Source organism: Manis pentadactyla, chromosome 15, assembly GCF_030020395.1.
Source record: "Manis pentadactyla isolate mManPen7 chromosome 15, mManPen7.hap1, whole genome shotgun sequence".
NCBI lineage: Eukaryota > Metazoa > Chordata > Mammalia > Pholidota > Manidae > Manis > Manis pentadactyla.
The window spans coordinates 41,321,253-41,440,710 of NC_080033.1; the positions used below are offsets into that span (position 1 = coordinate 41,321,253).

A 119,458-nucleotide genomic window follows, 5' to 3' on the forward strand; every position below is an offset into this window, starting at 1 on the left:
TAATGTCTTATCAGCTATCTGGGCATCCCTTAGTCCAGACAAATTGACACATAAAATCAACCATCACAGCAGGCTCCTATAGGACTGGTCCCTTGGGTTTGGATGTTGGCCAATATCTCCTAAGATAGACAAAGCAAGCCTTCATCTTGGCCCTCTTATAGGACCTTGGTTCACCTTGAGTATCCTAGACCATTTCTTCCCCTTCTGCAAAAACCCTACTCTGCAGCCCTGGACATGTCTTGGTCTTTTGGTTAGGCTATAGAACAGATTACAGCTTCCTGCTGGCTCCCCTCCCTTGCCCCCTGGCAACTGGCTTTATTTCCCACAGAGGACAACAGGGAGTGGTCCCTGACAAGTGCTCTTGGCCTGAGCCTCGGCAAGCGGAACCCTTAGCAGTCCACTGGAGATGCAGGCTGGATAAGAGCATAGTGAGAGCTGTTTGCACACCAGTGAGCAGGCCTGGCCCTGCACAGACCCTAAGGTGGGCATGGGGAGGTGGAGCCTGGTCTAGGGATGTGGGAATGCTCCCATGGCCTCCAACTGACAGAAATCTACCCTTGTGAATTCATTCTCTAGGCTGAGCACCACTCTCCCTAGGCAGGCAGGTTAGGAGTTAAAAACACAGGCTTATTTTCAAATGCTGATGCTGACATTCAGCATTCAGGAATTTGGGGCAAGATAATAACTTTTGAAACCATAGGCTTGTCATATTTAAAATGAGGATAAATCCCATTTCCCAAGGTTGTCAAGAGGATTAAATGAGTCAGTGGGGGGTGTCACCCTTTTGATTCACAATGCTTGCACACTGTAAGGTCATCACCCAGTGGGGGGGAGGGGAGTGAGAATCCTCCTCCACCTATGTGGAGAAGAACAGTAGTCAGGGGCTGGCAACTGGTTCTAATCTGAGACCTACCAGCCACCTAGCCAAACCCTTGGTGTTTCTGTCATTCTGATGAAGAGGGTACTCTTGGCCATCTCGAGACTTCTAGTTGTAATTCTCTTGGATTCTGTGCAGCCATAATTGTTGCTTCCAAAGACAAACTTGTAAAGCAGGGTAGTGGGTAAAATGAAGACTTAGAAATTGGGGGACTGGAGATGGATTAAAGATGGCAGCGTGAGAGGTGAGACAGAGAACTCCTTCCAAAACCACATTAATATGAAAATATAGTTAATACACTAATCCTAAAAGAGCAACGGGAAAGAAGGTGGCACCAGACTGCATACACCTGGAGAAAAGAGCAGACCTCATGAAACAGGGTAATGTACCAAAGCCATGATCCAGCAGGACCCAAGCCCTTCCCCCACCCCAGCTCACTGGTGGGAGGAAGAAAAACTGAGTGGGGAGGGGGTGAAAGCCCAGGATTGCTGAACACCCAGCCCTGGAGAACTGCTTTGAGAGCACAAACCTACACTGCATGGTGCTCTGGAGATTAGTGGGGTTGGAAAGCTAAGACAGGCAGAATACTTGGAGAGACTGAGATTCCAGCTGTTTGTGGAAATCAGGGATCCACATCTGGCTACTCTGGGACAAAAGAAAGGTCAGCAGTCTGAGAGACTTCTTAACAGCGAGAGGGCTGCTAAAGGGGCAAGGATTGCACAGAGCTTGCTGTTCAGGGGAAAGGATAGGTAGACAAAATTGTCTCAGTGCACTCTGCCCAGCAGGTTGAGAACTTTCAGGAGCTTCAGATGCTCCATCCTCCTGACTGGCTACTCAGCTCTGAGGCCCCCCACTGTGATACACAGTCTGCTGCACCTTACTCCTGGCCTGCCAGCACTGGCTCAAAAACTGGCAGTCCCTGCCCTGGCATCAGGCCAGCCAGAGGGAGGCCCTGCCTATAGCAGCTACAAACACAAAGCACAGAGGCTTACACCTGTGTGCTTGGCCTACTGGTTCTGACACTGGAGGCAGGCACAGCAGCCGGGAAGCAGGAAACAGCTCTTTCCTCCCCCCAGGCACCAGTGCCACTCCCCTGCAACACTTGACATCACTCTGGGGGCTGAGCAGCACCAGAGAGTAGAGCTTCTGGGCACTAGAGGGCGCCACATACAAATATGAAACATCAAAGGAACCTGGTTCAAACAAAAATCCCACGAACACCAGAAAAAGGGCCAGATGAAGGGCCAAGTGAAACTGAACTCATCAATTTTCCTGAAAGAGATTTCAAAATAAAAATCATAAACATGCTCATGGAGGTACAGAAAAATATTCAAGAACTCAGGGACAAATTTAGGATGGAGATTCAATCATTGAGAAATTCCGTATCTGAAATGAAACATACAATGGAGGGACTTAAGAGCAGATTAGATGTAGTAGAAGAGATGGCCAATGGAATAGAAATTAGAGAAGAGGAATACAAAGAAGCTGAGGCACAGAAAGAAAAAGGATCTCTAGGAGTGAAAGAATATTGAGAGAACTGTGTGACCAATCCAAATGGAACAATATTTGCATTATAGGGGTAACAGAAGAAGAAGAGAAAAAGGGATAGAAAGTGTCTTTGAGGACATAATTGCTGAAAAATTTCCCAATCTGGGGAAGGAGATAGTCTCTCAGGCCATGGATGTGCACAGATGTCCCAACAAAAGGGACCCAAGGAAGACAACACCAAGATATATAATAATTACAATGGCAAAGATCAAGGATAAGGACAGACTTCTAAAAGCAACTAGAGAGAGAAAAAAGATCACATACAGAGGAAATCCCATCAGGCTAGCATCAGACTTCTCAGCAGAAACCTTACAGGCCAGAAGGGAGAGGCATGATATATTTAATGCAATGAAACAGAAGGCCCTTGAACCAAGATTACTTTATCCAGCAAGATTATCATTTAAATTTGAAGGAGAGATTAAACAATTTCCAGATAAGCAAAAGCTGAGAGAATTTACCTCCTACAAACCACCTCTACAGTGTATTTTGGAGTGATGGCTATAGATGGAAGTGTCCCTAAGCCTAAATAGCTGTCAGCAGAGGAAATAAAAGCACAGTAAAGGAAGTAGAACAATTAATTACTAAGAAGATGCAAAATCAAATCAACTATCCCAAAAGTCAGTCAATGGATTGACAAAGGGTACAGAATATGATACCTAATATATAAAGAATGGAGGAGGAAGAAAAAGGAGGGGAAAAAAAGAACCTTTAGGTTGTGTTTGTAATAGCATACCAAGTGAGTTAAATTAGACTGTTAGATAGTAAGGGAATTACCCTTGAACCTTTGGTAACCACAAATCTAAAGCCTGCAATGGCAATAAGTATATACCTATCGATAATCACCCTAAATGTAAATGGTCTGAATGTACCAATCATGACACAGAATCACCGAATGGGTTTAAAAAACCAGACCTGTCTATATGCTGCCTACAAGATACTTCAAACCCAAAGACATACACAAACTAAAAGTGAAGGATGGTAAAAGATACTTCATGCAACTAATAGTGAGAAAAAAGCAGGAGTTGCAGTCCTTGTATCAGACAAAATAGACTTCAAAACAAAGAGTCACAAGAGACAAAGAAGGACATTACATAATGATAAAGGGGGAAGTCCAACAAGAGGATATAACCATTATAAATATCTATGCACTCAACACAGGAGCACCTATATATGTGAAACAAATATTAACAGAATTAAAGAGGGAAATAGAATGCAGTGCATTCATTTTGGGAGACTTCAACACACCACTCACTCCAAGGGACACATCAACCAGACAGAAAATAAGTAAGGAGACAGATGCACTGAACAACATGTTATAAGAGATGGACCTAACAGACATCTTCAGAACACTCCACCCAAAAGCAGCAGGATACATAATCTTCTCAAGTACACATGGAACATTTTCAAGAATAGACCATATACTAGGCCACAAAAAGAGCTTCAGTAAATTCAAAAAGATTGAAATTGTACCAACCAGCTTCTCAGACCACAAAGGTATGTAACTAGAAATAAATTATGCAAAGAAAACAAAAAAGCCCACAAACACATGGAGGCTTAACAACATGCTCCTAAATAACCAATGGATCAATGACCAAATAAAAACAGAGATCAAGCAATATATGGAGACAAATGACAATAATAATTCAACACTGCAAAATCTGTGGGACACAGCGAAGGCCATGCTAAGAGGGAAGTATATTGCAATATAGGCCTACCTCAGGAAAGAACAATCCCATATGAACAGTCTAAACTCACAATTAATGAAACTAAGAAAACAGGAACTAATGAGGCCCAAAGTCAGTAGAAGGAGGGACATAATAAAGATTAGAGCATAAATAAATAAAATCGAGAATAGAACAGTAAAAAGAATCAATGAAAGCAGGAGCTGGTTCTTCAAGAATATAAACAAAATATATAAACCCCTAGCCAGACTTAACAAGGAAAAAAAGAGTCTACACACATAAACAGAATCAGAAATGAAAAAGGAAAAATCATTACAGACAGCACAGAAATACAAAGAATTTTTAGAGAATACTATGAAAAATTACATGCTGGGGCTCTCTTGTCCCCTCCTGGCATAAGCCAGAAGCTCTGTCTGTCTTCTCACTGTATCTCTCAATAAAAGTCTCTGTGCAAAAAAAAAAAAAAGAAAGAAAAATTACATGCTAACAAGCCAGATAACCTAAAAGAAATGGACAACTTTCTAGAAAAATACAACCTTCCAAGGCTGATGCAGAAAGAAACAGAAAATCTGAACAGACCAATTACCAGCAACAAAATTGAACTGGTAATCAAAAACCTACCTAAGAACAAAACCCTTCGACCAGATGGCTTCACTGCTGAATTTTATCAAACATTTAGTGAAGACCTAATAACCATCCTCCTTAAAGTTTTCCAGAAAGTAGAAGAGGAGGGAGTAGTCCCAAACTCATTCTATGAGGCTAGCATCACTCTAACACCAAAACCAGGCAAATTCCCCACAAAAACAGACAATTACAGACCAATATCTCTGATGAACATAGATGCAAAAATACTCAACAAAATATTAGCGAACCGAATTCAAAAATACAACAAAAAGATCATCCATCATTATCAAGTAGGATTTATTTCAGGGATGCAAGGATGGTACAATATTAGAAAATCCATCAGCATCCACCAAATCAAGAAAAAAGAAGGACAAAAACAACACGATCATCTCCATAGATGCTGAAAAAGCATTCGACAAAACTCAACATCCATTCATGATGATAAGTCTCAACAAAATGGGTATAGAGGGGAAGTACCTCAATATAATAAAGGCCATATATGACAAATCCACAGCCAACTTAAGAGCAAGAAGCTGAAAGCCTTTCCTTTAAGATCAGGAACAAGACAAAGATGCCCACTCTCTCCACTTTTATTCAACATGGTACTGGAGGTCCTCGCCATGGCAATCAGTCAACACAAAGAAATAAAAGGCATGCAGATTGGTAAAGAAGACATTAAACTGTCACTGCAGATGACATGATATTGTACATAAAAAACCCTAAAGAATCCACTCCAAAACTACTAGATCTAATATTGGAATTCAGCAAAGTTGCAGGATACAAAATTAATACACAGAAATCTGTGGCATTCCTGTACATTAATGATGAGCTGGCAGAAAGAGAAATCAGAAAAACAATTTTATTCACAATTGCTTCAAAAAGAATAAAATACTTAGGAATAAACCTAACCAAGGAAGTGAAAGACCTATACTCTGACAGCTACAAGACCCTCATGAGAGAAATTAAGGAAGATACCCATAAATGGAAACACATCCCATGCTCATGGATAGGAAGGATTAATGTCAAAATGGCCATCCTACTGAAGGCAATCTACAGATTCAATGCAATCTCTATCAAAATACCAACAGCATTCTTCAACGAACTAGAGCAAATAGTTCTAATATTCATATGGAACCACAAAAGACCCTGAATAGCCAAAGCAATCCTGAGAAGGAAGAATAAAACTGGAGGATTACACTCCCCAACTTCAAGCTCTACTACAAAGTCACAGTAATCAAGGCAATTTGGTACTGGCACAAGAACAGACCCATAGACCAGTGGAACAGACTAGAGAGCCCAGATATAAACCCAAGCACATATGGTCAATTAGTATACGATAAAGGAGCCATGGACATACAGTGGGGAAGTGACAGCCTCTTCAACAACTGGTGTTGGCAAAACTTGACAGCTACATGCAAGAGAATGAAACTGGATTATTGTCTAACCCCATACACAAAAGTAAACTCGAAATGGATCAAAGACCTGAATGTAATTCATGAAACCATAAAACTCTTTGAGAACAACATAGTCAAAAATCTCCTGAATATAAACATGAGCAACTTTTTCCTGAATGCATCTCTTCGAGCAAGGGAAACAAAAGCAAAAATAAACACATGGGACTACATCAAACTAAAAAGCTATACAGCAGAGGACACCATCAACAGAACAAAAAGGCATCCTACATATGGGAGAATATATTTGTAAATAACATATCCAACAAGGGGTTAACATCCAAAATATATAAAGAATTCACACACCTCAACAACCAAAAAACAAATAATCCAATTAAAAAATGCACGGAGGATATGAAAAGACAGTTTTCCAAAGAAGAAATTCAGATGGCCAACAGGCATGAAAAGATGCTCCACATCACTTATCATTAAGGAAAGGCAAATTAAAACCACAATGAGATATCACTTCACACCAGTTATGATGGCCAGCATCGAAAAGACTAAGAACAACAAATGCTGGTGAAGATGCGGATAAAGGGGAACCATCCTATACTGGTGGTGGGAATGTCAGCTAGTTCAACCATTGTGGAAAGCGATATGGAGGTTCCTCAAAAAACTAAAAAGAGAAATACCATTCGACCCAGGAATTCAACTCCTAGGAATTAACCCAAAGAATACAAGTTCTCAGATTCAAAAAGACATATGTACCCCTATGTTTATTGCAGCTCTATTTACAATAGCCAAGATATGGAAACAACCTAAGTGTCCATCAGTAGATGAATGGATAAAGAAGAGGTGGTACATAGACACAATGGAATACTATTCAGCCATAAGAAAGAAAGAAATCCTACCATTTGCAACGACATGGATGGAGCTGGAGGATATTATGCTCAGTGAAATAAGCCAGGCAGAGTAAGACAAGTACCAAATGATTTCCCTCATTTGTGGAGTATAACAATGAAGCAAAACTGAAGGAACAAAACAGCAGTAGACTCACAGACTCCAACAAGGGACTAGCGGGTACCAAAGGGGAAGGATGGGGGAGGGCAGTTGGGGAAGAAGGGAGAAGGGGATTGAGGGGCATTATGATTGGCACACATGGTGTCGGCGGCATCATGGGGAAGACAGTGTAGCACAGAGAAGGCAAATAGTGACTCTGTGGCATCTTACTACACTGATGGACAGTGACTGCAATGGGGTATGGGGGGGGAACTTGATATTATGGGTGAATGTAGTAACCACTTTGTTTTTCTTGTAAAATCTTCATAAGAGTGTATATCAATAATACTTTAATAAAAATAAATAAATAAATAAAAAGTTGGGGGACTAAATACTTAGTTCTGCTAAGCCTTAATTTTTTCATCTATGAAATGGAAGTAATACCCTCTTCATACAGTTGCATGAAGATTAAATAATTTATGTAAAGTACTTAGCATAGTGGGAGCATGATAATAACAAAAACAGTAAATATTATGTAATAATTGTATAATATTAATATGCTTACTCATAAATATTTGAAATATTTCTTCCAGTTGCATGGAGCTGAACTTTTAAAGCTTGACTCCCGTCACAATCACTGAGGGTAAAGGAGCATGTTGTAATGTAATTATCCCAAACAGTAGAAAAATATAACATTCTTTATTGTTTACAATGCTAAGTTAGGATGCGAGCCCTCACTCTACACAAATGGGGGAAAAATTAGGCAAATTTAGCTTGAACTTTTTCTGGGTTCTCTCACCTCCTCTCCAGTTCTGGAGATTGGGATTATGACAAAGTCTAAGTCTTCAACTTCAGTGCCAGGGCATGGGTGGGAGGCGAGAGGCTTGCAGGGCCACCTCCTTCTCAGTCATTGGTTCACATAGGGTTTAACATCCATCATCTGCCCAGGAGATCGTTACACTGAGGCCATGAGATTGGCCGCCTGTGTGATGGCTTATGGGGTCTTGTACCTGGGTGCATGCTACCATTCCACTCCAGGTCTGGGACTCACCCTTTCTCCAACCAGGAAGCGTGGTGCAGACGCACTCTGTTCAGTTTCTCCTCTCCACTCTCCTCCACCCTTCTCTGCCCTCTCTGGGGCATGACTTTTTGAAAACAATTGTCCCAAACTGAAATGTTGGCAGAGATCAAGTCTTAGCTTAATCATCTTCCTTCTCTGCATCCCACTCCTGTCCTAATCTCAGTTGGAGCGCTTACCACATTCTATCTTCTGTTAGAGTTACCTGCATTTACCTGCAGACTCTGTCACCCCAATCTAAGCTCTCTATGGTGCCATTTAAATCCTGTTTTCCTCCTATCTTCCTGCCCACAGAGTTATGAATATATTAGTTACTCAGCAAAGGTCATGGGGGGTCCCAGCATTCTCCACAGATGTGTTGAGTGATACTTTTTGAAATATAAAGTTCTCCTGCATTCCTTGTACCTGTTTGGCCTTTTCCCCATTCAGTCAGTGATGCCATTCTGCATTCATTGCCTCAGGGAAGGATGGCATAGCATAAAATAGCCAAAATAGGAATCAATTCTGGACTGCTGATGTGCAAAGCCTTAGTCTTCGGTAGAATGGAGAGGATCCATGCTCATGAACAATAGCAAGTTTGAGATTCCTCTGTCAGCATATGCCAGGAGTTCATTCATTCCTCGACACCCTCCTCTCCTCCAAGTCCATTGCAATGACAGATAACACACAAAGGGAACATTAAGAAGAAGATGAAGTTCTGTTCAAACTCAAGACCAGAAATGCATCAGGGAACACAGAACAGTGAGCAGAGATAGAGTCATCGACTTGGGTCTGAAAGAAGCAAGTGGTAGCAGGGAATTCAACTCTATAGGATGTTATGCACACTCAAAGTAGAAATGAAGCTGAATTACAGAAAAATAAGGTTCTACTTGTGCTCCTGAGTTTGTGGACTGGGATTCATGCATGGTCCCTGGGACAATCTATGTAGTCCACCTGTACACTTACTGGTTCTTCCCCAGTAGAAATCAGAGAGGCTTCACCTGGACTGGCGAATGAGTTTGTGCTGGTTTCAGAGAGCCACGTATTTCCTGGAATTGCCCACTGTGTTTTCAGGGCCATGGCCTGTGCTGGGTGTTTGCCCTGGCTATGAGTGACGGAGAGCTGACAAAATCCAACAGTTGGCTTTTCGAACATGGGGGTTTGGGGGCAGATGTGGAAGTCACCAGTGTATTCTGTCAAGCTTGGTACCAGGGTATAAGTTAGAGTAACAGTGACCCAGGCATGACAGTGAGTGAATACAGAAATGGCCCTGACTTCCAACATCCAGCAAAATCCTTAGAAATGGGATGTCATTGATTTATCTTTCGTCAAGGTGTGACAGTACAACTTACCTACACTGAAACAAAGCCTAAGTGTTCAGCGTCCTCCATCTTTGCATATGTTGGCACCATGTGATCATGAGATGAAGACCCAAAGTGGTTGCCTAACCCCAGATGTTCCCCTGTGCCCCTTCGTCCTTAATACTCCCCACTGACATAACCACCATTCTGATTTCTATTACCAAAGATTAGTTTTGCCTGTTGGTGTCTGGACTCTTTCAATCAAGAGAATTTTCTGAGATTCATCCATATCGTTGTATTCTTTAGTAGTTTCTTTTACTTTGTGGCTGAGTAGCATATAATTGTATAAATGTACCACAATTTATTTACCCATTCTCCTCTTGATGAACATTTGTCTCTACTTTGGGGCTATTATGAATAGAGCTGCTATAAACATTCTTGAACAAGTCTTTTGGGGGACATTTTTATTTCTCTTGGTTATTAATCTAGGAGTAAAATTGCTCAGTCCTAGGGTAGTTGAATGTTTAGTTTTATCAGAAACTGCTATATGGTTTTACCAAGTGTAAAATTTACCAATAAAATCTAAATTTTAATTCCTTCCAGCAACATACACTCTGCATCCTAGCCCATACTTAATATCGTTATTATTTTTTTAATTTTATATTTATCCCTTTTGATGGGTGTGTAATGATGCTCACTGTGGTTTTAATCACATTACCCTGATGGCTAATGATATTGAGCAGTCTTTCATGTGCTTATTAATTGTTTGAGGGTTTCTTTTGTAAAATGCCTGGTCGAGTCTTCTGCTTATTTTTAAAAATTAAGGTGTAATTGATGTATAACATTTTATTGGTTTCAAGTGTGTGACAATTATTTGATATTTGTATGCACTGGAAAATGATTACCACAGTAATTACCATCCGTCACCACACATAGTTACATACTTTTTTTCTTGCAAAGACAAATTTTAAGATTTACTCTCTTAGCAGCTTTCAAATATGCAATATAATATTATTATACTGTAAATGTTCATTACCTTCTGAGGACTAGTCAGTTTTGTAACTGGAAATTTGTACATTTTGACCCCCTGCACCCATTTTGCGCATCCCATCCCCCACCTTCTTTTGTCTATTTTAATTAGGTTGTTTGTCTTTTTATTCTTGAGCTGTGGGAATTCTTATATGTTCCAGATGTGATTCCTCTGTGTATGTTCTCTCCCAGTCTGTGGCTTGTCTTTTCACTTTCTTAATGGTGTCTCTTGATGACCAGCACTTTTAATTTTAATGAAGTCCAATTTATCCATTTTTTTCTTTTCTGGTCAGTGCCTTTTGTATCCTTTCTCAGAAACCTTTCCCTCTCCTAATATCATGAAAATATTCTCCAATGTTTTCTTCTAGAAGCTTTATAGTTTATTTATATATTTTATTTCCATTACTAAAAAATGAGCCACTTTATCTCTGATAATATTTCTTATCTTGATATCTACTGCACTGAATGTACTGAAAATTTCTGTTTTAAATTGCAGTGCTGAGGCCATTTTCTTAAGTGTGTTTACTACTATGTGTAGGATTAAGTCTACCATCTGACTATAGTTTTGCATTTTTTCTCATCAGTTCTTTTGTTGTTTTTTGTTGTTCTCCTGTCCTGCTTTCTTTTCAATGAATGGAGTATTTTCTATTATTCTTTTTTGATCTCTGTTACTGATTTTTTTTAGCTACATAATACAAGAAACAATGTAACAGAATTCCCTTAACCCTACCCTGTGCTATTTTGACATGTGTTTTAATTCTGTGCACCTGAGAACCCTCTAATGCATTTGTATTAGATTTGATTGATCAGTTTCTTTCAGTCTAAAGAACATCAGACTGGGATGAAATTTCCCTGGGTTTCGGTTATGCCAGGCCATGTCTGAGTAAAACTCTCCTCTAACTATCAGAATGGACAGAAAATCACATTCCTGATTTTAAACTTATTTCTTATTAAAGTCTTGCTCTGTCAGGATCTAAGTGGTCCCTGAGGATAAAAGGTAAATCTGAAATGTCACTGCCCTTATGAAGTCCATATCCTGGTGGGAGAGACTGGTCTAAGGCAGACCTGAAAACCATTAAAGGCAAAGGTGACTGGGTCCCTAGGAAGAAGGGCTCTATAAAATTATGGTAAGTATATATTATGACAATTTTCCTAGTTCTTCTCCAAAAGGACCCATGGTTATTTAGTTGGGTGATTATGTCAACAAACTGCTGGGCCTAGAGTTTGAACTGATATTACCTGGAGACCTAAAGTGTCATCGTGACACCCTTGTTAGAGCGGGCTCCTCTAGGGGCCAAGTAATAAATGGAATCTTAGCTAAATTCTAGCTCATAGTGGGCTCACTGGGTCAATGGACCCTGCCCAGTAGTCATTTCCCTAATGCCCAAGGGCATAAATTGGGATTGATATACTTGGCAATTAGAATAATCCCCCATAGTGGGTTCCTGGTCTGTGGAATAAGAGCTATCACAACAGAGAAAGCCAAATGGAAACCTCTGAGTTTGCCAGAATCTAGGAGGTCCCCACCTCATGGCCAAAATAGTAAATGAAAACTAATACTGTGTCCTGGGGGAGAGGTATAGCAGAATTAGGGCCACCATCAAGAGACTAAAATATACAGGGATGGTGTGTATCCCTTGCAGAACAGAATAGATCTTAGAGAATGGCTGCAGAATACCACAGACTTCACCAGATTTTTCCATTCCAGTGTGAAAAAGATCATCAGAAACAATTCACATCCACAAATGATGCACAATCTTATAGGGCCAGGTCTCCCTCTGTCTGCCATAATATAGTCCAAAGACATTATAGATTGTGTATCCCACAGAACATCACACTCACCTGTTACATGTACAGCTTCCTGCTGACTGGACAGGAGGAGCAAGAGGTGGCTAGCACTCCTGTGCTCCAGAGGATAGGAGGTAAATCCTGTGGAAATTCAGGGAGTGGACATTCAGTGAAGGCATTAGGAATCCAGTGATTAAGAGTATCCAGAATTTCCTCATTAAAGTAAAAGACAAATTTATGCATCTTGCAAGTCTTTTCAAAAAGAAGGAAGCAAGGCCTCCTTGGGTTCTGTAGGCACCGTGTTCCACACCCAGGCATGTCACACTGGCTCAAACGCCGGGTGACATGTAGGGCTGCCAGCTTTGAGTGGGGTCTGGAGAGGCAATGGCACTGTGGAGCCGTCAGCCCTATTACTTGGGTGATAAGGATCTGGCAGGCCTGATGATATTAAGAGATGTCAGGGACGGGAAAAGATGCAGTATGGAGTTTTTGGCAAACTCCAGGGGGAGAATCATGGTACAAATCCCTGGAATTCTGGACTAAGGCTGTGCCAACTCAGCAGAGAATTACATGCTTTGGGAAGCTTCTCCTGGTGTGTTACTGGGTCCTGGTAGAGAAGAAATACTAGATCATGGGCACTAAATGACTGTACATCTGGAACTTCCCACTATGAGATGGGTCCTGGCTACAAGTCCACTTTGAGAAAGATTAGGAGAGTGTTTATTGTATATATTTGTAGTGGTATTGCATAGCTCATTAAGAAGACTCAGCATCCTTTAATCAATGGCTCAATAGGTTTGAGAAGTGGTTTCGGTCTGGAAAGGTCTGGTAAGATATTGTGATTTTTAACTGTTATGGTGACATAAATCTTCTGCTCACCAGCTCTTGACTTTTTCTGTTTTTACAAGTTAAGCAACATTCACTTACCTGGCTTCTAGAAATACCACAATCTATTAGCCACTGTCATAAACCTCTGTGGGACACGGCATGCTGGTTGCCACTCTGTGTGTGCTGCCCATGAAGGTCGTTACTCCCACCTTATCTCTGACGATGAAGTAGCATTCCCTGGCCTCTGCTATTCCAGCGTCATTCTCATTGACTGAATCTGAATGAAGCCTGTTTTCACGGGGGCACTGCCTACGGTCAACCCCGACCTAAGAAGAAGTGTTAGCATGAAGCTCCTCAAAGGCACCGGTGCCCTCTACACTAGTGCATTCCTCACTGCCCTGGTGAAGAGAGACCCTGGGCACTGCTGGTGATCATCAGGTGCTGGTGAAGCACCTCCAGGGGCCCCTGCCCTCCTCCCTGTCTAGGTTGCCAGCCAGATTCTCAGTGACCTCTGGATTCCCTCATTGTAGGAAAAAATTTATTTTTTTACATTTTTGTAATGATCCCAAGCCTTCTCATCTCTTCATCGGTACTCTGCCATGGCAATTCTCCCGCCTCTGTCTCACTTACAGAAAGCTGCATCAGGTGCTACCTTCAGGGAGCATTCCTGCAGCATCTTAGACCGGCCTGAGGCACTCTTTCAGGACAGTAAATCCTGAGTTATGAGATGTGCTCTTATATTAATAAATTCTCTTCTACCCAGTCTTATCTTCTGCCCCACCCTTTTGGCCCACTACCCTCAAGATTCACTCCCACATACGTTGTCCTCAGTCCTTTCCTACAGGACGTATCAGCCACATCATGCAATTTATTCAGTGAGAAAGCCCATTTACTCCCAAAGGAGAGACTACTGTTCCTTTGTTCTGGCTATGCTGAAACCTGGCCCCAGTGATTGGCCTGGGGCAGTGTGTGAAGTAGGGTGATCTTGATAAGGAAACGCATTTTCATGTGAGGCACATGAGAGTAGACACATCAGGCCTCCTCTCCTCTAGAGGCAGAGGGTGCTGCTAGCGTGGAGACTTATGAGAATCTGGGTGTCCATGGCTCTCAGCTGCATCCCTCTAGATGTTTCCATCTCCCGTCTCAGGGTCCTACTCATTCCTTACCTGGGCCCTGACTTTAGATCGTCCGTGGCTGCACATTCAACCTCCCTTGTTAGCTCTCTTGCTCTTATGGTTAAGTCCGAGTCTCATTTTTAGCATGGTCTAACCATGGTTCCAGGAGATAAGGGTTTTAAAGTCTCTAAGAGCTGCCAGGAGGCCTTCTAATTTTCAACACATACTGTGTTGAAAGCTTACTAACCAGAACCTGTCTCTTTCTTCAGAGGTTCCAAGCTAGCCAATACCCATCTTTATAATTGCCATTGCTGCTGTACCTCAGAGATGCAGGGGTTCCACCCTCCAGCTGGTCCACATCCCGACCCACCCTGGGATCTTTGGGACATGATACTGCCTGACTGGTGAATAATCCAGTTACAGAATCCCACTGAGGGTCTGTTTTCTAGGTCTCCTTCTAGCGCGCAGTGGCTTAGCTTAGTCCCCTGAAAGCAAAGCCTGAGGCAGGGAGGGGAGGAAGAAAAGAGAAGGTCAGGGTGTAGTATTGTGACTGCTGCTCTGAGCAATAGCAGCCCAATTTCTCTAGGACCTCCTGCCTCCTGAGCAGCATTCAGGCTGTTTGTTGAGGTTTACTCCTGGGAGTCTTAACTGTCCTATAATTCCCGTCTCACTTGAGCAAAGATAGAGAGGCCTTTTGTGATGAGGGAGAAGGCTGTGCAGCCAGAAATAGAAAGTCACGTGGCCCACCCATGCTTCAAGTGGTGTGCTGTCAGCGCAAGGTGAGGCTGAGCCTGCACAGAGCTGTCCACGGCAGTGCTGATTAAATCAGAGTGGGCTGAGGTTACGTGAGTGGGGGATGAGCAGTGTCATCATTATCATTACTTGTGAATAAACCGGCTATAGAACTAGGACAGATTATTGTCAGCAGTATAACAGAGACAGAGAGTGTATTGGGGGAAGGAGAAAATGATTCTAGTATTTGAGAATAAGGAGGTCTGCATGTAGGAGATAGTATTACCATGGGATCCTAAAAGAAAAGTAGGATTTTTTTTCCAAGGCAAAACATTCCAGGAGAGGAAGATGTAATTAACAAAGCCTGGGTGCAGTGATGGGTGCAGTGATGTGGTTGAAGTAATCGTGTTGTAGTGACTTGTTACAGTGATGAGGTACCATGATGTGTTTGTAGTGACAGGTTTGTAGTGATGGTGCAGTGATGGGGTGTAGTGGTGGTGCAGTGATAGGGCGTAGTGGTGGGTGCAGTAATGGGGGGCAGTAGTATGGTTGTAGTGATGGTGCAGTGATGGGGTGCAGTACTGGGATACAGTGATACAGTTGTAGTGATGGGGTACAGTAATGGGATGCAGTGACGGGGTGCAGTGAAGCATCCATCTGGAATGACAGGATGGAGCCAGATGGGAAAGGATTTGAACATCCCGGTAAGTGTTTGGGTTTACTGTGTATGTGAGATGGGTTTGCAGAAAGGTCATGAGAAGGAAGCTCTAAGGGCCCCGTGAAATGGGAGGCATTGCCCAGTGACCCAGTTCCATCCCCAGGCATCTTCCCTTTGTTTTGTCTGCCAAGAGGCCAGTCTCCTCCCTAAAAGTGCTGCCTCCCAGGTGCCCCCAGGGCTCCTTTACCTCCTCTTATGAGAGCTGGGCAGTGGGCTTTGATCTCCACTGCCTGTCAGCAGGGTGGGTAAGCACATGTTTAAGTTAAGCTTCAGTGAGGCCCTCGCCCACTCTGGTTTCTCCCTCAGGGTTTCAGCAGAGGAGTTGGGAGAACATAGAGAGCCCATCAAATGTCTCTATGCCTCTCAGGGGCCATCCAGGCCACGGTCTGTGCTGCTAATGGGAACATCAAGGTCCTAGGAGGTGAGGTCAAGGGGTTACTAGAAGATTAAATGATTTTTTGTGGCCTAGTAACTGCAGAAGTCAGCCCGTCCTCCCTGATCTTCCCTTCGCTCCTCATTTCCTACTCTCTCCTCCTTCATGGCAAAGCCAGCAGCTTGGAGGCAGAAAATCTGGGCTGAAATCCCAGCTGTGCTCCTTTTCAGCCTTGTGATATTTGGTAATTCACAGAGCCGCAGTTTCCTCATCTACAAAATGGGGATGATAGCATTAAATTAGGTGATGGCAGCAAAACATTGAACCCAGGTTCCGATACTCACACAGCATTCCATAAATGAAAGCCGGTGTCATTGTTTCCTGGCATAGTGGTGTTCCCCACAGTGAAGGGCCTGCACATTAAGGGGTGTCTGAGATAATCCGAGGTGGTACCTGGACAGAACAGCAAACATAAGAGAAGCAGTTAGGATCCCATGTCTTCCGCAGTTCCCTTTCAACATTGATTTTGTAGAAAAGACAGACTCAATTTGGTGGTAGTGTTTCTTATGTGTATAACTATATATATATATAACACGCATTGCTAACTTCTCTTTTTAACAATCACCCCCCTGGTAATGGTAGTTAATTTCATTGACCTCAATCTGGTAAACAGTCCTAATCAGTAATTTAAGCACTCTCTTTAAGTAACAGGCTTTTTCAAGCACACGCATAGCCTCTCCGATCTGCCTCCCTCCCCCGCCTCCTCTCCAAGATGCCATCGGGCTGCCTGAGCTGAGGGAGCGTACATGACCCCAGGAGTGGGGGGGCAGAGGGAGCCCGGACCCACCTGCAGAGGTTCTAACACGGCCGTGGTCTCCACGGCAGCTTCCGTCTGCCCTGGATTCTTGGAAGGGTGATGAGTTCTCACATGGCGAGCTCTGGTGTCCCCTCGGCTTGGTTGAGTCGCATGGGCCCTCTCCTGGCGACTCAGCACCTCACCTCAGCCTTGGCCGGCAACCACCACCGTGGCCGGGTTGTGGTTCTGCTTTGTTCTCAAGCCCAAGAAGCACCTCCGGGGGCCCCTGCCCTCCTCCCCGTCTAGGTTGCCAGCCAGAGTCTCACTTACCTCTGGGTTCCCTTCAGGGCCATGCCTGGGGCCCTTCCAAGGAAAAGTGGATGGAGGAGAGTGGGAGTGTAACCTGAGATCCCCGTTGGCCCAGTCTCTTCCCCGCTGGGGTAGCTGTCACAGGCCGGTTCAGACGCAGGGCACCCCCAAGGCAGCCTCCTCCTGCAGATTCAAGTCTGCCTTCAGCATCCCCTGTCCAGGACACCTCCCACTTCGGGACTAAAACTGAGAGGGGGGGTCAGAGCACTTTGTATCACCCCCTGCTTTCCTTACTGCTGTTCCCTTCTCCTTCCCAAGCCGCCCGGGGCAGGAGGAGCAGATTCCCTCTCTGTCTGTTTTGGGGGTCCTCCACACCATACCCTACCATACACGATAATGGTTGCCAGAGGTAGGGAGGATGATTTCAGAAATGCAAAACATACTGTTTTTCTCTTTTCAAAACACTATCTGAAAAAAAAGAAAAAAACACATTATCTGTATTGCATTAGATACATAAACATTTCTTTGATAATTTGCATTTTTTAAAAGGTCAGTTTAAAGAAAAATGTCAAGTAAATTTATAGTCAGGTTAGTAGTGGGAATGGTACAAACTGCTAAGCTAGCAGGTCAGTGTTTGAGTTTGGGGAAACCCTAGGAACTCGGCAGAAGCTGTGATGGTTCCTTAAGTGGAAAGACCTTCTTGAGAAGGAAGACAATCATGTACACAGATGACTGGGAAGCAGGAGGGCTGGGCAAGCAAAGCTCTAAGGAGTTCAGGAGAATCTAGGAGAGCTTCTTGAAAGAGATGGCAGTTGAGCTGGGCTTCAAAGCATTAAGAAGCTGGAGAAGAAAGACGTCCAAAGTGTGTTGTGTTGGGTGTATGAAATAGTACATGTGAAAGCTCTTTAAAAACGGTTAAATGAATAGTGGTATAGAGAATTCCCGGTGTTTCTGATTGGATGGAGGAACAGCATTACAGGGCAGAGAGAATGTTTTTAGTGGCAACTAGGGAGGGCCAGAGCGGGGAGGTAGTCTAAGATGTCTCCAGGTTGTAGACAAAATGGACACTGAGAACTCTGGCTGGCAGGGCCAGTGGAGATGCCATCCTGAGCTGGCAAAGTCTGTGTTTTCAGAGGCACTCATGTGCCCTGCCAGCAACCAGTTCCCTTCTTAGAAACTTGCCCACTTTTCCACCCTGCTCTGGGTTCCTCTGGCATAGCAGGCAGGTCTGGACACCTCTTTCATACTTTGGGTCTTTGTTTTATGACCCTAAAACATCTGCACAATTGTCATCATAAGATGGGAAGACTAAGGCCAAGAGGAAAAAAGGGATTTATTCAAGGAGACCCTTGATTCTGGAGAAGAAGCAAGATAGAACCCAGCTCTCTGTATGTACATGGTCTCAAGGCCACAGCAAGAGCATACGGCTCCTTAGGACTGCCGGACCAGGAAGGGCCCACTCGGTAGGGCAGGAAAACAAGTTGTATTCTTCTTGACAGCTTTTTCAAGAACAATGTACAGGTCTAGATTCCAAATTAGTATATATACTACTGTACTGCCTACTGTATGGCCTGGATACAAGCTAAATGCATTCATGCCTACAAAGCTAGAAATCTTTGAACCTATCAACAACAAACATGTCTATGAACATGCATTAGCATATTTGTATGCTTAATGCTAAATTTAAACCAGTAAACCCTGCAGGCAAGCTGGAAACATTTTAGAAATTCCCACCTCATCCCACATTCACCTCAAACGTGGGCAGTTTTAACATCTGGGCTTCAGATGTAAGCAGTCTCTTCTTCCTTACCCTGAGTCCCTCATTCCCAACCATCATGCATAGGCACTGCTGCCCACAGTTGTTCACTGGATTTCAGGGGTAGTGTGACAGATTTTCAAGGTTTACCTGAGCCATATGTGATTTTTGCTGAATTGAAATCAAGCCCTTGCATCAGGTTCCCTTGAAATTTTCTTTCCATAATTCCTGGCACTGTCAATGGCATATCAGAAATGGAATTGGAGTTGGGGAGAAAGATATTATTTACTGGACAACTTCAAATCTGCAAAGCTTTGTGGAGCACATACCTTGAACAAACTGCATCATGCAGCCCCTTGCTCTGAGCTTGAGGAAGACCTTCCCTGCTTATTGTGCAGATTTCTGTATCCAGCAGGCATGTAATGTCTGTTTGCGGCTTGCCTGCCTCCCTCCGGAGGTGGTTATTCTGGGAAACCTTGCATGCATTTGATTGATGATTCCCGGACCTACTACGGATGTTGTTAAAGCCCCGACCCCACATCTCCAGGGGTTGGGGCAGAAGGACATATTTTCAACAAGTGCCCCCAAATAATTCTGACTCCACCAGCCCAGCCCCAAGCATGCGGGAAGCCCCTTCCTGGGCCTTTTACCCTAAGCAAGGCATGGAGCCTGCGCCAGATGATGCGTGACCCACCAGCCCTGCACCGAGAACCTGGAGTGCTGCGGATAGGGTCCAACAGGACGGCTTGCAGTACCTTCACCTCCCCTGGGCTTGTCTCCATGTATTCATGCTGTGGGACCTGGGTCTAGATGAGAATTGCAGAGGCTTCACCCATGGCACAACTCAAGCCAGTAGAAATGCCACATTGGGTTCACATCATGATTTTTAAAACTTGAGGCCACAGTTTAAAAATTGAGAGATATTATAGACTTCTGGTTTGGTGCACTTACATTTTCATAAGTGAAATGTTCACCGGAGTTGAGAAGTCATTGACCCTTTAGACAGAGCGTGTGCTTGCTGTCCAGTTTTCGATGGTCCCCACCATTCCCTGTTGCTCTCACCTGGCCAGCTTCTTTCACTGCCTGTTTGCTGCCTTTCTGGCTCCTGCAGGCAAATGAATTGAGGTCTCTGGCTTACCTGACCCCACATGTCCTTTCTACTTCTACCATCCTGTGAGCCCAAAGCCTATCAAGCTGTCTTTCCTCAGCTTAAGAGTTAATCATCAGCTTCTTACCTATGTCAGAACAGGGAAGTCTTGCTTGGCCAATTGCTCTGAAAATCTTGGTTGGATGTTGTTCTCCGCCAACCCCATGTTCTGTGTCTGCCTACTCAACATTTGTCTATGAACAGGAAGCCCTTTTGATCCTAGAAGCTCTCTGAGGCCAGCTTGGTCGTGGATATCCAGGGAGCTCAGGCGGGCCAGACAGATGAGTGGGGAGTGGGGGCGCCTCATCCACACCCTGATCTGGGCTGTTTGGATCCTTGCAGCCGCAGCCAAGGGTAAGACATCCAGGGGAGAGGAGGGTTTTCAGAAGACAGGGTAGGAGGAGTTTCCTACCATGGATGATTTTCCACTGGTGGAAACAAACTGACTTCTCAGAGGCCTCTGAGGGTCCATGGACGGCTGTGTAGTAACCTCAGCACAGCTGAGCAACGTCCTGGTGTTACTGAAAGGCATGGGTAGAACACGGAAGCCCCCAGTGCTGCCCTTGGGCTGCTCGCACCCTATAGGCGCAGAGAGCCCTCTGTCCTGGGCACTGGGGAAGGGCGTGGGACAGAGCCCGTGCTTCTGTAAGGCTAGCTGCCCAGGCAGGGTGTCACTGTTGGAATGACATTGGAACACCTGGTCCTGTCAAATAAACAGCCAGGCAGCTAACTCCTCAAGGCTCCGTATTCTATATGGAAACCAAGAAGCGCACTGTCGGTCTCCCAAAATGCCACCTCATAGCCCTGGAGGTGGATGAACTGATTTCAGGTGGCATCTGCATGAGGGTTTTTAATTTTCATTGCTGAATATTTATTTTCATGTGCCTTCAACAGCATATACCTAACTCATCCAAAGCACAATCCCATAGATGTTATTGCTTTAGATTCCTTTAGGTAAGATTTTAAGTTTATTTAAATTTTAAGAGAAGTGGAAAAGCCAGTAGTCATACAGGGGGTGCACAGACACACCAGCCATTGTGCTGGTGGGTATGAAAATGGACAAAGTGTGGGAAACTGTGGGCCAGATCCCGGGCTTCCAGGGCCTGGCATACATCACTTCACACAGTCCAGGAGATCTTCCATGCAGCAGGCAGGAAATGTTGCTTGTTCCCAGAGTTTTGGGGCTTGGTGCTGTGCTCCTAGGAGGAACTCAGTCAGTGCCCCGATGCAGGTGAATTCTAGGCAGTCCTGAAGGAAGCAGTGGGCATGGGTTCACTGAGAAGGAATCAGCTGTCGCACAGCCTCTGGCTGAGAAAGAGCCCCCCACCGAGGGGAGCTTGTGTCCGGCTCACTCCTAGCCTTTTCCTTGCCAGCTCCCGATCCTCCCTGTGTGTTCCCTCGGGGCCAGCTGCTGGTGCACCAGTGAGGAACACCAGGCTGGGATGGGTCCAGGGGAAGCAAGCCACTGTGCTGGGAAGCTCCGTGCCTGTGAATGTGTTTCTTGGGGTCCCCTATGCTGCATCCTCGGTAGGACCCCTGCGATTTGTGAAACCTAAGCCACATTGCCCTGGAAGGACTTCCGAGATGCCACATCCTACCCTGAATTGTAAGAGCAGGTTTGGTCGCATGGGTGGCCTGCAACCTGGGAGTGGGGGCAGAGCATTGAGGGGGAGTAAGGGTCATGCAGCCCAGTAGGAAGGGGGAGGGCATCAGGGGGAGGAGGAAGGGTACAGAAGTGGACAAAGGCATCCGTAATCGCATGGCTCCCTAACTGGCTGATCATCAGAATGGCTGGAGGCTTTGTTCAGAACACGCAGATTCCCTGCATTCCCTTCTGAACTTCTGGAACTGAAATCTCCAGAGCTGGGCCCAGGAAACTGGATTGGCTGAAGGCTCTCTAGGAATTCTGGGGATCAGTTATTTGGGAACCACTGCAATGGGCTTACTAAGACTTTTGGTTAGCAGGGACTGGTCAAGTGTTTCTGTGTGATCTGTCACCAAGGCTTAGTCTCCATGGTCAGACTGGGTAAGGGCTTTAGAGCAAAGAACCACGCTAGAGGGATTTTAAATGTAGCAATGCACACTGTGCCCAGTGCAGGGCCTGGTCCACAGTGGGAAGTCCATAAATACCTGTGGAATGAATACGGAAGTGTGTCTCTGTCATACAGGGAAGCCGGGGAGTAAGGAGCTCTCAGTCACTGCAAAGCTGAGATGGGTGAATTCTGGAGGGCCCTGGAGCACTGAGTGGGAGATGACACCTGAAAATCCCCAAGAATCTTCTGCCACTAAGATTCTGTGAAACCCTCATGTTGGGCCACACGGGTTCCTGGCACTGGGGTCCCAGCAGAAGGAGTACCCTGCTGCCAGGATGCTCCGTAAGCTAGAGAAGATCCCATGTGGCCCAGGGACTGACACTAAGCTGAAACTCATCTGTTCATTCATTCATTCATTCATTCATTTCTTCAGCTAATATCCCTTGAGAACCAATTCAATAATTGGCTCGCCACTAGGCCCTGGGTTAGTCACAGCTGCCCTTAAGGAGCCTGGAGACTAGTAGTGGAAGTGGGGACATAAACAATAATGACAATTAAAATATAGAGTGACAAGGGCAAACAAAGGGGATCAGAGCAAGGTGCTGAGGAAGCACTGAGAACCACCTAGCTTAGCCTCGAGGGGAGGTCAGGGATGGTTTCATTTCACCCAAACAGTGAGGCCTTGATTTCTGATAAACAACATACAAAGAGCAAAAAGTCAAAACACTTGTCAGGGAGTAAATTTGCAGTGATGGCTTCCCACTGCCCAATCTGTACACTATTCTATTTAAAAAAAACAAAACAACTGACATAATTGAGCACTTAGTATAGTAGGAATATTCACATATATTTACAATCTCAGTTTCACTGTCTATCCGATTTGGTGCTAGGGGAGATAAGGCACCAAGGTGGCTAATACAGAGTCCTAGACTTTTAGCTGCTTACGCTTGAGTTGGGGAAGATAGTAACACGTGTGTATGAGCCTGGGAGAACTTCTAGGAAAGAACACAAAATATTTCTAAAGAAGAGCTATGACCTAACTAGGTAAACCTCAGAAGGCTTCTTGGAGGAGGTGGGACTTGGACTGAGTCTGAAATAAAGGGGAGGACATGAGCAAGCAGCCATAGTGAGAGAGCAGTCTGGGCAGGAAGAACACGTTGAGCAAAGGCCCAGACGCAGGAACCTTCCAGCGTGTCTACCTCATTTGGTTCCTGGTGGAAGCGTCCTTTGGTGCCTCTGGGGGCAGAAGAGGGAGCTGTCAGAGCAAAGCCCTTGCTATGCAAGTGGTGTCCTGCCTTCTACGGTTTGGAGAATTGTTGTGCCCACCTGAATCTTTATGTGTGTGTCAGGATTATGGTGATGGGTGTAAGCATGGGTGGGTGCTGGGGATTAACAGTACAATTGTTTGGCACAACGTGCTTTTCTACCTAGGACCCAGGTCAAAGAGAATTATAGTTTGTTTATGCCACCAGAGGGGGAGGATAGCTCTCGTATGCCTCTTCTGTTCAGGCACATGAGACCGCCAGGCCTCCCTGCTGTCCCAAGAACTGGCCCCTCCCAGGCAAATTTCATGACAGCAACTCTGGGGGTTTCTCCTCCTCTTTTCTAAGGTGCTTCCAGAACACAGAGTGGCTGGTCTCAGATCAACACATTCTCAGGGTGCATTTCCCCAAATTCAGAGTGTCAAGACTGCCTGTACCTCAACCTCTGTGCACCAGCCCACGCAGACGCTGGCTCCAAGCTGCCCGTAAGTGCACCTGCCGTGCTGGGAGCTCCAGCTTCTTGCCCTGAGCTCCAGGCACAGAGGCTGGGTGTCAGGAGTCAGAACGAGCCCTGTGGTGGGCAAAAGGGAAGTGGAATCCCTTGACACATCAGTAACTTTCCCGAAAAGTCATTTAATGCCAAATTCACTTTATCTTCTTCTCTGATTGCTTCTTTATTACGCTGACTTGACCTTTGCTTTTTATTTTGATTTTTTTTCCCTCTGTTGAGTATTTAATGATCTGTAAACATTTAGAAAAGACACTGCTTAAAAGGACTTCATTTTTTGTGTTTGGAAAATCCTTTTTAAGAGGATAATTGCATCCTCCAATTTTTCTGTTTGCCTTGAAGATAGTCAGGTAATAATGTTAAGTATTTCATTTAAGAACCTAAAATATGGGTGGAAAAGTGGGTAGACAAGGAACATCTACCATCTGATTTTTAACCACCCCCTCCCATCATCCTCTGTCCCCAGGCCCCCGCAATGAGATTTTCACTGAATTGCATCAAGACGGCAACATATATCGAGCCCTGGCTATGTGCCAGGCACAGTGCATTATCCCAGCTAACCACCACCACATCCAGTGGGTCAGGATTACTGGACCCATCCTAGAGCTGAGACAGATGAGGCACAGGGAGGGCATGACTGACTTGTTCCATTTTGTACACACAGTACGTGGCAGATCCTGGGGCCAAAGCCAATTCTTTGTCTGCTTCTCCTTTTTCCTTAGTGACTTTCTTCTCTTTTTCTGCCATAAGAGTTGTAGTTTCTAATATGACCCTAAAAAAGACAGCGGAGAGATTTATTATTAAGTGTATCATTTGTGATAATACAATTTAAATATTTTTGTTCCCCAGGCCCAATTTTTCTAATCAATATAGTAAAGTTTCCACATTTCTCTTCCTTTTTTTCTCTCCTCTCTGTCAGTAGGGAAAAGCCTTAAATTAAAATACCTTAACTGGCTTTTGCTTTCATACATGCCTTACAGTGATTTCCATCTTTCTGTGGGGCACAAGTTCAATGATACTTAGTTAACTTTCTGAGCACTTGAATTGTGACAACACTGTCCTATGAACTTTAGATGCAGTATCTTGTTTAAACCTCATGATAAAGTCATAAGTGAGATACTTTCATTTTTCACATATTATAGATGGGAAAAACAAGTCTCAGAGAGGTTAAGTAACCTGCCCAGGGTCACACAGCTTGTCAGTGGCACAGCTGGGAATCAAACCCAGGCACTCTGATCCCATGTGCTTACCCGTGGGCCTATCTTTAAAGGTAAACTCTCTGATACTATTTAGAAAGGAAAGTGAAACATTTGTATTTCCCTAAAGAAGGAAGTCCCAAAATGCATGGGGAGCAGATACGGGTGCCTGGTCTGCTGCCTGGACAGTTCCTCTCCCCTCCTTAGGTCATGCTGTGGCTCCCTGGGGGCGCCTTTGAGACTGGCTCAGCCTCCATCTTCAACGGATCCGCCCTGGCTGCCTGTGAAGACGTGCTGGTTGTGTCTATCCAGTACCGGCTCGGAATATTTGGCTTCTTCAAGTGAGTGAGTGACACCCCTCATCACCAAGGCACAGCTGTGCTACAGCCACAGGGGATTCAGTGCCCAGCAGCCTAAGGAGGAACGACCATGGGCAAAGGGGACCCGAATTAGGTAGGTAATTGTGGCAGCTAAAACAGTTAAGCCTCCAAGTCTTAGTGGCTTAAAACAGTACACATTTCTTTCCCATTCAAGTAAAGTGCAATTAAGAGTTGCGGACTGGCAGACATCTTCCCACATGGTCAGTCAGGGGCCCAGGCACCTTCCATCTGGAGGCCCTGCCCTCCTCTAGGGCCTCAGACCCTCTGCGTCTGGCCAGCAGATGGAAGAAAAGCATGAGGTCACTTGGCCACCCCCGACTGCAAGGAAAGAGGAGAAATGTAGCCCAGCTGTGTGTCCTGGAAGGTGAGGAAATGGGGTATGTGAGCAGGTAGGCCTCCGCCACAGGGCCCCATGTCAAATCCCCTCAAACGCTCACCCGAGAACGATCCCTCCCCTGCACTGGCTGCCCTCCCCCCAGTAACATCCAGCGTGCCTCGGGTGCTCACTGTGAGTCAGGCGGGGTGCTGTGTGCTTGCCATGTCTTATTTCAACCCACCCCCAAATAATCCTAGGAGAAACATACTAGTGTTATTGTCACTTTGCAGTAGAAATTTGGAGACACAGAGAGGTGAAGCAACCTCTCAGGCTCACAGAGCAGGGCTTGACCACTTCTACTGTCCTACTTTAAGCATGGCAGAACTCAAGCCCTGGGCTGGGTACCGTGTGCGCCAAGGGGAGTAGTGAGAGGTCACCGCCAGATACCGTGAGGAAGGCAGCAACGAATCCTACCCTCAAGAGGCCCTCAGAGTCGTGGGGGCAATGACGCAGGGATACAAATACCCGTGCAATGAGGTGGGGCATGATTATTGCTCTCAGAGTGCTGGGCCGTGGGGCTGCACAAAAGGAGTGGGCTGCAAGGAGTCAGGGAGGCTTCACAGAGAGGCAGCATTAGAACTGCACCTTTAAGACAGGCTGGGTTTGGGCAGAGGGGTTGGGAGAGCGTACTCGGCAGGGGGAGCTGCCTGAGCAGAGGCTGGGAAGCACGGGAGCCTGGAACAATACTGGCAAGCTCTGCTGTGGGATGCCCTGCATGAGCCCTGGGGCCACAGTGGAGGCAAGGAGGGCTGACCAGGGCCCTTACACTTCTAGTTGCCTGTTCATTGAAGTTCTACATAAGCTTCCTTTGACAGAAAGATTTCCACAAAACTGCTCATAATAGCTAGGCTCTAGTGGGCAGGTAGGTGAAGATACAGCAGGAGATGGATGTGGAGGATACAGCAGGGACAGGCCCGACTGGGAAAGGCCTTGAGTGCCAGGCCATGCACAGAGGCTGGCCTTTATCCAATAAAGACTGAGGACCCAGGCGTGCGCTGCTCAGAGCAGTAGAGCAGGGACGTCACCCCAGGGCAGAGAGGAGGCTGGGCTAGAGGTGCCCGGGCTGCAGATGTGGCATCTGGTTGGAAGGCTGCTGCAGTCTTGATGCAGGCCGTGCGGGTGAAGCAGAGTGGTGGCTGAATAACTAGAATGATCTCCAGCATGTACATAGCGCTTATCGCACACCTACACCATCAGTCTTCACAACAACCATGCCAAGCAGGCACCATTATTAGCCCCATTTTAGACATGAGAACATTGAGGGGGAAGCAGGTTACGTGACTTGCTCAAGATCACCCAGGTCATAAGTGGCCAGGTTATGAGTCAGGACAAATAGGGAGGAGTGGGGACCAGTGTGGGAGCTGCAGTGGGATGGAGGTAAACTTGGCAGGGCGTGGCTCCTGACTGGATGTGGGGGTCATGAGGGAGAGAAGGCAGAAGAGCCAGCCCAGGGGTCACTGACAGACAGGGGGAACCAAGGGCAGTGTGGGAGCTGGAGAAGGATGGGGAGCAGACTGTGATCCCAGGATTACTCAGGTACATGGTGCGAACCTCATGGATGTTTGCTCTAGGCATTTATCTGGTTCTATATTTTCCCTTGTTTCCCATTAATTGCCCACCCATCCTGGGAAATATGCTGTTCTTCAGGGTGGCAGCAAGGGCACGTGGTTGGGAGCGTGGACTCTGGGACCTGTTTGGGTTTGAATCCCAAATCTGCAACTTTCTAGCTCTTGGGCAAGGGATTTACCTCTCTGTGCCTCCGTTTCCTGCCTGTAAGGAGACCATGTACCCAGCAGTAGCCTTAGGCCGTGCTTCCAGATTTCACTGAAGGGACGTGGTGTGAGCTGTGGCTGTGGAGAAAGGCAGCCACTGCCCAAACCACTTCCCAGCAGAGAGGGGACGTGGGTGGTGGAACAGATTTCCCAGCCTCTTGATAGCCCGCCCTCAAGCCCCAGCTGCTGCCGCCCACCGACTGCACGCAGCCGGACGCCTGGGTGGTGCACTTCATTGAGGTCAGCCTTTTGGGAGGAGGGTGGAAAAGGGTGGAGAGAGGACCCACAGAGGCAAAGGAGGAAAACCAGCACTGCCTCCCTCACAGGGTGGGGGGACTGTAGGAGCACTGGCCGACAGCCCCAGGACCGTGTCACGCACAGTGCTACGGCTGCTGCTCTTATTCTGGTATCTAAGTACCAGGACTAGCAATGATTTATTTAATGAATGACTCATTATTCAAGTCATTCAGCAGAACCTCTGTGCCCAGGGAGGCCTTGGTGCAGACCAACTCTCAGGGGCAGGACTCTTCTGGAATCCATGAATTCAGGGGAGCTTATGAATTCCCTAAAATTGCACAATAAGGTTGTGCATTTTTCAGGGATGTGTAGTTTTCATCAGATTCTCAAAGAAACCTAAATCCCATCAAGAATCAAGCCCATTTTTTCCCAGCTGTTCCAGGCCTCCAACTCTTAGCCCCTCCCCAGTGGCAGGGGCCATGGCCTGACACTCACGCAGGGCCTCCGCAGCGACCTCCTCGGGCTGTGGCCGACCCGCAGCATTCTCACCCTGCCTCCTGCCCCCTGCCCCCAGCACAGGGGACCAGCATGCTCCGGGGAACTGGGCCTTCGTGGACCAGATGGCCGCTCTCACCTGGGCTCAGGAGAACATCGAGTTCTTCGGAGGGTTCCCCCACTCCGTGACCGTCTTTGGTGAGTCAGCGGGAGCCATAAGTGTTTCCAGCCTTGTAAGTTCTCCTCTCTGGGACTTGACTGAACCTGGGGGCGGGGGCAGGTTACAGAAATGAGGCCGATGAATTGCTCACACCTGATCTGTGCTTTCCTGTGGAACAAACGCTTCTATACACGCTGCCTCACTCAAGCTTCACATCATGAGCTACGGACTCAGTCTCATTTTATGGACGAGAGCTGTCAACAGGAGAGTTTAAATGAATTGCCCAAGTTTACAACCTGAGTGATAGTTTAAGGAAAAATCCCTTATATTTGTGGAGTTGAAGCCCTGGTATCTAAGTACCAGGACTGGCAATTATTTATTTAATAGAAAAACTCAGCTAAATTGTAAATAATGAAGGAGGCATAAAACATTTTAACTTCAAACATAAAACATACATTTCTTCAGCAATGGTTTGACATGGTGCCTTATCGTTTCAAAGTTGGTCTGCCACCTGGAGGTCCAAAGTGACCTCTGTGCCATAAGCCACCCGCAGAATTCACTACCCTCAAATTGCGGTGTCAGCTTCTTTGCAACAAGCACAATCCTAAAGCTGCCTGCACAGTAGTCTGGGAATGCAGTGTGCTCACAGAGTTTTCTGTTCCTCCCACATATTTTACTCTAATCTTGTTTACACCTAATTTGACGGCACTATTTTTTTTAGCTACTTGCCTTTATTGAGATTCTTTTCCCCCAAGCATAATTTTCTTTTTACATGCATACTTCATTGGTTCCCATGATATTTCATGGACTATGTAGTTACAATAGCAAGTGTACTGACCGAACAAGTTTGGAAGCAAGCACCTGACTCACGGCGAGGAATTGGTGGCAATAGAAATGTGCAGAGGTGAGAGCAGATGGCCTACTGGCTCCGAGAGGTCAGCATTTCCTGGGCGTCAGTTAACATGTCAATCACAGGAGTCAGTTACAGGCAGATGAGTTAAGAGAGCTTCTGCTGTGTAGCACTTGACAATATACAAGGTATTTTTTTATCTTCAAAACAACTTGAATCACATTAACTTAACTTTACATGTGTAACAGCCACCATCGCATGAGTGCTTCCTCTTTGTGCAAAGCCTTTTATGTCTATTACTTCTCCTACTCTTTAGAACGATTCCATAACAGGTGCTCAATTTTTCCTCTAGTCTTACAGGGGAGTCAATTGATGCTTAGAAGTAGTGAGCAACATGCCCTAGGTTACCTAGCTAGGGAGTGAAGGAGCCAGCACTCCCATGCCAGAATGTTTGGCTTCAGAGTTCACGAGGAACCTGGAGCTCAGAGGAGTTAATTAATTTGGCCAAACCTCCATGGCTAGTCCTTGAATCCCCAAACCTGGGCATTTTTCCTCTAAGCATAGAGCTCTTAAGGAGGCTCCCTGGAAGATTTCTTTGAAGAAGGGATGGGTGGTGTGTGTGGTGGGGCGGGGAGCCTGCTGCACAGCTTTCCCTGGGTCTCCCGCTTTCTCTTTCCAGGTTCTGTCTCCCATGGCCAATGGCTTATTCCACAGAGCCACCATGGAGAGTGGGGTGGCCAACACCCCATACCTGAAGGCCCCTGAGGACGAGAGGAATGAGGATGTATGTGCATTGTTAACGGCTCTCCAGCTTCCTCTGCTTGGTCAGGAGAGAATGTGGTTGGGGTCAAAAGACCATGGGCACGGTTGTCCTCACCGCCAATGGCCAAAGAACTGGCGCTCACCCACGGCGAGCCTTTAGCTCCATGGGAAGTCTGACTGAACACGAAATGGTTTGTGGTGCACAAGGCAGTGCTGCTGTGCACACGTGTGTGTATGTGCACATGTGAGGATGTATGTGACATGCTCATCTTACTCATTATTCTTGGTTTATGATATATAACTCAGCCCGCTGTATTATATACAGTTCTCCTCCTGTACCTCCTCTGCTCCACCTAGAACATTATATTAAGAAAGATTCTGAGGTCTTTTCTAGTTTAGTGGGGAACACCTGACTACTATTACCTGAAGTGAGATTGTGAGGGGATGTGAGGCATATGCCCCAGGGGTTTGCTACTTGTCTTCTTGTCTTACTGCTCTACCGGACAGTGAGGACCTGGAAACCAACCTCTCTCTCTCCTTCACATCCCAGCATAATGCCTGGGGTGTATCAGGCAGCCAAAAATGTTTGCTGAATTGGTGAGTTAACAAATGAGTTGATTTGCTCAAAGAGTATTAATTCAACACTGGACTGTGGAACCATCTCCTGGGTATTGTTCATTTTAGTGGTACATTTTCTTAAATGTCTTATAGAGAATAACAACATACACCGAAAGCAGAAACAGAGTTAGAATATTGTAAACACACCCTCAGTACGCGGGACTACTGATTTGGGAAAAGCGCTATGTGAAGCTGCTCTCAGGTTGTGCATATGTTCATTTATTCACCACACACATGTTGAGTGCTCATTGTTTTACCAGCTCGCTGTTAGAACTTGGAGGTTTTTAAGTGGAAAAGGCATATACTAACTTTAGAAGGCTATAATCTTTTATGACAGGGATTTTTAACCTAGAATCCATGGACAGTTGGGCAGGTAGCCCTTAAACTCCTACAATTATCTGCAAGTTCTACATGTTTGTACATTTTCCCAGGGAGAAGGTCCGTATCTTTCACTGGATGCTCACAGCATGTGTGACTCCCGATGGTTAAGGACTGCTACTTTCAGGGTGCAAGTTCTATGCATGTGGAACAATGACAAGACAAGATGGTGCTTAGCAAAGTGCTGAGTAGAGAAGGTGGGGATGCTGGGGTGACATTCTGTAATATGAGAAGGTCAGGAGATTAGAGGAGGAAGAGGTTCCCAGGAGCTGCAATGATCCGAAAGGACATCCTGCAAGAGGTGGGTCCTGGGCCTTGAAGAATGGGTGGAATTGGTGTAGAGACAGAAAAAAAGATGTTTAGGGCATTTCAGGCTAGGGGTAGCGGTGAGGCTTGAGCAGAGTTGACAGAGACTGACTTGGAGTCATGCCTCAACTGACAGTTACGGAGCTTGCTCCTTACTCCTGGGGCTCCTGTCTCCATTTAGCATCAGAGCTGGGCTTCTGGGCTCTGTGGGGCCTGGTGCCAATGGGGCCAACATCACAGGACTGGTCTCACTCTGACCAGGACTCTTGACTCCATTCCATGGCTACAGACTAACAAACCACTTCCCCAGCTCCGGCGGTTGCAGAAGATGACAAGGAGCATCAGGCAAAAGAGTAAGGATGACACAGCATCAACTCATCAACTTGTCCTCACTGTGTACATTTCATTACTGGCACCAGGGGGCGGGGAGGGGCAGAGGCTGCACCTCATATATAAAGGACCAGTTTGTGGCTGGACTGAAGGCTCTTCAATTCTCATTTTCCTGGAGGCTTTCAGTACCTTGCTCTGACCTGGTCCCTCTCTGGAAATAGTTGCAGGATTTGCAAATATCTGTGGTTGCAGTGCATCGGACTCTGTGGCCCTGCTGCAGTGCCTGAGGACAAAATCCTCCAAGGATTGCTGAGCATCAACCAGGTGAAGAGGGATGGGAGAGTTTGGGGCAAGGTTGTGCTTTGAATGGAGTGGTAGACAAATCCTACCACTCTCTTCTTTATCTTGATTTGGGACTTGGAAAGATAGGGGTTGGGGATTCATAGTTATTGCTGTAAAATAACAAAGTGGAATATAGAACCCTTATTGGTAATTTAAGGAACTGGATGGGCTGCGAGTTCTGCTTAGCCTGGAGAATATCCAGAAAAATAACAAAAGTCATCTTTAAGTCATCGAAGGCATCTCTCTAGGAGGAGGGGCTACCCTTGTTCCATGTGCCCCCAGAAGCAAAAGTCAAGATCCAGAGCTGGAAGTTCTGTTAGGAAGCCAGTTTGGCTTGGTACAACCAAGAACTTTTTAAAAACTCAGTTATCTGAGCAAGGACTGGCTGGCTTTTAGAAAGCAAGGAGATACCCACCATTGGAGATCTTCAAGCAGAGGCTAGATGACCCCTGACAAACTTCAATCACTGGATTATTCATTGGGTTGAATAAGCTTTTATGTCCCTTCCAAACTTGAGAGCTTCTGATAGTCCTTGAAGAGTGAGGTCCTTACCTGTCAAATTCCAACAGTTGTGAAGTAGTTTCTTGGCAGGCATTGAGGATCTGTTCTGAGCTGTGCTGAAGTCCTGGAAATGGGTAAGTCCTTGACCCCATGTAGTGTGAAAGCTCTTTTGTGTACTCCCTTCTACCGCCACTCCCAAACAGACCTGAAATAAAATCACAGGTAGAGCCGGGTGATGCTTCCTGCCACCCGAGAAATATCCCGTCAGATCCAAGGCACAGGGCCGAGGAAGACGCTCACGCCGTCCCCTCCACTCACTGCTCCGTCCATTGCATTTGGCCAGTGGTTCTCAGATTTGAACATGTCTCAGAGTCACCTGGAGGGCTTGTTAAAATGAGTTGGCTGGGCTGTACCCCCAGAGTTTCACATTCAGTAGGCCTGGGGTGGGGCCTGAGAATTCACATTTCTAACGAGTTCCCAGATGATGCTGATGCTACTGGTCCAAGAGTCACACTTTGAGAACCACTCTGCTAGGCTAATGTTTGTCTTAGGTAGATACTTTCATTATCCCCATTTAGTAGGTGAGAAGTTGAGTCCCTTTGCCCAAGTTAGTGGCAGGGCTGGCCAGGGAGCACTGATGTGTTCAGATGCCCCAAGAGTGGCTTATATTTCCCTTCCTAATGCATTTGATCATGGCTGGAGTGGGTTGGCTCAGCTTGTGTAGGGGCTCATGGATAGCAGATTTTGTCAACAGAAACAGTCACCATTTTTTCCTTTTCTTCCTTATTTCAGAAAACCAAGTCTTTCACTCCAGTGTTTGATGGTTTTTTCTTTCCTGATGAGCCTGTAGACATACTGAGTCAAAAAGCATTTAAGCCAATTCCTTCTATCATCGGAGTCAGTAACTACGAGTGGCTTCCTGCTGCCCCTGGTAAGAATTCGGCTTTCCTGTTGCTCCCTCACCAGGGAGGCAGCTGTTCGTGTGCACAGCTGGGCATTTCCATAGATGACATTTTGAGGGAACCTATCAACCAAATCTTTCGTCTCTCTGAAGGAGGGCAGCTGAGGACTGGGGGCAGCCATCGCAAGTTCTGCCCTGCTCCTCATATAGGTTTACAGAGGAAGAAGCTATTCCATTAAAAAAAAAAAAACAGAGAGGATGGGATCTATTTGAGCTCTGTTTAAAACAAAGTACTACAAATAATTGTTTCAGATAAGCACAGAGGCTGCTTCAAAGATGAAATTGATGTGGGTTTGGAAAACTTCAGGGTTTTACATTTTCATGACCAGCCTCAGTTCTGGCATTCTGACTTCCAAGAATGTTCTCTAAACTTGTGCAGGTTGCAAAATTATTGATTCATTGCATTCATCCAAGTATGAACTGAGTGTTTACTATCAGCTCCACACTCAGAAATACCAAGCATTCAACAGTGAACAAGTCACAGGGGTCCAGCTTTCGGCAAGCTTACATCCTAGGAAGGAGAAGCAGATGAAATGCAAGGTTGCAGAGATGCATCCCTGGTGCTAAGTGCTCTGAAGGCCATAAACTGGGTGGAGAAGGCTTCTCTAGGGAGGAGAAAGGGTGGTGGGGAAAGGCTACTCTGAGGAGGGACCACCTGCACTGGGGCCTGAGCGCTGAGAAGGAGCCATGGTTTCCTGACCCTTCCACTTAAGACCCTCTGGATTCAAAATAAATTTGTGTCTGTCCTCAGGAGAGACGGGTGGGCTCACACTCATAATACCGCCACAGCTCACCTAGAGAGGCCAGCCTCCTCCTCCACACTGGGGGAAAGGAGGTGGTAAAATACAAAGGTTTTTCAAGCTGCAAGGCTTGTTGGTGGCTGCCTAGAGCCAGAGCCCTGAGTTCCCTGTTCTGGGAAAGGCCTGTCCTGCCATTAGTTTGACTTCCAGAGCTGTGTTTTGGGGCGTATGGGGATGGGAATTGTTCCTCCTTGTGTTGTAAATGAGGCCTTAAGTGAGGCCTTTCAGTGCCATCTGTGTCTGAGCTAGAAAGAAGCAGGGGGTCCTGATGACAGCCACCACCGCAACCACTGGGATGGTCCCGAGTGCCTCCATGGGCCAAGTATACACCATCTGTGCCACAACCTGCCCCCCGCATTGTCATCCCTATTGTGCAGCTAAAGAAGCTGGGGCTCAGAGAGGTTAAAATGTGACTTTCCCATGTCTCCCAGCTTGTGAAGAAAGACAGTGGTGTATAATTTTTTGTGCCTTTAGGCTCTGCCTTTAAGTGCGGACTTATCTGTTTGCTTGCTGTGTGACCTTAAGTAAGCTGCCTGACCTCTCTGAACCTCTGTTCGCTCATCTGTGAAATAGAGCAAACCTCACAGATGTACCTCAAATAGCCTGGCAGATAGTAAGTGCTCAGTAAATGTTAGATGCTGGAATTATTCAAGTGGCTGAGTGGGAATCAGTGCCTGGTCCGTGCAGCCGAGAGCCTGCGTCACTGCTGATGTTCCACGTGGCCTTACTGTTACATCCATTGCTGACCCCTGGAGACCACAGGACAGCCCCCCAAAACAAATCCCCACCCCTGAATAGACAGAGAGCTTCTCAGTAGAGAAAATATACTTGTAGGTAATTCCAATGACTCTGGACATTCCCTCAGATTCCAGAACAGGTGTTTTAAAATATTTACCCTAGTAATTAATTAACCTTAAGATTTTCAGCAGGAAGTGTCCAAGGGAAATTCATTTGACAAGTGGAGAGTATTTCTACCCTCTCATGTCTTTAAGCTGTAATATTGGCCAGGGAAGGGTCATGTAACAAATAAATGCCCATAGTTCTTCCTCTGTGCCAAGCAGAGCCGGTGTCCTTAGCCACCAGGACTGCTAACCACTGGTTTCTCAGAGGCCCTGATTGCAAAGGTCTTTAGAAAGAGAACAATAAACCCCTTATTTTAAGTTTTCTGGTCTCTCTTTGAACTTGGTGTTAAAGACAGGTTGTAGCCTGCTAGTTGGCTGGGGCTGCCCTAACAAAACACCACAGACAGGAGGGCTTAAACAACAGATGTTTTTTCACCACTCAGGGGGACAGAAGTCCAAGATCCAGCTGTCAGCAGGTGTGGTTTCTTCGGAGGCCTCCCTCTTTGGCTTAGAGGCAGCCACCTTCTCCCTGTGTCCTCACACCGTTTTTCCTCTCACATCCCTGGTATCTCTTTGCATTGCTGAAATTTCCTCTTCTCATAAGGACACCAGTTAGACTGGATTAGGGCCCAACCTAATGGCCTCCTTTTAACTTAATCACTCCTTTAAAAACACTGTCTCCACATGAAGCCCCATTCTGAGGCACTGGGGGTGAGCACTTCACCATAGGGATTTGGGGGGCACAGTTCAGCTAATCGCATGGCCTTTCCACAGGGCAGCTACCCGGGCCCTGTGAGGCCACAGGTATGACAGACAACAGCTGCCTTTCGTCAAATATGAAAAGAAACTTCATCGCTGGACCAACCCACTCAGGGGGTTCCTACACATGTCCCACAGGACTGAAAGGGGGTCTGCTCTTCCCAGCCTCCCCTTATAAGGCAGGTGCCTAGGCCCTCCGAGGGACCAGTTTCCCCTCTAATGACCTGATGTGCTCACATGGGATACTCTTCTCTCCACAGAAAGAGTTTCCTGAGATCCTCGGGGGTTCCAACAAGTCCCTCGCCCTGTGCTTGATACACACAGTCCTGGTAAGTGTGACTCCAGAGGTCCATTCATTTAACATTCCTCCCTGGGTCACACTCGGGGGTAGGGACTTGCAGTGTGGACAGTCCTCATTCAGTCACTCAGTAGGTCTTCACTATGTAGAGATCTGCGATCCTTATCCCCAAGCTCACAATCCAAAGAGCTCTGAAAACCCAAAGACTTTCCGTGACGCACAGGGCAGCCAAACCTGCCCCAGCTGACACGTAGCCGGTGGTCCTTCCGTACCCACATGTTCATTCAGTTGATTACCCCCCATTCACGTTTCTCTGAGCACATATTAATGTGGGGCTGAGGCAGTCACACCCTGGGCGTATTATGTAATAGGCAGCATATGTACTGAATTATCAACAGTCTGAAAAGTACTAAATTGTGAAACACGCCCAGGACTGCAGCCCTGTATTGACAGCATGCCCGCCAGGCACTGTACCAGGTTCTAGCAATACCGAGGACTATTACTCAATCCTTTGCTCATTCACTGCCTGCATGAATGTATCAGAATCAGGTCTCACTCTAGACACTTGGGGGTAGAGATGGATTCCTTTCCTTCTGTCCTTTCTTCTCACCATAAGCATTTATTCAGTGTGTACTCTGCCAGGTTCTCAGTATTCACTAGACAAATGTTTACTGAGCCCACGTGCCCCAGCACTACCCTAGACGCTGGGAAGCAGTGATCAGCAAGCACTGCCTCTGTGCTGGAGGTCTGCAGACAGGGGCACAGAGTGAAGACACATTCAGCACAGTGGCTGTTACACGCTGTGAAAGGAACATAAAGTTCACCGCAGGAGCTGGGAATGGAAGACTGATTCGATTTCCACTTTAGAAAGGGCTCCCTGACTGCAGAGTGGGCCAGAGCGGGGCAGGGGATCCCTTAGGCCCCAAAGCTTGCAGGGGCTCTTTGATGAATCTTGGCTGTCTGTCTGGTGCTGAGAATTGGGACTAAGGTATGAGAGAAGGTATTAGGGAAGGGGAACACTTGAGCAGGAGAGCACTTCAAAAGGAGAGGATGCCTTAGGCCAGGACCCAGGGGTGCGAAGCAGGCTGTGTGGGGAGGTGCCAGAGGGCCAGGAGGGGGCGCGGCTCCTCCTGTGCAGCAGAACAAGAGGGACTTCTCAGATGAGAGCAGTTCTCTGCTGCAGAGAGCACAGCCTTGCTCCAAGCCTCAGGGCTCTGCACTGTGACTGTCCTGTTGGGGCTCATCAGAGGCCCCACAGAGCATCCGTGTCCACTTCGGATACCTCAGGCATGGAGGGGTGTGCTGGCCATGTGCTCCAAGTGGGGGTACTCGCGCAGGAGCCTGGACTTGCTCTGGGCCTGATTAGAAAAACACTCAGCCTTCAGAGGACCAGTGAACGAGTCCAGGTAGCACAACCTAATTCCAAAGGAACCTACGAAGGGCCGTGCCTGTATTAGTGTCCAGGTTTGAGGTGCAGTGAGTTGTCCCAGAGTTCCAGGCCCCAGGTCCCCAAGAATATCATCAATTTGGCAGAACCTGAATCTTCGTGAAGTTCACCTCCCCCCCCACCCGCCCGCACCTCCAGCATTTGTGCTCAGGCAAGCCGAGGCATTGAAGAGTGGGAGGCAGCCTGGTGCCTGGTCCCAGAAGGCATGGGATGCCCTGGGAAGGGATTTGGCATGGGTGTCAGGGGACCGACAGAACCGAAGACCTGCTCTGTGCCAGGCAACATGCTTTTCTCTTCGCCTCTTGTGTAAGCCTCTGAACAACCAGTTTTTCACTAGATGGGGGAACAGCAAGAGACTAGCCAGCTTAGATCAAACAGCAAAGGATGGGAAGCAGTGCTGGTCCCAGGAGCAGGGCTGGCCTTACGGGTGTGCGACCTGTGTGGTCACAAAGGACCACACCTAGAAGGGTCTGACACTTGGTTGAATGTAATGTTGTCACCATCTTGAAAATTGTTTAATTTTGGAACAAGGTGCCCCACATTTTTCACTGGGCCCCACAAATGATTTAGCCGTTTCTTCCCAGGGGTGTTTCTGAAACATTTCAGAGAGGTGTGCACACTATGATTGGGAGCATGGGATTGGGGTGGAATTTGACTTGTGAAAGTGTCATGGTTCTACCACTTTGGACAAACCACTAACCTTCCTAAGCCTCGGTTTCCTCATCTGTGAAATGGGGCAAATTGTGGTACTTGCAGCATAGTTACCATGTGGATTCAATACGAATGCATGGGAAGTACTCAGATTCATGCCCATCCAGCAAATGCTTAATGTCTTGGCTGTTGCTGTTGACCTGGATCTCCTGTGACCATGACTTTTTACATCACATCCCTGCCCAGTATTTAGACCTTGTGGAAAATGAATATTTCTACAACAAGCACTCCTTGGTTGAAATACGCAATAGCTTTCTGGACCTGCTTGGAGATGTGTTCTTTGTGGGCCCTGGGCTGCTCACTGCTCGATATCACAGAGGTGAGTCTCTGAGCACCCGCAGTGGGGCCCAGCAAGGCCAGTGGCTGCAGTGATCTGTCCGCCTGCCCCACCCGCGTGTTCCTCCCTGACAGGGAGTTCCCTAGGGGGTCTGGGATGGAACCCTGCATGCTGACCATCGTGGTGCCCCTGCCTGTCAGAGTTCAAGAATGTTGATCAGTTCTTCGTGTTCCTGTTTCTTCCCTTTCTTTAGGTCTGTGCAGTAAATTACCACTTCTGCATAATTTTCTGGGGCCAGTCTCCCCGATTCCTTTCTCTTTGAAAGTATCTTCCCAAACATCTTAGCTGTAAGGAGTAGTGGAGTGATCAGAGAGAGAATATTGTTTGTGGGGACAGAAACCCTATCTTCTTTTCTTCTTTCTCCTCCAATAACTAGAGAAGCTGAGACCAAGAAGAAGTATGATTGTGTGTGTGTGTGCGCGTGCACGCGTGTGTGCACACATGCATGTACATATACATATGTATGTGTGTGCACATGTGTATTTGTGTGTGTGTTACAATGGGACACTTTGTAAGCATGTTTGCTATTGATGGCAATGATCCAGTAGAGAAAATCTGATAATGCAGACAAAAGGGAAATGACAGAGCAAAGACCTCTTGCAGAAGGGAAGAGAAGCCGGGCAGGATGCATGGAGCATCTTGGAAGCAGAGAATAACTTTGTTCTGTTTGTCTCTGGACAGTTGAACCAGACTCAGTGAGAGCAAGTCACAAGGAGATAGATCTTGGCTCTGTATTTAGGGCTCTTCTGAGAAGTACAGCTATTGTCCTCGCCAGCTGCCCTGGGAGGAGTGAGCCCTTTGTCACCATGGTGTGAGGCCCCTGTAGCAGCAAAGAGTAGCCTCAGATGCAAAGGGGGGAGTAGCTTTACTCAGGTTCCCCTTTGTCTCTGAGCTGTCCACCCGTGGATCCGTGAATCCAGGACTAGATGGGCAGGGACACAGGGCCGACCCCTGCTCCACTCCGCATGCCTGCCTGCCAAACACCCTTTCCTACCTTTCGGCACATGCTGGCGCTCCGGTCTACTTCTGTGAGTTTCGGCACCAGCCCCAGTGCTTGAAGGACACGAAGCCATCTTTCACCGAAGCCGATCACTCTGATGATATCTGCTTCATCTTCGGTGGCGCCTTCCTGAAGGGCGATATTGTCATGTTTGGTAAGACACTGGCCTCAGGAGCTCCTGCTTTTGCAGAAACAGCAGGTTGGGATGATCTGGAGAGACCACATGACTCCCCACTGAGCACACAAAGTCCCTCACCTGCCCCACACTTTGCAAGAGCCTGGAAGGACTGGTGGGTTGGATTTAATCTATGGTTCACAGACACAACCTTTCCCTGGAAAATACCCGACCCTTGTTTTAGAAACCAAGGTGAAGAAGAGCTGCCAACCGTTGATTGATAAGTGTTTTCTCTCGTGCTAAAACCCGTAGGGGGCACTCAGGCAATCTAACATTTTTGGAAATTAGAACCACTTTCTCCCATCTCTCTGACCACCGGTCTCCCCTTCCTGCCCTTTCCCAAACTCCTATGAGGCTGCCACCCAGGGCTTTAAAAGGCAAGAACTACATTTTTCATAATTCTGGCCCAAAAGTGGTCTGGATCCAGCTAGAATAAATGCTTATGCACTGGTACTGGTGAAGTTAGCTCATTTATTCCTGATCGATGACCTGTTCAGTGCCTAAAATGAGGATGCATGTGAGGTTATCAATAGAAAAATTACAGGAATTACACACAGGAGTTATTACTAAAATGTTTAGTTTAAAAAATTGCACAATACAAACTTTCAACCCGTTTATGCTGGCCTCTTGATGGTGAGGACAGAGCCTCTTATATACAACATGTTTGCAATGTGGTGGGTTCATGATTTCATGTATTCATTCTGATCTCATAATACAGATAATATCAGAACTACCTCCTAGGTTGTCGTAAGGGTGAATGAACCGATTCTCATAGAGCAGACAGTGAATACTTAATAAATGTCACTATTATTATTATTCAGCACCCATATTATGTGATAGGCACATGGACTCTACAAACTGAAAAAAAATAAACAATATATGTGCAAAGGGTTCAATTCCTTGATATTTAAAGAGCATCTAAAATCAATGAGAAAAGAGCAACTCAGTCAAAAACTGGGCAACAGATATAAATAGACAGATATGGGAAAGGAAACATGAATGGATTTTAAGCATGATAATCCATTCAACCTCACTCCTAACAAGAGGACTGCCAACTAATCTTGACCAAAGAATCAGTCCCCATCAATCAAGGTTGGGAAGAACATTACATTTTACATAATGTATTTGAACAGGTGTGGGAAAACAGACAACCTCTTATAATAATGAAAAACTCTATCAAAATTTAAAATGCATACAGTCTTTAGCCTAGCAATTCAACTCCTAGGATTTTTTGTGTGCAATTATACTTCCACATGTGCAGCAACATACATGCATACTAAACCATAGCTTCCATCAGCAAAAGATTGGAAAAACTGCCAAGGTCCATCAATAGAATGCTGAATACATGAATTATATATTTGTATATAATTGCATGTAAGTACATCTTTATATATTATGTATTTATAGAACAATAAATGGAAGTTTTATAGGTGACAGTGTGGAACTATCTTCTAGATTAGTTTGAGTAAAAAGAGAAAGATGCAGACAAAATGTCCCTGTTACAGCAAGTGTGTAAAAGGAGGTCCGCTTAAATTCTTGTACGTGCCTAGCCAGGCTTTGGAGGGCGCTGAAGAAGCTGGTAACGGCGGTTGCCTCTGGGGCTGGTAACTGGGTGTCTGGAGGGAAATTCATTTTCATTAGGTGTCTCTTTCTGCATTTGGGATGTGGTACTTTGACCAAGGGTTACTTTTTCAAAGAAAGAAATTCAGTCATTATTTAATTGTTTGAGGGAGAGAGAGAGGTGGTCTCTGTTGCCAAGGAAATTGCAGCCGCCTGGGAAGAGCTGGAAGAGCACTGGGTGGACAGGGAAGATGTGTGTTCAGCCTCCTCCACCAGTCAGAAGCCATGAATCCTCAGGCAAGTCAGGGTTTCTCTGAGCCTGGGTATCTGCAATGCAGAATGAGCACATGACTTGGTAGGCTGGTAAGGCTCCAACGGGAGGAGAGATGAAAGTGACTCCTCAAATGTGAGGCACACTTGGCGTCTGGCCGATGGTGTGATTGTCTTCTTCAGAAGCAGCCACAGAGGAGGAGAAGCTGCTGGGCAGGAAGATGATGAGATACTGGGCCAACTTCGCTGGGACGGGGTGAGTGCACCTCCCGGCCTCCCCCACAGCTGGCATTTGAGGATGAAAACCACACCTCTGGCTCTGCTCTCAGCTCCAGGAATCCTAATGGGGAAGGCGTGCCTCTATGGCCGATCTGCAGTCAGACGGAGCAGCACCTGCCGCTGGTAAACGTGACCACGGGACACAAGCTAAAAGGGTCAGAGGTGGAGTTTCGGACGGAGTCCCCCCTGATAACGTCCACTTCCAGACCACTTCTCAGGCCTCTTCCCTCTTTACTCTTCCTTTCTCTGCTCCTACCTGTCTTCTCTTTCACTGCTTGAGAAGCTGTCTCTGTGTGGTCTGGTTTTCCCCGTCCTTCTGCGGTTTCTCCAACAATCATTAGCTTCATTCTGTGCTAAGCTACTTTGTGGAATCAGCTGCTTTTGCTGGTGTTTTGTGGACTTGGGATGATCCTTAGTGAATTCATTTAACATCAAAAATTACCATTTGCTTTGGAAGGCTACCAGATTTCTCCAGTAAGTCTGCAGGAGGCCTGGCCTATTCATTGGCATAATAATCATCTTGTTACCCAGATGAAATAAAATCGGAATATAAAAAATGTACAGGGAACAGAATTTAATTCTGTGCTGAAAACTCTACTCCTCCTGTATCCAAGATGAAGTGGACCTACAGTCAGAGAAGGTGTCGGTGTGAGTTACCTGAAACATGAGCTCTCCAACTCCAATCCAGGTGCTGGTTTCAGCCACAGTCAAGCATGGGTGTCCTGAAAGTCATTGGCTTGAACTCAGTCTCTTCTCTGGCTCAGGATATATATAGGTTGAGGGCATGCCTGTAGAGCCTCCTTATCAGCATTGAAAACCAGACATCCTACAAGGTCAGGAACGTGGAAGTCAAACACCAGGCAGCAAGGTCAGGTCAGGGATACCAAGGAGAAAATATGTTTTCTTGCTGGGGTCTAGATTAATCCACCATTCAATAAATCTGTTTTGGGTGCCTTCTAGGTACCAGGAATATCCCCACTGGGGGTACGTTGGTGAACAAAGATATGCTCTCCACCAATGGAAAGCAAACATTCACACAGGTGAAACCAGTGAATATCTTATGATGTAAATATGATAAATTCACTCAGGAAAAGTAAGTTTTAAGAAAGTATAACTGAAGAATGTAATTCACATTGAAGTTTTAGGAGTTTCTCTCCATAGATATAACGTTTATATTATGAAAGGATGTATTAAGTTAACTGGATGATAGGTAGGGAGAATGTGGTACATAACATCATTCAAAGGATGTACTTTTACTTTTTATATCCATATAATCCATAATGTAACCACACAATCCCTGTTAAAGCCATACAATTTACCAGGGTAATTAGCTTTTCTTTGTGATTGCTTCAAGACTACACAGGAGGTACATAGAAATAGAAGGGTTTCTGAGATGTCAGATCTTAAAGTTTATCTGGGTCAGAGACCTACACTCATAGCCTATAGCCTGAATCTACCCCTGAGTGTACTTTGTTTAGCTCCCCCAGGGTCAAAATGTTTTGGAAATAGTTTCCAGCTTCTTTTAAATTGGGGGAATTTTACATTAAAAGCTGTATTTCCAATTTCTCCAGAAAAAAAAAAAATCTAAAAACACTGGAGCCTCATTCTCACATGGTATCCAGGGCTCTGACAGCCCATACAGCACCTTTGTACAAAGTAGAAGGTATCCTTTCCTTAAAATCCTCTACGTACATCTTCTAGGGAGCTGTCATGGATACATACCTGCATCTGTGATGTGAATGACACCTCCCCTGAAGTAGTGCCCTTGTGCAGTGCATAACCTGCTCAATAGTTTTCAGTGACCCTGATGGAGCAATGTGCAGGAACCCAGTACTGGCTACCCGCTTTACAAAGGCATGAGCTCTCAACTGTCCACAGGCCTCACTATTCCCCTTTGTCTTGTTCCTAAGCTTATTTCACTTAGTGATGTTACCTGATCCCTGAAGGTGTTTAATTTGGACTCTGGCTTTGCATTGTATAGTAATCTATGGAAAGGTGAAGGCATTCACCAGAGATCACTCAGAGAGTCAGCAGCAAGCCCAAACCAGGCCTTGAGACGCTTGTCTCCCCTGAGCAGAACTCTTCCTGCCATGCTGCTTGCCTCCCTCGGCAGATGGTCCAAGGCTGTTGGCTTGTCTCTGGTTTGGTGGCTGGGGGGCGGGGTCAACCAATGATGCTCAGGTCACTTTATGGCTCTAGGAAGAGGATCCAAGCCACATGTGTGCAAGCTGGAAAGTCATTTGTTTCTGCAGCTGCAGAAGGCTAATTTCTACACCGGTATTTGACAAAACTAACAGCTAGAAAACACCACTCAACTCATTTTTTAAAATTCTGTCATATTAAATGGCCTTACATATATCATTTATATAGTTCTTGCAGTCTCGACATCCTCAAATATGATTCTAATTTTGGTAGGTGTCTTGCAAGAAGGAGCACATTTCCCATCCAGACACAATCAGATGTTTTATTTACATAAAGTTGAAATATAATGCCATTATAGCATGCCCCCCCCTTTTTAATTCAGTTTTCTATCAGGGATGTAAGTATGGGAATCACTTGAAGGGCTTTTCCAAAATTCCAGTGCCGAGGTCATACCCTATCCCATATATGTTTTCCAAATTGCTAGAGGATCTTACAAAAAAAAATCTGCTTCCTGTCTGCTGATATATCACCGTCTCTGTAGCCATTAGCCTGCTCCCAGACATTTATGAGCATAATTTAATGTCAACTTTTAAAGTTATTTCTAGCATCTGGATTTGCAAGAGAAGATGGACTGGGCCAAAGGCCATGCCTTTTTAAAATTACTCTTCTTACAATCCACAAATTCACTTCCCTAAAGGGTCACATTACTTCATACTCACCAGTGACACAGGTACATAATATTTCACAGTCATCTCTGCTTTTTCATTATTGTAAAAACAGAAAATATTTCATTGCTTTCTTATTGTAAATTAAACAGTTTATTTTTTAATAGAAAATCCTTTTTTGTTTATTTTTCAAACGATCTTGAACCTGAACCACTATCAAATCCCAAGAAAGCTTTCGAGAAAAGCGAAGTCTTTGCCTGAGTGTTTCCAGATGTCCAGTAGAGGGCAGCATTATTAAAGGGGGGAAAATGCCTCCCTTCTGAGGTTTCTGGGGTGCTGCTGTGATACTGTGGAACTTGAAAGGAAATAAAACCATACAAAATAGTTAAATGACGAACCAATACCATCTCCCTGTAACATTTGGAAAGGGGAATAACACGATCCATTACCAGAGAAGTCAGACTGAAATGACTACACTTCCAGGCACAGCAGAGATGCATCGTGCCAGCACTTTTCTCTCTCCTGATTTTTGTACTTCCCATCAGGTGCACTGGCACCCACTCCAGGCAGAAAGGAGTCCCTTCCCTGTGGCTCCCTGTTCCATCCTTTTCCCTCAAGGGCCCTTTGGATTCTGGGCCTTCCTGTCCAACTTCAAAGCCCAATTCTCCTCCTTCTCAGCCTCTGGCCCTGGTTTCAAGTCTTCTGTTTCTGCCGGGGCAGAGGGGGAGAGGGTGGGCAGCAGGCTCAGACCCTGTCCCTGGGAAGCTGCCCTGCCTGGCACTGCCCCGGGTAGCACATCTACAATGCGAACCTCCCTTCCCACGGCTGACACAGACTCACCCTGTTACAGCCCTTGTGCTCTGCTAAAGTTTGTGTTAAGAGTGTGTATGTCTCATTTGCTTCCCTGGAAAGGGAGGAGTGTGAGAGAAAAACCTACCTGGTCACTTGATTGTGTCCAAATACAAGGGAATTCTCTTTGCAAAGAGATCGCTGTTCTCCATGAGTGGGCTGGAGCTCAGTTTAGGGCCTACAGAGTGGGTAGGAGGATAAAGGCCGGCAGAAGTGTGGTGGCAGTGTGGCCGTGAGTGCGCAGTGGTGGTGAGAGGGGCAGCCCAGCGGGCAGCCTGGCTGGTGCTGGCAAGGTTGCTGCAGCGCTCAGTGGAGGCCGAGAGGGGCAGCTGCTACACCGTGGCCTGTGGGAAACACCTTGCTGTTTCCTTTACAGGGGGATGGTTGGTGAAAGGCAAACTTATCTGCCCATCTAGCTGTCTGTCCACTATCTATCATATCTATGTATCTGTGTAACTATCCATCTATCCATCCGTCCGTCCATCCATTCCCTCTTTTTTTTTATGGTATCATTAATGTACAATTACATGAGCAACATTATGGTTACTAGACTTCCCCCATTATCAAGTCCCCCCCACATACCCCATTATAGTCACTGTCCATCAGCATAATAAATGTTATAGAATCACTACTTGTCTTCTCTGAGTTGTACAGCCCTCCCTGTACACACGCCCACATTATGTCTGCTAATTGTAATGGCCCTTTTTCCCCCTTATCCCTCCCTTCCCGTCCACCCTCCCCAGTCCCTTTCCCTTTTGGTAACTGTTAGTCCATTCTTGGGTTTTGTGAGTCTGCTGCTGTTTTGTTCCTTCAGGTTTTTTTTGTTTTTATACTCCACAGATGAGTGAAATCATTTGATACTTCTCCTTCTCTGCTTGGCTTATTTCACTGAGCATAATACCCTCCAGTTCAATCCATGTTGCTGCAAATGGTAGGATTTGTTTTCTTCTTATGGCTGAATAATATTCCATTGTGTATATGTACCACATCTTCTTAATCCATTTATCTACTGATGGACACTTGGGTTGCTTCCATTTCTTGGCTATTGTGAATAGTGCTGCAATAAACATAGGGGTGCATCTGTCTTTTTCAAACTGGGCTCCTGCATTCTTAGGGTAAATTCCTAGGAGTGGAATTCCTGGGTCAAATGGTATTTTTATTTTGAGTTTTTTGAGGAACCTCCATACTGCTTTCCACAATGGTTGAACTAATTTACATTCCCACCAGCAGTGTAGGAGGGTACCTCTTTCTCCACATCCTCACCAACATTTGTTATTGTTTGTCTTTTGGATGGTGGCCATCCTAACTGGAGTGAGGTGATATCTCATTGTGATTTTAATTTGCATTTCTCTGATGATTAGTGATGTGGAGCATCTTTTCATGTGCCTGTTGGCCATCTGAATTTCTTCTTTGGAGAAGTGTCTGTTCAGATCCTCTGCCCATTTTTTAATTGATTATTTGCTTTTTGTTTGTTGAGGTGCATGAGCTCTTTATATATTTTGAATGTGAACCCTTTATTGGATCTGTCATTTATGAATATATTATCCCATACTGTTTTGTTCTATTGGTGGTATCCTTTGTTGTACAGAAGCTTTTCAGCTTGATATAGTCCCACTTGGTCATTTTGGCTTTTGTTTCCCTTGCCCGGGAAGATATTTTCATGAAGAAGTTGCTCATGTTTATGTCCAAGAGATTTTTGCCTATGTTTTTTTCTAAGAGTTTTATGGTTTCATGACTTGCATTCAGTTCTTTGATCCACTTCAGATTTACTTTTGTGTATGGGGTTAGACAATAATCTAGTTTTATTCTCTTACATGTAGCCATGCAGATTTGAATCTATTGAAGAGTCTGTCATTTCCCCATTGTATATCCATGGCTTCTTTATCGTATATTAATTGACCATATATGTTTGGGTTAATATCTGGACTCTCTATCCTGTTCCACTGGTCTGTGGGTCTGTTCTTGTGCCAGTACCAAATTGTCTTGAATACTGTGTCTATGTAGTTGAACTTGAAATTGGGAAGCAAGATCCCCCCTGCTTTATTCTTCTTTCTCAGGATTGCTTTGGCTATTTGGGGTCTTCTGTGGTTCCATATGAATTATAGAACTAGTTGTTCCAGTTCACTGAGGAATGCTGTTGGTATTTTGATAGGGTTGCATTGAATCTGTAAATTTCTTTAGGCAGGATGGCCATTTTGACAATATTAATTCTTCCTAGCCAAGAGCATGGGATGAGTTTCCATTTGTTAGTGTCCTCTTTAATTTCTCTTAAGAGTGTCTTGTAGTTTTCAGGGTAAAAGTCTTTCACTTCCTAGGTATTTTATTATTTTTGATGCAATTGTGAGTGGAATTGTTTTCATGATTTCTCTTTCTGCTAGTTCATCATTAGTGTGTAGGAAAGCAACAGATTTCTGTGTATTAATTTTGTATCCTGCTACTTTGCTGAATTCAGATATCAGTTCTAGTAGTTTTGGAGTGGAGTCTTTAAGGCTTTTTATGTACAATATCATGTCGTCTGCAAGTAGTGACAGGTTGACTTCTTCCTTAACAATCTTGATGCCCTTTATTTCTTTGTTTTGTCTGATTGCTGTGGCTAGGACCTCCAGTACTATGTTGAATAAAAATGGGGAGAGTGGGCATCCCTGTCTTGTTCCCGATATTATGTGAAAAGCTTTCAGCTTCTTGTTGTTCAGTACGATGTTGCCTGTGGGTTTATCATATATGGCCTTTATTATGTTGAGGTACTTGCCCTCTCTACCCATTTTGTTGAGAGTTTTTATCATGAATGGATGTTGAATTTTGTCGAACGCTTTTTCAGCATCTATGGAGTGATCATATGTTTTTTGTCCTTCTTTTTGTTGATGTGGTGGATGACGTTGATGGATTTTCAAATGTTGTACCATCCTTGAATCCCTGAGATGAATCCCACTTGATCATGGTGTATGATCCTCTTGATGTATTTTTGAATTTGGTTTGCTAGTATTTTGTTGAGTATTTTTGCATCTATGTTCATCATAGATTTTGGTCTGTAATTTTCTTTTTTGGTGGGGTCTTTGCCTGGTTTTGGTATTAGAGTGATGCTGGCTACATAGACTGAGTTTGGAAGTATTCCCCTCTCTTTGGTTTTTTGGAAATCTTTAAGGAGAATGGGTATTATGTCTTCTCTAAAAATCTGATAAAATTCAGCAGAGAATCCATCTGGCCCGGGGGTTTTGTTCTTGGGTAGTTTTTTGATTACTGATTCAATTTCGTTGCTGGTAATGGGTCTGTTCAGATTTTCTGTTTCTTCCTTGGTCAGTCTTGGAAAGTTGTATTTTTCTGGAAGGTTGTCCATTTCTTCTAGGTTATCCAGCTTGTTAGCATGTAGATTTTCATAGTATTCTCTCATAATTCTTTGTATTTCTGTGGTGTCCATAGTGATTTTTCCTTTCTCATTTCTGATTCTGTTTATGTGTGTGGATTCTCTTTTTCTCTAAATAAGTCTGGCTAGGGGTTTATCTAATTCTTTATTTATTTTCTCAAAGAACCATCTCTTGATTTCATTGGTTTTTCCTATTGTTTTATTCTTCTCAATTTTATTTATTTATGCTCTGATCTTTATTATGTCCCTCCTTCTGCCAACTTTGGGCCTCATTTATTTTTCTTTTTCCAGTTTCAATGATTGTGAATGTAGACTATTCATTTGGGATTGTTCTTCCTTCTTTAAACAGGCCTGGATTAGTACATACTTTCCTCTTAGAACTGCCTTCAGTGTGTCCCACAGAAGTTGGGGCTTTGTGCTGTTGTCATTTGTCTCCATATATTGCTTGATCTCTGTTTTAATTTGGTCATTGATCCATTGATTATTTAGGAGCATATTGTTAAGCCTCCATGTGTGTTTGTGAGCCTTTTTGTTTTCTTTGTTCAATTTATTTATAGTTTTATACCTTTGTGGTCTGAGAAGTTGATTGGTAGGTAGAATTTCAATCTTTTTGAATTTACTGAGGCTCTTTTTGTGGCCCTAGTATGTGGTCTATTCTGGAAAATGTTCCATGTGCACTTGAGAAGAATGTGTATCCTGCTGCTTTTGGGTGTGGAGTTCTGTAGATGTCTGTTAGGTCCATCTGTTCTAGTGTGTTGTTCAATGCCTCTGTGTCCTTACTTATTTTCTGTCTGTTGGATCTGTCCTTTGGAGTGAATGGTGTATTGAAGTCTCATAAAATGAATGCATTGCATTCTATTTCCTCCTTTAATTCTGTTAGTATTTGTTTCACATATATTGGTGCTCCTGTATTGGGTGCATATATGTTTAGAATAGTTATATCCTCTTGTTGGACTGAGCCCTTTATCGTTATGTAGTGTCCTTCTTTATCTCTTGTTACTTTCTTTGTTTTGAAGTCTATTTTGTCTGATACAAGTACTGTAACACCTGCTTTTTTCTTCCTATTGTTTTCATGAAATATCTTTTTCCATCCTTTAACTTTTAGTCTGTGTATGTCTTCGGGTTTGAGGTGAGTCTCTTGTAAGCAGCATATAGATGGGTCCTGCTTTTTTATCCATTCTGTTACTCTGTGTCTTTGGATTGGTGTATTCAGTCCATATACACTTATGGTGATTATCGATAGATATGTACTTATTGCTGTCGCAGGCTTTGGATTTGTGGTTACCAAAGGTTCAAGGGTAGCTTCTTTACTATCTAACCATCTCACTTTAACTCACTTATTATGCTATTATAAACACAGTCTGATGATTCTTTATTTCTCTCCCTTCCTATTCTTCCTTCTCTACTCTTTATATGTTAGTGTTTTATTCTGTACTCTTTTGTGTTTCACTTGACTGCTTTTGTGGATAGCTGATTGTATTTTTTGCTTTTTGTTAGTTTTTGGTTTGTCTGCTTTCTTTGCTCTGTGATTTTATTTTCTCTGGTGACATCTATTTAGCCTTAAGAGTGCTTCCATCTAGAGCAAATCCCTTCTTCAAATTTAAATGATAATCATGCTGGATAAAGTATTCTTGGTTCAAGGCCCTTCTGTTTCATTGCATTAAATATTTCATGCCATTCTCTTCTGGCCTGTAAGGTTTCTGTTGAGAAGTCTGATGATAGCCTGATGGGTTTTCCTTTGTAGGTGATCTTTTTTCTCTCTCTGGCTGCCTTTAATGCCCTGTCCTTGTCTTTGATCTCTGCAATTTTAATTATTATATGTCTTGGTGTTGTTCTCCTTGGATTCCTTGTGTGGGAGAATTGTGGGCTTCCATCATCTGAGAGACTATTTCCTTCCCCAGCTTGGGGAAGTTTTCATCAATTATTTCTTCAAATACACTTTCTATCCCTTTTTCTCTCTCTTCTTGTTCATTATAGGTAACCCTATAATGCGAATATTATTCCATTTGGATTGGTCACACCATTCTCTTAATATTCTGTCATTCCTAGAGATCCTTTTCTCTCTCTCTGCCTCAGTTTCTCTGTATTCCTGCTCTCTGATTTCTATTCCATTAACAGTCTCTTGCACCTCATCCAGTCTGCTTTTAAGTCCTTCAATTGATTGTTTCATTTCTGTTATCTCCCTCCGGACTTCATCCCTTAGCTCTTGCATATTTCTCTGTGGTTTCATCAGCATGGTATGACGTCTATTTTGAATTCTTTTTCAGGAAGATTGGTTATATCTTTCTTGCCAGGCCCTCTCTCTGGCGTTGTTTGAGTGATTTTGGACCGTACCAGGTTCTTCTGCCTTTTCATGGCAATAGACATGATCGCCGGCAAGTGGAGCATGTGTCACCTGGGAGAATAAAGTCCCTTCCTGCTTGCCTGTCACCTTGCCCTTCTCTGTTGCCTGTGTCAGTTACCCGCACACAGGAAGCAGTCTCTGGGTTAATCCTCTGAGCTGCCGTGGGGGGGCAGCCCTCCAGATAGCCTAGGGCACTGTGGGAGGTCGCAGACATGCCCGGTGTGTTCTCCTGCAAGAACACACCCCTTTGTGCTTTCTGGACCTTGCGTTGGCTTCCTCTGCCTGTGCCAGGCAGCTGTGTGTAGGCAGCAGCCTCTGAATCTGGCCCAGTTAGCTTCAGGCTGCAAGAAAACTCTGTGTGGTTGCTGTAGGCAGGGCTGCTCCCTGACTGGCTGTAGCAGTGGCAGGTCAGCCATTTTGCTTGCAGTGCTGGTGGGGGGGAATGAACAGCAGGCTGCTTATCACTGTGAGGGACTTTGGAGTTGCACTGCCACCCAGGGGGTTAGAGCACCTGAAGTTCCTTAAGATTCCAGCCTGCTGGACTGAGTGTGCCAGGACGATTTTGCCCACCTGTTAAACCCTTGTTTCTTTAAGACTTTTAAAGTGCCCGCTTTTCTTTTGAACCAGGGCAGCCGGCTGTGGGGTCCTGCTCGCAGTCTCCATCTCAGATTTTACTTTTCCATTTCTCTTATATCCAATACAACATGCAATGTGTGTCTGTGCTCCCGGTGCAGAGTACTAGGGCTGGTTATTTAGCAGTCCTGTGCTTCCACTCCCTCCCCACTCTGATTCTTTTCCTCCCACTGGTGAGCTGGGGTGGGGGAAGTGCTTGGGTCCTGCTGGGTCACAGCTTTGTATCATACCCTTTTCGTGAGATGCCGAGTTCTCGCAGATGTAGATGTAGCCTGACTGTTGTACTGTGCCTTCTGGTCTCTCTTTTAGGAACAGATGTATTTGCTGTATTTTCAAAATATGTATGGTTTTGGGAGGAGATTTCCACTGCCCCACTCACGCCGCCTTCTTGAGCACCCCCCTTCTCCGTTCCCTTTTTCTCCGTCCATCTTCTATCCATCTCAGCCCCTTTATATAATTATATTTACTTCCTATTTACCTCTTCGACTTTACTCCTATTTCCTGTTTACCTCCTCAACTTTTCATATACAAGAGTCAATATAGTCAAGGTATGCCTTAAGTAAGTTTAAGTAGGATTTCTATTCATATACACAGTAGAGTCCTGATTAAAATAATTTGACATTTGACTATTTGCACTCTATCTTATTTCTCTAATTTACATTGTGCTTGATAATTTTATCTATAACAGTCTTTTCTCATCTATTGGATATGTTCTTAAGAACTGGTAAAAATATTAAACTTTTTAATTGAATATAATATACATACAAGAAAGTGTATATAATATATATTTCTTGAAGAATTTTTTCACTAACTGGTCACACTTGTGTAACCAGCTCCCAGATCAAGACATAGAATATGATCAGCATCCCAGAAGGATCTTGAGCTCTGCTGTAAGGCCTGCCCACCACCCCTCTTACTGCTTCATCAACTACAGGGGTAACCACTATCCTGACTTCCAGCTTTTTCCGGATGTTGTAGTTCATATAAACAGAATCATGTGCTCTTGCATCTGGTTTCTTTCTCTCAACAGCATGTTAATGAGACTTGCCCACATAGTACGTGGTTGTAATTCATCTTTATCATTGTTGTGTGGGTATTATTTGTGTGAATATGCCATAATTTATCCAACCGACTGTTGTTGGCATTTGGGTAGTTTCCAGTTTCAGGTTATTATGAATGGAGTTATCATGAATATTCTAGAACATGTCATTCAGTGACCACATGCATGCTTTCTCTTTGATATTTACCTAGGAGTGGCTTTGCTGGGGTCACGTAAGTCAACTTTAGCAGACTAGACACTCCTGAGTTTTCCAAAGCAGTTATACAAATTTACTATCTTACCAGCAGAGTGAGAGATTTCCAGCTGCTCCACATTGTTGTCAATACTTGGTATTTTCTGAAGGACTATTTCACTTTGTTTTTTTAATTGAAATATTGTTGACATACAATATTATATTAGTTTCAGGTGAACAATATAGTAATTCAATGATTAGAACATTACAAAATGCTCCCCATGGTAACTTTAGTTACCATCTGTCCACCATACCAAGTTATTGTACTATTATAGACTGTATTTCCTATCCTGTACTTTTCATTCCCATGATTTGTTTATTTTACAATTGGAAGTTTGTACCTCTTAATCCTCTTCACCTATTTCTCCTGTCCCTACTCCCCTCCCCTCTCACAACCACCAGTTTGTTCTCTGTATTTATAAATCTCTTTCTGTTTGTTTTCTTCTTTAGATTCCATCTATTAGTGAAGTCATACGGTATTTGTCTTTGTTTGACTTACTTCACTTAGCATCATACCTTCTAGATCCATCCATATTGCTGTGAATGGCAAGATTTCATTCATTTTTTAGAGCTGAGTAATATTCCATTCTGTATATGTAACACATCTTCTTTATCCTTCATTTATCGATGGACACTTTGGTTGCTTCCTATCTTGGTTACTGTAAATAGTGCTGCAGTGAACATAGGGGTGCATATGTCTTTTTGACTTGGTGTTTTCATTTTCTTTGGGTAAATACCCAGAAATGAATGTGTTCTCTGCTAAAGTTTGTGTTAAGGGTATATATGACTCATTTTATTCCCTGTAAAGGCACGAGTGGGAGAGAAAAACCTACCCAGTCACTCGATTGTGTCAGGTAGGTCACAGATTGATTCAGAATTTACTGAATAGTTAAGGTAGTTATATTTTTAGTTTTCTGAGGAACCTCCATACTGTTTTCTGTATTGACTGCACCAGTTTACATTCCCACCAACAGTGTAGGAGGGTTCCAAAGACTCTCAGTTTTATTCTTATTTAGTACTATGTATTTCCTTGCTTAGTTTAACCGTGTGCAGCAGTCATTCATTCCCAAAAATGAGTTACTCACTGGAAACCATGGACTATTGATGGTCAGTTAGTAATTTAAGGGACAACTTTGTTCAACATCATGAGTACTGGTTAAGTGACCAGGCAATCAAGGGCCACTGTTACTGCCACCACTTCTTTGAACTTCAGGACTTTTCCTTTTGACACTCAAATCTCTGAACAGAAATCATGTTATGTTGATGTGGTCAAGGCTCTTCTGATCCTCTGTTGTAACCAGGCAATCAGATTCCCTGGATTCAATCCAGTTCTAGCCCTGGCAGAGGCAGAGCTAGATGGCCCTAGAAGGAACTGTGGCCTGAGGGGTGGATCTCAGGGGGGAGAACTTCCCTCCCCATGCACACAGTGGGGGATACCTGCACCCCCACTTTCACCAAAGAGTTCCACTGCCAGATTCTGAATCCAGCTGAATGGGGCTTCTTCCTCCTCCCAGGCCCTGACTTTCACTTTCTCTGCTCTAAAAGCAATGGTGATTGCTCTGTCCTTCCTCCAGCCTCCAAAACACTGTTGCTGTCATCTCCTCTTTCATTCTGTTTGCACATGTGGGCAGGTACCTTTAAAGACTTTATTTTATATCCTTTTAGAAGAACACAAGGAGGGAGTGGAAATAAATGCAAATTCTGATCCTTCTTTTTTAATAGGAAGTGGCAAACTGCTTTTTGAACGAACATTTAAAAATATTATGCAGTTGACCCTTCAACAATGCAGAGGTTAGAGGCACTGACACCCCATGCAAAAATCTGTGTGTAAATTTTGACTCCACCTAAGATTTAACTAACATGTTGACTGGAAGTGCATTACAATAACATGAACAGTCAGTTAACACATATTTTGTATGTTCTATGTATTAGATACTGTATTCTTAACAATAAAGTACAAGAAAAGAAAATGTTTTTTCCAATTATCACAAATCTCAGAAAAGTTTTCCAATTATTTGTTGAAAAAAAAATCTGTGTACAATTGAACCCATGCAGTTCAAACCCATGTTGTTCAAGGGTCAACTGTATATGTTTCTACATTTTTGACAGCTACATAGTATCCCATAGTAAGAATATTTAGTGAATTATGTAACCAGTGATTGTTGGTCCTTCAGGCTATTTCATAGTTTTACCACTGTCAGGATCAGTGAGGTGAGCCATGCAATACATACACCTTTGGGCTCCTCTGAGTTAATCCTAGAGAGGAAATAGCTAGGATGATGGAGATGCCCCTTTTAAGTGTTTGAGTGGAGTTTTCCAAATTGCCCACAAGGAAGCCTGTACTAGTTGATTTACCACATTAGTGGTGAAAGTTCCTACTTTACCAAATTCTTGCCAGTACTTGGCATCGATGCCGGGAAATCTTGTTTGCAGAGTCAAAGAATGAACTTAACAAACACTCAAGGTAGGAGAGCCAGAGAGAGGCTTTTATTTAAAAATAAAGTGAGAAGACAGAGCTCATAGGGGACAAGAGATCCCATAGTTATGCGTTGTCTAGGGGTTTTATAGGCAGTTGAGGATTTTTGGGAACGTGATAAAGGGCTTAGGGGTGTGGACTTGTTAAAAGTGGCCTTAGAATGTTCATCCTTGATGAGACTTTAAGTCCCTTTTAGCATGCTAAAGTGAATCTTATACATGATTATAAATGATTAGCATAATAAAAACATGGGCTCTGCTGAGATACTTTCCTTTATCTGTGGAATATTAACTGATGTCACTAAAGACTGACTCTAGAGCTGAATGTTTAGCAGCGTTTTGGTAGGGGGTTTCCTTGCATGCTGTTATGCTGCTCTGTCATTATCCTGCCTTGCTTTTTCCAGGGGCCCTCATCCTGCTCTGACTGCACCCATGGTCCCTGTCTCAGCATGACACTAAAATAGTAGTGGCAAACATCCTTGCCAGTTTGACAGGGGCAGTCTGAGTATTTTCATGCTTATTGGCATATTGAAATGACCTTTTACATGTATGTAGCTTGAAAGGACTAGGAACCTGTGACCTTCTAAAGTGAGAACTGAGAGCCAATATCAGTAGCTCCTCGGATTTGGCAAACCTCTGTGAAGTCCAGCATTTTCAAGACACTTACATCATTATTCTTGCTGAGATGTGTGGGAGTCCAAAAGGTCAAGCATTCACACATAGAGAACTTAGCTGTCCTAGGAAAGGAGAGCTCGCCTTCTACCCTCCCAGTGACTGTTTAGGATGTTCCCTTTCAGAATAACCTTCTTGGCCTCTCCAGTGGCTTACCTGCTTCTGCCAGATTCTACTTTTGGAAGCACCCCTTTTATCTTGTCTTTCCTAGGATTAAAGCATTTCAGTAGTTCCCCATTGTCCTGGGTGAAAGCCAGCTCTCCTTAGCTTGGCATTCACGTCCTCTGACCTCTATTCACCTTTCCAGCCCAAATGACTTCCTCAGTAAGCCTCCAGACCCACCTTGCACCACTGCTAATATCTTCTCTCCTCTGGTTCTCCAAATCCTACTTAAGTCTTAATGCCCAGTATAATCAGAAGTCATGAACAGTTTGTGGCATTAATGTATATAAACTCTGACAATGGGCACTTCTCAGGGTAAGAAAATATACAACACAATTCTCTAGTTTGAGGTCACTATATTCACCCAGAAGTCTGTAATAACATTTTGTCTGCTAAGTTTGCTGAGCCCTTTCCAGATACAGTTCAACCTTAACTTTCCTGGGCCTAAATATTTTGATTTAGGATCAAAATTTTATATTCATCCTTTTTCCTTTCTCCTTTCTTACTCTTAGAAGTCTGCAGGAAACCTTTTTATAGAGTAGCTGTAGGTTTACAATCAGGCTTGTGAAATTTAAAACAAAGAAAAACAAAAGCTCAGTGTTTACCAAAGGATAGTGTACTTATTTGCAAAGTTAGGCAAGATCACTTTAGATGCTGTACGAACTTTAAAGTGTTATATAATGGTTATGTACATTTTTTGCTATGTATTGGAAAAAAAGTCCCTAATGCCAAATTCATGATTTAATGGATATTATTTGTGGCAGCAATTGCTAGTGTTCATTAAAGTCTGTCCTGTCTTCTTTGGCTCACATCCAGACCACACCTCCTCGCCTACCTTGAAATTAGACTGGCCACGTGGCTAGGTTCTTTCCAATAGAATATTCGTGGAAGTGAGGAGTGCCACATCCACGCTTTGTCCTGCCTCTCCCACTCCCCAAAATTCTCTTTCCTCCTTGTTTCTCCCACTCCTGCTGACTAGACTCAACACTCATGACATTAAAAACCACGAGTTAAGGATGACAAATTTGCCATATTCTAGATCAGAGATCAGCAAACTATGCCTCATGGATGCAAGGTCAAATCTGGCCCACCGCCTGTTTTTTTAAATAAAGTTTAATTGAAAACAGCCATGCCCAGCTATGGCTGCTTCTGCTATAAGCTCAGAGTTGAGTAGTTGCCACAGAGACCATATGACCTGCAAATCCTAAAATATTTACTTTCCCGAACCTTTATAGAAAAAGTTTCCTAGCCACCTGGTTAGATCCCTGAATGAAGGATATACACTTTATTGTCCTGAACAGCACCCCACTTCTTTACATAAGCAGGAAATAAGCCCCTGAAATTCTGGCACTATTTGTTGTCGTGGTTTACCCTGCTCTCACAATCCATTCTTAACTCAACAGGAGCTCAACTAGGCAGTCCTACGCTGATTGCCTAACGTAGATGGTCTAAACACCAGTTGGTTTAGTGCCATGCAGGGTGACCACTTAGGCCCATGGGGAGTCCAGCACTCCCCTCCAGAACCCACCCAAAGTTTCTCACAGGTGTTCACAGGTGCTGTCCGTCAGTCCTAGGACTGGATTAACCCCAGGGAGTCTGACTACCTAATTACAACATAGTGCCAAGGGCCTTTAGATGTATAGATATATGTGATTTCTGCCCAATGATCTGAATGTCAAATTGAAGAAGGCCCCTAAAGCACAAGGAAGTGGCTGTAGTAATGATAACCCTTGGTAAAGCCAGTGTCTGCTCCCCTTGTCATGATGGTGGACAAGGTTGTCCTTGTCCTTACATTACTATTACTGTCAACCTTAAAAAATAAACAACAGTTATGAAGCAGCAGATTAGTTTATTCAGGAATAGAAGATAAATTGCAATTAGGGCATGAAAACTATGGCAACTCATAAGCAAGTCTGAGGGACAAAGGAGGAGAGCATCCTTTTATAGAGGAAAAGAGGCACTTGGTTGTTTTGTTCAAAAGTTCATTGGAGGAAAATAAGAGTTCAAATTGGTGGCAGCTCTTCGTTGGCCACAGTTGAGGGGAGCTTGCTACAGGCTGAGAGGAAATCGTTCTTCCTGCTGGGCACGTCAGCTGTGACAAGTGCTAGTGCCTGACAGCTCTCCCTTCAGGGCTCCCCAGCTCCTGTTTGAATGAAGATTCCTTTATTCATTTTCAAATTTCTCCCACTTGATCAAGATCTTTCTCTGAAAGCATCACTGATCAAGAGTCAGGTTTTCCATATTCAGTGGTTCTGTCCACTGGTGTCAGGAAGGACCTTTCCCAGCTGTCATGTCCCGAGTCAGAAAGGACATAGTGATTGGAAACCATGTAAGGCCACATTTGAGTAACAAGGAAAGGTAGGAGGAAGAACTCAGGATTTTCTCACTTAAAGTCTGTATCTATCTTATCAAGGTCAAGAGAAATCTTCCTGCAGCACTGAGCCAGCACCACCCTGTTATGTAGGTTGTTTCTCTAAAGATTCTATAGGCAACAGGTACAAAGCTTTAAAACGATTATACAAAACAACATGAAGAGCAGAATAATAAATCCAGTTAGTATATATAATTGTTGTAAACCAGGAGCCCAAACCTGAAGGTAACCAGCTAAATAAATAAAAAAAGACAGGGGTCAGTTAGGTTTTCTCCTAGCCTGACATAAAAATTGTTATAAATTCCAGAGGTTACACCCCCAACACACACTTAGCAATGGCGTGGGAGATATAAATGATGCCGTTACTTTCCAGGCCAGTGACAGAGTGAAGGAAAGAAAGAGGACAGGGTTTTATGTTTAAAGTATGAAGTCTTGATCCAGTGTCTTGGGTAGAATGTCTCAATGTCAGCTGCTTCTCTGCCTAGTCACTTTGATTCAGAGGTCTCCAGCGTTTGTGCCGGACCAGAGCCTTTTTTAGCTGTGAGATGTATATCCATGGTTCAAGTCCCTGAAGTCCGGTTGCCATCTGGGTAGTAAGCAGGACCTAGTATAGTCCCTTTCAAGGAGGCTCAAGGACAGTTTTGTTCTTAGTCATTCCAAATCAGAAGGATGGAAAAAAATTAGAAACATTACTTTGGGGAGTCAGACAGATATTTGAGGAAACTAGAAGAATTTAGAATCTAGTTCAGTTTACAAGTGTATAACAAAACCTGAAAGACAACAAACAGGATTAGAATCTAAGACAGACAAAGGTGCAAACATTATTTTTCTTTCTGTAATTATCCCCATTGTTTTTTCCATAATCACAGTAAAACTGATTTGTTTGCATTAAGTTTGGCCTGATTATTTACATAAGTGTAGCAAGAATACTGATTGACTATATATAAGCTCTCTTAAGACTGCCTTGCTGAAACCTCTCATAAGGAATCTCAGATTAAACTTTTTAAAGCCTCTGAACTTCTTAAAGTCAACCTGAACCCCTTAAAGCTATCTGGTAGTATCTAAGTCTCTGCATCTCTCTCTTAAATATGACAATCCAGTCAAAGTTTTGGCAGTATATAACTATCTTTAATAGTTTCCTATCTCAAGGAGAACATATTTTCATTGAATTTATGCAAATAACTAATTATATTGCTATGAGAAAAAGTATTCAAAAGAGTTTCCAAGTTCCAAAGGAATCAGATAGGGAGAAAAAGAAAATCTAATCTTGGTTCACAACAGTATGTTTTACTAAATTGTTGAGTCATAGATAGCTTAAGAGGAAAGATTGCCTCATATCTGGAAAACAAAGATTAAAGAACCAACAGAATTTTAAACAAAAACACATAGAAATTGTAATCATCCTCATCAGTCCCATATTACTAATTTTTGTTCTGTTTGAATCCAATTTTTCCATTACTTCCAGAAATTCTTACCCAGTTCAATTTTATGATCTCAAAGTTATCAGAAACCTGTGTTTTGTCAAAGTTCTTTCATGAATCTCTTTGAAGATAAATTGCTTTTGTATGTACACCTTTGCAAAAAGCGTCTGAGTAAAACAGTAACTGTAAAGGACAGACTTAAAATTGCCCGTTATTAAAGATCTGATGACAGTTCATCACAATGTAATTAGCAATGTAAATTTGATTATGTCTGTAACATACAACAACTTACGATAAATGGAATGGTGACTATAAACATTATCCTAAGACATATCAGATTTCAAGGAGTTTCCTATAATTTCTAGAATATTTATATTAATAACATCACCTATACAATATAACCTAACCAAGGTTTATCATCACTTATTTGACAATGCTCCCCATGTAATTTAACATACCAAATAAGTCTAAATGGTTTAACATCTCCCTTTTTATAAGTAGAGAGAAGAAATCCTTTGAGATGTTCCAGGAGCTGTCTGGAAAAAACAAAGGGAGGAGGGGCGGAAGATGGCGGCGTGAGTAGAGCAGCGGAAATCTCCTCCCAAAACAACATATATCTATGAAAATATAACAAAGACAACCCTTCCTAGAATAAAGACCAGAGGACACAGGACAATATCCAAACCACATCCACACCTGAGAGAACCCAGCGCCTCGCGAAGGGGGTAAGATACAAGCCCCGGCCCCGGGGGAGCCGAGCGCCCCTCCCCCCAGCTCCCGGCGGGAGAAGAGCAGGCAGAGCGAGAGGGAGACGGAGCCCAGGACTGCCGAACACCCAGCCCCAGCCATCTGGGCCAGAGTGCAGGGCGCTCAATACTAGGAAAACAGGGCAGCAAGAATGGTGAGCGGGCACTGGAGGCCGGGCGCCGGAGGACATAAGAAAAGCGCGCGACCATTTTTTTTTTTTTTTTTGCTTTTTTGCTGTTTTGTTTTGGTGAGCACTTTTTGGAAGTCTTAAAGGGATAGGGACCCCAATACTAGGGAAACAGGGCAGCAAGACCGGTGAGCAGAGGCCTGAGGCTGGCACCAGAGAATAAAGAAAAACGAGCGACCACCTTTCTTTTTTAATTAAAAAAAATTTTTTTTTTTTTGTGGTCATTGTTTTGTTTTGGTGGGTGCTTTTTGGAAGTCTTAAAGGGGCACCTAATCCAGAGCTAGAGAATCCGGGGATCTCTGGGCACCCGAACCCCTGGGCTGCAGGGAGCAGGGAGGCCCCTTACGGAGATAAATAGCCTCCCAGCCGCTACTGCTCCAACGCGACTCCACCATTTTGGAGTAGCTGCCCGAGCCAGGCCACGCCCACAGCAACAGCGGAGATTAACTCCATAGCAGCCCGGCAGGAAGCAGAAACCCTGTCTGCGCGCAGCTGCGCAGCACAAGCCACTAGAGGCCGCTGTTCTCCCAGGAGAGGAGGGCCACAAACCAACAAGAAAGGAAGTCCTTCCAGCCGTCACTCGTCCCAGTTCTGCAGACTATTCCTATCACCATGAAAAGGCAAAGCTACAGGCAGACAAAGATCACAGAGACAACACGAGAGAAGGAGACAGACCTAACCAGTCTTCCTGAAAAAGAATTCAAAATAAGAATCATAAACATGCTGACAGAGATGCAGAGAAATACGCAAGAGAAATGGGATGAAGTCCAGAGGGAGATCACAGATGCCAGAAAGGAGATTGCAGGAATGAAACAAACTCTGGAAGGGTTTATAAGCAGAATGGAGAGAATGCAAGAGGCCATTGATGGAATTGAAATCAGAGAAAAGGAACGCATAGAAGCTGACAGAGAGAGAGACAAAATGATCTCCAGGAATGAAACAATATTAAGAGAACTGTGTGACCAATACAAAAGGAACAATATCCGTATTATAGGGGTCCCAGAAGAAGAAGAGAGAGGTAAAGAGATGGAAAGTATCTTAGAAGAAATAATTGCTGAAAACTTCCCCAAACTGGGGGAGGAAATAACTGAACAGACCACGGAAATACACAGAACCCCTAACAAAAAGGATCCAAGAAGGACAACACCAAGACACATAATAATTAAAATGGCAAAGATCAAGGACATGGAAAGAGTGTTAAAGGCAGCTAGAGAGAAAAAGGTCACCTATAAAGGGAAACCCATCAGGCTAACATCAGATTTCTCAACAGAAACCCTACAGGCCAGAAGAGAATGGCATGATATATTTAATACAATGAAACAGAAGGGCCTTGAACCAAGGATACTGTATCCAGCACGACTATCATTCAAATATGATGGTGGGATTAAACAATTCCTAGACAAACAAAAGCTGAGGGAATTTGCTTTCCACAAACCACCTCTACAGAACATCTTACAGGGACTGCTCTAGATGGGAGCACTCCTAGAAAGAGCACAGCACAAAACACCCAACATATGAAGAATCGAGGAGGAGGAACAAGAAGGGAGAGAAGAAAAGAATCTCCAGACAGTGTATATAACAGCTCAAAAAGCGAGCTAAGTTAGGCAGTAAGATACTAAAGAGGCTAACCTTGAACCTTTGGTAACCACGAATTTAAAGCCAGCAATGGCAATAAGTACATATCTTTCAATAGTACATATACACAATGGAATACTACTCAGCCATAAGAAAAGGGCAAATTCAATCATTTGCAGCAACATGGATGGAGCTGGAGGGTATTATGCTCAGTGAAACAAGCCAAACAGAGAAAGAGAAATGCCAAATGATTTCACTTATCTGTGGAATATAAGAACAAAGGAAAAACTGAAGGAACAAAACAGCAGCAGAATCACAGAACTCAAGAATGGACTAACAGGTACCAAAGGGAAAGGGACTGGGGAGGATGGGTGGGTAGGGAGGGATAAGGGGGGGAGAAGTAGGGGGTTAGTAAGATTAACATGCAAGGGGGGGTAGGAGAAAAGGGAGGGCTGTACAACACAGAGAAGGCATGTAGTGATTCTACAACATTTTGCTATGCTGATGGACAGTGACTGTAAAGGTGTTTATAGGGGAGACTTGGTATAGGGGAGAGCCTAGTAAACATAATATTCGTCATGTAAGTGTAGATTAGTGATACCAAAAACAAAACAAAAAAAAACAAAACAAAAATGGCAGTTCCTGTGTGGTAACCTCCAATGAGTTCTACACAAGGGTATAAAGGGCATATAAAAGTGTAGGCAAAGGGTCTGTTTGCGTTTATACAGAAGATCAAAGCCTAATTGGGCTACCCCGAAAATGAACTAAGATACAATATGAAAGAGAACTTCCAACACCAGCACTTTCTGGAAGACTCATGCCAGAAGATGATCATCAAAAAACCCCAACAACGATCCACGCACTGCTACAGCTGTAGATGCGCTCATCCCACCAGCTCCTGGACTTGCCATGGGAATGAAGAAGGAGATATCTAAGCTGGCCTGTGCATACAGTAAAACAACAAATTTGACTGGATCTATACTGTTGGAACTCAACCAAGAATTAGGAGAAGTGCAAATTGTAGCGCTCCAAAATCTTACAACTACAGACTATTTACTGTTAAAAGAACATAAGGGATGTGAACATTCCCCAGGAATGGGTTGTTTTAATTTGTCTGATTTCTCTCAGACTGTTCAAGTTCATTTGGACAATATCCACCATATCACAGATAAGTTTTCACAAATGCCTAAGGTGCCTAACTGGTTTTCTTGGTTTCACTGGAGATGGCTGGTAATTACAGATATGCTTTGGTTATGTAACTATACTCCTATTATGTTAATGTGTGTGCACAATTTAAGTAGTAGCTTAAAACCTATACATGCTGAAGTTACTCTACAAGAAGATAGGTCAAAGAAATAATCAATCTTCCCATGTTTTCTGCCGCCTGCAACTTCTATAGCTTTTCTTCTTCCTTCCTAATTACAACCCTTAAATAGAATTCGTGCCTCATATCAAATTTACCGAGTATCATAATTCTTCCAAGTGGTAAAGATACCTCCAGACAAATGCTGGGCATAGAAGCTACAGGGCATAAATATGCAAAGAAATAAAAAGCTAACCATTTCAAACAATAAGGCTTCTCTCTCACTTACCAACTTTACATTTCCCTGTATGGCCCCGGAAGACGACTGGTTAGCCAGAGACGGGTAAGATTCCTCAAGGGAGGAACAACCTAAGACAGGCACAGTCGCAGGGGGGTCATCAGGTGAGAAATTGGGGATCAACAGAGGTGAGGCTTAGAACCTCACCCCCCCGTTCTGAGAGAAATCTTCTGCATACGTGGATGTTTTATTGCCCTTGTCTAGCTTGGATTAACATAGTCTACAGGCACACACCTGATCATCTACATTTGCTCTCTTACAACACTAAACTATGTTTTCTACCTTTATCTTGTATCTACCTACCACTTCAGCATTTTATTAAAAATAATAATAATAAAGCGAGAAATGTGGTATCCACATATAAATCAAGTATAAAAACCAAATGAGGGAAGATGGCGGCGTGAGTAGAGCAGCGGAAATCTCCTCCCAAAACAACATATATCTATGAAAATATAACAAAGACAACCCTTCCTAGAATAAAGACCAGAGGACACAGGACAATATCCAGACCACATCCACACCTGAGAGAACCCAGAGCCTCGCGAAGGGGGTAAGATACAAGCCCCGGCCCCGCGGGAGCCGAGCGCCATTCCCCCCAGCTCCCGGCGGGAGAAGAGCAGGCAGAGCGGGAGGGAGACGGGGCCCAGGGCTGCCGAACACCCAGCCCCAGCCATCCGGGCCAGAGTGCAGGGCCCTCGATACTGGGAAAACAGGGCAGCAAGAACAGTGAGCAGGCACTGGAGGCTGGGCGACAGAGGACATAAGAAAAGCGCGCGACCATTTTTTTTTTTTGCTTTTTTGCTGCTTTGTTTTGGCGAGCGCTGTTTGGAAGTCTTAAAGGGACAGGGACCCCAATATTAGGGAAACAGGGAAGAAAGACCGGTGAGCAGAGGCCTGAGGCTGGCACCGGAGAATAAAGAAAAACGAACGACCACCTTTTTTTTTTTTAAATAAAAAATTTTTTTTTTTTTTAATTAAAAAAATTTTTTTTCTTGTTTTTTTTTGTGGTCGTTGTTTTGTTTTGGCGGGTGCTTTTTGGAAGTCTTAAAGGGGCAGGGCGGGCCACTTAATCCAGAGGTAGGGAATCCGGGACCTCTGGGCACCCTAACCCCTGGGCTGCAGGGAGCAGGGAGGCCCCTTACGGAGATAAATAGCCTCCCAGCAGCTCCTGCTCCAACGCGACTCCACCATTTTGGAGTAGCTGCCCGAGCCAGGCCACGCCCACAGCAACAGCGGAGATTAACTCCGTAGCAGCCGGGCAGGAAGCAGAAACCCTGTCTGCGCGCAGCTGCGCAGCACAAGCCACTAGAGGCCGCTGTTCTCCCAGGAGAGGAGGGCCACAAACCAACAAGAAAGGAAGTCCTTCCAGCCGTCACTCGTCCCAGTTCTGCAGACTATTCCTATCACCATGAAAAGGCAAAGCTACAGGCAGACAAAGATCACAGAGACAACACCAGAGAAGGAGACAGACATAACCAGTCTTCCTGACAAAGAATTCAAGATAAAAATTATAAACATGCTGACAGAGATGCAGAGAAATACGCAAGAAAAATGGGATGAAGTCCGGAAAGAGATCACAGATGCCAGAAAGGAGATCGCAGAAATGAAACAAACTCTGGAAGGGTTTATAAGCAGAATGGATAGAATGCAAGAGCCCATTGATGGAATTGAAATCAGAGAACAGGAACGCATGGAAGCTGACATAGAGAGAGACAAAAGGATCTCCAGGAATGAAACAATATTAAGAGAACTGTGTGACCAATCTAAAAGGAGCAATATCCGTATTATAGGGGTCCCAGAAGAAAAAGAGAGAGGCAAAGAGATGGAAAGTATCTTAGAAGAAATAATTGCTGAAAACTTCCCCCACACTGGGGGAGGAAGTAATCAAACAGACCACGGAAATACACAGAACCCCCAACAGAAAGGATCCAAGAAGGGCAACACCAAGACACATAATAATTAAAATGGCAAAGATCAAGGACAAGGAAAGAGTGTTAAAGGCAGCTAGAGAGAAAAAGGTCACCTATAAAGGGAAACCCATCAGGCTAACGTCAGATTTCTCAACAGAAACCCTACAGGCCAGAAGAGAATGGCATGATATATTTAATACAATGAAACAGAAGGGCCTTGAACCAAGGATACTGTATCCAGCACGACTATCATTCAAATATGACGGTGGGATTAAACAATTCCCAGACAAACAAAAGCTGAGGGAATTTGCTTTCCACAAACCACCTCTACAGAACATCTTACAGGGACTGCTCTAGATGGGAGCACTCCTAGAAAGAGCACAGCACAAAACACCCAACATATGAAGAATCGAGGAGGAGGAACAAGAAGGGAGAGAAGAAAAGAATCTCCAGACAGTGTATATAACAGCTCAATAAGCGAGCTAAGTTAGGCAGTAAGATACTAAAGAGGCTAACCTTGAACCTTTGGTAACCACGAATTTAAAGCCTGCAATGGCAATAAGTACATATCTTTCAATAGTCACCCTAAATGTTAATGGGTTGAATGCACCAATCAAAAGACACAGAGTAACAGAATGGATAAAAAAGCAAGACCCATCTATATGCTGCTTACAAGAAACTCACCTCAAACCCAAAGACATGTACAGACTAAAAGTCAAGGGATGGAAAAACATATTTCAAGCAAACAACAGTGAGAAGAAAGCAGGGGTTGCAGTACTAATATCAGACAAAATAGACTTCAAAACAAAGAAAGTAACAAGAGATAAAGAAGGACACTACATAATGATAAAGGGCTCAGTCAAACAAGAGGATATAACCATTCTAAATATATATGCACCCAACACAGGAGCACCAGCATATGTGAAACAAATACTAACAGAACTAAAGGGGGATATAGACTGCAATGCATTCATTCTAGGAGACTTCAACACACCACTCACCCCAAAGGATAGATCCACTGGGCAGAAAATAAGTAAGGACACGGAAGCACTGAACAACACAGTAGAACAGATGGACCTAATAGACATCTATAGAACTCTACATCCAAAAGCAGCGGGATATACATTCTTCTCAAGTGCACATGGAACATTCTCCAGAATAGACCACATACTAGGCCACAAAAAGAGCCTCAGAAAATTCCAAAAGATTGAAATCCTACCAAACAACTTTTCAGACCACAAAGGCATAAAACTAGAAATAAACTGTACAAAGAAAGCAAAGAGGCTCACAAACACATGGAGGCTTAACAACACGCTCCTAAATAATCAATGGATCAATGACCAAATCAAAATGGAGATCCAGCAATATATGGAAACAAATGACAACAACAACACTAAGCCCCAACTTCTGTGGGACACAGCAAAAGCAGTCTTAAGAGGAAAGTATATAGCAATCCAAGCATATTTAAAAAAGGAAGAGCAATCCCAAATGAATGGTCTAATGTCACAATTATCGAAATTGGAAAAAGAAGAACAGATGAGGCCTAAGGTCAGCAGAAGTAGGGACATAATAAAGATCAGAGAAGAAATAAATAAAATTGAGAAGAATAAAACAATAGCAAAAATCAATGAAACCAAGAGCTGGTTCTTCGAGAAAATAAACAAAATAGATAAGCCTCTAGCCAGACTTATTAAGAAGAAAAGAGAGTCAACACAAATCAACAGTATCAGAAACGAGAAAGGAAAAATCACGACGGACCCCACGGAAATGCAAAGAATTATTGGAGAATACTATGAAAACCTATATGCTAACAAGCTGGGAAACCTAGGAGAAATGGACAACTTCCTAGAAAAATATAACCTTCCAAGATTGACCCAGGAAGAAACAGAAAATCTAAACAGACCAATTACCAGCAATGAAATTGAAGAGGTAATCAAAAAACTACCAAAGAACAAAACCCCCGGGCCAGATGGATTTACCTCGGAATTTTATCAGACATACAGGGAAGACATAATACCCATTCTCCTTAAAGTCTTCCAAAAAATAGAGGAGGAGGGGATACTCCCAAACTCATTCTATGAAGCTAACATCACCCTAATACCAAAACCAGGCAAAGACCCCACCAAAAAAGAAAACTACAGACCAATATCCCTGATGAACGTAGATGCAAAAATACTCAACAAAATATTAGCAAACCGAATTCAAAAATACATCAAAAGGATCATACACCATGACCAAGTGGGATTCATTCCAGGGATGCAAGGATGGTACAACATTCGAAAGTCCATCAACATCATCCACCACATCAACAAAAAGAAAGACAAAAACCACATGATCATCTCCATAGATGCTGAAAAAGCATTTGACAAAGTTCAACATCCATTCATGTTAAAAACTCTCAGCAAAATGGGAATAGAGGGCAAGTACCTCAACATAATAAAGGCCATCTATGATAAACCCACAGCCAACATTATATTGAACAGCGAGAAGCTGAAAGCATTTCCTCTGAGATCGGGAACTAGACAGGGATGCCCACTCTCTCCACTGTTATTTAACATAGTACTGGAGGTCCTAGCCACGGCAATCAGACAAAATAAAGAAATACAAGGAATCCAGATTGGTAAAGAAGAAGTTAAACTGTCACTATTTGCAGATGACATGATACTGTACATAAAAAACCCTAAAGACTCCACCCCAAAACTACTAGAACTGATATCGGAATACAGCAAAGTTGCAGGATACAAAATCAACACACAGAAATCTGTGGCTTTCCTATATACTAACAATGAACCAACAGAAAGAGAAATCAGGAAAACAACTCCATTCACAATTGCATCAAAAAAAATAAAATACCTAGGAATAAACCTAACCAAAGAAGTGAAAGACTTATACTCTGAAAACTACAAGTCACTCTTAAGAGAAATTAAAGGGGACACTAACAGATGGAAACTCATCCCATGCTCGTGGCTAGGAAGAATTAATATCGTCAAAATGGCCATCCTGCCCAAAGCAATATACAGATTTGATGCAATCCCTATGAAACTACCAGCAACATTCTTCAATGAACTGGAACAAATAATTCAAAAATGCATATGGAAACACCAAAGACCCCGAATAGCCAAAGCAATCCTGAGAAAGAAGAATAAAGTAGGGGGGATCTCACTCCCCAACTTCAAGCTCTACTATAAAGCCATAGTAATCAAGACAATTTGGTACTGGCACAAGAGCAGAGCCACAGACCAATGGAACAGACTAGAGAATCCAGACATTAACCCAGACATATATGGTCAATTAATATTTGATAAAGGAGCCATGGACATACAATGGCGAAATGACAGTCTCTTCAACAGGTGGTGCTGGCAAAACTGGACAGCTACATGTAGGAGAATGAAACTGGACCATTGTCTAACCCCATATACAAAAGTAAACTCAAAATGGATCAAAGACCTGAATGTAAGCCATGAAACCATTAAACTCCTGGAAGAAAACATAGGCGAAAACCTCTTAGACATAAACATGAGTGACCTCTTCTTGAACATATCTCCCCGGGCAAGGAAAACAACAGCAAAAATGAGTAAGTGGGACTATATTAAGCTGAAAAGCTTCTGTACAGCAAAAGACACCATCAATAGAACAAGAAGGATCCCTACAGTATGGGAGAATATATTTGAAAATGACACATCCGATAAAGGCTTGACGTCCAGAATATATAAGGAGCTCTCACGCCTCAACAAACAAAAAACAAATAACCCAATTAAAAAATGGGCAGAGGAACTGAACAGACAGTTCTCCAAAAAAGAAATACAGATGGCCAACAGACACATGAAAAGATGCTCCACATCGCTAATTATCAGAGAAATGCAAATTAAAACTACAATGAGGTATCACCTCACACCAGTAAGGATGGCTGCCATCCAAAAGACAAACAACAACAAATGTTGGCGAGGCTGTGGAGAAAGGGGAACCCTCCTACACTGCTGGTGGGAATGTAAGTTAGTTCAACCATTGTGGAAAGCAGTATGGAGGTACATCAAAATGCTCAAAACAGACTTACCATTTGACCCAGGAATTCCACTCCTAGGAATTTACCCTAAGAATGCAGCAATCAAGTTTGAGAAAGACAGATGCACCCCTATGTTTATTGCAGCACTATTTACAATAGCCAAGAATTGGAAGCAACCTAAATGTCCATCAATAGATGAATGGATAAAGAAGATGTGGTACATATACACAATGGAATACTACTCAGCTATAAGAAAAGGGCAAATCCAATCATTTGCAGCAACATGGATGGAGCTGGAGGGTATTATGCTCAGTGAAACAAGCCAAGCGGAGAAAGAGAAATACCAAATGATTTCACTTATCTGTGGAATATAAGAACAAAGGAAAAACTGAAGGAACAAAACAGCAGCAGAATCACAGAACTCAAGAATGGACTAACAGGTACCAAAGGGAAAGGGACTGGGGAGGATGGGTGGGTAGGGAGGGATAAGGGGGGGAGAAGTAGGGGGGTATTCAGATTAACATGCATGGGGGGGTAGGAGAAAAGGGAGGGCTGTACAACACAGAGAAGGCAAGTAGTGATTCTACAACATTTTGCTATGCTGATGGACAGTGACTGTAAAGGGGTTTATAGGGGAGACCTGGTATAGGGGAGAGCCTAGTAAACATAATATTCGTCATGTAAGTGTAGATTAGTGATAGCAAAAAAAAAAAAAAAAAAAAAAAGAAGGGCAGTTCCTGTGTGGTAACCTCCAACGAGTTCTACACAAGGGTATAAAGGGCATATAAAAGTGTAGGCAAAGGGTCTGTTTGTGTTTATACAGAGGATCAAAGCCTAATTGGGCTACCCCGAAAATGAACTAAGATACGATATGAAAAAGAACTTCCAACATCTGCACCCTCTGGAAGACTCATGCCAGAAGATGATCATCAAAAAACCCCAACAAAGATCCACGCACTGCTACAGCTGTAGATGCACTCATCCCACCAGTTCCTGGACCTGCCATGGGAATGAGGAAGGAGATATCTAAGCTGGCCTGTGCATACAGTAAAACAACAAAATTGGACTGGATCTATACTGTTGGAACTCAACCAAGAATTTGGAGAAGTGCAAATTGTAGCGCTCCAAAGTCTTACAACTACAAACTATTTATTGTTAAAAGAACATATGGCATGTGAACAGTCCCCAGGAATGGGTTGTTTTAATTTGTCTGATTTCTCTCAGACTGTTCAAGTTCATTTGGACAATATCCACCATATCATAGATAAGTTTTCACAAATGCCTAAGGTGCCTAACTGGTTTTCTTGGTTTCACTGGAGATGGCTGGTAATTACAGATATGCTTTGGTTATGTAACTATACTCCTATTATGTCAATGTGTGTGCGCAATTTAAGTAGTAGCTTAAAACCTATACATGCTGAAGTTACTCTACAAGAAGATATATCAAAGAAATAATCAATCTTCCCATGTTTTCTTCCGCCTGCTACTTCTATAGCTTTTCTTCTTCCTTCCTAATTACAACCCTTAAATAGAATTCGTGCCTCATATCAAATTTACCGAGTATCATAATTCTTCCAAGTGGTAAAGATACCTCAAGACAAATGCTGGGCATAGAAGCCACAGGGCATAAATATGCAAAGAAGTAAAAAGCTAACTTTTTCAAACAATAAGGCTTCTCTCTCACTTACCAACTTCACATTTCCCTGTATGGCCCCGGAAGATGACTGGTTAGCCAGAGACGGGTAAGATTCCTCAAGGGAGGAACAACCTAAGACAGGCACAGTCGCAGGGGGGCCATCAGGTGAGAAATTGGGGATCAACAGAGGTGAGGCTTAGAACCTCACCCCCCCGTTCTGAGAGAAATCTTCTGCATACGTGGATGTTTTATTGCCCTGGTCTAGCTTGGATTAACACATAGTCTACAGGCACACACCTGATCATCTACATGTGCTCTCTTACAACACTAAACTATGTTTTCTACCTTTATCTTGTATCTACCTACCACTTCAGCATTTTATTAAAAATAATAATAATAAAGAGAGAAATGTGGTATCCACATATAAATCAAGTATAAAAACCAAATGAGTATTCATATTTGAACTGACTGTTTATAGTTCATAATGCATGAGCAAAACCGAAAGTTTCTGTGATGACTGCCCTTGTACTGTTCACTATGTAACTTATTCATTATGTAAGAATTTGTTCTACATGCAAAAACTTGTTTGTTATGCCTCAGAAGATTGGAGACTGACAAAAATTAGGCTTGGGGTGGAATAATGATTGTGCATTGAGCATTGACTCCCCTATACAGAATTTTATTGTCGTTAACAACCATTTGATCAATAAATATGAGAGATGCCCTCACAAAAAAAAAAAAAAAAAAAAAAAAAAAAGGACAGACTTCCAATGGTAAAATAAATTAGTAACCGGGATGTAATGTATAGCATAAGGAATATAGTCAAGATATTGTAACAGCCTGGTAGGGTGATAGCTGGAACCTAGAATTATGTATATAAATGTTCTACCACTGTGTTGTACACTTGAAACTCATGTAATGTAATACTGTGTGTCAACTACCCTTCAATAAAAAATAATTATTTAAAAAAAAAAAAAAAAAAACCAAATGAGTATTCATATTTGAACTGACTGTTTATAGTTCATAATGCATGAACAAAACCGAAAGTTTCTGTGATGACTGCCCTTGTACTGTTCACTATGTAACTTATTCATTATGTAAGAATTTGTTCTCCATGTAAGAACTTGTTTGTTATGCCTCAGAAGATTGGAGACTGACGAAAATTAGGCTTGGGGTGGATTAATGATTGTGCATTGAGCATTGACTCCCCTATACAGAATTTTATTGTCGTTAACAACCATTTGATCATTAAATATGAGATATGCCCTCACACACACACAAAAAAGGACAGACTTCCAATGGTAAAATAAATAAGTAACCGGGATGTAATGTATAGCATAAGGAATATAGTCAAGATATTGTAACAGCTTGGTAGGGTGATAGCTGGAACCTAGAATTATGTATATAAATGTTTTATCACTGTGTTGTACACTTAAAAAAAAAAAAAGAAAAAAGAAAAAACAAAGGATAGTTGAAAGCAAAAAACTTTATTTAGAATTTGATTTGGGAAAATTTGTCAAAAACGGCAAAAAGTTTTGAAACACTGTCAAATAGGATCATGGGTTACCATGAAACAATATGTATTCATTTAACCATGATGACAATAGAAGATGTTTAAGGCAAATACATGAAGTTACATAGTTCTGAGCAGAAACTTAGCTCTTTTAATATTAAGAAGACTCAGTTTACTTAAGTAATCAAAGATCTGGTAAAGAAAACAAACAGGAAATCATTGTGATAAGTCACAGAGTCCTTGCTTTGCTTTATTTTTGTTTAAGGCAGACTGCCTTAAGAGGTAAAGAAAAACCTTTTATAATCTTTTATCAAAAGCAGACCAATAGTCCAAGAAAGCTATGTCCTTTCACCAGAAGATAGAAAATTAAGGTTTAGTTTTATGTAAATACACTATTGATATTAAAGCTTATTTTTAAAACCTCTCTTATGAATCTATTTAATCTCATCAAGCTTGATCACACATATCATTCTTTTCCCAAGATTCCTTTTCTGCAAACCTTCTACAACTTTCTATGTCCATTTTAGTTTGTCCCTTGTTCTTTTTCCCTTAGAAATAACCAGGATTTTTTCTTTAGAACAAAATCATTTTCATTTCCCTCAACAAAAATGCATCTCCATACCTCATACCTTTTCTAACCAAAAAAACCTATCCTATTTTCCTGGCATACAGAGTTGTTTCCCTTATTATTTCTAGTAGCTTTCATTACAATTCTATGATTCTTTAATTAGAAATTTTAACCCTTAAAACTCTTAATTTCTAGTGAAAACTAAGTGAGCAATTGTGCACTGTCTGTTGCCAGGTCAATCTTCAAAGAAGCAATCACCTCTGGGGACTGACTAATGCTGTCACAAAGTCCTTGCCTCTACCACGAGGCACCCCTCACTAGCCTGCCACAGTGGCTAGAATGAGTGTAAATGACCATCCTGTTTTTAATTTGGGTCTCCAGAAGCTTCATTTCAGCTTAAACTATGGCCTTGGTCAAGAACCCCTTACTTTTCTAGGACTGTCCCATGCTTTATGGCTGCTGGTTGCCCAGTTCTCCCTGATGTCAATATTGGTTTGGCCTGGACAGTGGCAGGCTTGCCAAATGCACTGGGAAAGCAGTGCAAGCACGGAGAAGGCATAGCTGCCTCTTCACCACTCTACCCTGGAGACAACCCTGCTTCCTGTTGTCAACCCTCCCCCTCCATTGCCAAGAACAAATTTCATGACTCTAATTAAATGCCAGGGAGACTGGGGCATGTGATTCCTGGCTGGGCAGTCACTTCTCAGCAACAAGTCTCCACTGGGAGTGGCCAACCATGAAGTTTGAGCCATCAGCAAGTACCTCTGCTACCTGGTCATTAACTCTCCCAAGAACCCCGGCACTCCTGTTACCAACCATCCTTCCAGGCAGCCTGAGAATCTGGCAGGGCTCAGCAGGAAAGAATTGGTGGGGGTGGAGAAGATCCCGGAGGAGAGAGGCTGCAGGACCTCACTGACAGGTGAATCAAGCATGTGCTTAGGGCACCAGCCACATCAGTTTGTCAAAAAGGTTTTGACATTGTGGCAGAGTGACATAGAGTATGGGCTGTAACGTTACACAGCTTTTGTGCAACACTCAGCTCTTCCTCACAGTTGATGTGTGACCGTGGGCTGGGCCAGTGCCGTGACCACACTGAGCCCTGGGAGACAACAGTGTCCACCCCCAGTTACTTTGAGAACTGTGAGGTCCTGCATACAAAATATTCAGCACAGTCTTTGACATACAGTGAATTCTCAAAAAGTATTTGTTAAATGAATGTGTGAATAAATAGAAGTGGAAAACACAAATAAGTAAAACCACAACAGCATATAGCCAAGAAATGGTTATTGTAATACAAAGTAGATGTATAACCTTCCAGATTTTTTCCTACACAAATAAAGATAAAAGTTTTCGCTGAAATGGGATATATTACACACAACTAGATTCTTAAAAAATATTTCTTTATTTGAAGGCTAATTCATACACCATAAAAATTCACCTTTTAAAAGCATACAATTCGGTGGTTTTAGTGTATTTCACAAAGCGGTGTAACCATCACCACTATCTGACTCAGGACACTTTCATCAGCCCAAAAACAAACCTCATGCCCATTAACAGTCATTCCTTACTCCCCACCTTCCAGCCCCTAGCTGCCTCTAATCTACTTTCTGACCCTAAGGATTTGCTTACTCTTATAAATTCATTTGACATAAATAGAATCACACAGCATGTGACCTTTTGTGCCTGGCTTCTTCCATTAGCATACTATTTTCAAGTTTCCTCCATGTTATAGCAAGTATCCATACATCATTTCTTTTTATGGCTGAATAATATTCCATTATAAGGCTCGATCACATTTTATTTATCCATCCATCAGATGGTAGACATTTGGGTGTTCCCACTTCAGGCTATTTCAAATACTGCTGCTATTTGTGTACAGGTTTTTGTATCAATATGTTTTCCATTATCTTGGGTATATACCTAGGAGTGGACTTGCTGGGAAATACAGAAACTCTACACTGAATTTTGAGGAACTGCTAAACTGCATTCCAAAGCAGCTGGAACTATTCTATAACCTGTTTTTTTCCCCTTCACAACAGATCATGAGTGGCTTTCCTTGTCAATAAATAGAGGTGCGCATCACTAGTTTGAGCGAATATACAGTATTTCCTTAGCCAGCTGTACCGGAGTATATTTAAGGAATTCCCTATTAGCTGGACATTTAATGAACCTATGAAACAGGCTTTGAGCATTTTCCCAGTGTGCCCAGCCAGTAAAAGGACACTTTCTCAGGTGTATCCAGAGCACTTTGTATCTCTCTATTTTGCTGCTTTTGGGTTGCATTGCAATCTACCACCCCCCTCCACTTCCCACCCCCAACTGTCTTAACTACTACATGGTAAGCTTCTCAAGGAAATGGAACATGACTTGAACTCATCTTTGTATCTGTAACACTTAGAATAATGCCAGGCATTTGATAAATGTTTGGAGAATGAATGAATAAATGGAAGGATGGATGGATTAGGTCCAGGGAGTTTGGAGAGATGGAGTTCCAAAGAACATTCTACCCAAAGATCCCCGCCTGGAGAGGTGGTGAGTTCCCTGACCTGAGAAATGTGCCACAGAAGGCTGAGTCACTTGGCAGGAATATTGTAAAGTTAATTTAGACTTCAGAAGGGGGATGGGAGGAAATTTAAGATGTTCCCAAACATGACAGCATAGAACTCTCTGAAAAAGGAGCCCAGGGAAGCTAAGAGATTTGTCCTAAATATCCCAGCTGAGTAGCTGTGCAGGTAAGAGCTGCTCTGAAAGTTTGCAAGCTTATTCTGAGGATCCCAGACCAGAGGCATCTGTCTGCTGGTGCCTGCCTTGGGACGCTCACAGCCCACTGGGGTTTAGAGTCCCGCAGTGAGGAAACACTTGTGTAGCAAGTTGTTGGACAAATCAGCGACTATCTAATCAGAGTTTAGTACGGGGTGGTCCGATGAAAGAGGGTGAACTCTGGGTGGGCGTGGCTTAGCGGCTCCCACAACTAAAGCGATCTTCAGAAAGAGGAAGAGTTTTCCACTGTTCCCTGATTAGGCAAGCAGGCAATGGGAGCGGGAGTCTGGGGCGGGAGCTTGGGGGCGGGCAGGGCGCGCAGGCGGTAGCGGCCGAGCTGGGGACGCAAGATAAAGCTCTGCGGCTGGATTCCCTGCTCCTCAGAGCAGCCGGGACACACCTGCAGGCCCGGGAGCTGCAGGCCTTCCACCATGTGGCTCTTCGCGGCTGTCCTGACCTCCCTGGCCTCCTGCGCGGCTTTGGGTGAGTCCATCGGAAATGCAAATCGTAGGGGCACGTTTGGAAGGCCTTGTGAGGGAATGAGATGGGGGAGATGCGTAGAGGGCCGAGGGCGCACAGCGCGGGTCCGCTGCAGCGCGCGCTCTCTGGTCTGGGCGCACAGAGCCGGGGCCACCGGCGCGCGGGAGCATGAAGACCCCGAGACCGCAGCTGTTCCCGCCCCGCGCAGTTGAGGACTGCGGAGAGCTCAGTTTATTTTCCCCATGATTATTAGTCCAGATGTGGACGAACCATGGAGAGTGGCTTAGCAGAACGTTAGTACAGGCTCCCCCTGCTTCTCTAAGCTCGCCTTCTACCTCCCTTTGCCAAAGACCTACAGCTGTACCCGTTCTCCCTACCCAAAGAAATCCAAGGAGGATTTTCGCTTCTCCATTACTGTACTAATGTTAGGTCTTTCCTCAAAGCAAAGCTGTGTAATGAGAACTTCCTGAAAGCAGGGGAAACCCTTCACCTTAAACCATTTCGGCTTAGGAAAACTTTCATAGGAATGCTCTGCTCTTTATTCGATAACGTATTTCAGATGAGAATCGACTCAGGAACCAAATAAACCCCAGCAAATAAACCCCAGCTCGGCACTCAGGAGCTGTGTGTCCTTCAAGCAAAGTACTTTTCTGGGCCTCGGTATCCCCCTCTCTAAAATGGGGATAACAACAGCACCTACCTTGTTGGGCTGTTTCTAAAGAGCACCTGGTATTGAGGGCAAACAAAAGGGGTTGTTTTGAAATATAGTGTAGTAATAGAAAATTTGGGGTATGATCAGGAACCAACTGCCGTTGAAAAGATGGTTTGTTACAGCTCGCCATGACAGGCCCCAAGGGGAAGCCCCAGGGTGGGTCCAGAGGAGGGAGGAATTCTGCAGAACAGTCTTTATTGTGGTTGTGGGGAAAAGGAGGTGAGGCAGGATACGCAGATTAGGACTGGCAAACTAGCCAATTTCAACAGGCCCCGGAGCATAAGCTGCCCACAGCTGTCAGGGATCTAGCCCTGGCGTGACTGGGGCAGCACAGTGGCCTAGATTGTGAGAACTGATAAAGAATGTGGTTGGGATCCCACGTGCTGGAAGGGCAGGTTGATTGCTGTCTCTGGGAACGGGCTGACTCGGGGAGGGGCAGGCCCTCTCCGGGATCAGCAGAGGCACAGAAGCCCAATGGTCAGCATACAGAAAATAAAAGACACGGTGAACACAGGGGTTCAGCAAGGGACTGCAGGAGGCATCTGTGCCATTTAGTAGATGGAGAAACTGAGACTCAGAGAAGGCAATGTACGTGCCCAAGGTCAGCTGGAAAACCATGCTCTGGCATCTGCCTATGGCTCCTGAGTCCACAGCCAGCGTGCTGGCCTTCAGGGCTCTGACAGCCCAGGCCCCATCTGGATTTATCCTCTTCCTGGGGGTGTGACACCGTGAGAGGCCTGGCACTGAGTATAAGAGTGGATTAAGAACTGATTTAAGAGTGGATTATTCCCCTCCTGCTGGTCACCCCCTGGCAAGGCCATCCCATTTCCATCTTTAGAAAGTCCATACTGGCTGCCTCCATTTCTTCAGTTTCCTCATCTGTAAAATGGGCATATCAATGCCTACCTGGCTTGGCTTTTGTGAAGATGAATTTAAATGAACTGGGGTGCGCTTCTGGCACATAGTAGGTGCTCAGCACATAAACATGACATATAGCATAAGTGGGAACTGCTGCCGTTAACCGTTTTTGCTCATACCTCTTACCCAATCCACCTACTCAGGCATCCCGGCCAGTTGGGCTTCTGTCCACTTCATCTTTTTTGAAGGTTATCATTGGATATTCTTCGGGAAGACCAGATCTGGATTATTCTTTTCTGTTCTGCCCACACACTTTGCAAGAGAGGCTGACCTTCTATGTCTAAAAGGGACCAATCAGGAGGATGGCAGGTTAGAAATCTTTGCCTATGAGGAGTAACTCATGCTGAAGCTATTGAGGACGCGCAGGAGAAGACTTGAAGGGTGGGCAGACCAAGTGTCTGAAGGGCGGCCTGCACACGCAAGTTCTGGGTAGTTCCCGTGAGTGGAACCAGGACTGATGTGTAGCTGCAGGGACATGAATTTCCGCTCAGTGAGGACACTGTCTGCTCCACAAGAATGAAACAGATCAGAATCTGACCCCCAGTCTCTCTGCCCTATGGACGACCCTGCTCAGAGCGCCAGGAGAATCCTCTTCAAGTGACTGCCTCACTCTCCCCACACCCCAGAACTGTTCCCTGCTGCTCACTTATCCACTACAGGCAGCCTGAACCCTGAGGCTGGCATCGAGGCCCCCCAGGCATGACAGGATGATTCCCTGCTCTCCAGGGACTCGCTCTGGCCCAAATGGGCCGCTTGCATTATGTCGTCTCAGAGCCTCCCCTCGGCCCCTTCTCTTCTCCTCTACCTGTATCTCCCCCTCCCCTTGCTCAGCCCTCCCCTGCTGGGCGAGGCCCAGCTTCCGGGCCACTGCCTCCATCGTGCCACCCGTCAGAGGGCCTCACTCCCTCTTCTGACTCCCGGAGAGCCTTACTGGTGGCTCTCTCAGGACACTGGCCCCTTTCTTCCTGGAAGAGGCGCCAAGTGGGTTTGTGGCCCATTTTCCCTAGAAGATTCAGAGTTTCTGAGACAAAGGGCTTCCTCTTGTTCACGCCCCCACCCAGCGGGCAGCTCAGCACCAGGATCCCATGGACAGTCGTTGCCAGAGGCTCTTGAGAGGGGACACGGAGTGTCTTAGTCACTCCTAGCAGGTCTCCTTGTTCGCATTTTCTTTCTACTTGATATACCTCCAGTTATACCTTCCAATTTGCTCCTCAAGGAAGCTCTGTAAGGTAGGAAGGAGAGTTCACTTCCCCTCTCTTTTATGAAAGAAACTGAGGCCTAGAGAGTTTAGGTGATTAATTCAAGGTCACATGCGAAAGACCCACCTGGAGCCCAGAGCAAACGCTGCACGGCTGGGGGTCCTCACTTCGTCCCCGTGTCTAGCAGGGCACCCACCCGCGCCACCTGTCGTGGACACTGCACATGGCCAAGTCCTGGGGAGATACGCCGGCTTACAAGGATCTGCACGGCCTGTGGCAGTTTTCCTGGGAATCCCTTTTGCCAAGCCCCCTCTTGGATCCTTGAGGTTTGCTCCACCGCAGCCTGCAGAGCCATGGACCTTCGTGAAGAATACCACCTCTTACCCTCCTATGTAAGCCGGCGAGGCAGGGCGGGGGCTTCGGCTCTTTCAGTGGGAATGTTTGTTTCCGAGAGACGCAGGACGGAGCCAAGGCAGTCCTCTGGGTGGCCTGCCCTTCATGCTGGAATCCTCAAGATACTGTAGATCCTTAAAAAACATCCCCAAATTCTCACAGTGTGCTAACCCCTTTATTCAACAAATATTTATCGAGCGCCTACTGTGTGCCAGGCAATTTCTAAGTTCCTGGGATCCATTAGTGAACAGAACAAAGATCCCACCTTCATGGAGCTTGCATTCTAGATAGATAATAAACAACATGCAAATTAGTAAGTAATGTATATGTTAGAATATGATCAGTGCTTAGGGAAAAAAATGTTGAGCAGGTGAGGGGGATCAGAAGTCATGATTCCATTTATTCTCCTGTCTTGAACTTTGCCATAGCTGGGGAGCGGGGTAGGCCAGGAGGTGTGTGGGTGGGGAGTGCTTCAGGGTGCTGACCGGGAGAGTCCTCAGAGCCCACATGTGCCTAGCTACCTAGCTGGGAGCAGAGGAGTGGCTGCAGTGTCCCAGTCACCCTGGCCACGCAGGTCACGGGGGCCTCGCAGCCCCCTCCCCAGGGCACCTGCACGCCTCCGAGCGTTGATTCAGACTTTACTCATCTCAGCAAAGCATTACTGGGAATTTCCAGGGTTACCTCTTGTCATCTTCTTCCCTTCCCTTCTCTCCTTTCTCTTTCAAATAAGTTCACTATTTTTATTTTCTGATTGCAAATGTAATACCTACTTACGACAGAAAAAGGAGGCAGGACAGGTAAGTCAAGCTAAGAAAATGAAGCTCATACACAATTCCACCACCTAGAGAGAACTGTTGTTTATATTTTGTATTCTATTTTTCCAGTCTTTTATCTGTTACATATTTCCTCCCTTAAAAATAGAATCACGTGAGATTCTAAACCCAGTTCCAACTCATGGGTCTTTTCCCCTCACACCAACAAAAAGTCATTTGCTACCAGCTGGCTGCCCTGTGACTCAGCTGATGCGGACACCGTCCACCTGGAGGTAGTGTCCGCGCCCACGGGTTAGGGGCTCAGTGATGCCAGGTGCAAGGCCAAGTTGTCCGCTGTGCTTCTGACCAACGGGCTGTAAATCAGAGGTTCCCATGACCCCCTCCTTGGGTTCCATTAATTTGCTCCAGTGGCTCACAGAGCTCAGGAAACCAGTTCTAAACTGGTTCACTTAAATTACCAGTTTGTGACCAAGGATATTAAGGAATAAGAAGCAAGAACCAGAGGAAGAGATATACGGGTGAGGCCCAGAGCAAAGGAGCTGCTGTCCACTTAGGGTTTGGGGCTGCGCATCGGGGCGTATGGAAATGGGGCGAAGACCAAAGATGTGTTTCTGAGCTTCCGGGGAAGATGGCGGCGTGAGTAGAGCAGCGGAAATCTCCTCCCAAAACAACATATATCTATGAAAATATAACAAAGACAACCCTTCCTAGAATAAAGACCAGAGGACACAGGACAATATCCAGACCACATCCGGACCTGAGAGAACCCAGCGCCTCGCGAAGGGGGTAAGATACAAGCCCCGGCCCCGCGGGAGCCGAGCGCCCCTCCCCCCAGCTCCCGGCGGGAGAAGAGCAGGCAGAGCGGGAGGGAGACGGAGCCCAGGACTGCCGAACACCCAGCCCCCGCCATCCGGGACAGAGTGCAGGGCCCTCGATACTGGGAAAACAGGGCAGCAAGAACAGTGAGCAGGCACTGGAGGCTGGGCGACAGAGGACATAAGAAAAGCACGCGACCATTTTTTTTTTTTTTTGCTTTTTTGCTGCTTTGTTTTGGCGAGCGCTTTTTGGAAGTCTTAAAGGGACAGGGACCCCAATATTAGGGAAACAGGGCAGAAAGACCGGTGAGCAGAGGCCTGAGGCTGGCACCGGAGAATAAAGAAAAACGAACGACCACCTTTTTTTTTTTTAATTAAAATTTTTTTTTTTTTTTTATTAAAAAAATTTTTTTTTTTTGTTTTTTTTTGTGGTCGTTGTTTTGTTTGGCGGGTGCTTTTTGGAAGTCTTAAAGGGGCAGGGCGGGTCACTTAATCCAGAGGTAGGGAATCCGGGATCTCTGGGCACCCTAACCCCTGGGCTGCAGGGAGCAGGGAGGCCCCTTACGGAGATAAATAGCCTCCCAGCAGCTCCTGCTCCAACGCGACTCCACCATTTTGGAGTAGCTGCCCGAGCCAGGCCACGCCCACAGCAACAGCGGAGATTAACTCCATAGCAGCCCGGCAGGAAGCAGAAACCCTGTCTGCGCGCAGCTGCGCAGCACAAGCCACTAGAGGCCGCTGTTCTCCCAGGAGAGGAGGGCCACAAACCAACAAGAAAGGAAGTCCTTCCAGCCGTCACTCGTCCCAGTTCTGCAGACTATTCCTATCACCATGAAAAGGCAAAGCTACAGGCAGACAAAGATCACAGAGACAACACCAGAGAAGGAGACAGACCTAACCAGTCTTCCTGACAAAGAATTCAAAATAAGAATCATAAACATGCTGACAGAGATGCAGAGAAACACACAAGAAAAATGGGATGAAGTCCGGAAAGAGATCACAGATGCCAGAAAGGAGATCGCAGAAATGAAACAAACTCTGGAAGGGTTTATAAGCAGAATGGATAGAATGCAAGAGGCCATTGATGGAATTGAAATCAGAGAACAGGAACGCATGGAAGCTGACATAGAGAGAGACAAAAGGATCTCCAGGAATGAAACAATATTAAGAGAACTGTGTGACCAATCTAAAAGGAGCAATATCCGTATTATAGGGGTCCCAGAAGAAGAAGAGAGAGGCAAAGAGATGGAAAGTATCTTAGAAGAAATAATTGCTGAAAACTTCCCCACACTGGGGGAGGAAGTAATCAAACAGACCACGGAAATACACAGAACCCCCAACAGAAAGGATCCAAGAAGGGCAACACCAAGACACATAATAATTAAAATGGCAAAGATCAAGGACAAGGAAAGAGTGTTAAAGGCAGCTAGAGAGAAAAAGGTCACCTATAAAGGGAAACCCATCAGGCTAACGTCAGATTTCTCAACAGAAACCCTACAGGCCAGAAGAGAATGGCATGATATATTTAATACAATGAAACAGAAGGGCCTTGAACCAAGGATACTGTATCCAGCACGACTATCATTCAAATATGACGGTGGGATTAAACAATTCCCAGACAAACAAAAGCTGAGGGAATTTGCTTTCCACAAACCACCTCTACAGAACATCTTACAGGGACTGCTCTAGATGGGAGCACTCCTAGAAAGAGCACAGCACAAAACACCCAACATATGAAGAATCGAGGAGGAGGAACAAGAAGGGAGAGAAGAAAAGAATCTCCAGACAGTGTATATAACAGCTCAATAAGCGAGCTAAGTTAGGCAGTAAGATACTAAAGAGGCTAACCTTGAACCTTTGGTAACCACGAATTTAAAGCCTGCAATGGCAATAAGTACATATCTTTCAATAGTCACCCTAAATGTTAATGGGTTGAATGCACCAATCAAAAGACACAGAGTAACAGAATGGATAAAAAAGCAAGACCCATCTATATGCTGCTTACAAGAAACTCACCTCAAACCCAAAGACATGTACAGACTAAAAGTCAAGGGATGGAAAAACATATTTCAAGCAAACAACAGTGAGAAGAAAGCAGGGGTTGCAGTACTAATATCAGACAAAATAGACTTCAAAACAAAGAAAGTAACAAGAGATAAAGAAGGACACTACATAATGATAAAGGGCTCAGTCAAACAAGAGGATATAACCATTCTAAATATATATGCACCCAACACAGGAGCACCAGCATATGTGAAACAAATACTAACAGAACTAAAGGGGGATATAGACTGCAATGCATTCATTCTAGGAGACTTCAACACACCACTCACCCCAAAGGATAGATCCACCGGGCAGAAAATAAGTAAGGACACGGAAGCACTGAACAACACAGTAGAGCAGATGGACCTAATAGACATCTATAGAACTCTACATCCAAAAGCAGCGGGATATACATTCTTCTCAAGTGCACATGGAACATTCTCCAGAATAGACCACATACTAGGCCACAAAAAGAGCCTCAGAAAATTCCAAAAGATTGAAATCCTACCAACCAACTTTTCAGACCACAAAGGCATAAAACTAGAAATAAACTGTACAAAGAAAGCAAAGAGGCTCACGAACACATGGAGGCTTAACAACACACTCCTAAATAATCAATGGATCAATGACCAAATCAAAATGGAGATCCAGCAATATATGGAAACAAATGACAACAACAACACTAAGCCCCAACTTCTGTGGGACACAGCAAAAGCAGTCTTAAGAGGAAAGTATATAGCAATCCAAGCATATTTAAAAAAGGAAGAGCAATCCCAAATGAATGGTCTAATGTCACAATTATCGAAATTGGAAAAAGAAGAACAGATGAGGCCTAAGGTCAGCAGAAGGAGGGACATAATAAAGATCAGAGAAGAAATAAATAAAATTGAGAAGAATAAAACAATAGCAAAAATCAATGAAACCAAGAGCTGGTTCTTCGAGAAAATAAACAAAATAGATAAGCCTCTAGCCAGACTTATTAAGAAGAAAAGAGAGTCAACACAAATCAACAGTATCAGAAACAAGAAAGGAAAAATCACGACGGACCCCACAGAAATGCAAAGAATTATTGGAGAATACTATGAAAACCTATATGCTAACAAGCTGGGAAACCTAGGAGAAATGGACAACTTCCTAGAAAAATATAACCTTCCAAGATTGACCCAGGAAGAAACAGAAAATCTAAACAGACCAATTACCAGCAACGAAATTGAAGAGGTAATCAAAAAACTACCAAAGAACAAAACCCCCGGGCCAGATGGATTTACCTCGGAATTTTATCAGACATACAGGGAAGACATAATACCCATTCTCCTTAAAGTTTTCCAAAAAATAGAGGAGGAGGGGATACTCCCAAACTCATTCTATGAAGCTAACATCACCCTAATACCAAAACCAGGCAAAGACCCCACCAAAAAAGAAAACTACAGACCAATATCCCTGATGAACGTAGATGCAAAAATACTCAACAAAATATTAGCAAACCGAATTCAAAAATACATCAAAAGGATCATACACCATGACCAAGTGGGATTCATTCCAGGGATGCAAGGATGGTACAACATTCGAAAGTCCATCAACATCATCCACCACATCAACAAAAAGAAAGACAAAAACCACATGATCATCTCTATAGATGCTGAAAAAGCATTTGACAAAGTTCAACATCCATTCATGTTAAAAACTCTCAGCAAAATGGGAATAGAGGGCAAGTACCTCAACATAATAAAGGCCATCTATGATAAACCCACAGCCAACATTATATTGAACAGCGAGAAGCTGAAAGCATTTCCTCTGAGATCGGGAACTAGACAGGGATGCCCACTCTCTCCACTGTTATTTAACATAGTACTGGAGGTCCTAGCCACGGCAATCAGACAAAATAAAGAAATACAAGGAATCCAGATTGGTAAAGAAGAAGTTAAACTGTCACTATTTGCAGATGACATGATACTGTACATAAAAAACCCTAAAGACTCCACCCCAAAACTACTAGAACTGATATCGGAATACAGCAAAGTTGCAGGATACAAAATCAACACACAGAAATCTGTGGCTTTCCTATATACTAACAATGAACCAACAGAAAGAGAAATCAGGAAAACAACTCCATTCACAATTGCATCAAAAAAAATAAAATACCTAGGAATAAACCTAACCAAAGAAGTGAAAGACTTATACTCTGAAAACTACAAGTCACTCTTAAGAGAAATTAAAGGGGACACTAACAGATGGAAACTCATCCCATGCTCATGGCTAGGAAGAATTAATATTGTTAAAATGGCCATCCTGCCCAAAGCAATATACAGATTTGATGCAATCCCTATGAAACTACCAGCAACATTCTTCAATGAACTGGAACAAATAATTCAAAAATTCATATGGAAACACCAAAGACCCCGAATAGCCAAAGCAATCCTGAGAAAGAAGAATAAAGTAGGGGGGATCTCACTCCCCAATTTCAAGCTCTACTATAAAGCCATAGTAATCAAGACAATTTGGTACTGGCACAAGAACAGAGCCACAGACCAATGGAACAGACTAGAGAATCCAGACATTAACCCAGACATATATGGTCAATTAATATTTGATAAAGGAGCCATGGACATACAATGGCGAAATGACAGTCTCTTCAACAGGTGGTGCTGGCAAAACTGGACAGCTACATGTAGGAGAATGAAACTGGACCATTGTCTAACCCCATATACAAAAGTAAACTCAAAATGGATCAAAGACCTGAATGTAAGCCATGAAACCATTAAACTCTTGGAAGAAAACATAGGCGAAAACCTCTTAGACATAAACATGAGTGACCTCTTCTTGAACATATCTCCCCGGGCAAGGAAAACAACAGCAAAAATGAGTAAGTGGGACTATATTAAGCTGAAAAGCTTCTGTACAGCAAAAGACACCATCAATAGAACAAGAAGGATCCCTACAGTATGGGAGAATATATTTGAAAATGACACATCCGATAAAGGCTTGACGTCCAGAATATATAAGGAGCTCTCACGCCTCAACAAACAAAAAACAAATAACCCAATTAAAAAATGGGCAGAGGAACTGAACAGACAGTTCTCCAAAAAAGAAATACAGATGGCCAACAGACACATGAAAAGATGCTCCACATCGCTAATTATCAGAGAAATGCAAATTAAAACTACAATGAGGTATCACCTCACACCAGTAAGGATGGCTGCCATCCAAAAGACAAACAACAACAAATGTTGGCGAGGCTGTGGAGAAAGGGGAACCCTCCTACACTGCTGGTGGGAATGTAAGTTAGTTCAACCATTGTGGAAAGCAGTATGGAGGTACATCAAAATGCTCAAAACAGACTTACCATTTGACCCAGGAATTCCACTCCTAGGAATTTACCCTAAGAATACAGCAATCAAGTTTGAGAAAGACAGATGCACCCCTATGTTTATTGCAGCACTATTTACAATAGCCAAGAATTGGAAGCAACCTAAATGTCCATCAATAGATGAATGGATAAAGAAGATGTGGTACATATACACAATGGAATACTACTCAGCTATAAGAAAAGGGCAAATCCAATCATTTGCAGCAACATGGATGGAGCTGGAGGGTATTATGCTCAGTGAAACAAGCCAAGCAGAGAAAGAGAAATACCAAATGATTTCACTTATCTGTGGAATATAAGAACAAAGGAAAAACTGAAGGAACAAAACAGCAGCAGAATCACAGAACTCAAGAATGGACTAACAGGTACCAAAGGGAAAGGGACTGGGGAGGATGGGTGGGTAGGGAGGTATAAGGGGGGGAGAAGTAGGGGGGTATTAAGATTAACATGCAAGGGGGGGTAGGAGAAAAGGGAGGGCTGTACAACACAGAGAAGGCAAGTAGTGATTCTACAACATTTTGCTATGCTGATGGACAGTGACTGTAAAGGGGTTTATAGGGGAGACCTGGTATAGGGGAGAGCCTAGTAAACATAATATTCGTCATGTAAGTGTAGATTAGTGATAGCAAAAAAAAAAAAAAAAAAAAAAAAAAAAAAAGGGCAGTTCCTGTGTGGTAACCTCCAACGAGTTCTACACAAGGGTATAAAGGGCATATAAAAGTGTAGGCAAAGGGTCTGTTTGTGTTTATACAGAGGATCAAAGCCTAATTGGGCTACCCCGAAAATGAACTAAGATACGATATGAAAAAGAACTTCCAACATCTGCACCCTCTGGAAGACTCATGCCAGAAGATGATCATCAAAAAACCCCAACAAAGATCCACGCACTGCTACAGCTGTAGATGCACTCATCCCACCAGTTCCTGGACCTGCCATGGGAATGAGGAAGGAGATATCTAAGCTGGCCTGTGCATACAGTAAAACAACAAAATTGGACTGGATCTATACTGTTGGAACTCAACCAAGAATTTGGAGAAGTGCAAATTGTAGCGCTCCAAAGTCTTACAACTACAAACTATTTATTGTTAAAAGAACATATGGCATGTGAACAGTCCCCAGGAATGGGTTGTTTTAATTTGTCTGATTTCTCTCAGACTGTTCAAGTTCATTTGGACAATATCCACCATATCATAGATAAGTTTTCACAAATGCCTAAGGTGCCTAACTGGTTTTCTTGGTTTCACTGCAGATGGCTGGTAATTACAGATATGCTTTGGTTATGTAACTATACTCCTATTATGTTAATGTGTGTGTGCAATTTAAGTAGTAGCTTAAAACCTATACATGCTGAAGTTACTCTACAAGAAGATATATCAAAGAAATAATCAATCTTCCCATGTTTTCTTCCGCCTGCTACTTCTATAGCTTTTCTTCTTCCTTCCTAATTACAACCCTTAAATAGAATTCGTGCCTCATATCAAATTTACCGAGTATCATAATTCTTCCAAGTGGTAAAGATACCTCAAGACAAATGCTGGGCATAGAAGCCACAGGGCATAAATATGCAAAGAAGTAAAAAGCTAACTTTTTCAAACAATAAGGCTTCTCTCTCACTTACCAACTTCACATTTCCCTGTATGGCCCCGGAAGATGACTGGTTAGCCAGAGACGGGTAAGATTCCTCAAGGGAGGAACAACCTAAGACAGGCACAGTCGCAGGGGGGCCATCAGGTGAGAAATTGGGGATCAACAGAGGTGAGGCTTAGAACCTCACCCCCCCGTTCTGAGAGAAATCTTCTGCATACGTGGATGTTTTATTGCCCTGGCCTAGCTTGGATTAACACATAGTCTACAGGCACACACCTGATCATCTACATGTGCTCTCTTACAACACTAAACTATGTTTTCTACCTTTATCTTGTATCTACCTACCACTTCAGCAATTTATTAAAAATAATAATAATAAAGAGAGAAATGTGGTATCCACATATAAATCAAGTATAAAAACCAAATGAGTATTCATATTTGAACTGACTGTTTATAGTTCATAATGCATGAGCAAAACCGGAAGTTTCTGTGATGACTGCCCTTGTACTGTTCACTATGTAACTTATTCATTATGTAAGAATTTGTTCTCCATGTAAAAACTTGTTTGTTATGCCTCAGAAGATTGGAGACTGACAAAAATTAGGCTTGGGGTGGAATAATGATTGTGCATTGAGCATTGACTCCCCTATACAGAATTTTATTGTCGTTAACAACCATTTGATCAATAAATATGAGAGATGCCCTCACAAAAAAAAAAAAAAAAAGGACAGACTTCCAATGGTAAAATAAATTAGTAACCGGGATGTAAGGTATAGCATAAGGAATATAGTCAAGATATTGTAACAGCCTGGTAGGGTGATAGCTGGAACCTAGAATTATGTATATAAATGTTCTACCACTGTGTTGTACACTTGAAACTCATGTAATGTAATACTGTGTGTCAACTACCCTTCAATAAAAAATAATAATTAAAAAAAAAAAAAAAAAAAAAGTTCACAGCATAGTGATAAAAAATTCAGTTCCCAAGTAAAATATAACAATTCTAAATCAAGATTTAAACAAAATAATGAGCAAGCTTGATCTAATGTTTACAGATAAAAGGTTGCATTCAACATGAAACGTGAAAATGGACCTCAAACTAGGCTATAAAGCAAGTCCCAGTCTGAAAATATTAGGATTATATAGACCATTACCTCTCATCAAAATGAAATTAAGTTAAAATCACTAACACAAAGATAAAATAAAAATTCTACGTTTGGAAATTTAAAACTATACTTTATGTGGTGTAATTGTGAGTTTATGACACTATTCCTTTAACTTCCTATACTGTTATCTTTTTGCAAATTAGTTTGTTCTAAATGAATTACAGGTTTATTGTAAAAAAAAATCTAACAATACAAATTTGTATGAAGAAAAAATAAAACTACACTTTAAAATAGTTCATGGATCAAAGAAAAAATTATATGGGGAACTAGAAAATATTTGAAATAGAACAATAACAAAAAATGTTACACATCAAAATTGGAGATGCAAATAAAGCAGTTGTTGGAGCGTAAAAAAAAAAAAAAAAAAAAGATGTGTTTCTTACTATAAATCACAATGTCACATCACCCTATACAAATCGTTTGGAAACCTGTTTCACTCGTTTATAGCACGAACAGCATTCTATGTCCTTAAATATCACAGCCTGACATTTTAAAGCTGTATCACTTTAGGTATTGAATCATGATTTATTTACCTAGTCTCTTACTTGATTTAGTAAGTAATGTATTAAGTTACTATTAATGTTTTTGATAATATTGTTAGTGCTCTGATAAGCATCCTATAGGTAAATTTTATGCACAGTCATGAATATTTTTGGACAAGTTCCAAGAAATCACACTTCTGAGTGAAAGACTATGCACTTTTTGTTAAATGCCCCTCCAACTACACTCTGTCCATTAATATAGGAAAACCTCCATTCACCAGACTGTTGGCAGTGCTGGGGGTTACCAGAAAATATTTTTGGCTATTGGGGAGTCAAAATAATACATATTATTATTATTATCATGATTATATATAGTTTGGCTGCTCATTCTGTTTTTATTTGAATACCAGTAATGTTGAACTCTTGTTTTCCTTTTTTGACATTTGAATTTCTTCTTTTATGAATATTATCCCCCTTGGTCTTGGGGAAAGTCCCCCAGAATAGGATCAGGAAGTCATCTTTGCAGACTCTGAATCTGCCCCTTGACAACTGTGTCACCGAACACTGCAGAGCCTCAGTTATCTCCCCTGTGTCCTGGGGCAGGGGTGGCTGCCTTCCGCACACACTAAAAGTCAGAGATGTTGCTTATAGCTTTGGAAATATAAGGATGACATGATGGATCTTTCTGGCTATGTGAACCTGGTCAGATTCTCTAACCTCAGTTCTCTCTCCTATAAAATAGGGATGATAATAATAGAGCCCATGTCCTGGCATTGATCTGAGATTAAATGAGTTAGTACATAAAGAGTACTTAAAACAACGCCCGGCATGCTGGGAGGACTCCCTAAAATAGTACCAGTTATTATCTGTGTTGTATCTTCAAGATTTGTTATTAAGGCGCTAAACAGTGCTTCCCTGGGATGGGTTAATGATAGAATCTTAGCATGTCAAGGCTGCAAGACCCTTGTAAAAATCACTCCCCTCACTTAGGCCTGGCAGATTTGGGTCAGAGCAGGCAAGGAATTCATCCAAGGTCACTCAGCAAATTAGTGGTTGAGGCAGGACTAGAATGCAATTCTCCTGGGGTTGCCCCACAGATGTTTCACCCCTGACCTGTTGTAGGCCCTAATGTCTGTCATTTGAGTGATTTCTCATGTCTTGTGGAAGTCTCCCATGGGCCAGAGCATGTTTTCGTAGTGGAGGAACATGGTCACCCTCTAGCCTACCTTGGGAGCCAGCAGAGAGCTGGCTGCAGCCAGGCTGTGTGGGGAATGGGTCTTTCCCGGGTGGGTCACATATGGGGTATCCCAAGAGGTGCCAGGCCTTCTTACTCTATGTGGTCCTGGGGAACCTTAGTGAGCCCCAGGGCCCCTCACCCAGATTCCCCAGGTGGCCTCCTAGCCATCCCAGTCTCTCAAGTCTGGTGAGAGCAAGTCTATTTAGCAGCCTACACCTGCTGGCCCGAGGCCTGGCCTGTGTGCAGGAGACGGCCTGACTGAGCTCTGACTGACCCCCAGGAGTTCTGCTTTCTCCCCAGGTGCTCCCAAGACCCAGTGACCGGGCAGGTGCTCTCAGAGCTCTTTACCAACAGAAAGGAGAACATTGATCTCAAGTTTTCTGAAGACTGTCTTTACCTAAATATTTACACTCCCGCTGACCTGACGAAACAAAGCAGGCTGCCAGTAAGTGGCGAGTTCCAGAACTCTGGGCCTTCTGGGGCCACTGGAAGAGGCTGAACACAGCTGGGGGGCAGGCTATCATTCCATGGCTGTTCCCAGGGCCCCGGGCTTCCTTTAGCCGCCAGATCCAGGCTGCACATGACCAACAGAAACACGTTTTTCCATGCCTCAGTTTCCCCTGGTGACAGACAGGAGGGCCTCTGGGGGAGTTTGCTGTGCTTGTCTAATGCACACTGTAATGTTTCCAGGTTCTTTTATGCTAATAGGAGGAAAAGAATGATTACTCTTAGTTGCCAGATTAGGAATCTGACACCCAAAGCAGCTAAAACAATTTCCAATAAGGTAGAGCTGCAGGGAATCTTAGAGATAAGACACAACCCAACCCTTCATTTACAAATAGAGAAACTGAGGCCCAGCATGGGGAAAGTGTCAGAGGTGTTGGGACAGCCTGGGGCAATCCAAGAAGCACTTTTCCTTAGCCTTTGGCTAACTAGGATTTTACTGTAGCTTATTCCCCACTTTAACTGTCTTCTGGCAGCCTTGGTGACCCAGGGAGTCATCAGCTCTGGAATAAAGGAGACCTGCAGGTGGGGCAGGCTTCCAGGCTCTGCACCTGCTGGAGGGTAGGGAGGGTCCACTGGAAAAGAAGGGGGTCGCTGGAATGGAGAAGGTGCAAGTGTGTGGGGAGGGGTGGGTCAGCACCCAGCCATCTCCCGGCAACACACCTGGCATGATGCCCAGGATGGGGGGAGGGCCTCTGTGTACTTGTCTGGAAGCTGGCCCTGCACATGCTTGGCACAAATATGTTGGGACAAAAGTTCACTCATTCATTCATTCCTGCATTCATTCTTCTCTTGTGTACTCAGTGCCCCCTTAGGGGGTTAGGAGAAAGGAGGGACACAAAACACTTAGCATGCAGCCCCTGCTGTCGAGGGTCTTACTATCTGGCTTCTCAGATGTCAATGAGCTTCAGCAAATCACTGCTGACCAGCCCTTGGCTCAGCCTTCACCCAGAGATGAACATGAACCAATTCCCTCTGCCTGGAAGTAGGCAAGGCCCCGGGGTGTAGGACAGACAGGGGCTCTGGGAACCATGAGTCAGGAGAACCTCTGGTTATGGACACCAGCTCTGGAATTACAGGGTCTGGGGTTAAATCCTGGTGGTGCCTGCATTAGCTGAGCAGCTTGGCTCTCGTTCCTCAAAATGGGAACAATCACATGTGAGTATCCAGCGATGAGGACCAAGGTTTGGCTCAGTGCCTGGTGAATACACAGGGGAGGAGCTTCTGAAACCTTAGAGTTGAAGGGAAGGTCTTATGCCCACGTTAACAGTGACCCACTGGTCATGGCCATTGGCTGCCGTGAGCTGAGTGGCTCAACACGTGGACTCTGGAGCCAGACTGTGGGTTCAAACCCTGGTTGCACCACTTATTAGCTGTATGACCTCGGGCAGGTTAAGTGCATCACTTTCCTGTCTGTTTCTGGGTGAAGGCTGAGCCAAGGGCTGGTCAGTTCCTGTCTGTTAAATGGGAATGAGAGCCTCATGGATCGTTTATTTTTAAATGCTTAGGAAAATACTTGGCACATAGTTCATGTTATGAATGACTTTTTTAAACTAACAAAATTATTGCAATATTACTTTAGCCACTCTCATTTCCTTGCTCACAAGCTCTTTAAATGCAAGATCCATGTGTTATGAATTCCTGTGTCCACTCTCAACCTCAATTCTTATCACAGTCCCTGGCACATAGAAGGTTCTCAGCTCATATTAGTCAAATGATTGAAGACTTCTCGGAGGAGGTGGCTTTGAGGTTGGGCTCCAAGAGAAGATGACACTCTGAGCCTTTGGCTGTTCCCATGATGATGTTTTCAGTGTGAGGAACCCTGGGAGGAGGTGGCACTGGAGGCAGGGAGACTGGCAGAGGCAGGGCGATTGGCGTCATGGCTTCAGCCCCAGGTGGGAGAAAGAGAGAGGCGAGCAACTGCCAGTTCCAGCTTTGCTGGGGACTGGGGGACTTCTGGAAACAGTCTCCTTGAGCCATGGCCAACAGGTAGGCCATCAAACCAGACAACCTCATGAGGTCCCTCCCAGCTTTGCTCCCTATAACCGTTATTTGCTTCCTCCCTGTCCAGGTGATGGTGTGGATCCACGGAGGTGGTCTGATGGTGGGCGGGGCATCAACCTACGATGGGCTGGCCCTGTCTGCCCATGAAAACGTGGTGGTGGTGACCATTCAGTACTGCTTGGGCATCTGGGGATTCTTCAGGTAAGATGCTGGTCCCTCCTCACTGCACACTGGCCCCCGAAGCAGGGTGCAGGGATTCAGCTCTGTCATGCAGCCCTCAAGGGGGTCTTGCTAGGTTCCCTAGTAAGACATCCAAGTCCCTTCATAACTGGACCTCTTCTACCTTCTCTTTCCCCAGCCACCCTGGTCCCTTGCTTCTGAACTTTTGCAGATGCTCCTCCCTGTGCCTGGAATGCTTAGTCTACCTGATAAACTCCTATTCATCCTGCAAGGCCCAATCCAAATAATTACCTCCTCTGAAATACTCATCTCCTTTTCACCTGTGCCATCCCAGTGGCTGCAGTTGGAAGTTGTCAGAGCATCGGATTCCAATGCAAAGCCCTTCTGGGAGGAATGTCAGGCCCACTCATCCCATTTCTTTCTTGGAATTGACACATACATGGGTGAAGGCTAGTGTCTTGTACATCGAGTCTCCATGGGGACAGGAACCAGGTTTCCTGCAGGACAGTTACTGTGAACCTTTTTTGAATGACCTGTGACCCTGAGATGACTAATGGGGCACCTGGGGGTGGGGTGGGCTCCTCACTGGAAAAACCTCTAGAGTAGGAGGAAGGTTCTCCCCAGGGGTCACGCCCCAGGATGCGTCGCCTTGATTGAGAGTCCTCACCCACGGCCTGGCCGCTCCCTGGCCCGGCACAACAGACACCAGCACCCCCAGCTTCCTCTCCTCTCAGCCTCTCCACTGTGCCAGCCAGGGCTCTACTGTGACCACCGCACTGTTCAGGGTGAGGTCGCCAGTGTCCCAACAGCTCTTGGCCCAACCTTGGCAAGCATCCGCACACGGTCACGGCAGCATCCACGCGTGATCCCTCGCACCCTTTTGAAAAGCTTCTTTCTCTTGGCTTCTGGCCACCTCCTGCCTCACGGCTGCTCCTTCTCGGTCCCTTCACTGGACCCCCCTCCTTCCTGTCCTCAGGCCTTTCTCCATCTCCACTGGTTCCCTGAGTGACCTCAGGGGGCACCTTCATAGTTCCTTCTTTCAGCCCCAACTTCTCCTTTGAAATCCAGATGGACATCTCCTTCCACCTCCTGCTGTTTCCACTGGATGACTGAAGGGCACCTCACACCCACACGGACGAACTTAACCCTTGACCCCCACAGCTCCTCCCCCAAGAAACACTCCTACTTTCCCCACAGTGCCTGCTGCTCAACTGCTGGCAGCTCTCTCCTTCCAGTTGAAGCTCCGTGATCAGCCTAGACTCTTGTCTTTTTCTCACACCCCACATCTAGTCAGTCAGAAAATCCTCTTGGTTCCACATTTAAAATATAATCAGAATCCAACTACATCTCACCTCCTCTCTTGTAACCACCCTAATCAAAGCCCTTGGTGTCTCTCACCTAAGTTATTACAATAACCACTTACTTTTATAACCCTGCGACTTTTACACTTTATCTGATCCACACAGTAGCCAGAGTAATCCTTTCAGACATAAATTGCATCACGTCATTTCCCTGCAATGGCTGCCCATGTTACTTACCATGATATCAAAGTCCTTACCAAGGCCCATAAGGCCCTCTCGCTGCATGTCCTACACTCAAACTTTTGTTCCTTGGACCCCAGGGCCTTTGCACTTGCTGTTTCTTCTGCCTGGAATTCCCTTCTTTGGATACTTGCAAGGCTCCTTTGCTACTTCATTCAGGTCTCTTCTCAAATGCTACAGCTCAAAAAGGCCTCTGGTCATGTGATCTAGAATAGAACCCACTGCCCCTTCCCTGCCTTTTCCCTTACTCTGTATTATTTTCCCTGACAGCACTTTCACTACCTGATGTTATATTCTATGTATATCTGTTGAGAATCTGTAGTGGGATTTCTGTGTAGTCAGAGGTTCTGCCTGTTTTATTCTCAGTTGTGCTCCTGGCTCTTCGAACAGTGTTTGGCACATAGTAGATGCTCAGTAAATAGATGCTGGATGAGTGAATGAAGAGCCCTACAACAGAACAGTGCTTCAGGAATGGAAGGCAGGAGAAGACCCCTGTGTCAGGGCTGTGGGAGCCCAGGCTTACTCAGGAAGGTTGACCTAGAGCCCCCAGCCCTATCTGTGGTCCTGAAACCCCTGCCATGAAGTTGCTGCCCCCACCTACACCCTGTTTTCTTACTCACAGCACTGGGGATGAACACAGCCGGGGTAACTGGGGTCACTTGGACCAGGTGGCTGCACTGCACTGGGTCCAGGAGAACATTGCCAACTTTGGAGGGAACCCTGGCTCTGTGACCATCTTCGGAGAGTCTGCAGGAAGTGAAAGTGTCTCTGTTCTCGTAAGTGTTCCCGGCCCTGATGTGACTGCTCATGGGGCGCCTCACTGGGAGACCAGCCAATCCAGCCATGGGTACCTTCATTAAAAGCCCTGGATTCAGAACCGACTGTACTCAGCATGGGACCAGATGGTGGGGAGCTAATGGCCAGACTCTCTTGGCCCCAGGAAGCTCAAGAGCTCAAGTTAGCATCGTGGAGCCATTAAGGACCTCTCACCATAGCCTGCAGCAGTGACACTCCTACTCTTCTAACTTGTTGAGCTCTCCTTCTCCTCCCCAATCATTTTAACATTAGGCCCAGATCCACTTCACTTCTCTTGAGAAGTAGGGTGGGTATAAATTATGAGTAAAAGGAGGGAATCACGAGAGCTTGGCAGAGTGTGATTGTTTGGATTGAAGGCAGATCTGCTTTCCGAGGGGACCTGAGCACCAAGTACCGGTCAGGTCCTCGTCTGGGGTGGTCCGATGGCCTGTCCCTGCTCCAGAGGGAGGGCAGCGGTCTCTGGGATTAAGGGATGGGACTGGGCTGGGGGAGGAGTGGGCAGAGAGGACTGGTGGGGGGATGGGGCAGGGGCTGTGGGAACCTGGGGTGGGGAGTGGGGCTGGGGGAGGCGCTGAAGGAAACAAAGATGAAAACCAAATCAGAAGGTGCTGGAAGCTGTAAATCCCTCTAGCAACCTCACAGTTGAGCAGAGGGTCTATTACTGACTGGTATAATAATATGTATTGGTTTCACGGTTAAATACTAGGATGAAAATATTTTTCATATTCAGTAAAATTGGAGAGAATGGAATAGTATGGAGAAACTCAGACAAAAAAGTATCCCTAATCCCATTTCCTAGGGATGTCACCATGGGCATTTTCTAGTGTTTTCCCATGACTCACTCTATCTGTCTATTAATCTGTCCATCTCTGATTTTTTAAACAAAAACCTTCCTTATCATTATAACATACATATCTCTCTAAATATTAAATACTCTTCCATGGTATTATTTTCTTGTAGTTGCATAGTATTCCACGGTAAGAATGAAGAATGGTTTATTTACCCAATCTCATAATATTAGAACCTTTGGTTATTTCCGAGTTAATTTTATTTTCCATTTTATTATAAACAGCCTGAGCATTCTTAGAAATGTGTGCCTCCATGATCATTTTTCTTAGGATGAACTCTGAGCAATGGAAATGTGGAATCAGAATTGTGTCTTTAAAGCGTTGCCAACTGCCAAGCTGTCTTTCAGATACTTTTGATTGTCGTAATCAGAGCGTGCCTCACACTTCCGGTTCTGCCCCTCACTCTGCACTCCTGGCTCCTGCCTACTGAGATTTTCTTGGAGAAGCCAGGCCCCACGGTCAGCCTCGAGGGAAACCCTCGAGGCCAGGACCTGTCGTGTCTGAGCCCCAGCACCCCCAGGAGAATGAGCCAGGGCAGAACTGCGGATGGGGATGGCTCTTGAAATCCTCTGCCCCAGGAGTGTAAACTCTCTTCCTGTGCTCTCTCCTCCAGGTGTTGTCTCCCCTGGCCAAGAACCTCTTCCATCGGGCTATCTCTGAGAGTGGCATGGTCATCAGTCCTGTACTGTACAGGCGCAGTACAAAGGACATAGCTCAGGTAGGGTCGTGCGCTGGATCGCCCCATGCCCTTTGCTGTGCACTGCTGGAGTCTGTAGGGGGTTTTCTTGCCATGGGATCCAGCTGACATCATCAAACAATCTTGGAGGTCAGAGGGCAAGGAGACACTTCACCCAACCTCCCAGTTTTCCCACTGACCAAACTAGGCCAGAGAACAGACCTTGTCAAGATCAGAGAGTGGTCAGGGCAGAGCCGGGCCTCAAACCCTTGACTCTGGACTGCTGGAGCGAACTGTCCTCTGACCATACTTTGCAGGGTGTGTCTAGGTGGGGTGCCAAGCTGGGCTGGGAAGTGGACTGTCCTTGTCTTGTCTGTCTGAGGGTCTGAGTTCTGGAGAGCCCACTTACAGCATGTGGGCCTGGTGTGTTTCCTCTTGGGGGGCCTTGTGACTGGGGCGGGTTCCTGGAGAATTCATGTTTTGATTCATTCAGTGACTCAGCAAATAATTTTGATCTAGCCAGGCATCTAGAAGTTTCCATGCTAATGGTGGAGATAGGTTAATGATGATAGAATCTCACAATTACAACACGTCAGTTGGGATAAGAGCAATAAAGGCTTCCCTGATGTCATAACAGAATATAAAAGGAGTACTTAGTCTAGTGTGTAGGGAGGGTTATCAGGAAAGGCTTTCTGAAAAACAGATCACTGAGTGGAGATCAGAAGGATGAATGGTCATTTATTTGGTGAGAAAAGAATATTCTGGGAAGAGGGAACACCATGTGTAAATGTCCTGTGGCGGTAGGAAGTGTCCCAGGTGAGACAGGGAGAATGGCTGATGTGGCCAGAGCAGGACACGCAGAGGGAACCTGGCGTGAGCTGCGGATGGGGACATTGGGAGGGGCCCTGCTGCACGGACCCTGGGGAGGAGCTGTCTTTATCCAGAGACTTAGGAAGCCAAGGAAAAGTGAGCAACAGGAGGCTCTCTGAGGAGTGCCCACTGGCGCCAGTGATGTGGCACGTTTTGGTAGGGTTTTGAGACTTGGTTTCGTGGATTGGTGAGGACAGCAGCCAGACACTGTGTGGAGCTCTGGGGAGCCCTGCGCGCTCCTCGAGGCCCCACCGTCATGGCGCATGGCTTCTCTCCCTCTGCACCTTTCCTTCTGGCTGCCCTCTGCCAGTGGCCTGCCTGAGGCCAAATGGCTAGAAAGTGGACACGCTGAGATTTGAAACCAGACAGTGTGATCCTGGATGTCATGCTCCTAAGCCCCACCCCATGCTGCCTCTCTTTAGACATTCAGCTTTGAGATCATTAACCCATTTTACCGGAAATAAGGTAACAAAGACAGGTTCATAGTGGGCGTGACTGGGACCCAGACCCGCCTTGTCTCCAGTATTGTCTGCTGCCCCTGCTGCCTTAGAGGTTGGGACAGAGCAGCTCTTTATTGACTGAGGGAAGGGACGTGGCTCTTGAATTCTGCTGTCACCTGTCATCTTTGCAGCAAATTGCTTTCTTTGCTGGGTGTAAAACTACCACCTCAGCTGCCATTGTTCACTGCCTGCGCCAGAAGACGGAGGATGAGCTCCTGGAGACGTCACTGAAGATGGTAAGTGTGTCCATTCTGTGGCCTTACAAGCTTTGGCCCCAGGAGTCATCACCCCAGCTGTCCCCTGGAACAGGGTCTCGCCTCCCTCCCAGGACCAAGTCAGCCTCTGGATCTGGATGGAGAATCTCTTTTTTTTTCTTTTGTATCATGAAGTGTCTCAAACATTAGCAAAGTCAAAAAACAACATAAGGAACAAATTATGTAATAATCCCCAAGCTCTACGAAAACCTACTATTTTGCCATTCCTATTTTCAGACATATTTTTAAGAAATTAAGCATTATATATTCCCAAAGGTAACTGCCATCCTGAATTGCGAGGGTGGGGTGATTAAGAACAAAGATTTCCAGAAAGGTTGTCATAATTTAATCCTCATTAATTTAGAAACTGACTCAGTTATAACTGAGTGGTGGCCCAATTTTCTAGATTTTCTGAGACTGCCTCAATTATGACTCTAGAATACCCATCCATCCATCCATTCACCCATCTGACCAACCATCCGTTCATCCATTTATCCATCCATCCATCCATCTTCTCATTAGCCACGTATCCACCCACCGATCTAACCACCTCACCAATATCCTCTCATCCATCCAATATGCATCCATCCATAATGTTCATTTATCTATTGTTAGTCATCTATGTATTGTCCAGCCATCATATATTTCTTCATCATCCATCCTTCTAAAATCAAATACCTGCCAGTTAACATTCATTTATTCACTTTTCCACCCACTTCACCCATACTCCATGTATTGGCCAACCCCATCCATCCATCCATGCTAAGTGTATGACGCAGTACCAGGGAGGGTGATGCAGACACGAATAGGATATAGTCCCTGCTCATAAGTTCTTATCCAAGGAGAAACACACCCATACACGCTGTGGGTTAAGTGTGGTGGGAGCACAAAGAGGGGATTCATTCATCATAGTAACCAAGAAGGTTACACCTGAGGATTGCTGGGTGCCTGTGGCACTGTGTCATCACAGGGGCAGGCACCCAGAGAATACAGCATGAAGGCTCGACAGGAGCTATTCTCTCAGGGTGGGGGTGGGGGTTTTGAATGTGAGCTCGGCATAGCCTGCACCCCTGCACTGTCTTGTCCACGGGTCCTGAGGACTCCTGGGCCCCCAGGGACAGGGCTCGAGCATTGGACTGCTGTTTCCATGGGCTGACTACAGTGTGGCCTTGGGGCTTGAATCCTGGTTTCTCAGATAAGGTGACCAAAGCATTTGAAGCATAAAAACACAACAGTTTTCTGATGCCTGGTAAGAGGCAATTGATTTCAGCAACTCTTCATGTGGCTCAAGAAGACCCACCTTATAAGGGGAGAGCTGGTGACTTTGAGAAAACCCAAAGGACCTAAGACACATACTGTCTTTCTGAGATTTTCTGAGATGATGGGGAAATGTCTCTGTGATTATCCACTTTCCCCAAACACACACACGTGCATGCAGGCACACACACCCACATGCACCCCTGGCTGGTAGGACTATGACCTTTCATAGAGGCACCCCAGCTGGTCCCTTGCTGCCTACTGCTAAGACCTGTTAGCTACAGGGTAACATCACAGTCAGTGCAATCTTAGTGAACACGGCAAAGAGAAGTGTGGAGTGTGGTGAATTTCAGTGAGCTTCTCTGTAAGTCATGACTTTCCAATGCCAGATGAGGAAATGTATCTCAAAGTACCTTGAGCAGAGAAAGAAATGTAACAGAATTTTCAGGTACCTAATTGAAAACGATAGTTCAGGAGTATGTGGCTTCAGGCATGGCTGGATCCAGATACACATACAGAATCATGAAGGATCTGTCACTATCCCTCAGTTTTTTAACCTCTCAGTATTGTCTTCACTCTTGGGCAGGTTTTTCCACCAGGAAGGTTAAAGACAACAGCAGCATTCTAGACCTACAGGCCTGCAAACCCTGTCACAGTAATCCCAGCAAAAGGTTTGGGGTAACTCTATTGGACTGACATGGGCATGTGCCCATTTCTGAAGTGAACCCTCGGGTCTGGGAGGTAGGGCACCCCAGGTCACAAATAGATGCCTGGATTCATGGAGTTAGAGTGGGAAAGAGGGGGATCCCCCAAAGGAAAATTGGGGTATTGTTGCCTGTGAGAGCAAGACAAGGAACTGGAGGAAGGCAGGGCAGGCCCAAGCACCACCGCCCTCTCGGGAGCTCCCTCCCCTCCCTCGCCTCGCTCCTCTGCCAGGCCTGCCCACTTCCTCTCGGCCCCGCCAGGGTGGCACCAGGAGAGAGAACTTGACCCCTTTGGCACGCAGGTCACAAGGATCAGCTTTTCTCCCAGAAGCCTTCTCACCCGTATCCTCTGCCTTTGTCTTCACAGAAATTCTTCTCTGTTGATTTTCTCGGAGACCCCAGAGAGGTAAGGACCTCTGATTTCTTGATTACAGGTTGTAAGTCTTCACACCTTTAAAGTCCACTTTTAAGTCAAGCATGAATGAAAGAATTCTCTCTTGTGGACTCACAGTGACCCCTGACGTCATGTCACGGAGGCCTGGAGGCGGGCATGTAACTGACCTGGGTAACGCAGCCCGGAGGCCCGGGGAAGGCCTGAACCTGTTCCCGTGACGCCCTGTCCAGGGCTCCCAGTCATCAACTCTGTGTTCCCTGGGCTCAGACTTCCCCACTCCCCACTTTTTATTTACACTTCCTGCTCCCAAAACTTCCCCTGAGGGAGAAGCTGGACTGGAAACTTCCACAATGGGGCGGTGGAGGAAACTGGGCGAGGAGCTCCTTCGGGAGCCTTCAGTGAGGAGCCCCGCTCTTCTCCCGGGAGGCTGCAGGGTTGCTTGGCTTCGCGAGCTGTGCTGCTTGTAGGACCATCTGGGAGGGAGCCATGAATCGCAGTCCTGAGGACACCACCCTCCTCCCAGCCACAAGCACACTGCCGTGGCGGCCTCCTCCCCTCCCTCTCCTCCCCTCCTGCCTCCCTGCTGTTTCCAGGTTCCCATTGCATTACCTCTGCAACATCTCATAGTGCCGGCCTCTCCGCTCTCTCCCTGGGGATCGCAGTACTTAACCTTAAAAGGTGTTGTGATGATTAAATGAGATTCAGTCAGTCTTTTGCGAAGACTTAATTAACACTTACTTTGTGCCAGGACCTAATTTAGGAGCTGGGGCTATAGCGGTGAAACAGGCAAACCAGATACAATCCCCTGCCCTGTTGGAGTTAGGGAAGGGCGCTGTAAACAAAGAAAGTACGGGATGTGTTCGATGGTGCTCAGAGTTATGAAGAAAATGTAGTGGGAAATGGGGATAGAATTTGCCAGTGGTTTGGACTTACACGGGGTCAGGGAATGGTTCAGTGAGAAGGTGACATTTGAGCCACGTTCTGCAAGAGGCCAGGAAGCCAACTGTCAGGAAAACGGGAGGAAGAATGTTCCAGGCAGAGGGAACAGCAACCGCAAAAGCCCTGAGGCAGGAGGCCAGCGTGGCTGGAGAGGAGAGAGAGCAGAGAGAACAGGCTTAAAGATACAGAAGAAAAGGGAGGTGGTGGGGGTGGCCCTTTACAGGACTTGATTTTGCTTCCAAGTGTGATGGGAGGTATCAGGAGGGTTTTGAACAGAGGAGTGGCATGACCTTGGGTTTTAAGGATTCATCAGTTGCCGCGCTGAAATCCAGGGTAGGGAAGGCAGGGCAGGCGCAGGGGCAGCAGCTGGGGGCCACTGCGCCACAATCATCCAGGCGGGGTCTTGCTCCCCCACAATGAGGCCCATAGCAGAGGGGTGGTGAGATCAGGATGGCATCTGGTTATTTTTAAAGTAATGGCTGACAGGATTTGCTAGTGGGCAGGCTGTGGGGTGTCAGAAAGAAGCCGTGAGACATGCCCCTGGGTGTTTTACCTGAGCAGGGCAATGCAGAGGCCCGCACAGGGGGCCCGCACGGGGGGCAGCGTTCGCACCCACTCTGGCCAACAGCAGTTACTCTGTCTCTCACTGCTGCTGGGGTCAGTCGGCACCTCCCGGACACCGCCCCAGTCAGATCCGACCCCCGTTGTCTCCCAGACTCTTACTATCTTCCTCCTTTCCTCTCCTTTCCTGCCTCCTTCCATGCCCCATGGGGCTACCAGATTTACCCTTGTAAATATCACTTGGCATATCACCACCTCCTTAAAAGGCCGACCTTCCTTACAAGACAAATCCCCTTGCCTCCATGGACTTAACTCCTTCAAATCATACCCGAATGGCTGTGAGGCGCTGGGCCCTGCAGAGGTGCGCTGCGCTGTCCGGCCCCCTCTCCACTCCACACCCCACAGCGTTCCTGCAAGCCCAGGAGCTTCCTGGGATCAGCGCTGTGCAGTGACACCTCTGTCACTTTGGTCATGCCGTTCTCACTGTCTGGAGCACCATTCGTTCTCCAGAGCCCTCTGAACTGAGCAGCCTTTTGAAGACAGGAGTGGTGGCCCAGAGGTCTTTTCCCCTGATGTCAGCCCCACTGCATTCGGATTTGCTCCCTTGTCCTGCCGAGTCAGATGCCCTTTGCAGAACTGCTGTAGCAGCCAGAACTGGCCTGTCATTCATTGGCTCTTGACAAGCAGACGCAGGTCCCAGGAGCCACAGGGCCTCACAGCCTGGGGGTTATCCAGGTCCACTTGCCATCAGTGGGGAACACGGCCCTTTGGGCTGGTGTGTATGTGAGGGGTTTGCAGTATCACTGCTGATGGACTACAGCTAATGCTTATCGAGCCCTTCCCAGGTACCTGGGGCTGTGCTGAGCGTTCTGCATTGTTCAGTCATTTAATTCCCATGACAGCCCATCTTATAGATGAGGCAACTGAGGTGCAAGCAGGTGAAATTACTTTCCCAAGTTACCAGCTAGTAAGTGGCAGTCAGGTTTCAAAGGCAGATAGTATTTGCTAATTCAAAGTTCATGGTGACTTCATAGCACTTAGCAACCAGGAATAACTGGAATGGACCGTGGATAGACAGCTGCACATAGATATGCATACACTTCAAATTGAGATATATACATATATGTTTTATACAAGTATATATAAAAATATGTAAATATGTACATATTTCCATACTTAAATACATGTGTACGTATGCCAATTTGAATGAAGATTTGCACCCACTCACCCCCAACCATTCTACTGTCTTCTGCCCTCTGGGGCCACACAGCCTTAGCCCCTTTTGTCAGGACCCAAAGTTCTTTGGCCGCTGCCCATGGCCACGCAGGTCTGTGGTGCTGGCCTTGTGCTCAGGCGGGCGGGGATGGGACTTGGGTGAGGCCTGGAGAAGGAAGCCCAGACAGCCCCCGCCTTCCCCCAGAGCTGCCTCCTCCTGCCCACGGTGGTTGACGGTGTGCTGCTCCCAAAGACGCCGGAGGAGCTTCTGGCCGAGAAGAAATTCAACGCCATTCCCTACATCATCGGCATCAACAAGCAAGAGTTTGGCTGGCTTCTTCCCACGGTGAGCGGGTGCGGGTTCCTTAGACCTGCTGCCCCTGCCCACTCTGGTCTCCTTCTCCAGACCCCCGCGGAGGCCGGGACAGCTGTCCCCTTCGCGCAAGTTGACATTACTGTGGAGACCGTCTCTGGGATGGGCCAGCCGTCCCCTGGGTGGTGGGAACCCAGGCCAAGAGTGCTGAAATGTTGGTGCCGGGGGCCCTGCAGAGATAATCTTTGGGCAGATGGGGAAACTGAGGTGCCCTCTCCACAGACCCCACACTTGCTGCTACTATCTAACTGGAAACACTGGCACTTCCTTCCTCCGGAGTTGAAATCGACTTCTAAAGGTCTGGAGGGCTTGCCCTTCTGTCCAAGGTAAACAAAGCTGGCCACTGGTTGAAGTGGTTTCAGTCACACTGTCAGTTGGGAGACGCAGTCACAGTCGGGAGAAGAGACCAGTGTGCATTGAACTCAAGTCCCCGAAACAACAGGCTGGAGGCCTTCACAGGCTGGGGTGTGTTAAGGGGACTGCAGGGTGTGAGGGGCTTGTCCCTGTGCATGGGCCACCTGGATTTGTTAAGTGGCTCAATTTGGAGGAGAAACACACTTCTGTCTTTATGACAGGCGGCAGGGGTACTCGTTGAAGCAAGACGCCCACTGATGTCAGACATTTACCCTCCCAAGGGAGGAGGAGAGAGTGAGGTGTCTCCTGAACACTGGCACTTCAAGGAGATGGCGCTCAGGCCCTGAGGAAACGGTTCTGGTGGCAGATTTACATCTCAAAGGGCAGAGACAGGATACATAATTGCAGGCTTTCTAAAGTAGCTGCTCTGAGAGGGCCTTTAGGGACCTATCTGCCTGTTTGCAGGTTTTGGCTAGAACAAACAGTAAATCCTCCTGGCAGGTATTTTTAAGGGGGTCTGGGGTCATCCTAGGGGTCCAGCCTTAAGCTTCTAGAAGCTATGCTAGAATGTGCTCAAGTCTCCTGGTGCAGAGGTTTGGGTGGAGTTACGCGTAGGGCTCTGTAGTTCTCCCTCCAGCACAGTTCCAGGCATTACACTGAAGTGGCAGAGCCACAGGGGGCATTTGTGAGGCCTGTGTCAGCTGCCCCAGAGCCCTCCGCTTCAGCACCAGCCTGGCTGAAACCTTCCTCTCTGTCAGGATGACCAGTGTGGGGGCTGTAGCCTAATCTGTACATAAATTCATGTTGCAAAGCACTGGGACAGCTTCTCTTAATGTTTACTTTGTCCTCTTTGCACTCCTTGAGTTTCTGGATATGGTAAGTTCATTTGATTCATTGATTTTGTCCAATTGGTCAAAGACCTGCGCTCGTGAAGATGTGGCAAAGTGACCATCAGCCCTCATGGGCTTGCTTGCTCGGTCATTGTGGTTCTTCTCACTAATTCCCAGTGATCACAGCTGCTTGACCTTCGTTTTAACAGCTAATGGGCTACCCGCTCTCCGAAGACAAGCTGGACCAGGACACAGCCGCATCCCTCCTGTGGAACTCTTACCCCCTTGTTGTAAGGAATCATGGGAACTGGCTGAGACGCAAAGAGGGGCAGGGTCTTATCCCAAATTGCAGAGCAATTAACAGGCAGAATGAAGCCTGGGGCTGGATGGGTCTGCCCCCATCTTTCTCCGTTCCCACCTTCCGTTGGGGGGGCAGGGGGTAGGGAGTGCCCGGGTGGAGAGGTTCACCGCTCACACCAGCCTTCCTCCCTGGCTGGAGAAGCTGTGTCGTTCCCCAGGGGGTCGGTGGTCCCTTTCACTGTTGCTCCATTTCAGAACATCCCTAAGGAGCTCATTCCAGTGGCCATTGAGAAGTATTTAGGAAGGACAGATGACCCTGTCAAAAAGAAAGACCTGTTCCTGGACTTGATGGGAGATGGGATATTTGGTGTCCCATCTGTGATTGTGGCCCGTTTCTGCAGAGGTGAGTCAGGAGAGGGACACGAACTCTGTCAGCCTCACTCTCTGTCTTGTCAGCGCCTCCATATAGACATATATGTGGGAACTGCCAAGGGTCAGGCCTCCAAGGCCAATTCCATAGGACCTGGGGTGGAACACTGTCTCATTTTGGTTTCCGCCAGAAGCCAACTCTGAGATAGGATCCAAGTGCAAGTAGATTATTTCAAGGTGATCCCAGAAAACACCAGTAGAGGAGTGGAGAAGTGACATGGAAAAGAGAAGGTAGCCAATCAGTGCTGCCCTGCAGAGTATCTGCTGTGGACACCTGGATCTGGAGAAGGGAACCAGCAAGGACATGTCTCAGGGGTCCCCCATGAGAGCATCAAGGAAACTGGAGTACTTATCCTTCAGTTTCCATGAGTCATTGGTTGAAGGCTGTTGCCAGGGGGTTGCTAATTCCCTGGAGCTCTGACCTGCTGCACCTGGGGCAGAATGATCTCAGGTGGCTAAAGGTGTCAGGCAAAGGTTTCAGATGCCAGAGCGGGAAGTCAGGCTGGCATGCCCAGAAGCAGGGGATATGGTGAGGCACCAACAGCATCTGCCACACGGGCTCCTCTCCTGAAGTTACTGTGATCCATGGTGCTGGAGGGCAAATCTTAAGAAGATGTGTCTTGGAAGGTCTCCAAAATCAGAGCTGGCTGCAAACTAGTTTGTTAACTAGCAGAGCTGGGGTTAGAGTGAAGTCAAGATGGGATCAGGAGGGTGGTCTGAGATCAAGAAAGCCAGAAGAAGTGAGCAGTGGGAGGTCCGGGGACAGCGGTCTAGAGAAGGTCAATGTCTGCAGCCGGCTCCTGTCCGTCCTGCTCGTTGCTGGGTCCACCACGGGACCTTCCGACACTGATGCAAGGCGGTGTGGGTGGAGTGTGAGGTCAGGCCTGGATGAGCTCAGCTGGAAAGGTGGCCCTTCTGGGTACCTTCTGAGGGCCTCACAGGACCCTTCCTTTCCTAGAAGCTCTCCTTTACCTAGTCTGCAAGCCAGGAAATGGTTCTTTGGGCCAGACAGACCTCTCTCTAACCATGCTGCAGGGGTTTTAAGATTGAGACTTTACATGCATGATAAAAAGTAGCTATAGCTGCCCTGCCATGTCCCCAAGCACTCAATACAGTGATGTCCAGGTGCCAACTATGCTGCCTCCCCCTGGGGGTCCTGATGAGACTCGCTAGCCAGGGGCTGCCTGGGGTCAAGTCTGTGCTTTCATAAACTTGGTCTTGCCTTTTGACATGTGTCTGATTTGTAGCAGGCATTTTTTTCTACATCACCTGCTGGTCCCAGCCATCCTGGACTTGTGTTTTTAATCTGATATCTCATGACATAGAGTCCAGGGTCTTTTTCCAGGACTACACAGATTTTTATCAAAATTATTCTTTCAGTTTATTTTTGTTACTTTTTGATTAAAAAAATAACTTTTCTGAATATAAAATTCATATTGTAGAAAGTTTTGAAAGCATGGGAAATTTGAAGGAAACACTACCTTCACTTGGAAGTGTCTGCCATAAATTATTGGTCTATTTTCTTCTAATGATCTTTCAACGTCTTACATATAATTAAAAAATCAACTTTATGTCTTTTGCTTCTATAAACTGTATTATAGGAATTTCCTCAACACCAATAAAAACTCATCAAAAAAACATCCATTATTTCGTGGAATGATGCATCACAATTTTCTTTCACATTCCTGTGCTGTTGGATATTTCGTCTGGCTGCTCATATTTTGATGCTACAGAAAACATGCTCAGCCTTCTGTGCATGAATCTTTAGCCAAGTCCCTCATCATTTCCTTAGGATTGGTTATTAGAAATGAAGTTACCAGGCTGGGCCATCGGAACATTTTAAAGTTCTTGATTCATACAGTGCATTTGGTTTTCAGTGTTTAAGAGTGGGATTTCTTAATTCTCTCACTTGGGATACACAGATTAAAAAACAAAAACTGCTGCCAATTTCATAAGCTCTTCCTCGCAAAAAAAAAAATGACGTTTTAAATTGTGTATTTTTGATTACTCTCTGTCCCGCTCTGCTTCTCTTATTCCTAATTGTTGTTATTTAATCTGTGCCCTACTTTCCTTTGAAAAATTGTGTTGTGATTGTAGGGATTTTGTAAATCTCAGTGGTTTAAGGCAGAAAGTTAAAAGAAGTGAGAGAGAAAGAGCTCTGTCTTGGGAAGCATGCGACTACAAACTCTCATTCACAGTAGGTCTTTCCTCGGTGGTTGGGTTCTGAGTTCCTTTCAAAAACTTTTGAGCAGCAGAGGCAGTTATGCTCCCTCTGTTGGGTGAGCTCCACTTGACCTTGAACAATACCTCTTGCAAAATCAGGGGTGGGGAAGGTCACTAAATAAATGCTCTACCTCCTCGTGTCAGGATGGCATATATTGTTTAGCTATTTTGTGACTGAATACTTAATGACATGAAGAAATTTCAGTCATTACAAAATAACATATACAGTATTACCCCAATTTTATATACATAAAAGGGATCTGTGCTAAAATATTAATAGAAGTTTCTCTGGTGGGATTATATGTGATCTTTTTGTTCATTTTTCTTGTTTCTGCATTTTCCAGATTTGCTACTCTACCTAAGGGGGGGAAGTCACAAAATTTCCCCACCAGCCTGACTTGGGGCCAGACCCTTTCCCTACTCTGCTGTGCGTGGCATTCTTCCTGGTGCAAAGCCCTGAGCTCCCGGGCCAGTGGCCCACCAGTGAGGCCGAAGGAGCAGGGCCAGGCAGGTCTGAGGAAGCTAGAAGACTGACACCTTCTGTGGGGGAAGGAGAGGGGCTGGTGTGCACAGGGGCAGGGGAGCAGAGGAGGGGCAGCCTTGTCCTTCCTTGGCATCTCTTCCACCATGGCCACCTTAGCCTTCCCTGGGCCCTGCAGGAAACGAGATATGTGAGGTGACAGAGAAATCAGAAATGCTGAGCTTGCAGCTTCCTGAGACCCCGACACAAATTTCCCCACTGTGCACATTTGTATGTAGATTTCCTTGCTTTCAGACCAGCAACTTGGATTTGCTTCTCTCCTCTTAGAATAGGTGAGAAAAATACTCAAAACACTCAAAATTGAGCAAAATAGAAGACATCTATTGTGCTACAGATATTTTCCAAAGGAATTAAAATGAGCCTGTTATCAATGAGCTACAGTAGTGTAAACAGTGAGCATATAGTTGTTCTTGTGTTTGAACACATCAGCAGGCAAAGGGGTGAATTGACTCAGTGCCCCAAAATGATGGTATTTTGAATGGATTTACCCAAAGATTTAACATTCATTTAACAGGGGTTCCTGCAGGGCCACACAGCATTCAGCACACGGCACTCACAAAGGGCAGCTGCTGTGAATGTTGTATATCAGGACCCAGGCGTGCCACCAATTCCTTGAGTGCTTGGAACCCCTGGGGACCTTGGTACCATGCAGCTGTGCATCTGGTGAAATGAACTGTGCAGGAATCATGTCTTTTCAGATGTCGGACTCCCCACCTACATGTATGAGTTCCAGTATCGCCCAAGCTTCTCATCAGACATGAAACCTGAGAAGGTGACAGGGGACCATGGGGATGAACTCTTCTCAGTCTTCGGGGCCCCATTTTTGAAAGGTGATGACCCTTTGGTGACTACAAACTTGGAGTTCAGAGATTTGGGTTCAAGTCTTGAGGTTGGGTGGCCCTGGGCAAGTTCCTCCTCTCTAGGTCTTAGTTTCCCAAATTCAAACCATAGTAGATTTGAACTACAGAGATTGCCAGTCTTTCTCCTGCTGTGACGTGTGTGTTAGAGGACATGCATCCATGTATTCTAAGGACCTGGGCCTGGGCATCGACAAGAGGACAGGTGGTGGGTCACCTGCAGGGCCCCTCAGGGGCTAGGATGCCACCACTCACTTCCCACTCCCAAGAGCATGTCAGAGTGTGAGGGAGGGTACAGTGAGAATCGGGGCTGATGTGTGTCAGTCTGTCTAAAACCCCTATCTTTTTTAACTTAATATATTTAACTGTACAATATTTGAAAGGAACCCTTTCACAAATGTCTCCAATGCCTGAACTCCCAGCAGTTAAGACGACTTGCATGTGACCCACCTCAGGGCTGTTCTGTGCACCAGTGCCCTTGGGCATTTCCCGGTTGGTGACTCCTCAGGGCCACTGCTGGGTTATTTTTTGGATTCTATGAAAATGTGGGTGGGTGAAGGAGATTCAGACCAGATTCAGCAGAGAGCATTTCCAAGGTGCGGCTGCTGTTGAGGGAACCCCAGGCTGTGGGATTGGCCCCGAAGAGGAGGTGGGCGTGTGGGCACCCAAAACAAAGACAGCCAGCGTATGGTTGGCTGTAGGCCCTCACCGAGCCCTAGATCGGTAACTCGCAAGCTTGAAGTGCACATAAGTCACCCAGGAGCTTGTTAAAATGTAGGCTTCGACTCAGTAGGTCTGGATTAGGGGCTCAGGTTCTGAGTGTCTAACAAGCTCTCAAGGGCTGCCGTGGGCCCATAAGCTGCACTTTGAGTAGCAAAGGCTTTTCTCCTTCCCCACAGGGAATGTGTCAGAAGAGGAGACCAAATTGAGTAAGACGGTGATGAAATTGTGGGCCAACTTTGCTCGGAATGGGTGAGCCTGGTGGCAAAGATGGAGCAGGGCTGGGGAGGGCATGTCTGCTGGGAAGGGGCAGCTTCTACCGCTGGACGATCCCCTGGCCCTGTGCCCTCCAGCAGCGAGAGCTCCCTGCAAGTGGACCCACTGCCCGGGATTTCATGAGCTCCCTGCCTCTGGAGGCATCTGAGCCTCTCTCTTGGCGGAGATGAGGCCAAGGGTCCTGCATATCTCAGGGCTGTTGGGATCACACAGTAACTTGGGGGAATTTTTATTTGATTCTTTTTCCAGGAACCCCAATGGGGAAGGACTGCCCCACTGGCCGGTGTATGACCAGAATGAAGGGTACCTGCAGATTGGCGTCCCCATTCAGGCAGCCCAGAAGCTCAAAGACGAGGAAGTGGCTTTCTGGACGGATCTCCGGGCCAAGTCGTCAGCGAGGGAGCCACTCCAGACAGAACACATTGAGCTGTGAATGGGCCGCCCAGCCAGATTTGGGGGCCCAGGGGAGCCCAGATAGGGGCACTCTCCAGAAGGCGCTTATGCCCCAAAGGGGCATTTTATTCTAGAGGCTGGGGGATTGTCTGGTAGAGGAGGACAGAGGCCAGGTTGGGGGAATTTCTACACCTGTGGCTTCAATTTTGGGAATAAATTTTCTTTTGGAGACCAAGTCAGTATTATGTCTTGAGCAGGAGATAAATGCATCCTCCCCAGAGAGAGAAGGGTGAACAGGGAGGGCACCTTGGCAGGAAGTTGCCTCTGGTGGTGATGGTTCGGCCCATGGGGCTGCTTGGGGGGACTCTGCCTCGGCTCCATGGCTCTGGACCCCAACAACTTCCAGCAGCAGGATGTGGGGTGGCCAGTGCACAGTGACCCTGGGGTACTTTGTATGGCCCTTCCTGAGTCTCTGTAGGCCTACAATTCTTTCTTCAACATCCGTGGCATCTTCCTGGGTCCTCCCTGAAGCCATCTCTGCCAACAGCTCTTCTGAGCCCCTTTTGCAACCTGGACCACTTCAGGCCCCAGCAGCCATCACCTTGATGTGAGTCCCCAAGGTGCCACCCCAAAACTACCTCTGTCCAAATCCCAGGGGTGACGTCTGGCTTCAGTCGGGATGTACTAGCTCTAAGGAGGGTCGCCTCTACCCTAGCAACAAGGAAAAGCAGGATTGTCCTCAAAATCATGACTTTCATTGAACGCCCTGAAGAGCTGAGGTTGCAAGGTGAACAGTTAGCCTGGAATCTCACGGAAGATCAGCATTTGGTGGGAAGATGGGGTGTGAATGCTGGCTTACCCTCTGCCTACAGGCAGAAGCTGGAGTCACCATCCATGGGAAGAGAATCACCCAGAACATTCTAATCAAGTGCTATAGGGCAAGAGCATAAAATCCATGGGAGAAAGGCTCTCCATGGACCTCCATTAGGGACTCATGAGAGAGACTGGGAGCAGGTGGAAAGCCTGGCTCTGGGGTGCAGGCCTGAAGTCCTGCTCAGAAGCTTCTCCCTTAAGGAACAAAATCCCTAAGCCACTGAGGAAAGGGCAGCAAGCCCACCTCCCTCAGGGCCCTGGGGAAGACCCACTGAGACTGAGGGAAAAATTAAAAACCCTCTTCTCCTGGGAGAGAGACAGGAAGCTGTTCTGGGTCCTGCTGTTCACTGCTGGGGACAGGCAGGGTCACTGAGAAAGCCCCCCACCTCCACGACAAAGGGACACAGGGCCTGCCTCGGTGTGAGGCTAGACCTCATCTCCTGACTCAATTAACTCAGCCCCCCAACACACACACACATACACACACACACACACACACACACACACACAATCCAACAGAAGAGGTGTTTCCTATTGCCTGTCATCAACACCATTTACTTCAGTTTCTGCTCTTCTGCACCTGCTGCAGAGGGACACTGGGGATCCCTCATCCCAAACTGCAGACACACAAAAAGCAAGAATACATGAGTCTTCATGCAGATGCACCGAATACCAGTCACGGAGGTCCCGCATGGTGGCTCGGGGTTGGTCCTTGTGGAGCGGTCCCCAGGACAAGGATCGAGTGCGGTGTGTATCTGGGAGGTGATCTCAGGAAGCGCAGGGAGAGGAGAGGAGGGATGAGGAAGGGAAAGCAGCGGTGCAGGGTGTGTTGTAAGCAGGGTTCCTCAGTGGACAACTTGGGTTCAGTCCCAGTGGGGACCAAGAGGAGGTGGCATGAAACAGCCTCAGAGGGTTCCCCCCTGCCCAGAGGAGCCAGGAGGTTGAGAATTTTACTCTCATTTACGCAGGGCTTCTCTTCTCAGCAACCTGAGTGGCAACCAGGAGAAAGCCCTCAGGCATGGCCACCTGCCGCCTGCAGAGGGGAGCCACCTGTGCTTGGGAGCAGAGCGCAGGGAGCAGCTATGAGCAGGGTGTCCCTCTACATACGGACCAAAGGAGGCTCAGGGAGGGGAAGGAACAGGCCTGCAGTTACCAGACACAGCACGGGCCGTGCGGAGACCTCCTTGCCCCTAAGCCGGGGGGCTTTCAACCACGCTGCCTGGCCACCCGCAGGTTGGCACCCTCCCTCAGGGATGGCACTTGGCCTCTTGGCCATGCTCTCTATTGCCTGTCCCTCTGTGTCTGCCTGCAGCTGTGTCGCCTCCACACAGCTCCAGGGACAAGACTGACTCCATCAAACACACTCCCCCCGTTCCGGGCAGCTGTGAGAGGCCTGGAGCTTTGAAAATGCCATCAATGGATTTCCCTTGAAAAATCATGACTACACGTTGTGGGGGAATGGTGACGTGAGCTGGAGCCACTTGTAGACAAAGTGAGGACCTAAAATGGACACAGGCCAAGCAGCAAAAGAAAGACTGGAGATAAGAAAAGGCAGAAGGATTAGGAGAGTGAAAGCAGACCTCTCTGGGTCTGCCCTCACCCAGCTCTCCAGGGTACTCTGTCCTTTCTTTTTGACCCTAAATCTCCAAATAAACTCTTAATGTGCAACGGCGAAGGAAAAAAAAAAGTGAGAACCTGCAAAGGCTGAAAGAAATCCAGTAGATGAGAGGCTCCCTACCCTGGCTACCTGTTAAAATCACCTGAGCAGCTTTTTCAAAAATGCTATGATCCCTCTGGCCTGGGGAGGGGCCTGGGCATCTGGATTTTTTAAAAGCTCCCCTTGTTTAGGCGGTTTGCAGCCGGGGTTGAGAACCACCTATGGGGTCTGTGAGCTCCCGAGAGCGGAGGGTCTTTCTACAGGGCTTTGTATCTGCAGGGCCCGGGGCTGAGTCCGTGCTGAACATACGCATGGATGGGCGGCTGAAAGATGAGCGAGTGAGTAATGGAGTGGTTCTGCGGGTCCCTGGGGATTGCAAAAAATGTAGGCCCACTCCGGATTCCGTCAGTGACTGGGGGCGCTTGTTGTAAGACTGCAAGAAGCAAGAAGGAGAGCAGAGAGTCTACCGGGCCTTGAGCAGACAGGAATTCTGTCTGGTAATGAACGTGAGGAAGCTATAGCGATGGAGGCGTTTGGCCAATTCCCCTGCACCGGTGCTGTTATACACTGAGTTATAAGAAACATTGTCAGGTGGCAAATATATGTGTCCCAGGAGTATCTGGTCTTCATCCACAGTCCCGAAGACACTTCAGAGCCTTAAAGGTGGTGGTGTCTTGTTGTGTTAATGAGACATTTGGACCCCCACCCAAGGGTGGGGGATAGAGTTGAATCAGCCACTAGCTAGCGAGGAGTTGTCAATCATGACTATGCAGTGAAGCCCCCCAAAAAACCCACGAAGGGAGGATATCTCCCGTTTGCATCCTGCTTCTCTGGTGGAGAGAGCGTCCACGCTAGGGAACAAGAAAGCTTCCACGTGAGTTTCCACATGCCACCGAGCCAGGCCCCAAGCTCCACGAGGACAGACGCTCCTTTATCTGGGGCCCTGCCCTCTGTCTCTCTTCATCTGCCTGTTAACGTGCATCCTTTGCAGTATCCTTTATTAAACTGGTAAACGAGTGTTTTCCTGAGCTTTGTGAGCCGCTCTATCACGTTAATTGCCCTGAAGGGGGAGGTCGCTGGAACCCCCAATCTGCAGCTGGTTGGTCGGAAGCCCAGGGAACAGCCTGGGGCTTGCGCCTGGAGTCTGGAGTTCCCGGTGGAGGGCAGGTTTGCAGGACGCAGCCCCTAACCTGGGGGATCGGGTGCTGTCTCCGGGCAGATAGCATCAGAATGGAGTTGAGTCCTTGGACACACTGCTGGTGTTCTAGAATTGCTCGGAGTCCTGTGTGGGAAGGCCTCCTCCCTCCCACATGCATTGGAATCAGGTCCAGGAACCCGAAAGGAGTGATTGTGGAACACAGCTGCCCGCCTCTATGGCCTCTCGGCCACCCTGGCTTCTGCTTCCGCTGCTCTAGCCAGTGCCGACTGGGTCTGCTCACTGTAACCTCACTTTCCACTCCGTCCCCTCTCCTGACCTCTGACTTTCTCTGCACGATTTCAGTGCAAGCATCCTGAGAGAGAAGGCCTATCTGGTTGTGTCAGTCACCCTCCAATTCATACCGCCCAGGACTAGGATATGGCTCCCCTCCCACTAGGTCTTCTTGGCCTGTGTGCCTGCCCCGGACGGCTCAGCTGTGACCGGGCTAGCGGGGACAGGCAGAGCAGCCTACACCTCACCTCTCAGAAGGGCACCTGCGATGGCAGCCTTCTGAAGCTGACCCTTGTACCTGCAGGCCCAGCTCAGAGCCTCACCTGTGAGCATAGACAGTGAGGGATTGAACGAGAGATGGGCAGGTAACACAGGGTCAGCAAACACGATGGCCCTGCCCATTAGATACAACATCTCGGTCCACACAGACAGGCAAGAGAGGGGACTTCATTTTTCTTTTTAACAATTAAATTTAATTTGCATTTGAGCTCTCCCTGGGCTGGTGATATTTGAGAATCTTTCACCCACTTTCCTGGTTTGTGTCTAAGTTATAGGAGCCTCATTAATGCTGATTCTTGGTTGGGGGATAGGTAGCAATGAAGTCTCAGTATTATCATCTGGCCACATGAATCTCCTGAGGCCTCTAGGTCCCCATCCGGTCCTTAGATGTGGGCTTGGGTTGGCTGCCAAGCTAAGCAGGGGAAGCAAACTTCTTCTGTGTGGGGCCAGATAATAAACACTTTCAGCTTTCAGTGGGACATGTGGTCTCTACTGCAACACTTCAGCTCTGCTATTGTAGCAAGAAAGCAGCCAGAGACAATATGTAAACAAGTAAGTATGGCTGTGTTCCAGTAAGCAGTATTTATATAAATAGTCAGCAAATGAGATTTGGCCTGTGGGTCACAGTTTGCTGACCTCTGCTCTATAGTGTCATACCTCATTTGGGGCCAAAAGGAAAAAATATGCTATTTCACTGAGGCTCAGGCAGCTCTCTGAGGCTGTCTCAGACAGCATGAGCAGGTGAGGTGTGAAGATTCTGCACTGTGGAATGTGCATGGCAGCCCTAGATTTGTGCAGTGCCCAAACTGCACAACTGTATGTGGCAGTCCTGATTTAAATCTGTCTGTCCAGCTACTTTAAGAAGCCATGACTACTTGGGGCTTTGGATTCTCCCTGGGTTTTTCCAGGGTAGAGGTCCAGGTCTGCTCTCGGTTGCCTCAGAGGCCTATCCGGCTGTCTGTGGTGCTCTCCTAAGCTTGGCTTGGGAGAGAAGGAAATAGGGACTTCCATTCTTAGGGATTTCAGCGACACCACATCTTCTCTCCATCTTTCCAGCCCAGGAAATCTACATCTTGATCATCAAGTCTGGCTGTTACATATCTTTCACTCTTGCGAATCTACTTACTTTACTGAGATCTTCCAGGACTCAGACATATCACACTCAAAAGCTAAGAAATGAGTGGCTTTCTGTGTTCTACTCTGACATTAATTATCTAAACAGTAATCAAAACATATCCTAGGCAACTCAATAGCAAATTTGCAGGGACACAGTAAAATACGGGGTGAGGAAGGAGGGGCAGAAAAGAAGCAATAGTTCGTGGCTAGTGTTTCAAAATGGCCCCCACCACTCCTGGACTGAAAGCGTGTCAAGCAAGGGAGAGGCTTCAAGATCTTCACAGCATCAAAAGACCTGGTCAGTGGGTGTGAAGAAGTTCCACCACAGGAGTTCCTTTGTCCTCTAGAGCTGCCGAAGGGGATCCCTGTTGTACCACAAATTGGGGCCCTCCTGCCCCGTGGGGACCCTGCCCATGGATGAAATTTACACTGGGTCCTCACAGACCTGTCAGCCCTGGGCGTTAGGAGGGAGCCTCCTTCCTTTGCTGCCCCCCAGTCTTCCCCCATCCCTGGATGGTGGAGTGGGGGCGGGGGATGGGAGAGGAGACGCCCTTCCAGGGCTCCCGTCTGGTTGTAGCCTTCAATACCCAGCCCTTTGGTGAGAGCTGGTGTTCTCATTTTCCACTCATTTTCCATCATGTGGCCAAAGATACCCAACTGGTGTTCCTGGCCAGCATCTCCTCTTCATCTTTTGACACGCTTGGACAGGAAAGTGGTTATTTTTATTAGGCAGGAGGAATGTCCTACCCGAGGTCACCCAGACCCAGCTGTGCCACCAAGCGGTAACATAGGCCCAGGTGGCTGTTGCAATTCAGTCCTTGTGGCCACCAGCTCATTTGAGTTCATGTGTACATGGGCGCCAGGGATAAAAACAAAGGTCAGTTAGCTGGTGATCAGAGGCTTTGCTGTTAGACTGGGGGCTCCTTGAGGTCAGGACTAAGGCCAGGTTTCATTTCCACGGTTCCCTGGCCAGTGCTTGGCAATGCGATGAGATGGATGAACTAAGAGACGGCTGGCCAGGAAGATCTTTATAAGGTGCAGGTGGACATCAGCTTTTAGTGATCTGTTGATTATAGCTTTGAAGCTTATAATAACAATAACCACTAGGGGTTACTGAATATTTATTACATGTCTTCTTAATAAAGTACTTTTCATATTAATTCAGATAGTCTTCACAGAAACCCTATGAGGTAAATAGTTGACCCCATTGAAGTTCCAAAAAATTAACCCCATGAAGTTCCAAAAAAACTCAACTAGTAAGTGACAGGTAGAACCAGCTACATAATTTTCTGTGCAAAATAAAAACAACCCCTTATTCAGAAAAGTATTAAGGGTTTTCAGATGGAGCTAGCAGAGCATTAAAGCAGCCGTGGAGCCGGGAGCCTTCTGTGAGCAGGGTCTCCTCCCCTCGATGGAGCTGGGATATGAACCTTGGCTGTCTGGCTTCAGAGCTTGAGTCCTTAAGCATAAA

General features: G+C 45.4%; 2 protein-coding genes across 3 annotated transcripts; both read left to right on the forward strand.

Annotated features, from left to right (window-relative positions):
• Nucleotides 1–20,351: 20,351 nt before the first annotated feature.
• On the forward strand, nt 20,352–42,600 carry LOC130681082 (carboxylesterase 5A-like). Its single transcript, XM_057493251.1, is given in 17 exon segments — nt 20,352–20,422; nt 21,471–21,628; nt 21,631–21,676; nt 23,714–23,788; nt 23,790–23,850; nt 25,277–25,410; nt 28,409–28,562; nt 30,019–30,127; nt 31,955–32,035; nt 32,038–32,057; nt 33,369–33,487; nt 33,489–33,507; nt 36,199–36,266; nt 38,565–38,713; nt 39,736–39,885; nt 41,920–41,992; nt 42,072–42,600. Coding segments are annotated over 17 exon segments (1,710 nt in total). The 3' UTR covers nt 42,295–42,600.
• A 34,601-nt stretch (nt 42,601–77,201) lies between these two features.
• LOC130681081 (liver carboxylesterase 1-like) lies at nt 77,202–112,868 on the forward strand. 2 transcript variants are annotated; one of them, XM_057493249.1, is made up of 14 exons: nt 77,202–77,385; nt 80,396–80,603; nt 92,375–92,519; nt 94,650–94,783; nt 96,926–97,079; nt 98,581–98,685; nt 100,145–100,249; nt 102,596–102,634; nt 105,543–105,683; nt 107,104–107,184; nt 107,450–107,597; nt 111,086–111,217; nt 112,144–112,216; nt 112,490–112,868. In XM_057493249.1, exons 1-14 carry the CDS (start codon nt 77,334–77,336, stop codon nt 112,671–112,673), a joined length of 1,701 nt encoding a protein of 566 aa, XP_057349232.1. In that variant the 5' UTR covers nt 77,202–77,333; the 3' UTR covers nt 112,674–112,868. The 2 variants fall into 2 exon arrangements, with proteins under 2 accessions (XP_057349232.1, XP_057349233.1); XM_057493250.1 differs by having other exon boundaries at nt 80,399–80,603.
• The last annotated feature ends 6,590 nt before the right edge of the window (nt 112,869–119,458 follow it).

Coding starts and splice junctions, on each gene's coding strand:
- LOC130681081 (XM_057493249.1), top strand. CDS start 77,334: ATGTGGCTCTTCGCGGCTGTCCTGACCTCCCTGGCCTCCTGCGCGGCT. Junction 80,604..92,374: donor ACCACCTCTTACCCTCCTAT/GTAAGCCGGCGA, acceptor CTTTCTCCCCAG/GTGCTCCCAAGACCCAGTGA. Junction 102,635..105,542: donor TTCTCGGAGACCCCAGAGAG/GTAAGGACCTCT, acceptor GCCTTCCCCCAG/AGCTGCCTCCTCCTGCCCAC.